The following is a 144,179-nucleotide window of genomic DNA, read 5'->3' as shown; positions in this document are numbered from 1 at the left end:
TCTCCTGAAAAATACTGAACTCAGCTATTCACACAGTGCATCCTTTGCCTTTAGTAAAAATTGGAACTAATTAGCAGCATGTGAAAATAATTGCTAACAATTAAATCCTTGTTCATATATCCAGGCCCATAGTAAAGACAGTATAGTAGGTTTCCTGTGGTTTCCTATAGAAAACTTTTGCATTCATATTAAATTACCTAGTAGTGCTTAAATCAGACCTTTGCCTGTTGTGCTTTGTATTTCACAGGTCAGTAGGGATTTATTTGTTTGTTTAAAATAAGGAAAATTATTTACTTTAATTTTCAATCTCATTCAGTTAATTTGGTGTGAAGGAAGGAAACTTTCTGCTTCTAAGGAAACATCAACTGCTTTTATGTAATCTGACACTCTTTCTCTATCTGCCATCTCTTAAATTATTGCTGCTGACATTTGTCACCCTAGTGAGTGCAAGGAAGTGAAATCTAGTGAACTTAAAATTATTCAGATTCTTTAGCAAGAATTATGCCTGTTGCTATTTTCTGCCACTACTGGGGAAGAGGGTAGAAGATCTCCAGCCTGGAGTCAAGCTTGTCTGCAGCCGAACTTAGCTCTTGTTAGAGGTTCTCCCTCTGTGCATTCCATCAAGCTGCACCTCCAAACTGGCCTGCAGATAATGACACCGTGGGAAAGTTGATTTGAGTTCTTGACATTAAACTTTGCTAAACCTTGTGTGCAGCTGCTGGAGAGAGGAGCTCTGCTTTGCCTCCCTCAGCACCTTCCAGGAGCAGCTGCAGGCCCTGCGGTCAACGACCTTGTGTACTGGCAGAGCCATAGCTGTGATGGCTCTTCACACGTGGTGAGGTAATTCTGTTTCCCTGCACTTCTAGATACCGTTTCCTTCTTCCTGTTGTTGAGCATTCTATCTCAACAACATAGACCATAAAAAAAAAAGACCAGGTTTTAGCCCAGTGTGCTGGTTATTAGGCTGCCTTGCTTGGTTCTACTCTGATATTGAGACCTGTCCTGACTGAAGGACAGCCCTTGTCCAACAGCAATTTCATTCTGTCACCCCAGAAGGATTTGCTGTCTTGGAGGGAAGCAAGAGCACAGGCACATCTTCTGGCGACTTTCACATATGTTTAGAAGTGAGCTGAAATGCAAACATTTCTCTGCACCAGTTTCTTTCCAGCAGCAGGGAGTTCTACGAAGACTAACTGGTTCTGGCTGCCTGCTGAGAGCCTGCATATATGCAACTATCTCCCAATAGAATTTCTGCCCTAAAAAGTGTCTTTTCCATTTCATTCTTTTCACTGTTATGCCACCTAGCATGAAAGTAGAAAGAACAAAAGTAATTCTTTTTAAAGACATTTCTTATAGCAGATGTGAAACTCTTAGTGGCCCTTGTAAGTTAATACACATTAAAATACATGATCAGACCATGAGACCCTGAGTATCCCAGGAACAGATGGTGTTTTGACTGCTAAGGGCTAATCTTCATTTAAGGTACTCTGATTGCAACTGAATTTAATGTAAAGGTATGATTCTCAAACCCCCTGCTGCTTATAATGCTCTGTTTTATTCCTGCTACTATACTTCTTTTTCTTTTTTTCAAGACTGGAAAAATTAAAAGATGAATGAGATCTCAAAATTGAAAGACAACGTGGAGCCTCATGAAAATTAGGTTTTTATTTCTTCCTGATAGCATTAAAGTTAAAAATTATTAACCTTGTATTCCAATTCCCTTCTCTGGGTTTCCAAATCTGTGTTGTTTCTTATGAATTTCTTTTGTTTAATAAAGCATGAAAATCCTGTGACTTTTTCATCTACAGTGATGCTTAATATTTTCTATTAATAAAAAATAAAGCGATTTTCACAAGTAGAAAAACTAAACACCTCTGTATTAAGTCAAAGTATATTAAGTATGAAAGTCAAATTGCATTATGTATTTCTTAGAGCTGTGTGCTGTAAGTTATAAATTTTTACTTTAAAAATATACAATTTATTTTAAAAATGTGATCATCAACAATGGTATTTATTTTATACTTAACAATTGTATTTAAGTAACACTCTGACTACTACTTCCTTTTATGGACTTTTCCTCAGGATGCATTCTTATATTAGTGTTTCCCGGGGCCTATAGGGTAGGTTTGTAAATGTTTTTAATGTTTTTTGATCCCTTTTTAGTCCTTCTACTTTACTTTGTTCTCTAATTTTTAGCTAAGTATTTTAAATGGAGCTTTTAAATATTTTTGATGCTTCTGCAAGGATTTGATCGAAAATTTTTGCCAAACTTTGTGACTAGTAGAATAGTTTCAGTAATATCATTTCTATTTTTCTTTGATAAATTAATTTTTCACAAGAAATAAAAAGTATGCCATTTTTGGGGCTGTCCTGTGCAGGGCCAGAAGCTGGACTTTGATGATTGTTGTAGGTCCTTTCCAACTCAAGACATTCTATGATAAAAAAGATGTTTCCTAGTTCTTTACAAAGACTTCCTTGTATTTAATACAACAGAAATGCAGAGAATTACTTGGGTGAACTTAGTGATCCTGAATGTTCACTAAGAAGGGAACATAAAAACCAGAATTGTTTCTATGGTTTATATGTAAAATGGATCTCTAGGCTACAGTGAGAAAATAATAGCAATATTATTTCATGACAAAAGGAAATACCACTGTAGGAAATGAGAAACCATTCAGACAAATGGTAAAGTCAGTGTAGTTTTGCTGCAATGGAATTGTGAGGCTGAAAACATTTTGAAACATTACTTTTTTATTTAATTGAATGTTGTGGTTACTGTTTCACAGTCAATGCCACATAAATGACTGTACAGGCTGTATCTGTATATGACTTGAAAATGCAAATATTCACCACTTCTCAGGCTTCAAAAAACTATGAAAAAGAAATTCAGGTGTCTTCTAAAGAAATATATAAATGTAAAAAATGTAATACAACCTCTTTTCTGGTTCAGACTAACTATAAAAATAAAAAAAATTATGGATGCACCTTCCAGTGAAGTACAGTTGTGTGTTCAGTCTCTTCTACATTTAGATCAATAGCATCTGAGAAATGGGGAGAGAATAAAAGGCAAGTAATTGCCTTTCAGTCTTACCTCAGAACCCCATGTCTGAAACATAGTCTGCTGCTCTGGTCGCATTTTCAGGACTTCACGCAATACTTGGCACTAGAGTAGCTTAGTTTGGATTGCAGTTTTCAGGGGTTTGCTGTAACAGTTGTGAAAAGCAATGCTTGGATTCATCTGTCTTAGGGGTCTTTTCCAACCTTAATGGTTCTATGATTCTGTAAAAGGTTCTGGTTGACAGCCCTGTACAGTGAACTCTTGTGTTAATTGCTCCACAGAAAATGTGCAGCAGCTGATATGAGGTCTCTGCACTTCAGAACCACCAACTTGCAGAACAGCCTGAGGGAGCAGGAGGAAGAATCTCATTTCTCTGCCTGTACCACTGCTGGGATTAAAGGTATTGACAGTCACTCTTGTGTAAAAGCCTTGTGTGCACATAAAAGGAGAGCAAAGTGCTGAAGCAAAGGTACCAGAAATGATGCCTTAGCAAAGGTGCTTTTTAAGTGAAAGCAATTTGGCATCAGTGGGAACAGTAGTAAACCACGGCACAACACCCTGCAAGAATGTTATAGTTAGCAGAAAGGTATTTATACATGGATTTTTTAAAGCCTAGGGAATTCAGAGTTAAGATTAAATTCACAAGCCACTTTCACACCTGAAAGCCAGCAAGTTCATAGTTAGGGTCCAGGAATTTACATGGCTTGCTCGCACAGATGGTAGCTGTCTTCCCAAATTCTCTTGTATCTCTCTTGTAAATAGCATTTTTTTGATTAAGCATTTTTAAAATACCTTAAAAAGTCAGCAAATTTGAAAACATTTTCCTTTGCTTGCACAGAAAATTAAGGAAGGAATCAAAGTGTGTGTGTGGTTTTGGTTTTTGCTGTCCCTTCTCTGTCCCTGAGTTGCTGATGAGCTAATATTAGAACATCAGGGTGGATTGCTGGGAAATCACTAATCAAGTCTGGATGTCTGACCTTAACTCTCACTAACATATCCATTGAATCATGATGTATCTTCCTTTTTTTGTTGTGTTTTTGCCATGAGAGGGCAAAAACTGAGGGAGTGTTGTGGAGTTTTGGTTTTGTCTCATAAATGATGAAAACTCTGCAAAAAAAATCTAGAATTCCTGGAAAGTTCAGGGGAAAAAAAAAAAAAAAAACCAACTGAGGGGAAACTATATATTAGTCCTTGCTTTGAAACTTGACTTGTGGGTGTGAGGGCATTGGGAGGGGTAAATTTTAGAATTAGTATAAAATTACTGATAACTGTGGAATCTGTAGATGATGCATCATTAATGTATGGTGTTGAGGAGTATATAGGAATGAGGAATCTGTTATGTGTGTTGAAAACACAACTGTTATCCTTCCACTAGTATTTCATGCAGTTAAGCGGTGAGCTTTTCAGTTCCAGTACCTGTGTGTTGTAGGAGAGTTACTAAGCCTGTGTCTTTTGTACAAATCCCAAAGTAACAGAGGCACTGCAGAGTTCAGAGCAGAGCTTCCAGAAGCTTAACCAATGTCAGACTTCACTGATGCCCTTTCCAGTCATGTGTATCCTTGTAGCTTTGCTTCTGCATACAAGTCAAATATAGCTGTCGGTAGAAGCAATGCAGAAATGTATTACCAGTGTTTGTTTTTAATTCTCCTTGTGACCTGGATAGCTTATGAACAAATTTGGAAGCCTAATTAAAATAATGCATTGAAAGCTGTCACTGGGTTTGAACAGAGTGAAGAAGTAGTGGCACTTTTTTTAATTTAAAAACAAAGCAAGTTTGGAATCAGAGAGAAAAACAAAACCCTCTTTATTTGATAGCTCTCGGGGATTAAAACGAGCAAACAGTGGAGATGTTTGAAGAAGTCTCAGGTTTTCCATTCCTTGTCCTTGTGTTTTGCAAATACTGTTACAAGAGGACCACAGGTAATATTGGGTCTATGAAACAAATGGCTGGCAATTTTTCAGGCTAGCAGCAGAGAATCACTTGCACTGCTCTTGCCTGGTGAAGACGACTAAAGTGTTTTCAGTAGCTCGCAGAGATAGCACTGTTTTGATTTAGAATCAGCGCAGGGTATGCCATTCCCTGCTTATCTACAACAAGCATCTGTTTAAAGATTACAGTACTTTCTGTAGAGCTGCAAAAATGTGTTGACACATTGTAGGTTAAAGGGAGATGGAGCTCACAGCATACTCACACGGGATACTGCTCCCACTGGAGCCAAAAGCAAAGCTTGCTGTGACTTCATACAGTTCAAAGATTCGGTCCCAGCTTCTGAAACAAATACAGTGAAAAGACAAGGCAGAGAATAAAAGGGCTGTGTAGTAGCTGAGTACTGAGTCAAGTACTTAAAACAGGCAGTCAACCTCTGACCCTGAACCAGCAGTTCTTAAGTGGGTTAAGGCCAACAGGTTTCCACCCCTTCTGAGGAAAAGGAAATATGAATGTCAGAGTTTGGCTCTGTAGTCTCCATAGTGACGTGAAAGCAAGTCCATCATGATGCAGTTTGTTTGGCTGTGAGAGGACTTCTGCAAACTATGATGTCCCACAACCACCAGCTTCTTGTCGTTTTCTCACAGATATGTCTATGTATTCAGACTTATCTTTTCTGAAACAAGGATTTCTTATTTAACATCATCAAAATAATGTGCAGAAACATGCATACACACAAATATGCCGAGGAAGGAAATGTTCAGTGTGTGTTCTGTAACATCCAAGATTAACTATTGTCTTCTACTGGAGTTATAAACACCAATTAAGATTATCCATTGTCTGATACTAGGATCTCCCATGCTTATCTTTCTGCAGACATATTGCAATGCAATTTGTGTTTCTCTTGTGATACTTTAACAGAATTAGGGCTTTAGATTGATTAAAAGTAATCTTAAGGAAAAAATTAATTGCCACTTTTTTTCCTTAAAGCACTAGGTTAAATTTAATGGCAATTAAGAGCTTCGTGGGGTTTTTTGTGTTGTTGTGTTGATGTAATCGTTATGTGTTATCCCTTTAGAAATATCCATTGTCTTATATTTCCCTGTTTCGTCAGGTAATATTTTACACTCCTTTTGTTTTAGTAACCTTACTTACCAAGAAAATAACTGGGAACGCAGGGAAAGTTTCTCAGCAAAACTGTGTTCACATCTTCTGGAGGGTTGCAGGAATGTTGGACAGATTTAGTAGTGTCTTTCAATCAGTGCACACATAATCTTCTTAGTGTGATCCAATTTGATTAGGTGCATTTGTATTCTTGTGTGCTTTGAGAATACCTGTAGAGGTGCTTCTGGGGGAGGTAAAGGTAAGCAGCAATGAGCCCTTTGTGAAGAGCCCATGTAATTTACATGGATTAGTTTAAATAAAGAGCTCCTACCAGATACTATATGTCAGCTGTAGTTTGTTTCATAAATATTCATAGGACAGAGATAATAGAAAGGAAATCTCCCATATTTTTCTTTCTTTAGTCTTTATGCCTAAAGACACTGAAAGTAAAATCTATAAAAAATGCACTGTACCCTTTTTCCAATTCATAAATGAATAATTCATTCTTCTTCCAGCCAGGCCTAGACAAGCTCCCTAGTCATGTGTTATCTCTTGAATTGAATTCCATGTGAGCAGTAAGACTCTCTTGTCATTTTCCTCCTGTGTCTGAGGGTCTCTGAAGGCTGATGCGACTTAAGGAGGAGAGGTGACAAAGTAGTACCTTGCTGGTAGCTTTCTAGGGTGTTGCTGAGCGCCTCCTTGCCTCAGACATCGGTGTCCCACCCAGGAATTCCCTTCACTTGTGTTTCCACACTTGTTGGTGGGATGTTGGAGGTAATGGCTGCTCCTCAGGATTCAGTGCCTCCAGTGTGGCACGTTTGGCCTGCTGCTGTGAATGAGCGTGAAGAGAGAGTGCTGTGGTTGATGGTAGTCAAGGCTGAAGTTGTTTCCCTGGTGATCATGGTCCCAGTCATGGGTTCTGAAATGCTTGACCCAAATTAAGTATCCTTTATTTTCCTCTACAGCAAACAAGACATTTTTCCTCCATACTTGATAGAGAGGAACATAATTGAGAGAGATTAGCATATTTATTGATTGATGTAAGAGCAATTTGGAGGGCGGGGGGATATGTTGTGAATAACTGTCAATTATTACTTTCTTGACTGAAAATTGATGTAAGAATATCCCTTGACTTTAAGGCTTGTAAAATAGCAGATGCTCTTACTGAGGCTGCCAAAAATGTTTTGTGAGACTTGCTTGTTCTGATCAAGCAGTACAGATGTGAGGAAAGCAGGCTGTGTCCATCAGAAAGACAAAATAAAAAGAAAGGGGGCCTTCCCACTAATAAGTTCACCATATTTGGTTCCTTGAGGCTTGTTTCATATGAGTTTGGAGGTTCCACTCCTAATATGTCTGTCATGACTAATCACATAATTCAACATTTTAAGCCATTTGGGATACGGAATAGCAAAGCTCTTACAAAAGGATGACCAGCAATATATTAAACCCATCTTAATTACATCGTTTGAATCAAAACCACTTGCATGTAAGCATTAGCTGGGTAACAGAGTAAATTGCTGCTCTCTGTAAGTGTTAAACCAACCCTAGGAAATCTTGCACTGTTATGAAATTTTCTGATTTATATCAGCTATTAAGAAATACTAAAAGTCTTCAACTATGCAGAAGTGCACTATAGCTCAGGGGGATCTGGAGATGCTTGTATTGTGAAGTGATCCCTTATGAGAAAAGCTCTTCTTTACTTGACAGCTGCATTGTTCACCCCATGATATGCTTCCAAAATATTTCAAGTTGTGGATTAGCTGCACTGTTTTAATTACAAAGTACAGGCTTTTATAATCAACCATGCCTCTAATGCCTGAGGAATTTGCCCGATCCTCTGGTAAATGTTAAGTCTTTGTTAGCAAGAGGCATTTGAAGAATAGCTCAGTAGTCTGAAGGCTAAAGAAAATCCATATAAAACAAAGATATATTTTCATTCTTCTAGTCCTGTATATGAAAAAAATGCTGATATGCTATAAAATATGTAGCCTTCTGCTATTTTTCTAACCCTTGGGGAATGCAGTGCAGAATGGACACTTGTTCATGAACTAAAATTTCTTTTCAGCCTCACAAAGACTTGGCTTCCCAGCTTGATGAAAACATTCTTAGGAGTTTATATATAGCACTGACTCTTTGAGCAGTATTGTTTAGTGACAATAATAACATTATTGTTTTAGTTTCTCAAAAGCTCCCTTTACAGCAGTTGTTGAATAGTAGCAGACTAAACGCCACAGTATGCTCCTATGTGTTATACCATTTTCTTCTGTACCCACAATCACAGAAGATGCAGGTGTTTGCTTCTCTCACCAAATGTTTTATATTGTTTCATAATGTCTATGGACATAAAAGTATTACTGCGTGAACCACACCTTAGCAAAATGAGAGTACAGCTCCATGATTTGTAAAGTAGAATGAAAACAGTGATTTTTGGAGTAAGTGCCAGCTGGTATCAGTTAAATCAGATTTGTTGAAGTGTTGGTGTTTTTTGGTTGTTTCTTTTTTTTTTTTTTTTAATGCCCCTATAGTGTTTAAGGGTAATATTTTGGAGCAGTCATTTTATCCTGGCTCGAGATTTGTCTGCCTAGGTAATATGACAGCCTTTCCAGTGATATGAAGTCAATACAGAGGTTGAGCACTTTTTTGCCCACCCTGTCAGGATACGTTTATTTAGAAGTAGACCTTTTTTGACTGCAGTTTGCACAATAGAATATTTGAAGTGCTTTTAAGGATTTTTTTTTTCAACTTCAAACATTAAGCCAAAGCTTCCAGAACACCACTAGACAGATAAAAGAACAGAGTCCTTGACTTGCTCAAGCAGTTTAACTGCACATTTGCTTGGTATATACTTGTGGTAACGTAAGTCATTCTTGTAAAAGTAATTTACAAATCAGGGGATCTCTGGGTTTTTAATTTACTGTTCAGCACTCATTCTTGCAAAACTGCCATTTTGCTTAGCCAGAGCTGTGAGAAAACACCATTGCCCTACTCCACTTTTACATTATGGTCACAGATGTAGCATAACCTCATGTAATTGAGACAATCCCTTGTGACATGCTATAATATAATACAATAGGCCAGCTGGTAAAAGTGGAATAATGAAGAAACGTAAGTAACTGCTGATGTCAAGATCAACATTCACATCAAGGGCTGATGTGAATGTTGTGCTCTGGCCAAATCCCAAATTAGAGCAGAAAACAGCTGAGATAGGTATGGTTTGAGGCAGCATTCCAAATGTTAGAATGCTGTTGCAGTGTTCATAAAGCTCACTAACTCACTTTCAGGGGAACTGAGGATTATCAGCACCTCTGAAAGAGGCCCCTTCCTAAAGAATGTTTCAGAGTGAAGCCAGAATGCATGAGAAAAAGTACTTTGCCGAAATCCCTCAGCAAGAACAGTGGTGCAATTTGTGTCAGCCATAGCCATACTTGCTCTATGTATTTGGTAAAACTCAGGCTGTTGAGGGTGCAGGCACATTCTTACAGCATTGCTCTAGAAACATTCAGGCGAACCATACTGATAAAAAAATGAGCTGTACTGGTTTGCACTCAAAGATACGGGATGTGCATTGGCTAAAAAATCACTGTGAGATGCCTATCACATTTGACTTCTTGGGAGCAGTGATATACATACTTGTATGTAAAGACAGTCAAAATTCCATTTTTTATAAATGTTGACTTGAACACAAAAATATCAGAGTTTCTTGTCCAGAATATTCCTGAAAGAAGAAAGGGAGAGTTCATTATCTAGAAAAACAAATGTTTTAAGAAAATTTAAAAAAAAAGAATCATGCCCAAAAAATGCAGATTTTTTTTTTCCCCATTCCTCCCCTCCAGCCCCTACTTGCAAATATTTCTGGTTAATTAAAAATTTACTTTTTTAATTTTTCTTTTGCATTTTTTGATGTTCAGGCTTGAAACACACCAAGTCCTTTGCTGGCTGTACTGATAACATTACCGACACTGGAAGTTAGAGCAGCCCCCTGGGGTACAGTAATTTCTGCTGTTTTTTCACTCAGTGTTTAGTAAAACCCCGACACCCAAAATGTTTGACATTTTGCAGCTTCTTTGGACTCACTCTTGTACTAGTCTCCTAAGGGAGTGGCTTGAGGTTTGACATTCAAGTTTAGCATCAATCTTGCAATATGAAAATTCCTCTAAGAGGTTAGTAAGCTTCTCTCACATAGTTGAACAGGTTCAAAATCTGATCCATAAAGTTTGATGGTATTTTGAGTATGAATGAGGTCAGGAATGTTCCTCAGGGTTTTGAATTTTTTTGCTTCGAATTCAACAAACACAAGGTCTATCTCTTCAACCCTCATTTTGTTCAAACTACTGAAGCTTAGATGGTTTCCAATTTGGTACCAAATTGATCTTGTCAGTGGAAATAACCAAGTGCTTAACATGTTCAAATAGGCTCTAGCTGCAAGAGATAAGGCTTTGTAAGCATTGAAAAATTGAAACCCTTATTCAGCTATAATGTATCCAAAGCACAACTTACTGAGATAAATTTGCCACATCCCTCTGTTTTCAAGTGGAATGAGATGGCCAGCAAAGGACAGAAATATTTTTAAAAGGGGATGTTGGAACACCTAAGATTTTCAGATGGAAGAGACGAGTTATTGGTCAAGCACCCAAAGCTGTGTTTTTGTGTGGGGAAGGGAGAATACAAATACACCTTAGAGGAAAGAGCAATCTCCAGTTATTATAATGCTGAACATGAGTTCAGCCTTTGTTCATGTCAGCCATAACCACGCAAGCTGTTCTTGGTCAGTTCTACAGAGCAGACAAGGAGAAAGTGGGAGGAGATGTTGTCAAAGTACAAAAGTATGAAGTTGATTGTGTGTTCTTTTCCCTTCCTGTCACATAAAATCAAAAATTTCTGGAAGTCCAGGAACAGACTGAGATGGGAAGGGGAAGGAGGAACAGAACAGCACATGTATTTTAAAGGAAATTGAGACTTTGAAGACAGGGTAGTTTTAGAAAATTCAATTCCAATTGATGTCAAAATCTTGATTTGCATTTTTTCATGGCCATCAAGCAAATGCTTGGTCTTCCTTAGTTGAGAGCTATAAAAGCCACTCAAGTTTATGATCTGAGAAAGTAAAGAATCAAGAAAGAAAATGAAAAACTTTTCCCTCAAATTTTCATATTGTCCACATGTAACCTAGTGTAAATCCTCAGTGCATTCTGGTTTGAGGTACAATGTGGTAGAGAAATGAACTAAATACAAGAATTCTCTAGTTCCAAATACATGCCTTTAGGGAAAATCACTTAACTTAAACAGCTCATTACTTTTTCTGTGTAATTGAAGAAATATTTACCTACCTCAAAGGAATTTATGGTTTGGATCCTGACTCTGGTTTTATAGTCACATAAATGAAAATTTTAGCAATGAACATTTTGTCTGGTAAAAAAGACAGATTAAAAAGAATCTTTTTTCAAACGAGACTTTTGCAGGTGCAAAGAGGTAAGCATTAGTATTTCCTTAGTAGAATTTGACACCACATAAAATTGTAAATAGTTGCCCATCCCTTCAGATTCCAAAGCCACTATTAACAATGATGATGCCAGTAAAAGCTGTTTTGTGTCATGTTTAGACCATTAGCTCCATATGGAAATTTTAAGAAAGCATAACCTAAATGTAGCTGTATTTTCACTACCTTGAAAATAGTGTCAGGTTTTGAAAAGAAATGCAAAGTAAAGATACCAAAACAAAAGTTTTCATTCAAATCAAAATTAATGTGATGAGGTTCTAAGTTCCTTATCTTCTGAAATTTGATGTCAGAAGTACTGCTGACTTGAAGGTGCTTCAAACATCTGTCCATGCCTGGTAAATTAGAAAAAAAATCATAATTCATCACACCATCAAGCTTTAGCAGTCCAAACTATCACATCCTTGTCCATTTGCGTCTTCCTCTCTTTCCTGCAAACCTTTACCCTTCTGGTTCTTTCCCACAGGCCATGCTTGCTTTGCTACACTTTCAGACATTTAGGACGGGATAAACAGAGACAGCTGCTCTGTGCTTGGAGTAGATAGTTGTGTGCCTTGAAAATGTTGGCTTCAGATATATGGAATCATAGAATCAAGAATGGTTTGGGTTGGAAAGGACTTTAAAGATCATCTAGCTCCAAGCTCCCTGCTATAGGCAGGAACACCTCCCACTAGATCAGGTTACTCAAATCTCCATCCAGCCTGACCTTGAATACCTCCAGGAATGGAACAATAGTCACTGCTCTGCCTCAAAGATTACTTTTTGCTGTTTTATGTATTGCCTTTTCCCTGATGTCTTGGTTTATTCCCTTTTCCTGAAAAAGTTAAAAATTGAAATTTAAAATGCTTCCTTGTCCCAGACTAATGCTACTGGCAAAGGAGGGGAGACTGGCAGTAACCTTGGTGATGTTCTCAGCCAGACTTCTGAGCAAATCCAAACAAAATCACATAGGTCTCAGCATAAAAAACTTTACAATGTTGCAAATTCCCTCACAGGCCTGGTACAAAAGTAAATTATTTGATTGCTTTGCACATTATAAGTTATTGGGAAGGGTATTTGCAGGAGTTCCTAACTTCTGATGTATTTAGTAGCACCAATAATGACCATAGCTCCCTTCCCTACACTTATACCCTAAAATATAATCTAGTGCTGCCAGACTGTTCTGTGCCAGCAGTTCTGTTACCATAGAGGTACAAGCAGCTGTGCTGTAACTTCAAGGAGGCACAGAATCTCCTCTAAAAATTTTCTTAATTAAGAAGTCCAAAATACAGATGAACATAGCAGAATCCCTTGCTCATATAGGCAGTACAAATGCAGCTGATGGTTGCTTCACTTTGAGTTTTTAATCATTTAGACCAGTGCACTTGATTGGAGATGTGAAAGCTTCAGCACCTTTGAAACAGCTGCAGTTTGTCCTTACGTCAAAAGATAAAAAATATTCTGCTCTAAACGTCTGATTCTGTTCAGTTACAGTAAAACTGGTGCCAAATTTAGGGATTCTGGCTTTCAGGTTACTTAAAATAAAAAAAAAATCTGATAAATTTACATCAGCTATGACTCTTCTAGAGACAAAATAAACATACTTGAATGGCAGAAAGTGACACATCTTCCTTTAAAAGGTTTTTCTGGAATTCACCTTCTGTTCACACAGTCTGCCACACAGCATATACATCTCTTCCTGTTCATGATTTCTGTGGTTTGCATGTGCATTTGTAAAAGGAGTATCTTAAATAGCTTTTTATTTGTGTACTGAACTCCATGTGGGACCGTATGTAGCAAATTGTAAATGAAGTAATGGCAAAATATGTATACATTTTCTTCCTGCCTTTCTGTCTCTGTTATAAAACAGCTCATTTTTGCTCAGGTTTACATGACCACCATTAAAATCATCATGTAAAAATCAATTTTCTAAGAATTTACAAAATACTAACCATTTGTAAAAGCAGACTCCAAGGATTCACTAATTATACCTCTAATTAAAAAGAAATCTCTCTCATGGAGCTCTAAATAATTCATTCTACGCAACATGCCTGGGAAGAGTAGAGCCTCCTTTTTAGGAGAAAGGAGTCAGAGTTTTCTCTAAATGTTACCAAGTCAAGGATAGAAAATACAATTAAAAATGACATTTTGATCATAATCCTCCTTTCTGGTATGGTATGTAAAAGAAAAGATATATTTAGTAATGGATCATTTCACACAAAGGCTTAAAATGTCAATGCTGCTCATATTTTCTACATTTGCTCTGTGTGTGTCGATAAGCACTTGTTTCATTTGCCACCTACACACTGATAAAGTTTTAAGCCCCCTTCTGTGGGTGAAAGGATAATCCAGTGGTTAGACTGTAATTTGAATTTGATGAGCAGTTTTGCCACAAACCTATATCTGGTCACCTGCCACAAATCCTTTATTGCCATATGCAAACAAAAGGCAGTATATGTTGCAAGTTTAGCTATTTGCTGGTATTGTCTGGCTTGTGCTAGGTAGGCCTGGTTGGGTTGGTGAGAACACCTCGCCTGGAGAGAACCACCTTGAAAGGCGGGAACGCTCAGGCTGGGGAACCAGGCTAACTCAAGAATGAAGCAAAACACATAAAATCTTCTGTCATTCCGCTGTGCTTATTAGTGGGATTGACTCCTAACTGTTTCAGCATCTCATCTTCCTGACTGTACGTGGCACTCTCTGCTTGCTAGACCAACCCTGAGGTTTAAGCTGGAATGGGCTCTGTCTGGATAAAATTAGCAGTTAGCTAGGGTTTGAGCAAATATCATGCCACTGAGAAAGAGGGTCTTCTGGTACTGGTCTTCCAACCACTCTGACCAGTCACCCACTGCCATTCCAGAAAGCAACAAATGGGCACGTGACCTCCTGCAGCAGACTCACCCTTAGAGAAGCTTTAAAATGTATTTAAGATGTCTCAGCCCAAGAGAGGGACCAAAGGGACCTGGAGGAGAGATGGGATATTTATATCAGTATTCCTAAAGCTGTGTCCCACAAGTAAGGGGAGTTCACAATTATGATATTGGTCACCTACAGGGATGTTGAGTGGCTTCATCTGGAGTGGTTTAAAAACAGCATTGAAACTGTGGTCTATACTAAGGTTTAAGGCAGGAAACTGACATACTTAGCACAGGACAGGCAAATACGCTGCATGCAATGAACCATGGGCTAGAAATGCCTTTGACAAAGGAAAAATGGGAGTGGTGGTATAGCTGTGGAGCCAGGATTTGCTGTAAGGGGTGTATATTGTGGAACTGACTGAGTGATGCTGGGTGTGGATAGGCAAAGCAGTGACAACATGGGCTGCTCTGGACACCTTGGCTAAGGCAAAGCACCCACCCATGGGTGGAAAGGGTGAAACGAGAAACTTACACACTTCAGTTCCCCAGGGTCAGAATGAATATTTTACTAACATGTGTGTTGCAAAGTGAATATTTCAGAGACACTTGGCCATTATTAATGAGATTTGTGTAAGCAAGACCTAGATATACAGTGGATAACTATTGGCCCTTGAGTTAACAACATTTATACATTCTGCTAAGCCAGGAAGGATTTAAACAACAGCACAAGGTCAGAGTGCCCATTTTGTTACTTTTTCATTTGCCTGAGACCTAACAGCATCTACTACAGTGTATCATCCTGCTAAACACATCAAAATAGTCAAGACAACGCTTCTGAAAAAGCCGGTTGCCATTTCACACTAATTTCCTGGCAGGAATGAAGCTAAATTGGTTAGAACATTTTTTTAAGGAGCATCAGCATTTGGCAAATAAGAGTGCATAAAACTAATTGAATACACTATACATTTCAGTAGAACAGGCTTGAATAGTTCCTTTACTAAATTACATATGTGGATCCCACTGTTTCATCTGAGATCATCTCAGCAGGGATAACTATGGAAATGCAAATTTACACTGCTGCTGAGTCCTTGCAGATTTTACACTGTGTGTCAATGATTCACTTAAGGATCTTGGCATGGTTTGAATTCTTTCTTAACATTTAGCAACTCAAACATTCTGCTCTCTAAATTAGATAAAATTATTTAAATTATAGCAGTATTTTCAATATATGATCTGGGCCTCTTTTTGCTTGATGCAAGATGTTCCACATTTCCCTATCTCGCCTTTGTGCAAGGTATGAGTATGTCCATCACTTTATCTAAAATATGGAGGGGACTTTATGACAATGGTCTTTCATAAAATGACAAAATGGTCATTTTTATTATGATTTTCTAGTTTCCCGGAACCAGAGTCAACATGGGTGACAATTTTGCTGTTCATAAATATATCCTACTCTTATTATGCCATCTATTGTTTTTAGAAAGCTTCCCTTAAATTCACTGGAAGCTATGCCAAGGTACTGATGAAGTATTCCCTGTATGGAGGTGTTAGATATCTTGTTAGACTGACTGATAGAATTGTTAAAAGGTAGCCAAGTTCTTGCCTGCACAAGCTGTTTTCACATAGTCTCACACAGATTATCACAGCCAGTCTGACTCAAAGTCTGTAACAATCCAAAACTGGCAAACTCCTAACTGCATTAACCCCTGTACTAAAGAAGAAGCAGTAAATGACCAAGACTGGCTTGCTAAAGTTAGGAAAGAAACTACATCTCCTAATAACACTATCTTGCTTTCTTCCATTAGAAAAAAATCAGCTGTACTGTAAGCATCAAAAGGAAGAAAACTTATTTTCCTTAAAATTTCTTTGGTCCTTGACTTCACAGCCTAAGTTGAGAGGTTTTGCTTAAGCCTTACCAACGTGGAGTCATTAGGAGGGGTTTTTGATATTGCAGACTTCCTGTTACCCTATAAACACTGCACTTTTTTTTCCCTCGTGGGAGGCACTGATAGCCTGACTCTACCCAGCCTTCATGGAACTGGTGGGAACTTAATGTCTCTGAAACTGCCATGGCTCTGCCACGCTTGCTCAAGCATATTATTGGGAACTGAATGGACAGATAAGCACAACACTTAACAAGTCACAGGAGGGTAGGTACCTTACTAACAAGTGTAGGAAACTGTGTAGAAAAATTGTAGCTAGGCTAGTCAAACTCACATTTTGGGATGTACCTGATTGTCAGGGGATTGTTTACTTTCTTCCAGTTTACAGTAAGACTCTGATACATGCTTCTCCATCTGCTAAAATTCAGTTGTGGGACAAATTTAGGGATGTTTAAAACAAAGAATGCCCCTGTCATTCTGAATAGTAGATTGCATTTGGAAGAATTCTCAGTATAAACTGCTCTTTCTCTTACCTGTGCTCTTTTGTGGTGAGAGCAAAGATTTTTGACAGACACAGTGACACATTGTGGGGCAGTGCTGAAGGTGCTTTTAGCTTAAAACTATTGGTATGCCTTGAAATGAGAGATTTGTGGGAAAAGTGCTTGGAGGCCTAACTGAATGGAGCATGCTGCTCTTGTCTCCTTAGCTCAAGGCCTATGTTTTCTTGTAGGTCAAAGAACAGGAGGAATTCTAGTAGGAGAGAATTTCTAGCCATCTCAAGAATAGAATGGGTTGGACATTCTCCAGTGAAACGATGCTTTTTCCTTTTTTTTTTTTTTTTTTTAATTTGTCAGAAAAATGTGACCCATCACATCTGGAATAATTTGTGGAACTCTGTCAGTTTAGCAAACTGACAGAGAACTGTAAGGAGGTTTTCATCACTGCACACTGTTTCCTGGCAGGAGGTTGTAGAGCCCAGCAACAGTCACTTCTTCAGCACCACGGGGCTCTTCTGGGTTTTTATGGCTGTCAGGATCTCTCACAGGCATTTGGAGGCCAAAAGCCCAAGGAGCCTATGGTCCACTTGGAGATTGGCCCACTGTTGTGGAGCAGCTGAGAGATCATGCTGGGAACCCCTCTCAGGGCTTTCATGCAGACACTGTTGAAATTTTCCAGAAATAAACTGTGTTGTTGGGGTTTTTTTCTTAATGAAAAAATAGCTGTTTATATCCATACAAGAAACTCAGAGAAAATTCGGGTGAAAAAGAGTCAACACATTTCTTTCTTAAAATGACCTAAAATTAAATTTTAAAAAGACCAAAACCCACCACAAATCCTTAAACTATAGTATTTCGTTCTGCCCAGAACCATCTTGCTTTTGTGTTTGGAAGAAAGAGAGGCTGAGACATTGTTTCCCAGTTTTTGATTGCGATCCATGTAGAAAGCAGGACTAAAATAAGCCAGTTTAAAATCCTGGTCTCTGTGAGAACCCTGCTCTGAACACCTTAGCCAAAGAGCTGGAATGCTGATTCCCATATTCCTCATCTGCTGCCTCACTCGTGCAGTCCTGGGGCCTTGACTCCCTGTTGCTACACTAGGGGCTGGGCATAAAACAAGAGCCTGTCACAGTCTCCAGTTTCAGTGTCATTTTAGCTATTCTGAAACAAAATATTTGGGAATTTCTCACTTCCATAGGAAAGTCTTGAAATGGCTGTATTTTTTGTTCCAAAGAGGGAAAAAAAAAAAAAGTCTAGAATTTCCTACAGTGAAGAAATGCCAGCTCTTAATACGCTCTCCTCAGGAATATCCTTGCTAAAGGCTACAGCACTGCAGCTTTAGGAGCAATAGAAGCTGGGTAAAATAGCTGGAGGCAATCTGAAGTGTCCGTTTTGTGTGATGTCATGTTATTTATATCCAGGAACAGCAGAGTGCTAATGCTTTGACAGCCAAAATCACAATAAGCTCTAGCTCTAATGAGTGTAGGGATGCAGGCTTGCCTGCAAATCATAAGAGGTGTGAGTTTTGGATGCAGTCATCTGTACTGCCAAACCTTACCCTCATGTTTTTCTGTTCTCTCATCGGGATTTTTCTACTGCTACTTCTATTAAGATATAGCATTGCTCTCAGAAATTGCAAAAGGTGACGCCTGCCACCCTCTTCCCAACATCCAGCTGTTACCTTTTCCTTCCATAAATGGCTTGGAATAATTGGACCTTTTTAACACATCTGTTTATCAGTGAGTGACACTAGAACTCTTCAACAGCAATTATTAGCCGAGGGACATTGATTAGCCATTCACCCATACATTCTTTCATTTCTTGAGCTTGGAAAATGATCGTGGTGAGATTAAAATTACATGGGATATGCTGTTTGCTAAAGAACAGCCTTTTGGCTCCATGGAGTAAGAGTTGCCGCTTTCACTGTGCAGTCAAACTTGTCCTCTACACCCCCAAATTAGTATGAGTCATTTGTGAGAGTACTGAATATTTGTCTGCTAGTGAGGCTGCAGGTGTTGGGTGTTATTCCCAAAGTCCTCTTCACATTCCATGCTTGCTGTTGTGTTCCCCGGCGGTGCCCTTCACTTTTTGCTTGACTGAAACATGCATTCAGTTCCTTGCTTGGCCTTTGTTGCAGGGAAGCATTGATAGAGGTCTTTTACAGCAACTTCTGACACTAGAAGTGTCTGCATGGTCTTTTTGAAAGCAACCACAAACTTGGAAGGAGAGGCCATTGTGTGCATTAGACCAGCTGAAACATTTGGAGGACAGAGACAAGTCTTCACACATGCAAACGTTTCCTCTGGCCTGAAGGAAAAGCATCAGGCAGACTCAAACTGAATAGTACTGGTAATGGCTAAAAAACACCACTATTGTCATAATGTAATGTTGTTTGTAAAGATGCCAGAGAAACAGAAAATTGAAAGCTGGGGAGAGGTACTTTAAATTTTTTAGTGTTCTGCATGAGAAACAATTCCCCAAACTGAAATAATTTTCTTTGGCATTTTTCCTCGATTTGTACTTGCACAAATCTGACTCTAGAGTGAATATAGTCACTTAACAGAGTCAGAAAAATATTTATCAGCTGGCATCTTTAAGATTGTCTTCCTCTCTTTTGCCTTCTCTCTGTCATCAGGACACTCCCTCAGCCCTGCAGTGCTTCATTTTCCTTCCAGCCTGAAGGATGGTTCTCAGAAGTTTATACACGTGCATAAAAATGTCTTATGTCTCAAAATATCAGGACCAAGCATGAGACTTTTCAGTTTGTAAATAAGAGCAAAATCTATTAGGTAAGCAAAAGATGCAAGAATTCAACATTTAAACAATGGATTAGAAACAGTGGGTACAAAAAAGATGCTTGAAACTGTATCCTGCATTAAAAGGAAAATAGACCCTGTCATTTACTCACCAGAATTTACTCTTTTTTCTCTCTCATGCAAGGAGTGGGCCTCAGCACAAGGATCATATTAATTACATCTTAAACTCATCCATCTTAAATATCACCCTTTAATCTACATGAATTATCCTAGTTCTCCCTAGAGATGGAGGAACAGGGACAGGCAGCTCCCAAGACTCACTCAACCCAACTCTCTTAAGAGAAAATTAGTGACTGGCTTGGATTGCCTGTCTTCAAGGTAGCTAAAGCTAGCTGAGATGAGCCCTATTTTCCAAAATGAAACCCTAGACATTTCCCCATACCCTCATCCTAATAATTGATATGTTTTTCCCAGAAGCACTAAAGCAAAAAAGAGTAGAGATGAAGTCAGTTGGCAGGATCCCCATAGGATGATGTTTCTCTTCTAATCATATATATATATATATATATATATATATATTTTTTTAAGCTCCAGTTAATATTGTACAATCTATAAAGAGTTCTCTACATTTGGCAGAAATAAAATGTAAAACATTTATCCCTATATTGAAAAGGTCCCTGAAGCTGCAGCAATCAACACTTCTAACAGCTAAGGTGGTGTTGAAAGAGATGTGCTGTAAAGCAGAGCCAGACTCTGTGGCTTTGAAATCCCATGTCTGTGGTGACTTCGATAAAGAAGGAAGAGTGGAGACAGCTGTTTCACAAGGAAGTTTGGAGAACATAATCCTGGGAATCCTAGTTGTAAATGCAATATGGTTGGAGAAATTTATAGTTGTATTAAAGCCTAGAGAGCATTATCCATACTGATGGAACTAGTGGGACACGAGAAGGCTTGTATTTTGCAGAATCAATCCTTTATTTATTGTTCTACTTTGTATAGAAAATGTTATGAGAGAAAATTCATTCTCAATACCAGTGAAAATGACCAGAACAGTCCATTTTGAGGGGTTTCTTTAAGTTCCTGAAAGCATTTACTACAGTGTGGCCTGACTGCAGAGTGAGCTGAGGAGCAGTGTCCCTTCAAAATGTGTGGAGACCCCCGATGTATGATCTGTCCCAAGGGGATCTCACTGCCACCTATCCATGGGACTCTGCAAAAATGTTTCCAGTTGATACACAGTAGCAACCTTTATTGGAGAGAGGTGCAGTTTTCCAGATTCCCTCAGAAGACTTTTCCTTCAGCCTTTATCAGAACTGGGGACTGACTCATTTCAGTACTTGAGTGGAGCCTACTCTGCCATCTCACAGGTATTTAACCACTTTCCAGGAGCTTCAAAACCCACAAAAGTGATTTCTGGGTAAACCTTAGTCTAGATGTTTTGAAGCAGATGAACTTTTTCCAAAAAAACCCAAAAAAACCTCAAAGAATTAGTTATTCTACTCTACCCTTTGCATTTCTCTTTTCCTTAGGAAAATCTGTAACTTCAAAAATTAAACTGAGGCTTTTAAGAATAAATTTACTAAAGCCATTTCTACAAATAGGAAGTAATTAGACTGTGGCTTTGTTTCAGACTTTGCCAGGAAGCCAGTTCTTACAGTCTTCTCCATGCAGGCAAACCCAAAACTGTCATGTAGACATGTGCTGCATCTGGATGAAGTGTGTGAACCATTTATGAGTTTTGGGCCAAATCTCATATTCAGTGGTTACCCCATGTCCCTCTATTCATTCTAATGAATTTGATGGGGAAAGAAATGGAACTGATAGAAGCTCAAGCTGTACTTTCAAGCCAAGACTGCAGGCAACAAATCCAAAGCACATTGATTTAATGCATGCTGATAAAGCATATGTCTTGGTCCCAAAAATAAATAGTGAGCTTAAATGAGCAAAACTAATAGGCTAAATTCTGCGTGATTCATTACAGACAGTTGCAACTTATAGTGGCAAAGCATGGCTTGTAGGAATGAGAAATCCAAATTCTGGTAAACAGACACTAATTTTATACTCAGTAATTATACAGCAACAGGAAAGGAAGAAAAATGCAACCTGCTGAGATGGTCAGCAGTAGTCCTGTTAAATTTCAAGCACTCTGATCCCACAAAATAGACAAACTCAGTTGCTAGTCTGTGAGTAGTCACACGGAATAAATTACCTCCGTTACATTTCTTTCAAATGGATAATCGAACCTGAACTTGCAGCTTCTTTTCAGGCCGACACATTGCACCTACCTAAGGCTCTGTTTGTGGAGGTTCTCAAGGTCTTCCAGAAGGCAAATCACCTAATACAGGTAGTGAATATGCTTCTGATTCTGGCTCCTCACTTTAATGCCTAGATTTGTGCAGAAATAAAGCCAACTATAGCATTTTCAGGAGGATATCAAAAGCCAACTGCATATATATATATATTCAAGAGGCAAATCTCATGGTATCCAAAGTAGGTGTAGAAAGCACAGTGAAAGATCATGAGTGTATGTGACATGCCCTTGAAATTTCTCATCCAGAAACATGATCTGTTTCTGAAGACAGGACTGGTGCCGGGCAGCAAGGCTGCAAAACTACGTGGTTAAAAGAAGCAGTTAAGCTGTTGTGTTGACTGAAAGGCATTCGGGAAAGAATGAAATGGGGATGCCTGAGTGTTAAGTGTGAAGTTTTACAATTGCAAGAGGAAGGAAAATAGACTCTGTAAATCTCTCCACTATGATGGAAACACATGTAAGAGGAGGTCAGTTTTCTGGGAGATGGTCATTTGAAACTCATTTTGTTCTCATTTGAACTTTACTTCCCCTTTGCTTCCTGAAATGAGTGGTTAGTTTCCAAAATGGAACATGGGAAAAAAAAACTCTGAAAATCTCAAGTCACTTGAGTCTTTTCACTGGTAGATCTATTGTTATATAATCAGTATAGGAACAGAGAAAAAAATCAAAAAGGGAAGAGACCCTTGGAAGTATTCTGATTAAACTATAGCTCATAAAAGGCTAGTGAAAAATTTCAGAATTTTTAACTTCAAAATCTTTGTTGGCAGTGCCATAAACTGTGTTCTTTGATTTCAGTTACTGTGGTTAGTGTAGAAACTGAAGAAAGAAAGAGATTATTTAAAAGCTCTTTGATTTTCCTGTATTTTTGTGCTCTTAGGTCTGACTGGCTCCCACTGTAAATTGAGACTTCTCTAAAGTGTGTTTTGTTAATGGGCCATGAGAAAGAAAATACAGATTTAGCACTCCCTCCTCTTCCTGTGTCTTTTGTTCCCATTTTAGAGGGCTGCCATTTCAGAGGGAGCTGAGAGAAGAGCTGTAATAGGGTCATTCCCACAACCTGTGCTGATGGGGGAGATTCCTTTGCCTGGTCCAATATTATCTTTCATGCTGAAAGATAAAATGTAAACCTTTTTTATGTCTTTTGCTGTACTCCATGAGACAGTAAAAAAGACCCATACATTTAGGTTTCAAATAACTGTGTTAGCTAATGCACAGGGACCAGCAGCATACAAACCTCTGATGTTTGGGGAGAGTTGGAATACACCCACTTCTGCTGAATTTCAAATTGGCACTTCATGTATCTCTCAGAAAAGCAATAAGAGGAACATAAAGAATTGAGATGTATGATCCAGATCAGAATTTCCCTGTAATTAGGACTATTTCAAGTCTTCTTTTTCTGTACCAGTTATTTAAAGTGGAAAAACACGTCATAAGCAAAAGGCAAGAGATTTTCTATCTGCATGTGAGACATCGTTTATCATTAGGAGCTATGAGAGCCTGACCATTAATTTTTTCTCAAATCTTTCATATCTTGTGATTTCTAACTCAATTTTGTATTACGTTTTTGAATGATACTGTTCAATTCACTACTTAGGGATTGTTCTCAAACTTTTTAATATAATCCACATCCATATCATTTTGAAGGACCTGACTTAAGTCTACAGAAGAAGGGATATTCAAAGTTCTCTATTTTTGAGTAAATAATTCATCTTCATCTGTTATCAATGTTGCTCTGTACTGTAAGACTGTGCACTTGTCCATTCTAAATTACTTACATATCCTTGGAAAGCCAGAACAAAAGATCAGAAGCAGTGATCAGCATTTTGTCATCAACTTGATGGAACCCAGAATTCAGCTTTTAAAGAAAGGAGTCCTACTTTAGGGAAGTCTTTGCTCAGTCACCAGAGAAAATTAGGTATCACTTGTGAGAGGCTACGGAAATGATGCTTTCATTAGTTATATAAATGTTGACCAAAACTCTTTTGATTTAATGGATGACTTAACTCCATGGATTTAAATGGAGGTGCAGCAAAGTTGACCAGCTGCACCAGACAAGAACCAGGTTCATTAAGTCTTAAAGGTGTCACTTCCACCAATTTTCCAGACGTTGCATTCTTCCGTATCATGGCAGGGTGAATGAAAAGCTATAAGCAGCAGTAAATAACAGAAGAGAACATGATAAAGTAGAGGGAAGGTTAAGGCTAACCTTTCTGTGTGTTTTTTCCTGATATGCATTGCTTTATTCTGCAGCTGGTTTGCCAGCCCATAGAATGTCAAGCTGTTGTAAGGCTGTTTCAGGCACATCTGTCCATTCTCCATCCAGTGTTTGCTCGATGCACTGTGTATGCGCAACCTGGCTCCCACATACTCTCTAAGAAGGCACAATTGCTTATGAATCTGAAATGCTGAGACCTTCATAGAGACCTTCAGTGGCCTGGCACCTGCGGGAACACAGTAAATAATGTGATATCCATCCACCACATGTCTAGGAATTTGCTGCTGAGAGTGCTTATGGTACTGGAGTTTCAGTTTTAAGGTTTATCCCTAATCATAAGTAGGTTGTACAGTGTCTGCTACTTAGAGCAGTTGTGCACTGTATGTGCTCCAGAGAACATTTGCACACTTTTGGTGTGGTTTAAAAACAGATTTGCAGAATAAAATACAATCCAGTATAACTCAGCAGTAGCAACCTGGTTAATTTTTAGAGCTTAAATACTAATTCAATTTATTAAAGTGAAACGGCTTGAAGGCTTCACTATGCCTTCTCTTGTGCACAGGTAATGATATATCTAAAGAGCTCTTTTAAATTCATTTATTACTATTTATTGTAGGCACTGTAATTATTAGAGCATTTTATTGAGCATTTTTGACACTTTGTTAATTTAAATAAGAAGACAGAATCTTTCTCTTGTTTGTGCTGCTGTAGCTGTATTGTTTTTAGTGCTTCAGGAACCAGTACAATTTAGAGGATAATTGGACATTTTTTTATATATAAGTTCATAATGAAGTTAATATAAAATTTCATTTCCATCTCCCTTACTCCCAAATAAGCTGTCATAAGAAAATGCACTTCAGATGTGTACTATTTGGTCACGGAAGATCTTAGTAATTCAAAATCTTGGATTCAAAGTGAAAAAGAGTAACTGGAGGTGAGGTTTTTTACTATTCCCCGGTATGTCACTGTTCTGCACTGGACACATATGGGTTTTTAACATTCTAGTCTGGACACCTGCAGCTGTTTTCTCTGTTAACAACTTTCAAGGCTCCAAACTCTCAGCAAGCAGAAATGCCTGACTGCAGAGCTGTGTCCTTGCTGCCCAGCTGGGAAAAGCTCTGCTTGACTTTACCATCTGCCTCCCTCCAACACTTCTAAGAATACCGTGCAGTGGGGTGGAGCACTCTTCTGGGAAGAGTTAGCACAAAAATCAAGGAACCTGAAAAGAATGAACTCACTGTGTGGTTGGGGGGAGTGTGCGTGCATGAAATTCAAACCAAATGTCTTACAGAATTAAGAGTGGTTTGCAGAGAGACCTCCTGTGTTAAGATTGTAAGCTAAGCGTGTTCTCCCAACAGAAAGAGATGAAAAAATAATGTCAGAGACCCTGCAGATTTGCAGTCACCTGGGAACTTGGGCATGTGTGAAGTTTCTGGCACATAAGCAGCCACATTGAAGTCAGCGCCCATGATTAAACTTCTTCCTGAACTAGGACCTGGTTATGAATTATTGGGTTAGTTCTAATTCTTGCCACACAGGACTGCTTTTAATTCTAAATTCATTCATTAATGTTAATAAGGTGCGCTGAGATCTTCAAATGCATATGGCACTATTGAAATGTTAAGCATTGTTACAACTCGTGCTTGCAAAAGCAGCTGAAGATGAATTTACATTACGTGGCAGTCAGTAATGGCTCACTTGGAACAGTTACACATTCTGTTGGGTAAATAACAGGACTGTTATAAATTGTAGCAGTGTTATGTTTGCATAATGGACAGTAACCACTCCAGAGGCACCATAACAGTCAGCTTGATAATAGGCATTTTGAAAATTATGTAAATACATCTATATGTGAGGAAGCTAAATAGCTGTAGGAGGTAGAAAGCTGACAGCTACTGGTAAATACTGCATGCTTTCAATATTTTCAGCATTTTAACCTTTTTTTGCAAACACATCCATCCATTTTCCCAACATGATGGCAGAGCAGAAAAGGGGTCGGGCTCCACAGGCTGCCACTAATGCATACACCAGCGCTATTAGATGCACTATGGATGGAGTAAACAGTGTGCTGCTGAGTTTGCAAGTCAGGCAGTGCTGCTAAAAGTTTTCAGGCATGTTTGTTCTCCAGGACACTCCATCTTCTCATCCCCCTTTTGGCTGTGTACCTTCATGTAAGCTTCCACCCACACTTCAAAAAATGCCGCCACTTCATTTCTGCCAAGCACGTTGCCTTGTCCTCCAACTTCTCTGTGCATCAGGGGAAAAGTCCTCCCAGCTTTGTTCTCTGTCTCTACAGCAGCTACCTGATTGCTTCACCCTCGTCTTGCCTTAATCTCTAATACTCTGGGTAGTAAAGTTCTGGTAAGGACTACTGCTTTATGAAATAGTGTGAAATATATTCTGTGTCTGCCATATCCCATAACCACGCTGTTAATGGTTGTGCTCACCATGTGTGAGGGGAAATAACACTGTAGTATCAATTGTAAGAATAAAACCCTGTTCTTGAACAGAACTGTTCTGTGGGTGTTTGCAAAACCTATTTTCAACAAAAGCATTGAAAAAGCATATTTTGGTAAAAACCATTCATTTTGGAAAAAAGAGACCATATGAAAAAGGCAAAATTTCAATTTAATGAAACTATTAGGACTATTATTATACAACGGGGGTTTTTTTTCCCAAAATATACTGTTCGAAATGGTCATATCTATCTGTGTTATTCCATAGTCTTAATGATAAAACTACCATTACATATTTCTTGTCAGATATTTCCCCGTAATTCTTCCACCATTTTAAGAAAAATCACTCTCTATCACTCTCTTTGGTTTCCCTGTCTCTTTAAAAACATAATTCTCTGATAATTTTTTAAGGATTAAGTATTAAGGATAAGCTAAAAACATTTTAAAACTTTTTTTTTAATTAATACTATTTTTAGCCCCCAAAAATAACAAGCCCAAAGGCAGGAAAATTTGTCAGCAAGGAGTTCTGTTAATCCTGTGCTGCAACAGCTGTATGACAGTCCAGGAGAACTGTGTTCTTAGTAAGAATCATTCTGATCTTTCCATATTTATCTGGCTTCTGTTTCTTCCTAAGTCTGTGCAATTTGGACCCTTATGACAGGTTTCCAGTGGGGAAAGCCACATGAGGTGCAGAAATCAAGTTGCCTTTTCAATCCTAAGTAGAAGTCTGTAGGGACACAGCCTGCTTTTGCAGCTGCTGAGCTGCACAGGTCACTTGGTGTGTGCCAACCCTTCAGCCAGGCTCCTTCTGTGGGAGCAGAGCAGAAAACTCTGTCACTGCTGGAGGAGTCCTCTGGTCCTCCTTGCCCTGACTGGCACAGAGAATGTGATTCCTCTCATTGGGTCATCTGGGGTGACACTTGAGGAGAAAGAAGTCTGGTGGAGCTGGACTAAGGCACTTGGGAGGTGTAGCCCATTGACAAACTGGGGTAAAAGTGTGCCAATTTTTTTTTTAGCAGTAAAAAACTGAAACATTCTCTTAGGGAGATTGGGCTGGGAAAATGTTTCATTCCACCAGAGCTCTGATACATCCAGTTTACTCATTACATGTCTCCCTTAATCAGAGGATGAATTTTAATACTCTCATGCAACTCAAGTCTCAGGGTATGCTCCTTGTTCCCTTCTCTCTGCAGTGAAGCTCTCAAGGCTCTTCTACTGCATCCAGAAACCAGAAAAGCTCTGGAACAAAAAGGTCTGGGTGTGAGCCCAGTGTCAAAGCTGAGCAAGTGGAGCAGCTTTGAAGATGATATGGCTTTCCATATTCCTAATAAGGATTGTTAAGATTTAGACTAAAACTTACTGTAGGGATTTGATTTGGTTTTTGACTTATTGTCCTTCAATAGTGTCTATGAGCTAAAAAAAATTCTACTATTACCTAACTCAGCTGACTGTTTTAAAATCTGAGATAATACTTTGATCCAGATTTATCTATGATTTTATAAATATTTTACTTCCTTGAGAATTCTGTTACCAATTTACAAGTAATATCTCAGCGTTAGAGTACGTGGCAGATCTAGAGGTTTACAGTCAATAAGATGAAGCCCAGGGGAGGTGAGGAGTCTGGATTTCATTCTTATCTGTGTGTACAGAAACTGGGTTAAGATGAGGACATGCTCATAAGATTGATTTTCTTTTCCTGTAAGTACAATGGAGGGATGAGTCTTTACAATGACAGAGAAACACACCCTGCCATAACAGGATCCCCACCCTGTCTTTGCTCAGTCCTTTTGATAAAAGCCCCGTGCTGTGGGCAATACAGATTAGTTTTAGATGAAGCAAATTGGAAAGGTTAATGGGGGTGGGGATGTATGTGTCCTCTGACTTACATTCTGGCTTTCTAGGAAAATGCCTAGGACCCACATCTCATCCCAGCAATTGCTAAAATCTCTGTGTCTTATCAACATTCCGTCCAGCTGTGGGACTGGGACAGTTTCACTTTTCATTTGAAATGGTCCTATCTCTTCTCAGAAACACAATTTTTTACTGAAATGTGGTCTTTACGGTATATCCTTTTCTCATTTATTTTGCAACATCAACTGTCATTAAAAAAAGGCATTTACAGGAAATATTAGGGGAAAAGGCAAAAGTACAAGAATTTCCACCAGCAAGACACTCACTGGGAAAGTGAGAGACACACAGGCCAAAAAGGAAAAGAGATATTACCAAGCAAACCTAGGGGCTGACATTATTCTTTCTAAAGTCAAAATGTCATGGCAGTAGAAAGGAATGATATGTACAGCATGATATTTTAACTGGTCTGATTTACGGTTGACTCACAAGAGTTGCACAGAAACAACCCCAGCGACAGATAAATTTTAACCAAGATATAGGTCTCTCTCTTTCCCTCATTATCCTTAAGACATATCGTTAGCCTAAAGAGTCACTTTTGCTTTCTTTTTCTTGTTCAAGCAGTAAGAGAAGCTGGGTAGGAGAAAAAGAAATCCCATCTGTAGAACAGGTTAAGTTCTTAAAATTTAGATTTTGGACAACATATTTGGGAGCGTTAATTGGGGGACAAACTGTTTGAGTTCTTTCTTTCAAGTCCTTTAGGTCCAATCCAGCAGCTTCAATCTGATTGTTCTGAAAAACAGTTTCCATAACTAGAGAGGCTCAGTATCCAGTGAGGAGTGGGATTGGCTCATGCACATTGCTTTAATGTTTCATCAGAATAACAAAAAAATAAAATTAACTTTGCTCTCTTCCTAACGTCCTTCGTGTGATGATGACCTGATTGTAGCCCAAATTTTGCTCGTAGCATTTTGAGTTGGGAGTCTCAAACTGCCTAGGCAAGTCAGATATTTCTTGCTACTGCAGTGCAGAGTTAACTGGGAATCATAACTATTTTTATTAGCTTCAAAAATCTGGTCTTTTATTTTTCCATCTGTTATTAATTTCTTTTAAGAGATTTCATTTTTTGAGGTGTGAAAAAGGCAAACAGATTTTTTTGGCTTCTTTTTCCCCTGCAAAACCTGATTAAAAAACATCTTTCTGCACAGAATATACTCAGCCTTTGACACTGGGTGTGGAACTCTCCTGAATCATGATGTGACAGGAGATAGATTTAGTACATAATTCACATTTTAGTAGGGAATATATTTTTCTTTCCAAACTGTTGCTTCTTCTTATAATTTTGGTGACAGCATTTGTCAGCAAAAGAAGTGTACATGCATATATGTATGTAATTCTATTGTGCTAGGGAATGTGGTGCTTTGCACTACCTAATGGTTCTGATGTCTGCATTGTAAAATCTAAAAAGAGAGCAAGTTAGCCATTGTGACACAGAGGGGGCAGCTGAATGACTTAGTACTTTCTTGCCTGCCAACCTGTACAAAGGCAGCAGGGATGGTGTGCTGTGAGACTGGGCAGGACCCTGTGGTGGTGCTGCTAAGTTCCTCAGGTATCACCATCTCTCACTGCCTTTACTTCTGTGTTGAGTACATCCGTTTCAAGTTTGGGCATTTTGTTGTCTTGCTTGGAGTTTTTAGAGGCATTTAAATAAATGCCTTTTGAAGAAGCTCTTTGGCCTGGCTGCAGGAATTGTTCCTTAGAGGAAGAGAGCCAGTAAAATACTCTAGAAACAAAAGAAGTAAATGAGAAAACCAGCCCTGATGTGAATGATTTACAGGCAATCTTGGTGAGATTAGCAAAAGGAATAAAAGCCAAGTCCACAAAAGGAGAAATGAGATACTGATCTCTCTGCAAGAGACATTGTCCCAGAATTTAGGTCAGTTCAACTGAGCAGCAATAAACAAACAAACAAAAGCCAACAGAGCTTACAATATTTGGGATCACAAAAAGCTTATGAAGTCTGAAAGTCACATTAATACTAAGCCAACAGGAGAAAAAGCAAAACTTTTGAGTAAGCTACAGCACACCTCTTAAAAAATTGCCTTGCATCCCCCTGAAGATTCAACATGAATATACATTATGAGGTTTCCTTAGCACTAGCTGACCATATCTTGGTATTTTGCAAAGTACTTTACATGCTCTGCCTTGCTTCTGTTGGATTGTTTCTAGTAGTCAACGCCTGTATCTGCTCACCATCCTCATCCCTTCCTGAGAAACTTGTCTTTCAAATCTACACACTCAGGTTTGTTCTTGCATTGTTGTTTGGAATCTTCCACCCTTTTTTATTTTTTCTTCTTTTAATTTTCTTTTTGGTGAAATGTCTAAGGATAGTGTCATATATAAATGACACAAAATTTTAATTGGATAATGTTTTTCAGTTCCAGGAACTTGAGGTCCAAGTGTGAGAATAACATTGTTTCTGACTAGGTTTCAGTATCTCCCTCTAGAAAGAGAACACTGGCTTTCCACATTAAAGGCATGGCATCAGTTTTGGTGTCCTGATCTGTTTAAAGAATCTGACAATGGCATAGGAATAAAAGGTAACATACCTTTCAGGCCTATTTGTGTAAACTGTGAACATGAATGAATTACATATTAACAAAATGCAGTCAAGTATCTAAAGAAGTATCTGGTGCAGCACCATGATGAATATTTCTACTCCCTTGTTCTGTTCCAGATCTGGGCCCTCTTTGCTGTACTTCATGCTGTTATACAGACATAGGACAAGTTCAAGCTTTGTAGATTTTGTTGAGGTCCACATCTATTATGATCAGATTTCTGTCCACACTAATAGCCACTGCCCACTAGTTACTGCCAGCGTCAGCTCTTGAAGAGTTCTAGCATTTTGCCCAGTCTCTATTCATAATCATGTAGGCAAACACTTCTTAGTTCTGTAAAAATAAAACAGATCCCCACTTTACAATCAGCACATCCATTTTATGTTTTAAGAGCAGATTATTCAGTGCAGCAAAGTGCTATTCATCATGGAGGCATTTCCCACACTACAAGCCAGGATCTTTTAATTAGACTCCAGGGAGTGTTGCTCCCTGGCCTGCATTTCTAGCTCAAGGGTATGGTGGAGAGAAGTTCAGCCTCAAAAACCTGTGTGGCACCTCATGTTCACTGGCAGATCTGAAAGCCTCACCTTCAGGGCTAAAACCTGCACTGTCTTTGAGTCAGTTCTTATTTCCAACTGTCTGCATGTTTCAGTTAGCTCAAAAAGGGTTACAACATAAGGCATAAAGGGACCCAAAATCCAGCTTTTTCTGGTTGGGTTGGAAGGACTTTAGAGAACATCTGGTTCCACCCCGCCTGCCATGGATAGGGAAAGCTCTTCCGCATAGTGGGGGAGAAAAAACCAGAAATTCATTAATGGTAATAGAAAGTATTTTCTGTATGAAGCAGTTATGTAATGACCTAAAATATAACATGCATAAGAAATCAAACATGGAGTTCTTTTCTGTTTGGGATGAAACTCTTACTGCTATCCAGTAGCTGGAATAGCTATGATTCCATCTTGGAAGTGGATTGAGATTATTCAAAAAACAATGGGAAAAGGATAAAAATCAATGAAATACAACAGTTTGGAAAGACTTTTCCTGAAGAGAGATATACCTTTTAGGGTATTCATGATCCAGTGTTAATCCTACTGCTCTGATAAATTACCTTTTTTCTGCTGCTTCAGAGTCAAAGAGAGAGCCACTTTGGAGAGTGAATGGAGCTGGGTGAATCACATGGTCTATGGCAAGCTCTGGAGTGCTTAGCAAATGAAGTCATCCAGACAGGATTAAACACAGTTATGTCTCTGTAGCAGGGCCTTGTTTATGGAAAATGAGTTTGGGAGATTGGCTTAGCCTAAGCACATTCTGTTCTTTTTTACCTAGGCGCATAAGACTTTCTTCTGTCCCAGGCAGAAAATGTTTCTGAGTTTAGTTCAAAGAGATGAAGCTTGGAGGAAGGAGGCTGGTCTATCTGTTCCTCTGGTTTCCCATAGGCTTGGCAAGCTCCTCAACATATACAGCAGACTGTGCTGCTTTTTTTTTTTTTTTTCCTAAGGAAATCCTACACTTTTTGAGGTCTCTGTGTCTTTTCCAAAAGAAGCCGCCAAGAAACACACGAAGCATATATCAGCTGCAATTAGAAAATGGTGGTTTAAAATTATGTTGGTACTTTAAAGCATAAATATTCCTATTCATATGCATCTAAAATGCAAAAATGCACCAGCTGTGAGGTTTTTCCTTTACTTCAGCTTATGAAAAACTCCAGGGGATCAGGAAATTTAGAACACAAGAAAGGTTTATTTTTATACCTATTTCCCTTGTCATTTCCTTTTCCCATTCCAGTCCCTCTGAGAGGAACCAATTAACTTGAGACATTTTCCACATTCATTAGTATCTTCATTTAAAAAAAAAAAAAGGGGGGGAGGGATAGAATTGTTTCAAGACTGGTATTTTGTGCCCAGTAAACTGTGATAACATCTCCTGTCAGAATGTAGTGAATAGTAAAACTGTTGGAGATACAAAATCTGTGAATTAATAGAACTGCTACATTTTGCATCTGCACCTGTATCAAAATAGAACTGACACCGCTACAAAACAGCAGGTTAATAAATAAAATGCACTTTAAGAAAGCAGGATAGTGGCCATAAATTAAAAGGTGATTGCTGATGCTGTTGGAGTTAGTTGCTGGAAAAGAACCTGATTAGCACTTTTCAATAGGAGAACCAGGTGTTGTGACTCCAGAAAAAGGCTTTAACACTAACAGAAAAATAAAGAGTCACCAAACTGTCACCTGGGCTACAGGCCAAAATCAGAGAGATGGGGCTGCCCCATCTGGTTGCTTCCTGAGGAGTCCTGGGCCCACAGAGCCCCTGCTGCTGGTGCTGGTGCATGTTTACTCTTCTCCCTGTCTCTCCTCTCTTTTCTTCTGCCATTTAGTGATGCCACAGCCACCCTGCCATGACCACAACCAGAAGCACAGGCAGGTGATGGGGACAAGCACAGTACCTGGAGGGGCAGGGACAGCTAGTCCCTTAATACGTGTTGTCTTCTCGCCTGATTTGGCTGGCTGGGGATTTTGCTCTTGTCCCAGAAGGCTTCTTAAAAGTCTGCTTTGATTTGGGCCTGATGCTTTGTTCCCTTGTTTCTTGGCCTCAGCAGAAAAACAAGAGGCCAGTAATAGTATAGGAGAGAATTATTTTTGCTGGTACGTATCATTCCCTGCTGTTTATCACTGTATTTCTATGACCATACCATTCCTTTTTGCATACCACCACATCATTGCATACCACTTTTTTATTATTGTTATTTCTAGGGGATCCATTAGCAGGTTCTTTTCCGCTGCTCTTTTTTATTTTTTACTACTGAGGGAGCTGGAATTGGCTCAAGCTGTCCAGCCAAAATTACATATAATATTCAGAAGTCCTCAGATTTCATAAGACCAAGGTAGGTGGTTCTTACAACCACTTTACTTCTTTGCTATGGAGACATGAAGTCCAGTACAGATTTTTCCCATTCTTCAAAACTCAAATGTTGTAGGGTCAATATTAGGCACTGAACAATAGCATACCTTGGAGCAACTCCAACAAATTTTCATTTTAGGATTAGGAATTCCTGTGTATCAGCAACACTTCATGCTACACTCCATACTCTTTGCTTTTTGACATGCTGAGCAAGTTGTCATGAAGTTATCAGTTCTCCCTAACAACCCTTCTCAGACCCATTTACCAGAAAGAAATCTACAGTCTCTTGCAGTGACAGTTGCCCAGCACAGACACATCTGACACTATTTTTTGGTGAAGTTCCAGCAACTTGCTCTGTAATTCCTAGCTGAATCTTTTTTCCTATTATTGGGGTTTTAAGGTTGGCAAGCACAGCCAGCATTTAAGACCTAGGTTTTTGTGGCTAAAGTAAAGTACAGTCAACTCTGAAAGCAACTAGGGTCTAGTTGCTGCTTGAATGAAATGACAGGGTCTTTGTACCTCCATGTCATCTATTAAAATTAGAGAGCGAAAGAAGACAGAAAGAAAATTAAAGCATTTCAGATGAAGCAAATCTGTCGACCCCAAATAAAATGAAGGAACTTCTCATAATTCTTAATCTGATCTCACAAACCTGTGGCAAGATTAGATGGGCTTTTTGGTTAGAAGTCCTTAGTTCCCAACATCCTGTGTCTTCAGGACTTCACTCCAAAAACTCAGTGTGCTGCTGTGTGAAGGGTTAGTTTTCCTGACTAAACTATCGACATTACAGCTACATTCAGAAACTTCTTGCAAATTATTGTTTCTCTGGGGAAAAAAAGACACTCAGTTTTAGGGAAAAGGTTTGCATATGCATGGTAGTCTGCAGGTTCAGACACAGAAAAGAGGTTTCTAAATGCAAAATTTAATATGGGAAATATAATAACTGAATTCTTGATAAACACAATATGACATCATTAACAGCCCTGAATATAACCTCCACGTCTCACTCATATTTGCTGCTGTAATTTAGTATCTGTTATCGTGTTGCTTTATAGGCTTCATTACATATGGAAGATAAACCTGAGCCAAGTATCTCAAGCATCTTTCAGAGTATGCAAGCACAATACTTTATAATAGAAAGTATTTCAGTTTCAGAGTGCTGAAAAGTTCTCATGTTTAAGAATGTTATGCATAGGACAGTTCACATCAGAAATTATGTTTAGCTTTTTAAAATAATATTTTTTTTCTGATTTTAATCAGCTTAATTCTTCAGTCTCCTGTACTTAAAATACAGGAAACAAGAATTAGACAATGGATAAAAGAGCTCATAATAACTAAAACAAAATTTCCTCCCATGAAGTCGGAGATCTGAACCTTGCAGGAATATCAAAGTGCTGCATATATTTTCTGTGCACTAAATATTTTTAAATACAATAAAGGCTTTTAAAAATAAATAACTTAGAGCACTACTCTTCCTAAAAATATTTTTTACAGACACAATTTTGGTTTTGCTTTCTATATTGTTGAAAAGAAGAAAAGAAATTCTGATGTAGTGGAAATCAGAAAACAAAGCAAATGCTTCAGCATTCCTGTAGGAAAGTAAACAAACAAACACCACTGTAGGCAAAGATGTACTGAGCTATCAGATTGTAATGGCAGTGAAGGGAATCACAGACACCACACTAGAAAAGGGAAATTAAAGCCAAGTCAATCTCACTATAGAAAATAAAAAAGATAATTAAAGCATGTGTGTGCATTCTGTGGGCTTTACTTGTCCCTGCCACATCTATGGATTTCAGTTGTTGATTAAGGCTATGGGAGTTTTTTACATTTTCGTGTGTCTGCTACTGGCTTGAGGAAATAAAGTCCCTCCTTGACAGCATACTGCAAAGGAGAGATGGAAGCTTGTAAAAACAAATGCTAAGTATCATCAAGCCAAGCTTGGAGCTGTGCATTTCAGTGTTTTCTGTGGAGCTGGTTGTGCAGTACTCAGCCTGCCCTAGTCGTTAGGGATACATCTGCCTTTTCCACAGGTAAAGATGGAGTGATACAGCCAGAGCACTTTACATGGTGCAGTGTTGGATAATAATAATATTTGTGAATGTTTTCTAAACTGTTGAATAACAGCTGGGATTGTGTTCTGATGGCACAGGTGTCTTTGCAGTGGAAAGGTGAGTAAATATGTTATCCACTGACTAGTGACAGAATAGCTGCAACTAAAGTTTGAGAGCCTTTTGTCTAATGAATTATGACTTCAGTGACATCACCATTGATCCAGCTCCTACTGAACTCAACAAGAATCTTTCCATTGATATTCAAGAGAAGCTGGATATAAATAGACCTACAAAGTCAGTAGTTTTTGGGAAAGTTCTCTGGCTTCAGATGGATAAAAATGCAGCCCAATAAGGCTGTAAATATTTCAGGATGGAGTTATACACTTCTGCTGGCACAGCAGACAGTTTCTTTTTATCTAGACATAAAGAGCACTTCAGACAGCTTCTTGATTTTAGCTGGTTAGAACAGTTTTAAAGTTCACAAAATACTGCACTACAAGTGGCAGATGTATTCCTCACTGCTGTGGGTCAACAGTGGGAAAGTTTTGAGAGAGCTTGAAAGAACTCGTTGTTTGCCACCTTGATGGACATTCATTGATTTGCTGCATATTCTTGGAGGTTAATTGCAACTTTAGATGTAAGCATTTTGACACATCCATGGATCAGCAAAAACTCTGATGCAGCCTTTCTTGGAGTTATTGCAGGGCTGAACTTGCATTCATTGTGGGGATGATTGAGTCAGAGAGGCTGAGCCTTCTCCCTGTGCCTAAGATGATCCTTTAGAGAGCCATTTTCTGTGTTTGCTGAAGTTCCCTGAAGAGATTAAATTCATGGACTAAGGCTATTACTAGAGCTAGTAAAAGGGGGGTGGAAGAACCTCACAGACCTCCACATACAGAAAATTGCTATAGGATTCAAGTTCTCCTGCATAAGAACGTCTTAGGAGTGGGCTAAGAACAAAGACGTGAACAGATCTCCGAAATCCTCAAAGGGACCAGAGGGAATTTAGCTAAATGGACACTGAGCTACCTACATCTGAAAATAAACACACTGTATGGGGACATAGAAGTATGTGCATAGCAGGGATGGAAGAAAATTCAGTTTCTGCATTAGAAGATCTGGCAATATGCCTTGCACTGACCAGTGTTAATGAAGCAGACTGTATTTTCATCACTACCTGGTAATTCTGGCCATGCTGGTGTGTATATGTGCATGCTAAGTCTGAGTGTGTGAAACAGGACATTTTTTCTGTCTTGTCTGCACCTTCCCTTCAGTGGACAAATCTGGCAAGAGGCTATTCTCTGTACCTCTGCTTCTGCATGACCTCTCCTGAGAACAAATGAATGCTTTGCCCTGAAAATTTTTATAGTTCCACTAAAAATAGTGTACACACACTTAAAAAGACATCTTATCAGAAAACAATTACGTGGAAGCCCTTTTAGAGTAAATTACTGTAGGAAAAACATATCCTTCCTCTCCTCACACAACATCAACACATACCATTATTACATATGTGTCCCTGCCAGGAGTCCAACCATGTATACTGCTACATATTGAAATTGTCTGTGTATTAGACAGTTACATACTTTGAGCAGCTTCAGAAACTACAAGCAGATTTTAAGTATATTCTGTGCTTCATCCTTATGGCCCAGTTCCTGTTATCCATCAAGCTTGTTTTAAAATAGGACGCGTTTTTGGTACTGCAAAGTCAACAGTGCTGGAAAGTTGGCAGGTAGGCTTGTTTAAACAACATTCCCAAGTAGACTCCTGGCAGGTGTTTCCAGAGTACTTTGAGCACAATTCTTTGGGTGGGAGATCTGCCAAAGTACATAGCAACAGGGAAAGAAGTGTTTTCCTTTTACCGCCGTTGGGACAGTGCAGTGTTTTAGATGCTGTGCTGTGCATCCATTTTGGGAGCTTATTTTGGCACACTGTCAGAACCTATACAATGGCAAAATACACAGCATCTTCCTGCCTGTTTAATGCAAGTGAATTCCAGAATACTGACTGGTAGGTTATCTTCCTGGCAGTAGGCCAGCCTCTGACATGCCTCTTGCACCAATCTAGTCTGCCAGCTATGTAGAAACCTTTCACCTTGGAACTGCTTTCCATAGACTGTCATGCTGCAAGGGTTTGTGCAAGTTCAGAGCAAATCTTGGTCTCATAGCTGGCCAAAAGTACTAAATGGGAAGGGCAAATGGGGCAGGAGAGGGATCAGAGAAGCCTTGTCTACCTGGCACTGATTTCTGTTACAGCCAAACCTAGCTTTGCTTAATTGAAACCCGTCCTTTGGATTTGAAAAATACACAACTGGTTTTATAACCCTTCTGGCAGCCTGTCCGTTTCTCAGTATGTGTCCTGGACCTAAAATTACCCTCTATAATATCCCTGCAGAAATAGTCTCTTAGATATGTACACTCTTACCTACATACAAATGCCCTCTGACCTAAAATAGGAACAGGTATGTGGAACAGTAAATAGACATCAAAGGCTAAAGGAAACATTAACTGAGGGATATGCTGGGTTGAAACTTAATCTTCAGTGCTCTACTGAAATAAGCCCTGTTCAAAGACATGGGCACAGCATGTTTGGTTGTTAGGCAAGTTCTTAGTAGTCTAATACCAGAGCTGCAGCTACAGGTGACCAGCATTCATGCAGCCTTGGCACAGGCTATGGAATGTGCTCTGTAGCACAAAACTGTTTTTCAAAGGCTTTAATCTGAAATCCAATTCTAGTTCTTAGTTGTAGAGAAGGAAAAAAAGAAAAAAAACCAACACAACCCCCCCCCCCCCAAAAAAAAAAAAAAAAAAAAAAAAAAAAAAAAAAAAACACCAACCTGGGTCAAACCAAAACACTTGTATTTTCCTGGATATGTAGACAGCCTAATGAAAAAGTTTGAGATGTGACCTACTCCAATCATTTGAGAACCTTTCACCATTGAGGCAGTGGTGTCAGCAGTCACACTGCCGGTTATTTCACTTGAGCTGTTACTGGACATGTGACACCTCTCCATACTGCCTCTGGTCCTTATGCCCTGACTCTTCCCCATACTCACCCACCCCACTGGCTGTACAGTGAGCTAACACCACCTTCATCTCTCTCATTCCTAACTCTGCAAGCTGGCACAGGGGCAGAAATAGGTAGTACTCTGCAAGCTGCAAATGCAAATGCTGTGTGGTGAATTCTGCAGAAAGACAAGCAGAGCGGGTGGTAACATTTTTTCGGTTTCTATTTGTCAAAATCTTCATTTCCCCATTTAAATTGTCTGGCACAGAATTTTCAAGTTGTTGGAGCAGTCTGCCATCAAATCCAGCTGGCCTGGCTACAAAATGTGTGGACTGACAAGGACCCTCCTTTGTCCTCTGTAACTCCCAACCTTCCTGTTTCACTGAGCCTCCCCTGTTTCTCACCCAAAATTCACCTTGGCCCGAGGTAGAGGCAGGTTCTTCTTTAGCAGCTTGGCTTCTCCAGTGGGTAGTCACTCCTCCTGTCTTCAAAATTTACTTAAAGCTCTCCTCTTATTAATATTTTATTTGTGACAATTTCCATTACTTTTCTTTGTCTTTTATGTGTAATTAAAAGGGGGAATCTTGTTTTTTATATTATATCTTTTATAAGTTAGAGAGCTCAGGTATATGCTTACAGACAGGGACTGTGTGGGATCAGACCCTGTGCCAGCACAGGCAGCCTGGCATCAGACGCTTCCTTCTCCAGGCATAGAGGGTGGATGAGCAGGAGAGCACAAGGACACAACTAAACACTATTTTGCTTGGGCAGATAGTGGGTCTGAGCAGCCCTGCTGTCATTGCACTGTGACACCATGAGCATTGCAGCAAATGGAAGTTTTCGTCAGAATTGTTGATAAAAACTGTCCAAAACCAAGCACTAGGGATTACTTTGAGGAAGCCCAACCCAGTAAGATAGTTAAATATTATATTATAGGGGAGTATTGCAGTATCTTCATTCTATGAAGAACTTTCTAATAAGTTCCTAATAAATTATTTTGCATTACTTTGTGTAATAATGTTTTAAATTAATGAAACAAAGAAACATGAAACAAAGAAAATGTGCAATGGATCCAGGAGATTCATCTCTTCTATGCCTACTTTTGGTGTCTGACTTCTAAAACTACTTCTCAGTGGTACACATTGATGATAGAGTAATCCTGAGGCATTACAGTGAGAGTAGCTAAGTGTCCTTTTCTCTTGTTTTTTAGAATAACCTAGTTATCAATCATTTAATATTCTCAGAGGGTGACATTTACTCTGATGTTGGCTCTGTCCCCAGGGAATAGAGTAATCCAAGAAAATGAATGTCAGTGTTTTAATTCTGGGTGAAGCAAAATTTAAGCGATTATTTCCAGAAATGTTTATAGTACTTGCCAGTCTACATTGCTCAGATAAAAAAATAGAGTATATATACTAGCACGGTTTGTAAAAGAATAAGAAAAAGGAAAAAAAAGCAAAGCTATATTTTGAGATGGTATTGGAATCTTAAGTATTTCCAGGTGTTGTGTATGGCTTACAATAGTAAGGATAGCAATTTTCCCAGCCTCTTTTTCCTTTTTGTTTTGACTTTTTCTAGTGTTGTGAAGGATACTAGACTCACACGCGTAGAGAATATTAATTTGTCCAGATTGTGTATGCTCCTGATGATTTGGCTTTTCCACCCTGACCTATGATCATATTTCTTTTTCAACATCATTCCTTTATGTTGGAGCTGTCTACCTTCTCCAGATAATGAAGCAAGACCATCACTGTTTTCTAACTAAAAATAAACTTAGTCCATTCAAGTTGCATAAACCACCACAGATATGAATGTGAACACAAACACTTGCAGTGATGATAACACATTTTAGTCATTACCAAAGTAGGCCGGATGTAGTCTAGTGACCTAAAAACCTCAGATTTACTTTATAAATCCTTTAAATCTCTGGATTCCTCAACCAGAATTTGGATCTGTTGCATCTAACTGATTGTCAGGCTGATTGACATGCCTGTTCAAGAGAATAAGGATAATTTAGTTCCCCAACAATTCTGACATTTATTTTCAAACAACTTGCCTTTAATTTCTGGGGTTTTCTGATAATTATTACTTTTAGCTAGGAAATGCTCCTCTTGGGGAAGGTGCAGTATGGCTGTCACTTTTTAAAGGAAAACATTGAAACCCATGTGATCTCAGAGATCTGCATCAGTCAAACAGACTCTTGGAAATGGAGCTTTGGAAACAAAAACAGAAATTTTCAGAGCTTTTCTAAAACTCAGGGGACATTGTCTGTCATTCCCACTGGTTACTTTTGAAAGAGGAATGTTCCTGGATGCTTTACTTCCCTTACAGTACTAGATATAATTTTGCTCCATACTGGCATAGCTTTCTCTAGTGTGCGCAAAGGTCTTGCAACCAAATGGAATTTCTGTGAGTGTGGTTGCAGAATGCTTCTTGTAGAGAACCTGATGAAGAAAGCACAGAAGAATGTGCTGAGTTATCAGTGTGGGGGGTTTTTTTGCAAAACATACTATTGCCTGTCACCCTCTTTGAACGATCTCTTCTGAAATTTGTGGGAGTTTATCCGTACCAATGCTAAATTACCAACTAGGATTCAGTATTAAATCAGCTTTTCAGAATGCAAAGAAATCACATATTTTCCTCTGTTGGGTGAAAGGTGTATAACTATAATTCAGTAGAGATTTTCCTGCAGAAAATAGGAAGCACTTAAAGCCTTGGAAAATAATGTTTTCTAAGACTAGCTGAATGGTTACCAGGCTGTTGATTTGGAGCCAGCTTTCAGATCCTTGTTTGTTTGGACCTGTATCTAGGCACAGCTGCTAAATCAGCTTACAAGCACACCTCTGTGGAACAGATCCTCCATCTAGTAGCTCTCAGCAGCATGTGCTGCTATAGCATTTAGTTGCCAGACACCAGAGTACCAGTTCTGACACATCCCATTTCCTTTACTCACCTCAATAACTGAAATATATCCAATGGTCTACCCTTTGGATTTTGTAACCAATTAATAAAGAGGAGAGAGAATGTTAGCTGGCTGATTATTTTGTTCCACTGCACAGAAGACAGTTTAGAAAATCCCAGCCCATGCAGGAGAGGAATATGGAATAACAAAATTTAAATATAGGAAGAACAAGAAAGAAGTAGCACATTAGAATTGCCTGTTGGAAGGCAACTCACTTTCTAGCAAGATATGCGGACAAGGCTAAGAAGACAAAAGAGATTCCAGATTCTTTGGAAGGGTGTTGTTGCCAGGACTTTTAGGGAAGGATCCTCAGTGGATACACTCAGAGAAGACCATGGATGTAACATAGGCTGTTTTCTTACAGGCTGCTGTCTCCTGATCTTTGTCAACATGACACCTCATTTTAACAGCTATTTAGTATGTGTTCTGTTCTGTGACACCACCTAGTTCTAACTATTCCAGGACTGTTTTTAAAATGAATGGCAGAACTCAAGGATTTGTTTCCTGAATAAAAATCTGAGATTATCTTTAGACTTCAATATGCAAGTAGGAATGGCTATACTTGAAATGACCATTCCCTCAACACGTCTTATATACCAGAGGCAACCAAATAATTTTTAATGTTTTGTTTAATAAATATAAAGGGAATAGCATATCAACCTTTCCTTTTTATTTTTCTAACCTGCTGTTAGTTCTGTGTTAATGCTCAGCTTCTAACTTGCTGAACAAAAGTAGAGATTGTATTTCAAATACATCATTCAGCTCTACATATTTTTTACAGGAATATTGCAGCAAATAAATTCACTAATACTATTAGAATTATAATAATAATTCTTAGTATGAATTTTAAATGCACATTAAGCTTCATCCGCAGAAAATAAATTTTCAACTCTCATAAAACTTAATTTTTAGATAAGATAGTCTCCATCACATTTCAGCATCTTAAATAATTCCATCTCAGCTCAAAATTATTGCCATGCAAGTCAGTCATTGTAACAGATCACTGCCATCCTTTTAAACCAGTACCAAGCCGAGTCAAATTAGTTCTTGCAAATAACCTGTAGTTGTTATTTTGTCACAGAACAGGACAAATACTCTGTGGTGAATGAATCCAAACCAGACTAACCCTCAGCCTTACAATTTTAATTATTGAATATTCTTACCCAACTATCTATAAAAGATGCAGTCACTGAACTTTGAAAAGCATATGCATTGAAAGAAAATTGGGAGGTGCTCACCATTTAATTCCAAAGTTTTCATTTCATTCAAGTACATGATTTGGTGTAAAATATTTACCAGTTCCATTAATGAGAGAAAGAAAGAGAAAAGAAAGGGAAGTCATACAACAGCATCAAAATAGAAAATGGAGGTAGTATTGGCTGCCTTAGACTGAAGGATGAAGAAGACATTTCTCCTTCAGAGCAGGCTTCAACTGTTGCAGGAAACCATGTGCAATGGAATTCTTGTCATAACACTTCAGTCATCTGGAAAGTAGATGTCTAATTTAGTAGCTGCCGCAGTATGCTCTGTAGCCAGCGGCAAGTAGGCACCTCCTGAAAATCCTCATCCACCTCTGATGGGTTGAATACTCCTCCCCACTGATTACAGAGGAAGCATCAGTAACCAGCCTGTTAGCTCAGACAGACGCCTTTCAGTAGGTTAATGTAAAGTGAGATGAATCCTCCTTAGGGAAAGGCTAAAATTACAGGTCAAAATTTACTGTGTGCACGTTTGTATTTTGTCACAAGGGCCTCTGGCTGGTGAGGGACAAATGTATCCATGACGTGGTTGTCCTGCCCCTGGAGTGGTTCTCGCTCTGCAAAACACAACAGCCCTGGGGCTGGCAGCACTGGGAAAGAGCAGCTCAAGGAACAATGGGCTCGCAGCTGAGCTGTGCACAAACGAGGAAAGGAAGCCATTTGTCATCTCTAGGCCTTAATGGAGAGCCACTTCCTATTAATTAGAGAAACACAGAAATTGGAAAAAAAAAAAAAAATAAAACAAGAAACTTACGTAATATGATCTCAGAGCTGGCTGATTTGCTAATGTAAAACACAGGGTGGAAAAAAAAGGTTGATAATGTGGAACAGTAGGGCATGACTGCTGATCTCATAGAAAAAACATGCGGAAAATACTATTCAAAACACTGGCAAAATGACTTCATGTGAAAGGCAGATTTCTTCTCTTCCAGTGGGCAGAATGTTCCAAAGGAACCTGCATGCGTCTGCACGTGTGCTTTCCCCATCAACAGGAGTGCAGAAGGCTTGGGTATGGCAGAGTGAAACGGGCAGTGTTTGGTTCACATGGTGTGTGTGTGTCTTTGTCCTGGATTAAGGCGCTGTCAGATTGTATCTCAGACTTTTCCTGCTTCAGCCCTGCATGTAAGGACAGGAGAATGTTCTGAGGATTCAACAGTTTGGGGAGTAAAAGAAAGTTCCTTACCAGATGCAGCCATTCACCTCTAGCTCTCCAGACTCAAATGGTTAGCAAGGCAGAATTAGCAGCAGGATGTGCCCAGTCCCTGCTTTTTAAAACCGGAGTCTGGAGCATGGGCAAATGACCCAAGACAGTCCTAACTACTCTCATTTAAACATGCATCATGCACACTTTTTATTATTTTGTCAGTTGTGAATGACTGAAGAAATAGGCATTTGTTCACACAGAACAAAAAAACCCTCCATTCATAGTACTATAAAAAAATTAAAATTTACCAGGTGAAACTTCCCTTCTCTTCACATACTGCAAAAAGGGTTTAATAGTGACTGCTTTAGGAAAGAGATGGTTTGCTGTGCTAAAAATAGATGTCCAGTATTTTGCAGGAAATGTGATTTTCAAAATCGTTAGTATTTACTGAAATTCTAGGAGGGATTTCTCTAAATGCTTATGAATTCCAACTCCCACTATTACACACTCTAGCACTACACTCTTTTGCTTTTATTGGCAGGAAAAGGAGTTTGACAGGGGCTGATCAGAGACTTGAGAAACAGAATTGTTGGCCTGTGTTTCTCATGCTGTTTTTCCTTCCGTCACTAATCTATAATAAGCCTGGACATTGAATGAGGTTCCACACATGCTGAAAAATGAACCCAGATGTCCCTTTGGAGACAAGCATGGTCCTCTCCTGAACAGGCATCCCTCCATCACTTTCCTGGAGGTAAATGTGCCATATCAGCACTACTGGTGTGAGCAGAGTCTCTGTCACCCCATTCCTTCCTAGCAAACCTGTTTCTCATCCATGTATTTTTTGAAACATCTGAGTAAAGACAAAACTGAAGTTTTAACCTGTGCCAAATTTAAAAAAAAAATTAAAATTAAAAAAAACCCTAAAAATAACAAACAAACAAAAAAAAACCCCCAAACAAATTTTAAAAACCCTGTCAGGTCCTTTACCCTGGGTACTGGGTGCTTGTTTGTGCATCAGTGTATTATTTTGTCTTTAGTTACCAGCTTCTCTGACACCTGGTGTTATGACACCTTCTAATGCTTTGACAAGTGCAGTGGCAAAATAAATTCTTCTATTGCTCATAAGTGTTGCATGCACTGTCTTGCCTTAGCAGTGTTACTGTCTGCACTAAACTAGTCTGCTTCAGGTAAAATCTACTAGGAGTGCCCAGTTTTAGGCAACAGTATTTTAGTTAGGTCAGGCACTGAGCTGACTCAGATGTAGCTTACACTGTCTTTGGGATCTTTTCGAAGAGCTCTGCAGATGCCATGGCAACTGACCCAGGCTGAGAGAGGCAGGCGGGGCATTACTAAATGAGGCTTTGAGATTTTCAGTGAAGTTCACTGGAGAATAACCTGACATCCATATCTATCTATCTATCTATCTATCTATCTATCTATCTATCTATCTCTCTATGGCACTCAATTGGGATTTTGAAGTATTTTTTTCATTAAGAAAATGTGTTTGCATAATTTCTGACCTTAGGCAAAACAGCCTTGGCATTTACAAAGGCTCTAAAGATTGTTAATATTTGACTAGTCCCTATAACTTCAGCAAATCAAGCATCAAATGCCATAAGGTATATGGAGTGTAACAGGAGTTTGTCTTTTTCTTATTCATATAGGAAATATACATTATTCCGAGTCATTGCATTTACCAATAGATCTAAGAGCTGCAATCATCACAGCAGAGACCAGCAGGAAAGGTAGGAAAACCAAAGATGACACATAGGTATTCTATCATGCTTTGTGGTCTAGAGGTGGGAGCAACATTATAGAAGAGAGATCTGTAAAAGGCAACACCTCCCTGCTTCTGTTTAAATTTAAACTGCACTGGAAACCACTGCCTCATAAAGAATTGAAGTAACCATCAGTCAAACATTCTGTCTTGAAGGTGCAACACATCCTGGGTTTCTGGTGATGTTTTACTATGCAGGTTTTAATCTCTATTTTGGGGGAAGAAAATTACATCCTGATTCAGCCCTTTCAGATAGGCTGCTGCCACCTACATAGAGCACCAGGCAAAAGACTGTATTACCTAGATAAGGGGAGTTTTGTAATGTAAATCATGCCCCACATTTTCTTCTAATAAATTTTTTCGCTCTCTCTCTATTTTTTAAACAGCTGAAAATTTGTCATGTGCCTTAATGTAGGGCTGAGATCTTAATCCCAGTTTTATGATGTCTATTAAACTGATACATATTGTGCTATGCGGGAATTAATCCCAGGTGGCCTCCAGGAAAGCCTGGTGTCTTTAGTTCTCCAGTGATTGTGTCCTGTGCGTGTGATCTGTGTGTTTTCCAGTGTGTGCAGTGTATTGTGTATTACAATTTAATGAGATAAAGACAAGTGGAACGTGCACACTTAATCAGTTCAAATGATAGTATTTCCTAACCCATATCACCAAGAAAGGCTCACAGCTGTTCAGGCTCATTCCAGTGAGTAATAGCTTCCAAAGAAAAATGAACCATAAAAAATAGTAGAAATCAAAATGTAATTAGAGTTAACTAGTAATCTTTCTGTCTTAATTACAGTATTGCAATTGTCCTTACTTCAGAGAGAGAGTTCCCAAGAGAGTTTTGCCCACTGGATTGTTTAGAGGAAAAAATCAAAACCCTTTATTTTTTCCTCTCTTGTGTGATATCTTCCTTTATCCTATAAACTATCAGGTTCATGTACTTTTAATTTCATTGTCTGGGAACATGTTAGCTGTGGTATGGAAGTGACAAAGAGAAACTGAGTATTTCTGAAAGCTTATGGAAGAACTGGGCAAAGATTTAAGAGATCATCCTCTGCATTGCTGCAGAAACTAGTGATTTATCTTTTTCAAGGAAAACTGTTTTAAAAGTACTGGAAACTACTTTGCTCAAGCAGGGTGTATTACTAATGTATTTTGAACTTGGTGGATTGCACATGTTTCTCCAAATTAGATCTACCTCCCTCTTTGCTCCTCACCCTTCATATCCTCTTTTCCAGACATGTTTCTCTAGTGCCTGTTTTTGCCCCTTCTTAGACTGTCCATATTCTGAACAAAGTTCTTTCTTTTTTTCTTTTTTCATTTTTTGTCTTCTCCCCTCTTGTCTTTCCTATAAGAAGCTGCTCAATCCCACAGGTTTTCCAGAAGAGAATGTTGTGGGTATACTCTGACTGTCTTCTCAAGGCCTTGCCCTTCCACCTCAGATGTCACTCTGCTCACCAGAACCTTTCTGCTTCTTCATTCAATTGTCAGGGTGGGATTCACTCACATAAACACAGGTGTCCAGAGACCTTCCAATGCCTTGGGTATTCCCTAAGGCTTCCGGTTGTCTGTCTTGAAATCTTTTATAGAGGCCACACCATTTGAGGCTGTCATGACTATGTTTAGGTAACTGACCTGTTCTCTCAAACCCTTTTGCGCTTCTCTGGCACAGCCACTTGTTCTCTGTGACAAATACACAGCCTGTAGGCACAAAACAGCTTGTCAAAAGTCTCCTCTCTGGCATATCTATTTCCTGGGAAGCTCCAGCTGTTGTTCCCATTGAAACTGTTTTGCACAGTATCAGCTTCCAAAACTGAAAGGGTTCTAGAAAAATGAGTGAGTCACTCAGTCACATCGAGGTTTATCCCTTGATAAACCACATCTACCAGCAGGATATTGAAGAAAGACAGACAAATTATCACCCATACTTGAATCTACATTCTGATTTATCTCACCATGTATTATCCTAGGAAGCTTGACAGGAAGAAATGCATTCAGGATTTTATCCCACTTGTAGCACTAATTCCTTATTTCTCAGATTGTGATTTTCCCTTGCTAATCTCTGATAACCCTTCTTTTTATGTTTCCCACATGAGTTCTTGTGAAAATGCAGCTCGTTCAGGAGTTTCGGGTGCAAATCTGAAAGACTGAACAAGTGTAACAGGGGCTCAGAGTATGATACCCTTTTATTTTGCCAAAGCACTTCTCCATACAGAGCCTGAAGAGTAACTGTGGAGCTCAACAGTACTTTGAACAAATAAGGCTTTGAAAATGGTGGCAATAGCTTCATTTTTCACCCACTAATATCTTGCACAACCCCACTTAAAATAATTCTTCCACAAATTTGGCTAAATGGTTGACCTTATGTGTCAGATTATGAAACAAATTACAGAAAATGCAATGTTTTTCTAAGAAATTAATTCACTGTAACCATAGAATGTGTCTGGTCAGTCTAGAATCCATCATCCTGGGATTTTCTTACATGTGCAAGGATTACTGGAAGGAATCTAAAGAAATGACCCTTGAGACCCCTTTTTTATGAGAAAAAGTAAAGACAGAACACATGAGTTTGTCGAGAGGGTTGAATGATTTTTCTTAAAGACATTCTTCAGTGGGGTGGGAAAGCAACTATCTGAAAACCAGTTCTTTTGCCAAATTTTGAATTTCCTCCTCAATATCTTTGTAATGACAGTCTGGGAAATCTATGGACAGTTGTTACCAGCAGTGCTTTTGCCTGATTTCCCCTCAAAAAAAACAACCCCAAACAATAAAACTGCAAACCTGTCCATTTTAGTCTACTGTCCTGCTTCCAGACACAGTTAACAATTTAATGTAAGTTAAGATAATGAACACTGTCAGGTATTTAATGCTGTTATCCAGGTATGCAACATTGTACTTGTACTTGAGCATGTTACAGGATTCCTTCTTGATCTTGATTCCCTCCCCTGAAGACTGACTGAAGTAACATTTAGAGGTCATAGTCTGGTGTCATAGCGCAGTACCACAAGATGGTAGAAGATGCTTGGCTGCTGACAACCCCTGATACGCATACAGGCTGGGGATGAACAGATGGAGAGCAACCCAGGAGAGAAGGACTTGGGGGTACTGGTGAATGAGAGGTTGGATATGACCCAGCCATGTGTACTAGCAGCCCAGAAAGACAAATGTCTCCTGGGCTGCATCCAAAGCAGCATGGGCAGCACAGTGAGGGAGGGGATTCTGCCCCTCTGCTGCCCTCTGTCTGGTGAGACCCCACCTGCAGTGCTGCATCCAGCTCTGGGGTCCCAGCACAGGAAGGTCATCAACTTGTTGGAGTGAGTCCAGAGGAGGCCACCAAGATGATTAGAGGGATGGAGCACCTCTCCAGTGAGGAAAGGCTGAGAGAATTGGGTTTGTTCAGCCTGGAGAAGAGAAAGTTTCAGGGGGACCTAACTGAGATCTTTTAGTACCTGAAGGGAGCTTACAAGGAAAGCTGGAGAGGGAGTATCTACAAGGGCGTGACTACATGCCCTGATAGTACAAGGAGGAGTGGCTTCAAACTAAAAGACAGTAGGCTTAGATTAGATAATAGCAAGAAATTCTTTACTGTGAGGGTGGTGAGCCTCCCTCTATCCCTCACCCTCCTGCAGATCACTGGCTTTACTTGGCAGCTCAGTGGCCACCCGCTACTGTGGAGCATCTCCCCAGTTTGTCAGGTGGCCGGCAGTCAGTCGGCCCTGTCTGAGAAATGGCAGAATTGTGTCTCTGTAGCGTTTGGTAACTGAGACATTTTGCAAAAGTACCCAGAACCATCAGGGGAAGTATTTATAAAGCAATTGGAATAACATCCCTGTAGTGCTTTCCCAGACTTTTCCAGCCTTACAGCTCTCCCAGATAACTTTTTCCTCTCATCCATTTTCATTTTCTTGGGTGCTTGGGTAGCCACTCCTAAAGTCTGTTGCTCAAAAAAGAATCTTTCTGATTTACAGGGGGTTTATCCCTGCACACAGTTCAGAGTCAGAAATCAGTCTCCAGTGACAGATAAAGTCTCCCCCTTAATTGCCATTTAACTCTTTCCATAACTTGGGCTTAAGTCTGTAGAGGTACTAAGAACCAAGTTGTAAACTCTAAAAAGAATAAGGAATGGAACTTTGCTGGGAAAATGCATTCTGTACACCTCAGCTCTAAATACAGTGATTAAGAACCAACAATTTTTTTTTTTATTGACTCTAACACTGAGTTGGGTAATACCTTTTTGTAGGAACTTCTATGTTATTGATTGTTAAGTCAGGATATTTTCTGTAACAGGTCACAAAATGGTTTTGCAGCATTTCCACACAGCTGGAGAAATAATCATACAAGCAAAAGGGCAGCAGCTGTGACATTTCAAAGTCTTACCAGGAATGGAATTCTGGAAATGTAACAGATGTTTAAAAGACTCCATCATCTGTTCAGTCCCCTCCACCTCTTTTGTCTCTCTTAAATAACAAGAAATTACTGATAGAGTATAGTTCTGGTTTCCAATTTGTATTATCTGATATTTAAAAGAAAATCTATCCATATAAAAAATAAGTAGAAGCATTTGTCTTAGGGGTTGGATATCTCAGCTTTAAGTATTAAACTGTGCTTTAAGAACTAATAAACAATAGGCATCCATTTGAATCCAATAATTCAAGGCTGTGCTGTGAAAAAAAGACTGGAAGGAAACTTCCAAAACTGTAAGTTCACAGTAACCATTGACTAACTTTCTGCTTACCAGACAACTGAATGGACATCTTGCTTTTTTTTCTGCACTTATGTGAGTCTCACAGACCATACTGCTTGCATGCACTGTGAAAAAAATTATTCTGAGATTGTAAGTTTGAAGACTATGGATGAATTGCAGGAAAAGAAAATTACATGGTAGGCAAGCGCAATTAGTGAAGTGATTTTTCGAGCAAATTTTTTAGTGACTTGCTCTCTGTCTTTGGGAATAGTTTGAGTTTGCACAGATTTTCTTGAACAATTTTATTTTAGAGCATTTTTCCTCATGTAAAAGGGACACTACTTTCAGTTTACAGTTCTTCAGCTAAAGCAAAACATCAATTTATTTAGCACTCTTAAATGTTGTTATATGTATTTCACATAACAGCGTTCATTTTTCACCTATATTTCATCCTTTCAGTATAACGCAGTGGAATACTGACCAGCATATATTTTGCTGCTTTTAAAGCTTGATTTTCCTCTTTGATTCATTATGAAGCGTCTTTGGATGCTCAATTTATCAACTTCTGCAGGCATTTTCTCCATGGCCACCTTTAACAATTGACTCTTCTCGACTTCAGTGGCATCAAGAATGTGTTAGGCAGAATCAAAAGAGTGCACACAAGCACTCAGAATGGAGGAACACTGAGCAGATGGCAGTTTCAGATTTGCAATCTGAGAATCCACTGGTTTCATTAATATCATCTAGAAATAGCTAAAGGCATCTATTGGTGATTTTTCTGTACCAAAATATGAGGCTGCAGCACTGAAGGATGTATTCTGAGGGACTTAGCAGCCCTGTGCAGAGCTCCTGCTCTTGGAGCTCAGTTCCTTTGTGCCGTCTCAGTCACAGATTGCCCTAGGTTCCTATTGCTCTCATTGGCACTAGAATGAGTTTTGGTTTATGGCATTTGGAAAACTTCTTTCTGGTTCCTATGTGAGTGCTGGGGCTTCTGAAAATCTGATCATTTATTTGAGATGTTCGAAACTTCTGAATGGCAAATTTGTAGTTGTACAGTGATTTGCATGCATGTTTATAAGGGGACAGAAATGTGTGTGGGGAAATTTCTCTTGGCCAGCTCATCCTGTTTATAACCTACTGACAACACAGGGTAGGCATAGCTGTGCTGAAGTAAAGGGAGTCTTCTGATGAATCTTGTGTCACAAGGCCTTATCCAGAAGGGCTCCAGTAGGAGGCTCTGCCAGTTGATCCCCATTAGCACAACTCAGCTCAGTCTGGACAAGTGAGCTCCTATCAGGAGGCACAGGTTGGCACCTTTTCCTAAGTGCTCAGAGTGCATGCTGAGGCTGTTGGTGTTGCTAAGGTGTTAGTGAGGTACCTAGAAGGGAATCCTGCCTTAATATAAGTTATCTCACAGTTACCGTGTCCACCCAAACTTAAATTGTCTTCTTTGTCCTCCTGTATACCCCCTGTTGAACAATGCTACCACCACCACTTGTGCCATGCCAAAATGCCTACAGGGAAGTGTGTAGATGAAGCACAGTCAGCTCAGGCTGAACCCAGGCAAGACTGAAGTGTGTCTGGCTGAAAGGAGAAACACTTTGAAGAGCTGGCCAAAACATTGTCACCACCTTTCCTGAAAGATATATAGCCTTTATTCATCAAAGTTACAGCTGACTCCTCGTTAGACATGATCAAATTTGTGGCAATTTCCAGAAATACACTCTCTCACTTTCAGCTCACTAGGAAACTCCGTCATTTCCTTGTAGATGGACATGTTGTCCCAGTGATTCATGCAGTTGTCACCTCCATCCTGAACTCTTGTAACAGAAGTGGAATCCGAAACCTGTGAATAGATCCAGAAAGTAACTGTGGACTTTTTCCATAGTGTAAGGTGCTTTCAGCACTGAATGTCTGAACCCAAGTCCCTCAGCAGGCTTCTGCTTTCTCTCAGTACCTGTTTACAGCCTTGGCCATAATTTTCAAAGGAACTGAAGAAATGTCAGAGAAAACTGGGTACTTCTGATGTGCTTTACATCACGGGGTTCAGGAAAAAATGTGGGAGAATTATTTGCAAAATCAACTTAGTTTTGTTTTGTGATGCCTGTACCTCTTGCCAAGGAAATGCTGCTGTGGAATGCTCTTCTGGATTCTAATCATCTTGATGAAATATTGGTGTTTTCCCTATGTGATTGGGTGGGTGAGGAAAGGACCTTATTACCAAATCTGACACAATTCAACAGCTGTTTGTATTCTATAATCCCCTCTTCCTTTCACCCCCAAACAACAAAATGAAACAAAATAAAATCAACCTCCCAAAAGCACCCCATACCTTAGTAAATCTTGATCCCACAGACCATAAGCAGAGGCAACCAAGGACTTTACTATTGCTTTTGATGTTCTGTGGAAGAAATTCAGTTAGTGCTTTGTTTAGGATTTAAGGCTTAGTAGCTCTTTTTTTTTTTTTTTTTTTTTTTTTTTTTAACCTTCAGGCTCTTTCCAGCTTTAGTTGCATTTATTTCAAGAAAGGTCATTTCAAATACTCTGGGGTTTAAAAATTTTGAATTCTAGAGTTCCATGAGTGAGGCCTTCTGAGTGCAAAAGTCAGTTCATGTGATTTATTCACATGGAACATAATTTGTTTCTGCTTAAATACTGAGAAGTTCTCTGCTGCTTCATATGCAATTTGAGGTTGTTAAGACAATGCATTTCTTATGCAACAGCAAAAATGTTGGAATAAGTCAAGTAAATCAGTCTCATTCACAATGAAAACACAGGAGGGTAAAAGGAGGTTGTATTTAGAAACTGCTTTTAAAACAGAGAAACAGTTTAATATTTAGGTTTATTTTGACTAGTGACTAAATACAAGGGGATACAGGTTAAACCACTGTAGAAAGGGTGATTTTCATATGATAGTAAAGAATGTGAATAAAAGTAAATTAAACTGAAGGGGACGCTCCATCAAAATGCATAGTTTTTCTTTGGAAAAGCAATATAGTAAAGGTTGACACAGACAGCTTAGGTGAAAACGAGGATAACACAGACTGTTACTGCACTGGGACCAAAAGGCTTGCGAGAGTAAGTAAATTGCGTAGGAAAAATGCTTTTGGTCTTGAGAATATAAATCACCCTTGAGTCAGTATACCTGTCACAAGGAGAATTCATGGGCAAACTGGCTTGCCTACAACCTTTTTCATTTTAGAATATCTTAGAGAGCTAAGAGGCCAATGGCCGTATGTTTTACCTAGCTGTATGGACCAGACTCAGGTCTTAGAGATGTGCTTGATCCTAAGTTGTGAAGCACCAGCTGGGAATCAGGCTGCTGTTTTGAATTAAACAGAGCAGCAGACCTGACTGGAATTCCTGACAGAAAGCCAGATGTAAATCTATGGCCAACACACATTTCTAAGGAAAAGAAGATTAAAAGTTCATTTGCACTAATCATGGGTTGTTGTCTTGGTTTTTCACATGACTAGAGAGCAGTTGTGTGTCTATAAAGTTCTTCCCCAATCTCCTTTTCCACCACCTTCTGGCTGCATTCATTGCTGGCTAAGAGACATACATTAGCCGAACAAATCCTTGCTGTGCTTTGGGACAACCTCGCAGCCTAAACTGCACATCTGATGAATGCAACTAGTTCACAGAGTAGAAGAAAAAAGGCTGCATAGAAAACATGTATTTATGAATGATTGTCAATGTTTTGGGAAGAGAGCCTGCCTTTTGGCTCTGTGCATTCAGCAAGTTGGGCGAAATGATCTTTTGGGGTCCCTTCCAGCCCAGGATGTTCTGTGATTCTATAATGAAATGGATGTTTACTCTATATAATAACTGCAAAAAAAGGGAGAAATGGTCATTTGAAACTGCCATTCTTGTAGCAAAACTGGGTAGGCAGGCAGGCAGGCAGAAACATCTAACACAGATGTTACTGGTGGGAGCCGCTCATGGGAAGAGCAATTTTCCCAGTCGTAGTGACTATTGCTAGGGAAAATGGGCACCCCAGAATGTACAGACAAGGCATTTGATGTACAGTTAATAAAAATCACACAAATACTTCAGCATAAATTTCTACATTCCTGTCAGACTGAAGGCAGGGCTGTTTGCCCCAAGCAGACCCCATGAAGCTGAAACTATGGCTCTCCCTTTGTGCCATACATGAAGGAACTTCTACAAGAAATCCAATTTTAACCATGTAAAAAGAGCCTGGTAGAAACAGCAAAGAAGCTCAGAGAGAAGGACAGATTAGCTCAAAACAAAAAAGCTAAAGGATCTCACTTTTCTAGTTGCCGTGGATTAGAGAAATGTTCTGTCTTGAGCCCATAGCCAGTGAGAAGAAGCAGCTGGAGCTAAACAGAGTTGCTGCCCACACTTTTCCTATGATTTTCTTTTTTTTTTCTTTTTTTTTTTTTTTGATATTCCTGTAATTTATGGTCAGAAAATATTATCAGTTAACTTAGTCTGACCCTCGTTTTCTTTAATTCTGACTTAGTCCAGTAACTCGTCTTTAGTTGCAACACATTTTCTCGATCTGAAGATGTCAAGAAATGCAGAATCTACCAACATCTGGACCAGGGTTTTTTTCCAATCATCCCTTCAATTTTCAAAAGAATGTATGTCATTTCACAAGCATTTCCCTTAAGCTTATGGTCATTTATTACATATGATTTTTTTCCTGGTATTTTCTCTAGATGAGCATAATTAATGGAGACATCTCACTCTTATTCTTCCCAGCTGAATTAATCTCTGGCAACATAAACCAGGAGTAAATCTGTCTAAGAGTGTCCATGGAGAAATAGCATTGATTTAACTCAAATAATTCATTTTAGTGTTGCATTTTATTTAGCACAGAACACTTTCTACCACCACCACCCTTCTTTAGGGACCCGAGGCAGTCACCATAATTATTGCAAGTGCTCTTAAGACCCAAAAAGGTAATAAAAAAATAGATTGCATATTTCCTTTAATGATAAAATTGCATTATTTTGAAGATTATATTTTTATTCTTATAGTTCAAATTATTATTATTCATCAGAGTAATCTGAAATTAAAATGTAGTGGTTTTCTAGTTATTCCTTCATTTGATCATTTTAGTGGCAAACTGGGGAACACAGAGGGAAGAGGAGTGGCAGTAAAACCAGCAAGATAAACACTTGTGAAAATTTTAAATATTTTTGAACTATTTTAACAAAATTCACTTAGGGAATGAAATGCTGTTCCCTTTCAAAGCTTAGAAAACATTTATTTCTTTCGATTTTCTGAGAAGACTTCACCAAATCTTAGTCCTTTCTGATGTCATGAATAAGGAGAACTCCTGGGGAATATGGAACTAAGCTGGTTTACCCAACAGATCCTCTCAGGGATATCATGAAGAATGTTCCTTGTGCAACTTCCTCAGATCAGGGAACACTGCTATATTGGCTGCTTCCCTCTTTTCCTTCCTTTGTGGAGCAGTAACAGAGTGGAATCATTTCTCAGGGGTGTCACAAAAAATGAATACATGGATCTAATGGCTGCAGCTCACATGGAAGAAAAACAACATTCCTAATCAGCTTAGCAATAGGAATTGTTTAAGTTTCCAGCATGAAAAGAGTTCTTACTACCCAGTAAGACTTGTAGTTTAGGAACAGTTACATTAGAAATTAGAAAAGCATTCAGAGTAAATAGCAGTAAAATAATTATAGCCCCTGGGGAAGGGCTTACAATTTTGCTTTAATATTAAAAACAGGACCTTGTTAGGTGAGCAAAAGGAATACTAATGCCTTCAACCTTTCCAGATGATTCACACTGAATCCTGATTGTCCAATCTTGTTAGACATTAACAAAAGTAAATAAATCCACAGATATCTCTCTCACCGATTTCATCTAATTGGTTCTGATTACAAATCAAGAACTTCTGAGAATGTCAGAGTTTGTTCAGGGAAGAAGGTTGGACACTTTTGAATTTGACTGCTTATATTTTATTCTTGGCCACAGCTCAGAGGTAGACCCAGCCACCTGTGCTAACTATTTTGCAAAAGTGTTTGAACTTGAATATTAACCCCATTACAAATATCAGTCAGCTTTAAACAAGGCTTTTTGTGCTCCACCTGAACAAGGGGTGTATGTGCTGCACTCTCCTCCACCAAAGGAAGGCCAGGTGGCACTGTTGCAAAAATGCTTGCTAACTCTGTTAACACATGTGTAAACTGGTAGGTCTTGAAGACCTGCTTCTTGTCACTTGTGAGGCATTGTTTTATAAATCTCAGGAAAAATTTCTTTCCTTGCTCTAATCTGTCTGTGAAACCATTGTAGGTAGGTTTGCTGTCACAGTAATTGCACAAAATACTGTACAATGACAAGATTCTATGCTACATGAGTTCTTACCACATTACTCTCCAAGAACTTCTTTCCACCCAGTTTAAAAGGGGTGGCACTTTTTCTCCCATTTCCCTTGGCAGTCTCTTCGACAGGTATTTAAAATAATTCCATTGTGGTATCCTTTTGCCCGAAATCACTTTACAGAAAATCTGAAATCTCTTGCCTATACTCGTATGGTAAGAGCAGTAACAGAATTGAGATGGGACCATAAGTAACCACAGGAATTTACTCCTCTTTCCTTCCTTACACGATCCTTCATGAATAGTAGCTTGACACGACAGGTGCTGCTGCAACAGTAGATTTTCCCAGGGCTATGTTCTGACCTTTAATATCTGATAGAGTCTTTTTGCTCTTGGTGATTTTCTAAGCACTTAAAAAACAGCTGTCATTATCAGCTGAAATGAAATTCAGATAGACGAAGATTTCCTTCATCCAACACAATGCAGTTTCACACAGAGACTGAACAGAATCCGCTGGTGTGTTTCAGAGGCTGACAAGAGCCCAGGAGTACTGTAGTGCTAGGTTAGTAATCTAAGGTCACTCAGACTGCTTAGCTGTGACCAGAGCCACCCCCTGCTACTGGTAGTGTTTCTTTGTACACTGCTGGAGAGGCAACTGTTTTTACAAATAAACTTTATCACACTTTTACAAGAAAATCGCCAGTGTATCAGAAGATGAAGGTTTTCAACTCCAGCTCATTTCCTTTCAAGCCAACTGCTGTTTCTGTGCTGCTCAGTGAGCAGAACCCATTCAATTTTAATTTTGTTACAAACAAACAAAGATAACTAATAACATACACTTTAGAAAGACTTTTCTTTCTTAGAGTGAGATGTTTGCCAAAATGCTTTGCAACAAAGAGCTAAGAACAAAAAGTGTTCTGAAGACCCATGCATGACCCTGAGGAGTGTTGTGCTGTGCTTTGCTTACAGTGCTGTCCTTTCCTTTGGGCAACGGGTGTTCCAAGTCACTCCATGCATCATCACCTCTCACCTACCCAGCTCCAACCTGGGTTTTTATACAATGGCAGGAATGTAACTATCATTTTCTTAGAGTGGCTTGATAGTCCACTCTGATCTGTTATCCTATCTCTGCACTAAATCTCTTAGAGGAAACAACCCACCCGTGCAGAGGCAACGGTTGGAAGGTATAACGTCAGACTAAACAAGGACTGTCTTTTGGACATGTTTCTTGAGCTAATATTAAATAGAGATGTTTATGAATGTAATATAATAAAACGACATCACAAAATGGAGAATTCTACAGGCCTTGGGTGGCTGATTTGCAACCAAATGTTACGCCTGTAGGAAAAATATTCTAATTAGTATTTATCATACCTATATGAACTTAGTGCCCTTTTTAAATTAGTGTCAAGAAAGCAAGATCTATTGTCTTCAATGGGACAAATGTCTGGCCTTTAATTTTCTACATATAGAGTTTTCTAAATTAACTGGAAGTGGAGCTAAACCAGAGCTGCAACCCCAGACTCCAAAACTTGGAGGCAGTTTTGCTTGGAATAGAAGTGTTGCAGCTGGCCTTTGATATGAAAGGAGCAAGCCCAAACCTAGGATAAGATTTCCTGTGAATGCTGAAGAAAATTGTGTTTGGATCCAGATTGATACTTTACAACGTGGGGCCCATCTCCTAATGGTGCAGGTGAAGGCCAGAAATGTCTGCCTGCTGCAGAAGGAGGCAGAGAGCCCTCAGCAGCTGCATGCTCTGAACAGCATAGCTGCCTGCATGCAAGAGCACCAGCACAGCAGGGGTGAGCCCACAAAGAAGTGTCTTCAGTAAACTGCTTTGCAAAAGCTGAAAGTGGTGTGCACCTTTTGTAGAGCTATAGCAGAAGGTTATTCCGTGGGTGCTGCAAAACAACCTCTAATTCCTGTCAAGGGCTGCAAATGCTGCCTTTGCAAAATCTAAGTTAGTCTTTGAAACCAAAGTTCACACTGGATCCCACTTATCACATATTGGCTTGCACACTCTGTCAACACTTGCAGTTCTCACTTGTCACCACTTCTTTCACACCTGGAAGCTCACGTTGCTAGTCTATGACTGGTACTCAGCTTAAAAGCTGTAAGTGGTGATGTTAGCAAGCCTTGGATACTACAGATGTCTTGTTAAGAGTCATCAACGCGAGCGCGAGCGCTGCAGAGGGATGTTTGCACCTGAAAGGCCATGTAGAAGAAAACATCAGAGCTATAAAGTACATATATAATTTATGGTGTTTTACACCTGTGAAGGGTTATCCACACTGTGGGGCAGTACTTATTACTTGCATGTTGCACAGAAAAGAAACAGGTCCACAGAGTTATGAGTTATCGCCACTTTATCTGTTCATGTCCCATACACAAAAGTGAACAACAGAAATAAGGATAAATATACTTTCTTGTTTGAAAATCTATTCAGTGCTGTAGGCAAAGCAATTATTTTTTAAGGTCATAATGTTCACTCACAAAAAAAGAAATTTACCCATGCTTCCCAGGAGCCTCTTTCTTCATGCATCCCATCTTTGAGCACTTCATCAGAAGCAGTGTATCTCTTCATGTATAAGAATTATTGGGTTTCCTCTGATTCTTAGAAAACTTTTATGGCTCCCTGAAGAGAGGAAGAGGCTGTGGTCATGAATGGTGCAACTGTGATAATTTGCACCTTGAGTGGTTTATTCCAATTAAAAAAAAATCTTTTTACAAAAATTAGTAGTGAAAAAAAATACTCAGGTTCCTCTAGCGATTACCTCCAGTGGAAGGTTAAGTTGTATTTATGTTTGCTTCACTAGCAGTTTGAGGGAGGTCTCCATTTCCATGTAGAAGAGGCAAAATGGTACCTTGCTCCCTTCATCACCTCCACAACCTGCCTGCCTTCTGGTTGCCAGCAAAATCCCTTCAAAGGTGTGGTTTCCTTTGCCTTGACATGGGTGTACAATGAGCAGAAGACAGGAGGGCAATGGAGATTGGCTCTATGCTTCAAGCATCATGCAATACGACTGCAGCTGGCACCATATGCCGTGGCACATGGAAGGAATTGTGACTTTCGGGCGATGTCCTGTAGGACTGGAGATTTTTTGAACCTGTGTTCTAAATGATAGGGCTGACAGCCATGTCTGGCTGAGCATGGGCAAGAGAAGGAACAATACTTGAACTGCCTGTGTAAATTTGTTCCTTGACAGACTCATTGTTCTCACCAACACCCAAGAGGATGAACAAGACCAAAACTAATCAATAAGCAACAGCTAGACTTCAAAGTTCTTAAAGAGTCCAAGACAGCACTAACTCCACATTTTACAGGTAGAAATTCAGAGATGAAAACTGCCTTGTCAATCATTATTGACTGTATGACTGTGACACCAGCAGACTTTAATCACACCATTGAAGTGCTAAAAATCCTTGTTGCCTTTCAAATTGTCTTGCACACTGCAGCTAAGTAAGGAAGTAAATTAAACAGTGACCTAGTAGGTGTTTCAGATTGCATTTTTCCTTGAATCTTTATTGGGTTTAAGAAACTTTACAGGAAATACCATGTAAAATCTTTCACAACTGCCATGGAGTGTGACCCACACAGGATGAACAAAGGCATGTAACCCAGAATTTCTTTGAAGGGTACAACAACCCAAAGCAACTATGTCAAATCATGCCAGCCCTGGGGGCTGCTGCCTAGCAAGCCATCCAGTGTGCTGGGTGGGCTGAGCAGGCAGTGGCAGCTGTCAGGAGCTCAGAGGAAATAGAAATAGCTGCAGGGAGACTGTGAGAGAGGACTTAGGAACTGGAAGGAGCAGGTGAGAGAATCCATTGATGGCAGAGGGGAAGGCAGGACAGAGAGGAGATACCCTGAGACTGAAGAATCCTGCTACAACTCTGGGTTATGGTAAAAGTCTGCTGGTGTTTTAGCTTCCCATTTAGTTATGCAGAAGGTAAGTTTTCACTGCAGCCAGCACAGGCTCTGCTGAGGTGAATCTGGGGGTGTAAGTCAGCCTACTCTACCTTTGTCTCCAGTGTATCTTTCAGGAGTGAGTGTCAAACAATCTGGAAGTGGATCACAGCACAGCACCCACTGTGCAAATGATCAGATCCCTGGAAAAGGTGGAAGAACTCACAGACAGGCAAACTGTGGGACAGCACCAGCAGGCAGGCAGCACTCTCAGGGGTCTGTTTGTGTCATTGCTGCAAATTAGACACCTTTTACAGTGAAAATAGGAACTGTATTCCCCAACATGACACTAAGACCCATAAGCAGGTCCTGTACAGGGGGCCAAGCTCATTCTGCTGCACCAACCCCAGTTCAGCTGCCAGCACCATGAGCACATGTACAATTGCACTGCTAGTAAAGGTGGGATCTCATGCCATGGTGTTTTTACAGGACTTTATGTATCAGCTTATCAGTATATCTGAAAATACCTAGAAATTTTTTTGAGGGTGGTAATGAAACGAAGACCAGCCTGGGCTGGGACTCTTTACTGTGGTTAAGAGGGCAAATAAATGAGCTGTGAAGCATGTTATGTCACTCTCATTTCCCTGTGCCTTTTATTCAGGGCTTTGACTAAAAAACACTGTATGAGATCCAGAGGTGTTACCACTGTTTAATTAAGTGAGTCTGGTAGCTGCTAATTGGGAAACTAATAGTCATGATTTTTTTGGATGAAATGTTAATGTGCACACACAAGTGTAGACACTTTTGAAAGAGCAGTTTGTAAGTCTAACATTACTATAGTTAGACATAGTAGTAATAGCAAAGATATTTTTAAAAATTAATTTTTTTAAATAGTAGTCTGTAGTTGACACCCAAAGGAAATGTCAGTGAGAATGGATTATAACACTCAGAGTGAATTCGCTGAAAGAAACAAAGGAAAGATTTAATAGAGAATAGGAGAAATGGGAGAAAGGAGCCCAAAGAATGGAGGCAAAAAAAAGGCAACAAAATGAAGAAAAGAAAGACATGCCAATTCAGAACAGCATGCCCTTTAAAGGAAAAACATTGAATTCATACCAGAGTAATGTCATGCAGACAGCTGTAAATTATTTTTCATTTGTGATGGAGATTATTGAAGTTGATTTTTCAATCTTTTCGTATTTCTGAATCACACTAAAAGTCATCAAACAAAGGTAGAGATGAAAACCAGGCTAGTATTTACGGCAAGCATATGCATGCATCAAATACAAAGGACTATAAAAGCTCTTCAGAAAATTCAGTCTGACTTCAATAGGATATTCTCACTCCCTAAGGAGCATCACTACACTTCTCTGCACAACATCCCACTCTGCTGCCTGGATATCTTGTTTTAATCACCATAAAGCCTACAAATTCCTCCATTTCTGAGCGTTTTTTTAATATAAGATTGGCAGAAGTCCCTCAGGACAGGAAGGCTCCAACTGCTGTATGACTCAGAGATCAAACTATGGTAGCACTAGGCAAGACGTCTCCTTATCTATACTTCAAAGCATGTGAAGAGACATCAAATATTCACTCACGCTCTCGTCCTTCATCGATGTCAATTGCACTTCCATTTGTAATAGGCAGGAGAATTACCAAACCGCTTTCTCCAAAGACAGAAATATTCTTACAGACAGGGCAAAGTTGAGCAAGAAATGTTGTACACATTTTTGTGGAAGGGAAAACAGACTTTGAACCAGCCATGTGCATTTTTCCCTCACTGAAGTCAATATCTGGGCATAGAACTTGGGAAATTGACACTCCAGAATTGCCAAATTGATGGAAAATACAGTGTCATTCCTCCACAGACATTGGAATCAATCATGAATCTTATTTGCTTCAAAGCATCTAATTCTCAGTTAAGGACTACCTATAACACTTTAATATTGAAAAAGGTAACAAAATGGGTGCAAGTTGCATTAAAGCTTTCTCTAATAGCCCCTATGTTGTTCTAGTCATGCAGGGAATGTTGAGTATCACTGAAGCTGTGGTTTAACAATCTTTGCCTCATCCCTGCAGAGTCCTTTAATGCCCCAGTGTTTGTACGAACTTACCAGAGTAGTTATCCTTTGCATCTGAGAGTCTGAGGTGAGCAGGATGTAATTTTCACTGGATTACAGGCACAGTATTAGACTGCCACAGTCAGGAACTGAAACCACAGATGGTAGCCTGGCCACTCTGGCCTGAGATGTGACTGGAAATGCTTGTCCAATATTCAAGGCTGGTAGGATTGCATGGAAAGCATCTTCCAGCTGGGAAGATGTCACACCAGTTGGAAGATGTGGGAGACTGTGCATGCTCAGCCTGAAAATGGGCCTTGGAGGCTAGTTTGATGAAGATCTTAGTCACAGAAGAGGAAAATAGCAAAAGTGAATTTTATTAGCTAAGTTATTTGCAAGCTACAGTTATCTCATTTGTTATGGGGTCAGCTCTGTTGGAAAAACATCCAACTTCCAAGGCACTCTGGATCCTCCTGAACTGCTTGCTTTTGACCTCTAAAGCACAGTAGCCACCTCCTGTGACCGCAGATCATGAAGTTGCCTTGCAGATAAAAATTATGGAACCGTGCATTTCCTTCCTGAGAGGAACAGCTGTGCTATCGCAAATAAATTTGTTTAAAGATCGCGGTCAAATGAGCCAGTTTAACATCGTCAATGTGCTGCATTCCTGAACAACACAGACATGATCTTCTCTTTGGTGGGGTGGGAGGATGCTTTCCTCAGTTCTGGGGCTTTGTGGTTGAAGTACTGAGATTCTTTCAGATTAGATTTAGGGATATATTTTATGATAGATTCACAACTCCCTTTTGTTCCTGTGGGAAAAAATGAAACAGAAGGGCCTCTGTGTTATACTACTGATGTTCTTTGATAGTTTCAGATATCTTCTGAGGCTTGGCATCCAATGTTCAAATTCTTTCTAATGAAGAGCCTATAAAAACAAGGTTTGATGATAGTAAATACTACAAATTGTGTGGGAAGGAAGACAGGTTCCATGGGTAACCATATTTTTGAGCAACTTAAATTATATGCAGAGTATATCTGTAGTAATTTGTTTCCATGTCTTTTAAAAATTCCACATCATCTAGACTTAGTTTTACAAGTTCTTTGTCCATGTAAAAGATTCCACACAAAAATACAACACACTTATGGAAGTGTGCAAGTTTCCCTCCAGCTCAGATACTCATTGTTAAAGCTGAAGGAAACAGTATAAAGTGTCCAAATGTCCTTTGCTTTTGGAAAAATAGGATGGAAGTTTTAATTTTAAAGGCTGCGTGGTGAGATTAAGGGTGTTTCTTGCCAGAAGCACTGCAGAAAGATATCTCTTCTGACACTAATGTAGTTCTGCTTTCACTGTTGCAGTGTATTTACACATTCACAGTAAACACAGAGTATGCAGTTCAGTGAAGCTTAGAAATGTTTGATTTGCATTATAGCTAAAAGTCAGAGATTGTGTGAAAAGCAGTGCCCTGAGAATCTGGTGCTAATTCCAATAATATTTCAAAACCTTATTTTGATAAGTGTCATTCAGGAGATTTGTGCAGAAAGCTTTACTAAGATAAATCTTGAAGATAACATTATTCTTGTTGCCTCTGATGTATGCAGGAGTTGATAACAAGCTGATTTCCTTTTTCTGATGGATGATTACATACAACAGATGTTTTAATTTGATTATATCTATGAGATAAGCATAATGCTGTGTTAAGTCCAAACACATTTTAGAAGTTTTTCCAAACATTTTACAATGAATGTAACCTTTTGTAAATGTCCTTGCTTGAGGCTGCATGCGTTCTCATAATGCTGCAAATTATCAATAACAAGTTGAAGCCAGTGATTATACAAAAGAAGAAAATTGCATTTAACAGTAGCTGTAATTCTGTGCTCTATGATAACCTAAATTAAGAGAGAAATATGATCAAATCATGATACTGGGCACAACAGTTTCACACTGCTCCGAAGAGGACAATGTGTTTTTCAGCCAATGATACACAAGACAGGCAGAGCTTTTATCGAGGATGCTGAAAGGCTAATACTCCATGCCAAGCACCCTCAATTTGAAAATTAGCAGGCAAATGTCAGTTTTGTAAACAGAGCACTGCAGTGAACAGAGGTGTTGAGTTTCAAATAATACAGGCTTACAAAATTTGACTTTGATTTGAACTAAAATGCCAAAATTTCTCTGAAAAATAAACCCCTTGCCTAACTGTAGTGAAATCAAAGTGTCGTATGTTGTTCCCATGTCCTTTTTTTTTCTTAATATGTAACATGGTGAGAACAAAAAAAAAGTCAAAACGAATAGTCTGCTTCAAAACAAAACCAAATCTGTACCACAACAAAAACATCAAAATGAGACATGTCAGTTTTTCAAGCAGATACCCTATTTTTATTTTGAAAGTAGTTATGACAAAACTTGTCCAGAGTTATCAATATTTGTATTTGAGTCAAGCTATTTATTCTGGTTACTACATTAATAGTTGCAGTTAGGCAATATTAGCATACTATGTACCTGGTTGCCTTGTATCATTCCAAACAAAAATCACAGGCATTAAATCCAATGACTGCCATTGGGTAAAGCATCTTGTAGCTTATTTTATGTGATGCATTACATTTCAAAGAGCATTTCCTTTAGAATTCATGTCATCCAACATCAGATACCTAAAAAGCAGATGTCTGGGCTAATTATGCCCCCTATCATCAGCTCATTGTGTTTAGAAGGTTTTTTTAATATCTAGACTCCTTCCCCTCCTTGGATGACCAAGGGAATGTGGGTGACCTAATAGACTGCTGCCACCATAATAGCAGTTCTGTTCATCCAGCATTTGTCCTTCATTTTTTGGTTCTTGAACCTGATTTGGGACTGTCCCATCACAGTCAAACAAACAGGACTGCTCCATTAGATGGTGAGAAAGGTGACAGGTTTTCTCAGCCATCTCCTGGAACTTCAGTCCAAGGCTAAGTTTTAGGCAGCTAAAGTAAGTTGAGATGTCTCACCCTACACCACATATATCAGCTCTACACAGGCATAAATATTACGTTGTGCTAGTGCAGCTGTACAGGCCTCACTTAATTCTGCTTCTGGGAACTATCTTGTTCTGGGATTCTTAAATAAAGCAACACTGAAGTTACTAAACTAATCAAAGTAACTGCTTTATTGTGCACATCAGCAGTTTGTGGCTGTGAGCAGAATGGTTTTGAGTTGAGTGTATGTTAAGTACAGTGAAAAAACAGTTTTTAGTAACAATGCATGTTTCGTAGAAGATTGAAAGTGTTTTCCTATGAGGATAATGCCATAGTTCACATGGGATTTTGACAGAAATATGATATTGAAAGCTAGAAAATAGCTAGAATAACAAAGAGAGATCATTTGTACTTAGTAGTTTTATGTACTGTTTTAAAAGCTGTACTTAAGACCTGCAGCAAGGAGCAGTCAGTGTGTTTTCAGTAAGAGGTCCTGAGATACAAGAGGTATTAAATTGTTTGTGTTCTGGGTATATATTTCAAAGGCTCAGAAAGAAAACACAATATTCAGTGCTTTGATATTGTGCCTTTCTAAGTGAGGAACTGAAAGTAGCTGTCTTCCCTTACCCTATCAGGCTGGAGATTATTATTTACACTTTTAATCTCTGGCTCTTTGAAGAGGACTCTTTCTCTACCTCAGTCAGGCTGATGTTAAATATTCACAGTTTCAATTTAGAAGAAACTGCTATCTGAAAACAGAGAACTGGGAGCTATGAACAAGGATATGGAAAGAAATTACCAACGTAGTCTTGTTTCATATATTTTGGTTGTCCAGGGAATCCTGATTAAGCTGCATTTGGGCCCTAACAGGGAGATTTATAGTATTCAAAAAGGCAAAATATGAGTTTTCCCTAACAAGCCTGTCTGGGATAAATCTGTGAACCAAAGCTGGCTTTACTTCAACTTCCACACAGTCTATTGGTGACAAAGATATTACTTTTCCCCTGAGGATACCCAGGTAAGATTTTCCTTCCACACAAAAACTTTCTAGTAACACCTCTCACTCTCATGGGTTTTCGGAACATCCAAAGTGCAGCTGTAGCTCAATCCTCACTGCATGATGTAGCTGTAAAAATAATGGCAGTGCTTATATGGAACTATCGTATTCCTGAAGTCCACTTGTAGTAGACTCCTCACTTGCTGGGTGAGGGGTGCCATATCACCTCATGTGAGGGAAGGGGCAGTGGTGTCTGCCTGCACCCAAGGATTTGAGGCTATTGGAGGCCTGAGTACAGCCCTTCCCAAAGCCTCCATCTCCTGCAAGCCCCTCACCTACTGCCAGAACCTGGATGAGAGACTGGGCAGAATATGCCCATATTGGAGAAGACCCATAGCACTCATGTGAGGGAGAGAGATGCAAATGAGACAGCGTCACGTGTGCCAAATCACACCTGGATCGTGACAGGTTTGAATAGTAATATTTAATCTGTACTTATCTGCTTTTAAACTTCTTATTCATGTTGGAGGGTAGTCACCAAAAACTAACAGGAGAGTTCAGCACACACAGCCAACTTTCTAAGCAAACAGCAACTCTTTGGCACCTGCAACTTGACAGCTCCAAGGAGAGAGCAGTGTCCAGCACAGAGTATATACTCGTGGAGGTTGAGAAATGCTTTTGTTTAAGTGGATACTGGAAACACAGACACCTTCTAGCACAGAGCTGGTGCACGGGAATTGATAAGAACACTCCAGCCTGTGCTCAAACGGGAGTCTGCAACTTTTCTTACCTCAAGAAGGTGGTGACTGACACCTGTTTGAGTGAATCTTGGCTATATTAAAAGGAGTGAGGGAGAGGAAAATGCTCTTGGAGAGGTTTATGAGACTTAGGATCATAAACTGAAACTTCACGGTGAAAAGATGCATTTAGGGAGTGTTTAAAACGAAATTTTCATAAAATCACAATGATTTTTTTTTTTTTAATGTCTGTTATAGGCCAATTAAATTCTTTATGCAAACATTTCCAAATTCAAACAGAGGTGATCTGGGATGTTCAGAGCACCATTACATATATTCCCCCTGAGGGCTTAGCCCTTTTTCTGAAATACCCAGATCTGTATCTCTAAGTAGTGTTGTAACTGAGACAAAAGCGAATCAACAAGGTTGGAACAATCACCCTCAAATTATCCCTATGTGCATCAGTTTACCCTTCAATCAAGGCCCAGCCATTTAACTCAGAAAGAAAGGAAGACTGTGAGCTGAAAACGGGTCTCAATACAGCTGCTGGCTATGCAGTGGCTGGATTTATACTGGCAGAGAGCTCAGGCTTTATTCTGGTTCAAAATTGAACGGTTCTTAGAGCCTCTGACTGGGTCATGAAAAGCTGGCATCACTGGTGTGGTCCTACTCTCTGAATCCCAGGTGCAACTTCCCCCTTGAAGAGAAAGCAAAATCTCTGGTAGAAGTTCCTTCGGAGAGGGATGGAGACGAACTTCATTTGGGCCACATACACAGCATCTGAGATAAAGTAACACACAACCAGCCTATTCGGGAGCGAAATAAGCAGCAGGTGACAAGTTGTTCCAGTCAGCTTCAACATCTTCAAGCCGAGCGCCCGGCTAGTCTGTGTGAGCATTTCCTGCTAATATCCTGACTTCAACCTCCCCTGCTCCCTGGTTTAGTTAATCGGGGGGGTTACGTCCTTCTTTGCGATACCAGTTCTGCAGAGGAGGAAACAGGCTGCTGCAGCAGCATCGTTAAGGTCAGGGATACGGATGCGAGGAGGAGATCTGCAAAGTCTCCATGTCCCAAATGACACGACTGGGTCCTTTTCAACCCGCAGGGAGAATGAGCCCTCCGAGCTGGCGGCTTCCTGTCGACCTAGAGCCTCCTCGCAAGCCACGGTGCAGCTCCGGGCGGGTGGCTTTGCAGGGTCCCCGCCTCGGAGGGAGGCAGGCGGAGGGATCCGGGCTGCACGTCGGGGCTGGCCCCGACGCGCTTGTGGTGGGAGAGCCAGACCTGAGAGGGGCTGGCCTCTGGCAGATGATTGACACCAAACTGGGTGAGGTTTCATGTTAAAAGGAAAAAAAAAAAAAAAAAAAAAAAAAAAAAAAAAGGAAAGAAAAAGGGCGAGAGCAGGGGAGGGGGTGACTGTGGGAAGGGGGAGAAGGAACTACTGTAAGAGTAAGAAAGTCCTGCCCAGCTGTTTGCGAAGTTTAAGATTTCCTGTTTCCCCTGCAGCGCCGAAGTGAAGTTTCAGTGAGTCACCGCGGTCCCGAGCAGCGGAGCGGCGCAGCCCCGCTCCCCGCCACCGCCGCCGCGGCCTCCCCGCCGCCCCCGCGCCCCGCCCGCGGCTCGCCGGCCGCGCCGATCCGGCTCCGCGATGAGTGCCCGGCTGCCGAGGAGCCTGCGGCGGCTGCTGCTGCGCCTTTCCCTCTGGCTGCTCATGGGCAGCTCGGTCCCCGCTCTGCTCCGGGGTAAGTGCGCGCCGGCCCGCGCTGCCGCTTGACAGCTGCTGGGGCCGGAGCGGGGCGGGAGGGGAGCGGGGCAGGCGGCGAGGGACAGGCGTCCGCCGGGACGGGACGGGGGGGGGGGGGGACACGGTTGCTAAGAAAGTTTTGAGGCTGGAAACATTTCAGGAGGGGTGAGCGTGTTTGTTGATGGCCCTTGCGGGAGAGCAAGCGGAGAAGAAAGGACTGGGAATCTCGGGGTTTCGCGGCCAAATCTGAGATCCCTCCGTGGAGGGAATAGGGGCAAGAAAGGAGCGGATTTGGCAGGAAATCAGCAGGGTCTTCTCGGGCCGGAGGAGCCCGGAGAGGGCATCTGGGCAGCTGCCTGCGGTGGCCGGGGGAAGGGCTGCAGGCAGGCCCTGCCCGCAGCTGATGCTCCCGCACCTGGTGCCGGCCCCGTGGATGGGGGGCACCCGCGGCCCCTCGGCAGCGCTCCGGCCGCCCGCACCGGCGCTCCGGCCGGGAACCGGCTGTCCCTGCACGGCCGCGGGGCTGGAAGGTGCCTCGGGTGGCTCTCAGGGCGAGGGCCTGTGCCTGGCCACAGAGCCCGCTGCTGTGTGGATCTGTGCTTGGTTACCAAAACTTGGGTTTCGTGTGAGTTTCTGCTAAGAGCGGAGTTTACCCGTGGCTGTGAGCAGTTGGACTGAAAAGCACTCATAGCTCTAGCGCTGACTGCGCATGTTGTTTGACTCACTTTAGAAGTGACACTTTATAATCCTTACCCTGCTTCTACCAAGATATCCTTAGGTAGGTTTTTGGGGTCTGTAGGTTGCAGTATTCTTCATATCATAATTTATAATGTACTATGAGCTTAAAGTTCCACTGCAATTACAAGATTCCTGCCCTGAGGAGCTTTCCATCTCCGTCCTATCAGTAGTTACCTACATCTGTGAATTAAATCTGTAATATCAAGGTTAGGCCCTAAATCATGCTGCAGCACAAGTGGTGAACCTAAAAAGAGAACAGCAGGTTGAAGCAAACTGCATCTGAAACACTTGTGAAGAAGTAAGTAGATTTCTAAGATATCTTGTGATAGCACACGTAGTTTTAGTCTTCAGGTGAGATGTGCAGACACCTGGGCTTCTGCAAACTTTGGTCTGGGCCCCCTGATGTTCCTGTCCGGTCCATTCATGGTCGGTAGTGATCCCAAATTTTGGCTGAAACATAATAACATGAAGTGGATAACACTGGAATAGCTACTGCCTTTAGCTATGTGCAGTTTTGAATAACTTCATGCTTCATTAACTGCCCTGTCAAAGTCAACAGGTTTTGCATACCTGCAAACTTACTCATGAAAGCTTAGGGCAGAAGAAAAGGACAGTGTAAGAATAAGACACTGTGGTGTCCTCACAACTCAAAATTATACTAAATTAGAGGTGTGCGGCTTCTTGTTAATTTTTTATATATTTGTTATGATTTTTCACTAATATAAATCATACTCAACTAATGATGGCTTTTATTTTGACCCCAGGCCCAAACTTTTGCAGATTCCCATCACAAAAAAACTTTAAATGGAGAAGCTCAGCTTTTGTTAATCTTGTGTTATTTATTATTATACTTTTTTTCCCCCCACTCAATCAGTTATAGACAATCTCAAACTATGGGTAGATTTTTAAAAGTGGGCATGACTCAAGAGTTTGTTCTTCTTTCTTGTTATAGGTCCAGTGAGGAAAAAGAACATAAATTGGTTACAATTCCAGCATTTTTCATGCTCATCTTCATCTACACCCTAAAATAACCAAAACTGAGTAGACCTGTCAGATAATCTATCCCATAACTCCAAAAGCTGTTTTGATAGTCACCGTAGGATTCTATTGTGCCACAGAATTCTATTATGACAGGAAGAGTTGATCAGAAAGCACCAGTTCTGTGGAGCAGAAAGTGTCAGGTTTGGATGTTGGTAGTTATTTGGCACCAGAATGAAAACTAGAGCTGCCAAATGCTTGGGGGGAAAAAAGAAAAGAAAAGAATAATTATAATAATAATAAAAATAAAGCACTACTTATTTTGTAATAACTCAGCAATACAGTGAGGCTGAAAAAAGGAGACATCAGTCTCAGAAGAGCTCAGTTTCCAGGTATGCTACTGACTAACCAGATGCCTGGTTAACAAAGCACCAGCTAAAATTTCATTTTAACATTCTTCAGAGCAAAATACTAGATAAGAAGGACACATTCCCATAAAGATTTTTGACAAACCCACAAAATCATCAACAGGTTCAATAGGAATTATCTCCTTGGAAAAAGATTCTCTCATGTCATGTACTACACACAAGTGATTTACCACTTTTTGCATAGAGTAAAGGGGCAAGTTGTGATTTTCTGAAGTGATTTTGAATGATATATGGAGCATTTAATAAATTAATGTCAGTGCAAAACAGCCGTTGCCCACATAAGAAGTTGGTATGTGTTCAAGTGAGTATGAATTTATAGTATATCTTTAGGTTATCATAACCAGAAATTTGTTCCTTGGAGTCATCCGTGTAATAATTGTTCATCTCTGAACATCAGGAACTTAATTTCTCCATTCAGCCAAACTCTATTTGCATTATTATCTATTTTTTGAAAGCCATATCAGAGTTAGTTAATTTTTATAATATGAAAATCAAATTTAGAGCTTCAGATATTTGCAAAAGGGAAGTAGGAGAGCAAACATCTTGTAACAGGATGGAACTTGTTTGTAACAGGATTGAGTCTAAAATGCATTCCTGCCCCCCGTTAAAACTGGCATTTTGCCAGGTATTTCAGGAGGGAAGTAGGGAAATATCAATGATGATATGGCATTTTCTTCTATTTATGGGGTATCCTTGAGTTGTGAGGCTTTTATACCTAAGACTTTGAAAAACACTTTTGTTTACTTGTTATTTTTAGTTTCTTGGCATTAACACGCTTCTCTAAAACTCAGGTGGTGAATTCCATATCGGAATGATTTCTATTAAAAAATTGTGAGCCAGATCTTAAGCTGCTGCAAATGAATCTAGTTCCATTAGCACTAGTAGAGTTAGACAGAGTTATAGCAGGTTTCCTGAAACAGTTTCAAAAGTCATTTCAAAGAAAAGGGCAATGGAGTAATTCAAAGATTCTCATATTCATAGCATTTTTTCACTCATGTTTTATAAACACTTACTATTATATGACCTATATTTAGTCAAACAACATTGCTTCAAAATGAATTACTCCTTTCTGGGATGAATCGTTACAGTTTCAAAGTTGCAGCATCCTATAATGGTGCCTGATTAAAGTATTCTTTGTGACAAGGTTAACTCTGAACATAGGAGGAAATATGTGGCAGGCTCTCACCAGAAGGAAAATTCCTCGTGGTCTGGCTTGTAGGGGTTTTTGAAGTTTGTTTTTTTCAAAAGCTTTTAGAAAGCACTTGCTCTTTTGAGGGGAGAACAGAAAAAAGAGCATAGTATCACTGTAGCACCAGTTGTTGGAGTTTCCGATGCTTATATTTCCTCTGCAAGATATTTTTAAAGTGTTGTTTTTTGGTTTTTTTTTTTTGTTGTTTTTTTTTTTTTAGATTTGTGGTGCAGGAACTCTTTTCTTAGTAATGTATGTATGTGCTATATGCACTTTGCTAGCATTCACTGCCACTTCTCTGATCTCAGGGGAGCTGTGCCTTACTTTCAGTACTGCCAAAACGAGCAAAACCAACTGGCTGGGCCCAATCTGTTACTCTTGGATTTTGCAGAACAGTGCATTTGTATCAGCTAGGTATGAAACGTGCTCACTAGTGCAGTGACAGATTCTGATGGAAAGTAGTCCGTGTAATCTCCACACTGGCTGGTATGGCTACAGCCCAGCGTTGGGGGCACAGTGCAAGGCAGGGCTTCCAGCCACCTCTGTGGTCCTGTGATCAGCAGGGGGGACGTGAGCTGCTACAGTCCTGATTTGCCCATGGTTCCCACAGCCCTTCTGGCCCCTGACAAGCAGAGGAATGAAAGGGTGCCCTGAGGCAGGTGGAAGACCACAGCATCATCTCCTTTGCCACAGAGGAGCCTTTTGACTCAGGGGAGATACCCGGGGAGGCACATCCCAGGGACATTAGGTAGTTTGTATTCCCAGAACATTGCAAACTCACTAAGATTGACTGAGGTGTCAACCAGTCTGTAAGGATGTTGGAGAGTACAAGGGGTTCCCAGCATGAAGTAGTGGAGAGCCAGTCATGATACAAAAAGAGAAAGTTGGCTGAATCCTAGTCTAAGAAACTTAGTGCTGAGATTTGGGTTACTTCATAGGTCTTAAGCCTTAAATTTTGTTGGTGTTAGAGCAGTTTCTGTTTGGGTTTTTTTTCTTACAGGATAATGCAAAGTGTTTTTTAAACTCTTATAAAATGGTTTCAAGAATAAAATAAAAGGCAATGAAAAAATACTTGCGCTTTTCTGTGAACTGTTATTCTTGAGGGTTAAAATAGAGTAAAGCAAATCAGAAGGAATATGTCTTGGCTTTGACAGCCAAAGTCCTTTTGAAGTTTAATTTCACTGGCAGGTGTTGTATTAAGAAACAGCAGAGAAACTTCTTACTACAATGGATTGATTGCTTTTACAGTAAGGAGTGGGTGTATACACACTGGGACAGGGCAAATGCCACTGAAAGCAATGGGTTGACACTAAACATTTGCAGAATTGGGTTCTCAGTGACCCAGCTAACTCTTCAACAGTTGTTTTTTGTATTATGTCTGCTCTCTGGCATAGCAACAGAGCAGCAGCACTGGCATTTGTTGAGTACAACATTTTATATCCTACTGCCTGAAAGAACACATTTTTAGTTGTATACAGATGTTTAGGGAAAGATATGTAAAGACAGCAAATTGCTTCAAATGCCATCCACTGATGGAATCTCATCCAGAGGAGTAGTTAGAACTAACAAATCTTACCAGGAATTGCTTAATTCTACTTTTTTTTCCTGGTGACAGCATGCTCATCATTTGTATGTGTTCATTAGCTTCTAGAGATTTAAGCAGAATTGAAACTGGAGCATGTATTAAGGGCTCTGCCCAGCAGTTCATATAGACTAATATCAGCTGGGTTGCACTGCTGCAAAGCTTTAGCAACTGTTCAAGATTTTAAGAAATTATAACATTTGCAGTGTCAGGGGAAATACTAGTTGCTGATTTGTCCTTGTTCATGCATATTTTTTTTAGATATGCCGTTTCCTTGCTCTTTCTCTTGATGTGAATGCCATTGTAGTTGTTGCAGTTGGAACTACCTGTCCTTTTTTTTTTCCTATGGGTTTTAAAGTCTTTTCACCTCTGGGAAGATCATCTTGGGAAGAAGTGGTTTTCCTTTGCTCAAACAACTGGTATTTAGCAAGAACTTCCTGCTGGCATTCATCCCTGAGTTAATCTGGTTAGAATTAGAGCTGGTTGAGAGTTTTTGATACTGTTTTTCATGGGAAAATGCTGATTTGTCAAAACTGAAACAATTTGTGGAAATGTACCAGTTTCCATTAAACTTTCATCAGGAAATATTTCCTTTTTTTTTTTTTTTTTTTTTTTTTTTTAACTTTTTTTTATTCTTCCATAGTCCACAGTGGAATTTCTGATATAAAAGGATACATAAATAATCATTAATCAATAATTAGAATAAACACCGGTCAATGGAAGGAAGGTGGGATTAAGTGCATGACCTGACTCACAAAATGCACATTTGAAACTGGAGCTCCCCCTATCCACTCTCCCCAGGACACTGGACGGCTGTCACTCTCACTAGGCATGCATATACAGACATCCCCCATATCCGCCACCTCAAATGATTTTGGTTTCACTCTGTTGTGAATATGATAATGTATGAAATGTTGAAGCACTTTGTGGGGCAGGAAAAACATTCCCCCGACAGCGTTTTTAAGGTTGACCTGTAGCCATGTGTTTGTTTGCTCCTTGTTGGCTGGGATTGGCAGTGCCCTGAATGGCTGGTGTCTTCTAGTCTTTTTTTCACATCATAATAACAGGCTGTATTCAGAAATTTTTGTCATGCAAAGGAACCACAATTTTGATTATTAACAGTCCTGTTAGTCTGATTCCAGGATTCCAGTTCTCTGCTCACCTAGAGTAGTGTTTTGGCAAAAAATTTGACTGAAATTAATAGATTTCAGACACAGATAGAGGAGTCTGCTTCCTTACACTTAAAGCATCCTTCAGTTGACAACCCAGCAGTTACATCCCTACAGTGACACCTGGGATTAACACTGTGCCTTTCCAATGGCAATCTGAAACCAGCAGTATTAGAAAGCTGTCTTCTGTTTCCTACTATCTTCTGTTTGTACCCAAGCACCTCAGCCCACACCCTCAAATGAGCTGTTTCCCTGTTCTGTTAGTAGACACCTGAGGTTTTAAGGTAAAAAAGGAAGATTTATCAAGCAGCCAAAGCTGTATGTTCAGCCAGTGATTTGCAAGTCACACCACATTCTTTATAGTGTGTTTATAGTTACCAGTAACACAAGTTCTGGAAGATCAATTCTGCCCTCTGTGCAGCTGATCAGTTCCTTCAAAACATTGCATTGGTATTCCTGTGGGCTTCGTTTAATGCGGCATTAAAGCTCAGTTTAAAACAAAAAAAAAAAGTGGTCTATGCAGGGGACATTACAAAATGCACATTTGTTCCCAAGATCGTGGTGGCTCTGTCAGGGCTTAGAGACTTTCTTCTGTTAGAAAAGCAAGTGAATTTGAACAGTATGCCCAGAGAGCAGCGGGAAGGTCTCACAGTTCTATTCCTCGGGGCAACATTTTCCAAGTAAAGACGCGAGTGTGGTTCTTACGTGCCTGGGGCACTTTAACAGGTCTCTTTAAAAACTAGCATTGTGCAAGTGGAACGCGTGCAGCCAGACTGTCAGCTGGCATAAATCAGCTTCCTCTGTTGAAGGCGAGGAACCTGCCCTGATTTATACCAGCTGGCAGAATCTGGCCACAGAATAAATAATAGGCAACTGTATGTTATGAGGCTGTAATTCCCTCGAGGGGACTTTTGTGGTATCAGTCTTACAGGAGCCAGAGTGATCTGGTTCTCTTTCTTGGAGCTAAAGAGTAATTTGACTGCATTTTTTTGAAGTCCTCAGAACATTAAGAATGGGAGATTTCAGGCAGTCAAGGGAAAGAGAAAACTTCCAAACTTCTTGTAAGGTATCATTAAGGATTTCTGCCCAGGAAGAGTCATGGTAGGGGAATTTGAGAGAGATGAATTGATGTGGTATAGGTAGTCCTAAAAAAAGATAAATACCTAAGAAGGATGATTTCTCATCAAGACCAGGCCTTTCCTTTGAAAACATTTGCATGCATTTCTTAAGATGTATGAAAACTGATGCTCCCTCATCACGGATAAGCTTCTAGTGCTAATGTAGTTAATAAGGAAGAAGAGTGGAGAATGAGAAATGAGGACTAAAGGACAAATGCCTCCTCAGAATGTGCATGTGGTTTTTGATTTTGTTTAACTTTTTACCCAGAAGGATCATAAGAGAGCTGGTACTCAATTTATCGACTTAGAAAGAAAAAGGGGTTCCGTAAGATTTATCAAGTGTTGGTCAACCTATAATTCTCCTGGATCTAAATATTTTAGATGTGAGATTCAGGTGAGCCATCTCCCTCCAGTTATGATCCTGCTGTGGATTCTGCAGCCCAAGATGGGATTAAGTTCATCGCGTCTATACATCACCTGTTGGCATGGTTTGATGGTGCCTGGGGCTTTTGGATGATAATGCAGCAATTTTGTAGATTTTATCTCACTAACTAATACAAGCACATCTTTAATGTTGCTGTACAAGGGGCTGAACTTTGAAGCAGACCACAGATGATTAGTAATGGGTTATCTCTTCTGGTAATTTTCAGGGAAGAAAGCAGAAGCAGCTATCCAAGATTCTTCTGTGTCTTGAGGAACTGATCTAGTCTGATTCCTGAGTCTAATTAGCAGCTTAGATACTGATGAAAACTTGTTATAAAGTTGCAGTACATCAGTGGTTTGGATAGCACTGCTTTGGCAACAATTTAAGAAAAGTCTTAGTGCTCAAAGGAAGATTAAATTTCTTACATTTTAGCTGCCCTCCTGATTTTAGCATTACCAGGCTGTCCTGACCAACCTCCATCTGCTTTGGGAGCTCTGTGGCTGGAGCAAATGTGAAGTCATAGTTACATCACGACTCAGCGTACCTTCAAGTACTGCAGCCAGCAGTGCATGTGAATAACTTCTGGTCACTGAAGTCTGTGCTTGGGGAAATAGGATAGATAGTAACTACATTTTTTTCCTTTGCCAGCTTTTTCCTCCACCTGTCTAGTCTCTTAAAATATTCCTTCTTTATGCAATTAGTATCCGCTGTGCAAATTCAGGCTCCGCTTGGGATGCTCTGCTCTCAGCTCTGTAGCTATCTTAAGCTTTCCTTTAACATGACTGGGTAGTGATTTCAGAGTGTTCCATTCTTCTTAAGAAACTTACAGAAAAGGGTGCAGAAAGTAAGGATGTAATCTTTGTATGTTTCACTAATGGGAAGCATTTTGTGAGATTTTGAAAAAAAAATTGAACAAAATTGTCAATCTGCAGTCAGGAGCCAATGGAGAAGAGCTGTCATTTGCAGGTGGTGGTTGATCTTTTATTCCCTTTGACCGGTGCTGCCCACCAGCATGCAGCAATTACCCTTCTCATTTGTCTCTGGCACACAAGGAGATCTGTGATTCTGCAGTGACCGTGCTGTGGCAGTAGGCCAGCTGCCCTGCTGTGTACCTTCTACCTCGCCACAGCTCCTATTACCAATTTTCACGGTTGCCTTGCCTCCTTTTCCTACAGCGGTTAGAGCTTTTGCCCTGAAAGTGGGAGACCCATGGTCATGTCACTCCTCAGCCTGAGAGTATCTAAACTCCATCAATGAAGGGCTCTAGGATGAAGGACCCTTGCTGGCTGAGACAGGGGAAGGCTTTAGAGGCAGCACTTTGCAGAAAAGGGGTTGACATGTGTGTGGGTGGTCCCCCAAAGCATGTCACAGGAGAAGAAAGCCTGTTCCCTGATGGATTCATTCATTATTCCAGCCCCTGCAGGGTGACTGATATTCTCTCCAGGGAGTTCACAGCACAACAAAGAGACACTTTACATACAAAATCTTTTTTCCTTTCTAAACCGAAAACAACCATTTCTCATCCTCATGAAAAGATCAGAGGGGACCATGTAATAGTCATGACTTCGTAAGCTTCTTTATTTAAGCCTTCACAAAGTAACTAGGTCAGCAATACATGTTTCTGGGCTATTGAATTTCCCTTCTTCCCCTCAGTCTATTCTTCCATTTCCTCACCCAACTATACCACAAGGGAATGCCTTAAGTCAAAAATCTGGGAAGCTGATCCTTTTATTGCCTTTGTAGTATTCTCATCTGGTAAATACAGTGCCAGGCCATGAGGCTTTCAGAGCTATCGTAACCCAAGTTTGCATGTAAACAAGAATACCATGCTGTCTGGTTGTAACTAAAGCCATATCTGCTGTCTCTTTGCTCTGGATATTAGATATAGGAAGACATTCAGCGGGAAGGGATTGGTAAACTATTCTGGAAAAGGAAATACAACCAAAACGTGCTTCCTTTTTTGTTTGTTTTTCTTACTCCATCAGCTTCTTGCTCACGCACTCCTTACTTCTCACATTTTTTCCTTTTGCCTTAAGGTTTCTGGCTGACTGGGGGCTTTGCTGTTCTCACTTTTCCCTGAGACCACACTGCTATGATGAATATTTATTAGTGCAGGAGCAGTCTAGGGATTCTTATACATATATGTCCCCTGATTTTAATGTTTATGGAGGAAAATAAAAATGTGATTCCAGCTAAATCACCAATATTCAGCAACTGGGGTTCCCAATGAAGAATCAGGCACATCCTGTTGAGTTATTTTAAAAATATGCACTTGACCCTAAAAAGATTTCAAAATATCTGTATTAGACATAAAAGTTCCTCCTATACAGACTGGAAGGGATTAGAGACTCCTTATTTTACATGAGAGAAGGAGACAAGATTTATTGGTGACTTACAACTAAGAGCAACTTTTGCATCTTGGCCTGTGTTTAAAGCAGTGAACTAGGAAATGAGAAGCCTCTTAGTCTTTGGAGACTCAAACACAGATTTCCAACTTCCCATGATTTCATCCATTGTATTTTTGATGCCACCATTAAACTTCAGTACAATCATATGTATTCGTATTTCCTCAGTTTCAACTAGTGTTCCTTAACATGTGGCAAAAAATAATGCAATGATGTGTTAATTACAGTCTCTGTAGACAATTCTAGAACTTGTGGCAAATGAACAGAGATTGTTTCAACACTTGTCTACTGTGATTGGGAAACTGAGGTTCAAAGAGAGTCATAACCTCTGTTCTTTCTCCAGAGAAATTCTGGATTAAAGCCTGTAGAGCATCCAGAAATTCTCAACAGTCTCAAACACCCTGTCAAGTTCAATAATTAGCACTTTTTTTCTCCCCTGTTTTTCTCAGGTTAAGAGGCTGTGTGCCAGGAGCCTGATGAGGCACATGGAAACATTGGTAACTTGCTTCTGTTCGACAAATGGAGGCCTAACTTTTCCCTCTGTTGTCCACATATATATTATTCATGGTTCAGCCAGTTTACACATTCCCAAACAAGGTTTTTTTCTTCCGGTGGCTTATAGTAGGATTATCAGGCATGTACCTACTGGTGGTTTGAAGGCAGAAACTTATTGGCCTTCTCATGGGTGAAGGTGGGTAGCAAATGCTAGAAGCAAACCACTAATTATTTTGAAGTACCTTACCCTTGAAAGCTAATGACAAGGCGCATTTACCACTATCATAACCACATACCTAGAAATAGAAAGCACTGACACCTGCTTTTCCAAGCTGTTGCCTAGCATTACTTAGACTACCCATACAATCATCACTTTTCCCTTTAAAAGGCAGATCCTGATTTAAGTTTCCACTGTGCTTTTGAAAATGTGATGTAGTTTGCTTTTACCAGGGCATCAATTTCTACTCTGTTGTCCTTAGCCTGCAGTGGGTAAAGAAGGAGGAGGTACTGTTTGTTTAGGGAACCATGCTGTCTTTTTTGCATTTTCAGGTGAGAGTTTAATGTTAATAATTTCCTGCTTTTTCAACTTGATGGACTCTTGTGGTTTTGGGCACAGGAAGAGCTAAGGAATTAGGTATAGTACCCACAGCTGCTGTTCTCTGACTGGATATAAGATGCAGTTGGTCAGATTGGTCAGATATGCAGGCACTTTGCCATGCCTTGTTGAGATACTGTACATAACATAAACACCACTAACTGGGATAATTTGCCTGAAGGCACAGTTAAGGTAGTGCAACCTAGCTAAATCTGCTCTGCCAGAATGCTTAGCTGTACATAGCAGAGCTCACATGGAAGTTTGCCACAGTTAATTGGTGGAAAATAAGGTTTTAAACTTTTAGATTCTGTGGGGGAGGATATTATGAAAGGTGAAAAGGCATCTATTCTGACAAATGGAAGGTGAATGAAACCACCACAGATACAAGGTGTGCATTTTTAGCAAACAGGACACTTTCATTATTAGAGTACAGCCAAGGGATGCAATGAACTTTCCAATGTGAATCTCTAAATTAAGACAGGGTTTGGCTTGTTAAACATATACCCAGGTATGTTAGGGCTTTGCAAAACTAGCTGAGTGAAATGGCTTCGCTTTCAGAAGGCCAGACTGGGAATACCATCCCAGGGTCATAGAGCTCTTGCAGCCTTTGAATCTGTGATGCAGCAGGTTTCCACCACCAGGCTGATATCACTCTCAATTCAGATTGGCATCTCCACAAGTAACAAAACAGTTAAACTGCTCTGCTAACTAATGTTGTGCAGGCATGTCTCAAATATGCATGAATTATAAAATTTTACATCCGAGGAATTAAAAAAATGTCTCTATTGCTGTGGAACACTTTCCTCTGGTATAGTCTAAGCTATTACTATGTTGGGAAAACTTGGAATTGTTTTGCCTTATGAGAACACTTTTAAAAACAAACTGTGTCCTACATGAGTGCAGTATTTGTGAGAAATGCCAAAGTGACAGCTTTAGAGAATGAGCTGCCCATGTCACTGAACAGTTTTGCCAGAAACCATAACAAAGCATGTAACTGGCTCATGGTGTTTAAAGGGATGCTGAGTGGTTCGGCTGCTATGACCACGTTATGCACAGCCTCCTCAATGACAGTTGTTGAAATAGTGTTTTCATGATGTAATTATTAATCCACTTGGCATTTGATTAAAAAGATCAAGGCATTTCATAGAAGCCCTTAGACATCCTGCAGACTCCTACTGATTTCTACAGTTGAATAAGTGCCCTCCAGATAAAGGATGATGATGATGACCAATATCCAGAAACATTTGATGACTCTAAAATATTAAACATCAATGAGTATAATTTGACATAGTAACACTCAGAAATCACAGAATCTGCTGAAGATCTTATCCTATTAAATTTAACTCATAAATATGACAATAAACATCTGTCCTGAAGTAGCAGGAACTTTATGTAGTAGCAGAGGAACATAATGCTGTGCCAGAAATGAACTGCACCATTTAAATATTTACCAAGTGTCGTCGTATTTTGCTTTTCACAGTTCTTAGTTGTTAGAAAAAAAAAATGGTTGCAGTTATTGGGTGAAGTTTGAGGTATTCAGATGAAAATTGAGAGGCAGTGGTAGGTTCTGAACTGCTGCTTGGTGCACGCTCTTGTGATTCTGTCCTATCTCTTCCCGGCTTTCTCTTCAATAGAAGGAATTGTTTCGTAGAGACTTAAGTCTTTTCTTTACAATGTTTCTTTTAAACAAGCTTGCAAGTGTGTATGTTGTCTTGGAGTCTTGGTGAAAGATTATGGTCTTAAGAATGACTGAAGAGGTAGCTGGAGGACTGGAATTGTGTATTTAGAGTAACAACTATTACATAAAGCTACTAGAAGGGGAAAACCCTAGAAATCCAACTTGATGTGTACATTTCAAATTTACAGTTATATTCTACCTCATCATAAATGAAGTGTACGAGCCTGCAGTCCCTCACACATCTTTAGGCAGGTAGACTAAACATTTTAAATTGGCAAGTCCCATCCTGCTGAGCAACACCTAGTGTGGGAATGTCCTCCCCTTAATTGTAATACAAGCCCTGCTGGGGGCTGGGTGCTGGGTGCTGCAAGCAGTGAGTAATGTGTTGTTGTATGGAATGAGAAGTGTTGTATTCCTACAAGCAAGTCTTTTAGAGTCCAGGGTTAATTTTTTTTTTTTTTTTTTAATGTGGGTGGACCATGCTGTCATGCATGCAATAGTGAATGAATTCTCTTTGCATGTGATTTAGAAATAATGGCAAAGATAAGGACCTTTCAGTGAAGTTTCAAGATAGGTGTTTAAGGGTGAAACACCTGTTTATTTCAGAATAGGTAGGTTTCACTCACGGCTTTTATTTCCCCTTAAGCCCAGTAAAATTTCAGCCTCAAGCAGAAATGAAGGAGCTGATCATTCTTGCCCTTATTTCAGCAGGGTGGTATTGCCAGCTAGTGATTCACAGCCTCAAAGGTAACTGGAGGGAGTAATTTGCAAATGCGTGAAAAGGAACAGCTTATACCCGGGGGATATGTTAGCCAATTTACCTTTGGCAGACAAAGGAGATGCTGCTTTGTTGAGAGAGATACTTCTTTACCAAGAAATTTGATAACTCACTAACAGTGAGCCACAGCAGTAGGATCTTTGCAACAGAAGTCTGAAAAAGAAAGTTTTCCTGAGGTTGAATATCATTAGAAGTGTGTAGCTTTATGCATATGCCCTTTTCTCAATCCTCAGTATATAATTCCGATTAATACTTGTGGCAGTTAGATGCATCTTTCAAGATAGCATATCCCCAGGGTATTGAATTCTATCATTCTGCTTCTTTGCATGTAACTTGACAGTGACAAATATAACCATCCAAGCTACTGAATTTGAGAAGGATGTGTATTTTTCTTCAAATCTATTCAAAGTGATTCTACTCCTAGGGGATTACATTTGTGTCTAACTTTCCTCTGATTTACTGTTTTAGCTGAGCTGATGGATTATGAAAGAGAGTAATTTCTTTTTAATACCGTTTTCCTGAATCTGTCATTCAAAACTTGCTGTGTGGGGACAGAATGGTTCATAAACACCATTTTCCTGAAGGAAAATGGCTTCTCACAGTGAAAAGGAGCTCTGAACAGAGCTTCCGCATAAACATGTTTGCCCATCAGTAGCTGACAGTGGAGCCTCTGTGTGTGTGTTAAGGATGTGGACTTGTTAAATGAGTCTTCTTACTTGGAAACAGTTTTTCAAATAGACTGGGAAGGATGGATTATATTCAGGTCTAGAGAAAGAAATTGCATAGAATTCTCTTTTACCATAATCGGTAGATTATATTGTAATCTAGTACCATAATAACATTCTCTAGTCATAGGATGTGCCTTAACCTAATTTCCAGACCTCTCAAATATTCCTCGAGTTCAGAGGTCTTCAAAAATCTAAGTAAAATCAGGTCTTTCATGCTGCTTACATTAGTAAGTTGTCTTTTTATATTAAGCTTAAACCAAAATCCTCAAGTCTAAAACTGTTACTGCAGTTTTTGCATGCACAACATCCTTGTTTTTGTTTTGTTTCCTTGTTTGTTTGTTAATGGCTGGGAGGGACAGATAGTGGCAGTGAATGCACTTTTAAAAATCCCACTAATATCCTCCTTTTATCTGGAAAAACAAATATTTATAAATCCCTCTGATTTATGTAGCTGTGTAACGAATGCAAGTTTGAAAGAACAGTTGTCTGGTTAATCCATTTAAATGCTTATTTTGATTGGGCAGCTGTGAGTCTTTGTGTGCACACAGCTTCTCCCCACACTTACTGGAGTGTTACAAAATACCACGGAAATTCTGGTTTGCTTCAGCAGCAAATGGTGTACACACATATATTTTTTCTGTTGTACATATAGAGACTCTTGCCATGCAGACCTCATTCTTGTTTAAGATGGCCTTAGGAGCTGTGGTCAAAGCCAGTTCGCTCTGTCAGCTCCAATCCTGGCTGTATAGGTTGCTGACATCATGCCTGAAGAGTGTGGGTTCTGCTTGGAGGCACAAAGCACCCCCTGACTCCCAGCTCCAGCATGCTCTGGCAGCTGACACAAAAAGTGTACTTGTGAAGGGCCAGTGCAGAGGCTCACTAGGGAGCTGTGCAGGGAAAAACAGAGAGAAACTTCTGTTCAAATATTTCTGCCTGGGTGAAATTAAAACAATGAATGGCAGGCCTGCAATTTATATGCTCCAAACCGTGCCATTGTACATAAAATCTTTTTATGTCTTACTCATGCTATTTCTGCCCCTTGTGCTTCATAATTCTGAAGTATTTCCTACTTGTAAATGTGATGCTCAAACTGATGTTTGAACAGATGCAACCCATTCCAATTACTGTGTAATATTTTAAGATTGCTTTTGATTTACTTTTTTTTTTGATCCCAAATCCATTATTTGGGTTTGCCTTTGTTTGACTAAAATTTTGTTCATTGGTCCACAGGATCTTGATTCCAGTTTAGAGAAAGGAATTGTAGTCAGAATCAGGATCTTTGAAATCAGATATACAAGTTGCAGTTCAGCAGAAGTCTCGGAACAAAAGGTAAAACCTTTTTCTGGGTTTACAGAATGTTTTCCCAGACTATGAGCAATTTCAGGTAAACAGTCATCACAATTTCCCCTGAAACAAGGCAGAATTGGGGTGACTGGTTTGAATTTTATTTTTTGTGTTCACATTACAGAACTGCAACAAAATCAAATGTTTCACATCAGACAGAGGAAGTATGTGCTTCACATACTCTCTGTACCTTTAATGTCCTTCCTCTTGAAAAAATTGTATTCTAAAAACAAGACTGTTCTGACTCTTCCAGCATCCTATGAAGAGGAGGCATCTGACAGCTCTCTGTACTGCTGAAGAAACAGTCACAGAGACTAGTACCTCTCTCCTCAAATGTCTCCCATAAATGTTAACTTGAGACACCAAAAGCCCTTTTCCTATACTTCAAAATCAAAATAACCTCCAATCTAAATTTACAGTGGATTTAAACAACTATGAGGCCTGAGGTGCTTCTGCAGATATGAATGGGAAGAAACGTTGATCCTTGGAGTGCTCCACGAAGCAGCATAACCCATGCTGATGAGTCCTAAGCAAATCCCATCTGCCTGTGCAGTGCTGATGCCTGGCAGAAATGACTTATTGGAGAGCCCCTGTTTCCTCTCCTGGAAGGGCTGTGACACCTTCTGTCTCAGGGCAAGTAACATTTGAAAGCACTGTGGGTTGGAGACAGCAGCAGAGGCCAGGACCCCATGTCCCTGGCACGTTGGGCAGCCTGAGCTTTCCCCAGAAGTACCTTCAGCCGTAGATCCACAGAGACTTTTCCCTGCCCTGGGCAGCACTGCTGCAGCTGAAGTGTGCGGTTTTGCCTTACCCCAGCTGTGGGTTGCCACTCCTCATACCTCATTCTTCATTGTGTTTGTGTTGTCAGATAGACAGCGTCTAGACTGGAGAGCTCTTCTGGCTCAGGGTGGCCTTTGGGGGGGGTGGGAGGTGTGGTAAGGTGCGGTCTGATTCCTCTGGGAGGGAGGAGAAATGAGGGATGTGAAACGAGCGGGGGGGGGGGGGGGGGGGGGGGGGCATGACTGATGTTTTTTGCAACATTCTTTGCGCAGGTATTCTTCTATGGCCTCACTAGTGAGAAAGGGGAAAAAAGGGGAAAGGGGAAGATCTGTTGTGTTCACAATGCTCTAGAAACAAATGTATCATTTTTCTGAAAATGGTCTGAATATTTCTCCATGAGGCAGACAATTGTTCTCAAGATACGTTGTTTCTTTGCATCAAAAAGGAACTTTAAAAATAAGTTGTCAGAAGAGATGTGTGTGAGAGCGAGCCTTTGCAGTGGCATCCCCAAAGGAGGGATCTGGTGAGGGCTCTGTAAAGCTGTGTGTGGCAGGAGCCTTTCAAAGGGGAGGATGGGTATGGCTTTCTGACTTCTATACCTGTGTGTCGGTAGTTTTTAGGGCATACTAGTAAAGCAAACAAAAATGAGAATTAAAGGCATAAAATGGCAAACACAGGAGTGATGCTTTTTCTGATTCACCAAGCAACCTGGCTGCATCAAAGGGAACCTGTGGGAGTCAGATGTAACTTTGAATTTCCTGTTTTGTGTGATTTGTCACAGTCTTTGTCTGTGCTTCATTTTCGTTACTTTAAAAAGCAAGCAAAAGTCTTACCCCAAAGTAACATATTCTCATAACCTTTCCTGGGGGTAGGTCTCTGAGACCAGAGAGGGTTTGGAAGTGCCTGCCAGTCTCCTGAGTGAATAAACAGTATTAATAAACATCTGCCCACCTCTGTTAACTCTTGGCAAGCCCTGGCAACTCCTAGTTATTGTTTACACAGTTTCCTCTAGGTTTTAGTTATCTTAGTGTACTCTTTTGAATACAGTAGAGGATATACATTTGGCAAGCATTTTGCTGTAGCAAGGGTTAACTTGTGAGAGTTAACTGTAGTTTCAGCAGAAAGATTTGGCTTTTTGCCACCTGAGTTTCTGTAAGCTGCCAGCGTAGTGAACAGTCTTTAAATAATTTCCATTTTGCATTTGGAAGACATTATTTTCAGCTGTCTATCCAGCCTTCCTTATTACTGCTGAAAATGCTGCAGGTAGATAATCAAGTAACACAAAAGCTTTTTTTCATGCATGGGATTGAGACCTCTTGAGCTTATAGCTGATTTTAAAGTAATTGAATAAGCCACAACAACTTTAAGTGTGGTAAGTCTCAATTTTGAGTCTGACTAGACTTGTTCCTAATACAACCTGTACTGAGGTAACTTAACAGGATCCAGATTTAACAGGATTTGATGATCCACATGAAAACTTTAAAACCTCCACCCCTGTAATTAAGTGCACTCATGTGATGGGGTGTGTGTGCCAAGCTAGCATTTAGTTACTTGTAGCCATCCAGAGAGTTAGGCAGGATGAGGCCTTATACTAAATAGGAGTAAAGTCCTGTAGGAGTGTCATTTGTGAGTGTTTGGCCGAGCAAGTATGTTACTATTTTTGATTTCTGTGTGTCTTTGGTGGTGCAGTGGTCTGTGGGAGTTGAGGGCAGGGCTCCATCTGTGCAGCGTGCTCTGCTTTCACAGTGAAGAGTCAGCACAACAGTTGTCATTGTAAGGGAAAAGTAGGAACTGTACCCGTGTGCCCACCAACTCTGTCCATCATAGGTACCACAACTGCAATTCCCCGTGGGACGGATGGCAGGGTTTGGCAATACAGTGCAATAGGAAGCTCCTAAAACTTTTGGAATTTGCATCTTTGCCTGTACCATGGATCCTGATGTGTTCTCCTGCCCAGAAGTTTAACAGAAGAGGAAGTCCCTTGTCCTGAAACATAGACTTCAAAATTTGTTTGCTTTCCTCCCACCTGTAGCCTGTCCAGTGAGGATGCACCGACAAAGGCAGACAAGATTGTCTTTGCATTAAGCAGATATCCTAAGACAGGCATTTAGGACTGCTTATAAGTAAGAAAGTGATGCTTCCCAATAAGCAGCACTGTTACCTTAAGAGTATGATCAGTTTCTTTTATGATCTCACGGGCTTTTCAGTTTGCATGTGACATTGAGCACATTCAGCAGCCTTGCAGATGAACTGAAGTGCCAGGATGTGTCTCTATGGAATAATTCATGGCTAATAGAAATAGCTTAGCCATAACATTTTTAGCGAATAAGTTCTGTTCCACCAACACTGGGTGGACTTCTGAATTTCCCTGTTGGAAACTGGGAGTTTAGTAAATAGACCCTTGAAAACAGGATAAATGGCTCTTTAAGATGGATGTTCCTCATTACTTCTGTTGTAAGAAACATAAGGGGAAGAAATATAAATTAAGCTTTTGGAGGGAATATGTGCCTCCATCAGGACAAATGATTCACCTTCCTCATTGCTATTATGAAGAATTAAGAGCTCTATCATATTTTGAAGCAGGCAGGCAGTGGTGTGACTACTAAGGGAACAGGAGTGGAGAGAAGCAGATTACTATAAACAGGTTTTCTTATCTGGCTGAAGGAAGAGATGCAATGGGTTCAGAAATTCCATTCAAGCTACACAGAAGGTACAATTGCATGGGCTTGTACTGGCAAGGTTCTGTAGCGGAGAGCAGAGGCATATTTGTGTTTTTCTGAGTCAGAATTGTTCCTAATTATGTATGTTCTAAATGTTAGGGGGGCTTCCACAGAGACTCATCCGTCATGAAAAAATATCACAGAAATAACTGTATTATGCTTGAATGACTGCTGCCTGTTTTCAGACCTTATAAGTTGGAAAACTAATATTTGTACAAAGTTGAAGTGTTTATACTCTTTCAGCTCTGATTCAAGTGAAGTAACGGCAGCTTTCACTGAGCAGAGAATACAAAAGGAGGTTTAGATGCAGGATATGCTTCTTAGTGCACAGGTCAGAGTTAGTTACGCAAATGTCAATTCTGAACCATGAATCATCTTATTCCAACAAAGCAGGAAAGCTGGTTTTGCTAATCTTGAGAACCAGATGAGCATTGTTGTGTTCGATGTCCAGTGTATATCTGAAGTCCCAGGAGGGGTTAGCCACCAGAGACAATTTCCAGTAAATTCCAAACTCAATGCATTATGCAGAAAAAAACCCCTAGACCCTGTAGTCATAATTGAATAAATTGAACTTGGTGTTATATGGTTCTCCAGTGCTGTGTGCTGTTTACCAGCTTTGTTAGGGAGGCTGTGGGTTAAAGTCAGGAGAAGATGAGATGTCCATTTAAGTGCCCATATGAGAAGCCATCATTTAGATTTTTTTCAGCCTCTTTGCTTGGAGACAGTATTCTTTTGTTCCGCCAGCCATGGAGTGCTAAATAGTGGCCAGAAAATGTGCTGCAAGTTAAAGATCCACCGGTGAAAATTTTTCTCATTATTTGAGGCATCACAATAATGTTTTCAGAAAGCTTTCACACTTCTATTGTAAGTGCTGAGCTGGAGTCTCCTCTCACCTGCACTGCTGTCAGTCAGGAATCACAACAGCGAGCTCTGTTCCCAGGCGTGTTTGAGGCACTGCCATGCCCTGTACCAGAGAGAAGAGCCTAGCCCGTGATTAAAACTGCTAATGATCACTCATTTTGGAAATAGTGGGTAAAAATAGTGATATTTGAATACTTTAAATACAATAATTATTTTCATCTTCAGGATCTCCAGCTTTGTGTGCTGTTCCCTGTCTTATTTTCTCTGGTTGTATCCCTTCCCCCGGCTCCTGCCAGATTTGATTCTGTGTCTGTGTGAATGCCTGCAGCAATCCCTAAAGCAAAGTTTTGCCAGTTGAACTTGCTGTTAAAAGCCAGACAGTTCTACTGCAGAGACGAGTTAAATGAAGTTTTCCAACTTCTGCTCCTTTTCCTTTTGTTTCTCCATCTGCATGTGCCGTCCCCTATACCTTGCCTGCTGGTAGGTGAGAAAAGGTGGTTTCCCAAATTCAGAGCAGTTCATCGGTGGCTTTCTGGCTTTACTTTCTTCTGCTTTGTCCTTCCTTCAGTTGTGGGTGGCCAAACTACTCCTGACTAGGTCTAGCTGGTCAACATGGCTTACCTAGTCTGCTCTCTTCTTTCCTAGGAGATTTCTCAGTCATGGCTGAAGAGCAGGTCACACAAACCTGAAAAAAGCCTATGGGCCCCACCAAATCATTCTTTGGTGTGACAGGTGTGACCTGCATTTTTTTCATACAACAGGCAAAAGCCTTTACATGACAGGGGGAAGCCATGACATGCATCTCCTCCAAGTAGTTCACAAAGTACTGTGTAGAAACAGGAAGTTATTTTGGCTTTTATCCATTGCTGAGCCTCTGAAATTTGCAAAAGTGCAATCAGTACACTTAAAGGCAGCACAACTTTTAAGTACTGACTGAAGCAGCTGTTGTGCTCTGTGGTAGTCAGTGATCTGTGACGATGTATGATAAAGATCGAGGCTGAGAGATTCTGCAAAACAATCCATAGGAATGTGGTTTCCTGGACTCCTGCCACAGGGATAGTTAAACATTCATGGAACCTGTTTTCCTCTGACATATTTTAGTTGTACATAAAAGGCAGCGCATGTTTGGCTTTACAGAGGCTGTTGCAGCACTCTTGATAATCATTGTTGTTAATCTTAATAGAAACAGTCACAAAAGTCATAAAAGTCCCCATGGTAATCCTGCTGGGGTAATTCATAGTTGAGATAAAGGACTGCACCCAGAGCAGTGTCCAAGATGGTGTGAACATTGTGAGCTCATACTCACATGGGGAGAATAGGAGTATGGGCCGGAGTGACACTCCATTTCAGCTCAGATGACATTAAGCTTAGAAATGGCAGTTGCAACTGAAAAACTGAAAATACAAATATTTCACAGGGTTACCCCAAAGGTGTTATGATGGAAGTTATTAGGTGATCTGCAGTGTTGCCAGCTGCTGCGATTTTATGATGAGTAATACAATACAGCTATTTTTCTTGAAGATCCACCTCCTGGATTCCAGTGATTTATTTTCATTTTATCTTTTCTTTTTTTTTTTTAGTTAAATGGCAATTCCAACCCTCCTGCTCATGGCCAAAGCTTCAAAACATGTCTCAAAAAGCACTCTTAAGAGTACAGCCAGCAATGGCAAGTAAGGGAGAACCCAGCAGTTGTTTTTTTGTTTGCTTGGGGTTGGGGTTGTTTTTTGATTTTTTTTCCCCTTCCTTTATTTCCATGATCTTTCTGGCTAGTCTTGTGATATTGTAACTCATGATTTTTTTTTATCTTTAGGATTGATTATGTTTCCGTCTTCACTTCCTTGTATTACCACACTAGACATAATCAGTATAATCAGAATAAAGCTCACATCATATTCCTTGACTCTCTCACTCCTGCAATTAATTCATCAGTATGTGTAAGGCAAATTTAATGAAGCTGGCAGTGTCTCCCTAAGTTGCACTAGGGTTGGAGATCATGTACTGGGGATAGTAGTCGAAACAGAAGTCATGTTGTGTTTAGTACAGTTCTTGGTAAAAATTGTTGTCTTTCTCTTGGATGAGAAGGTAATGCAGTTTGGATGCTCTTGGTAGCTGCTACTGTGCTTTCCAAACACAGATATGTGATGTCATGGAGCTATGCTCTTTGGGAGAACAAGGACAATCTGCTTCAAGGCTCCCTGGTAAAGGCAGTGTCCTCCTGGCAGATTTCCGTGATGTAGTGGAGTGACATCTTAAAATCTCTCCCATCAGGTGGAATTATCTCACAGCAGCTGAGTAGTTGAGTTCCCATCCCAATGTCTCCCTCAGCGTTTTTTGGGGGGGAGAGATGGGATCTGGCTGCTATTTTCTAAGTATACACTTGCCAGAGACACTGGGTGAGAGAACAGAAGTGCTGTGACAGGATTTTACAACATAGGAGTAAGAGAAATTGGCTGCTGTTTCTGAAATGCATCCTAAGACATAAAAAATTTTCCAGTGTAGATATTTCCAAAAAGACAGCATGTTGGTTTGGACTTTATTTAATGTTGTTAACTTGTGAGAATTCTGTAATTATATTAAAAATAAGAGAAAAATAAACTATGTTAGGCTTCAATAGAAGTTACATATCTACAGACAACAGATGCAAACAGCTTCAAGTCAAGTCAACAGGCCTTGGGTGAGGTGTCCTGTTTATGATGTCCCAAGAAATCATAAATAAAGATGTGAACCATAGAAGAGAAGCGATGTTCTGCAAGCCTGGCTCCACCAGAATCCATGGAGTGGACATTTGTAATGTGACTGCTTCCATAATGTCCAGCCCATCTGTTGATTTGCATGTTCCATACATTTTAACCATGGTAGCTGGTCTTTGCTGAACTGGTTGGTTGAAAGTTTCATAGCCAAGAAACCACAGTCTTTTATTTAGAGCCCTCTCCATGGACAAAGAAACAAGAAAAGCTAGAATAAGGCTTCCTGTAGTAGTCAAAATAAGAAAACTAACATTAGAGAGTGGATGGCAAATTCAAATTTTAGGAGACAAGCACACATTTTAAGATGGCTTCATTCATCTGTACAAATCCATGATTTCTCTGTTGACTTTTTCATTATATCCCCCTTTTTTTTTTCTCATGAAAAAATCAAAGGTTGCCGCTGTCCACAGTGTTCAAGTGACTCTGGTTGTCTTAACAGGAGAAAATCTTGAGGAGTTGGCTCATGTGGTATGAAGTATGCAGCAGGATAGTCAGTTATTTTTAGAGATGAGCGTTCAAGTGACTACGAGAAGAGGAGCAGTCTGCTGGTCCTGAACCACTCCTTGCTTATGAGTCCCTCAGCGAATGAGTGAATACACTTTCCTAGGGAAGAATCCTACCAATTTGTCATTCTCCAGGCAAGACTTTGTTGATTAAAGATAGGTGTGAGTGCACGTGACTTGGAAGAAGACCCATCTTTTCAGGATTTCTAAGTCCTCAGAGTCTAGTAGCAGACTGTGATCAAAGAGTGATGTCAAAGTTCCTATCTAACTCCAGATTTCCTCTCAGGCCATCTGCAGGATGTGGTTTCAGCATCAGATAGAAAAAGTCAAACTTGGCTTTAGTTTGGAACTAGATGGGTTATCAGAGTGGACAAGGCCAAGGAGTAATAACAAACAACACACCAACACCTGCTAGAATATTATGACAGTCTTAGGGAAAGTAAACTGCAGTCTCACTTTAAACCAAATGTTGGAGTATGGAATAAAATTTGTTCACCTGGGCAGTTTAGACAGTTCTTTGAACTGCCAGAGGCATGAATACAGAGTCACTGATCTGTCAGCCTCTGTTAGAAGAATTTCAGAGAGAAAATACAAGTGTAGTCAGTTCTGGAAGTCTCAAAACCCCATTAGCTTTTGACAGTAATTAAACGTGATCAGAAATTACCTGGTCCTAGCTGCCCAGACTTTTGCTATTGTTGCTAGTGATTAAACTAAGGCCTACCTTAGAAGGTTTGTGACCTTACAGGGAATTGCTGCTTTCCAGTTGGGGTTTGTTTTTTGAGGTTTGGTTTGGTTTGTTTTTTCTTTTAATCAAGTAGTTTGGTTTGGATATCCCTCCTTGGAAGAGGGCCAAACACATTTGTTTTCATCCATTTGTTCCAGTGGGTGAGCCTTGGCAGAACCTGGCACAGCCAGGAATGGCATAGGAACCAAACCCTTTCTCTCAACAAATACAATGTACTTGAAACACTTTTTACCTAAGGACCCACCTTCATGTGGCTTTTGGCTCCAGTGCTGTGGGCACTGGAGAGAATTGAGCCATGTTTATGGCAGAGGTATCCATCATGCCAGAGCTGCCATGTGAGCTCAGAGCTTAAAGCAGCATAGATGCAGTTGAAGTCTTTGCAGTTTGAGCAGCAGATGCCTTTTCCCCCATGCTCAGTTGGGAGATGCTTGGCACCCTGCTGCAGATTTCCTGTGTACATTTGGGTTAGTCACTTCACCTTTCCCTAGATATTTGTCTCTATTTTCATTCCAGGCTTTTAGAACCATGGATTTTTTTTTTTTTTTCTGGGTAGAGGGACAGTCCCTCACTATCAGGTTGTTTTGATCATTACTGCAACCTAGATAAGCTGTGACAGCTATTAGTTTCTCTTTCAGCATGTGGTAAGAGGCATCATCCAGAAGAGATGTACAATTTGCTATAATGGGGATTATGTTAACATGTATTTCATAGAACACTACATTCAAGACTTTCTGATTTCCTACCACACCGACTTCAATGAGGCTTTGTTCCTTCCTCTATATGGCTGTTGCAACACACAATTAAGAACAATAAATGTTTACCTGGGGCTTAAAATTCTGCTAGCCCATAATATACTGCCAGCATTCTCCACCCATGTAAGTGCTCCCAGGGTTGCAAATGGGGTGACACACTTCCCTTGGAAGAAAAAAGTAGCAATTTTTTTTTTAACAAAGTTTGATAGTAAATGTGACAGTGAGATAACAAGCATTGATGGCAACCTACACCTGGTTATTTACTGCATAGAGGACAAGGTGGGACTAAACCTGGTTATTTACTGCATAGAGGACAAGGTGGGACTAAACTGTCAGAGGCACCCTCATGTTGAGTCATGAGGTTCAGAAAGGACCCCTTCTCAGGGGGTTTGCGGATGTGGCTGGATCCAGACCTAGTTCCAGGCTGGGAACTTAGGTCTACAGGGTTATATATGTACAAGCAGTCCTTTATCTCACTTAGGTAAGATTTCAAAGTTTCAGCGTGCTTATTTCCCTTTTACTGAGTATTTGATGCTATAAGGATTCTCTCAACCTAAAGGAGCAACCTCAAGAGTCATCCCTGTTCAAGGCGAGATCCTGGCATGCAGCCCACTGCTGTGCAGGAGAGCTCAGCAGACCCTGGGCTGTTCCCTATTTATGGAGTAAGATGATTGACTTATAGTAGTATTTTCATGCCAGCTGTATTTTGGTTGGCGCATGCTCAACTGGCCCTCAACTGTTGAGTAAATTTTATGGCCCTCAGCTATTGTGTTGTTATCTGTCTTCCCAGAGTCCAGCTTTAAGCCAGGTGCAGCCCTCCCAGCCACCGTTAGCTCTTGCTTAAGCCAAGAGCAGGACTGCCACACCCAGTGAGCTCATCCTAACCATCTCCTCTGTGTAGCATCTTCTTCTGTACCATAAAACCATTGGAGGTTTTGCCACTGATTATAGCAGCTGTTAGATCAGAAACCTTAGGTCAGTACCAGAGCATGCTAGTGATGAGAAAGATGTGTGATTTGGATGAGAAGACTTTTCTCTCAGCCCCTCACAATGGTTCAGAAATCCACTGAAAATGTTAGCAAGAGGCCGTTTTATTTCCTCCTGGAAAAATCATGTATATTTATTTCCCGTAATAAAATAGTCTAATGGTAGTAAAGAGTAAAGTTCTAGAAGGAAAAAATTGATTTCTCAGCTAATTGAGTAGAGAGGGGGAAATTATAAATCCCTGGTTGCCTATTACAGGTTGACTAGCAACATTTGACCACAGAAAGCAATATGAACACAGTTTTAACATGCAGGTGGCTACAAGAGAAGGGCTGCACTATATGTAAGCCCAGTATCTCCTCAAAGTGGTTCACCCTACTTTTCCAATTACATTGCAAAGTGAGTCAGACTGAAACCGTTGTTGTCTGCTCCACTTTAGATAGTTGCATGTTCATTTTAGCTTTAGAAGGATATTTGTGTCAGCATTTTCTGTTCCTTGTAGTTACACTGTCTTTTCAAAATAGTTTTTGAGCTAAAAGTATGTTTCCTGAAGTTCAAACACTGGCACAAAATTATCTCTTTCCTTATTGCTGCCACACTGAAGCAGATGGTGAGTACTAAGACTCGGAACCAGTAAGCATGTAATGATTCGGTTTCTGGGTGCAAAAAAGTAGCTGATGGGTCAAAGCAAGCATGCACAAGACAGACTGCCATTGCAACTTAGTTAAAGTCCCCTGCACTTAGCCCGATTAGACTCCTGCAGTAGATCATATGAGCTGCACAGATGCCCTATTACCCTTCTAGCTCGAGTTTCACTCACAACTTCTGGCAGACCATCTACCTTAAGCTCAAAGTCTGTTCCAGCTCTGTGGTTTTTATGTGTGAACAGTAATCAGCTTAGGGATGACACCTAGGTTATGCCTTAGGTCAGTAAAGACAAAATTGCAAAATTCATCCTGATCCATGTTATCATTATAGCATCATTATGTCACACAGTGACATTGCATTCTCACTATGGAACCCGCAGTTACTGTGGGCACACAGACCACGACACAGTGTTGTACATGGGGGACAGATACACTGCCTGTGAGTAATGCAAATGGATGAGCGCAGAGGAGCTATTTCAGTGCAAACTGGTCTTGGGAAATGCATGATTCTGCAAATTACAAAGCAACTTTTGCTCTGTCTGAAGTCAATAGAAGTTCCTTTTGCTTTTCAAATTCACTTTGATTAACCTGGTCTTGACATCGTGGCACTTTCCTTGTTGTAAAGAAAATTGGTAGCTGTGAAAGATCAAAGATTTTCTAATTTAAGGTAGGAGGAAATGTTTGCTGCTGATGAAAACCTTATCTTCATAATAAGCAATAATGCAATCTGATCATCTACCATTATTGAGTTTCCGTTTTCTTTTTTTTTTCTTAAGCTGAATTTACATCACCTGTAGACAGAAATAAGGAAAGTGGACTGAAAATGTCAAACCTATGCAAATTTTGTGATATTAAAGTAACAACCTGCTCAAACCAACACCAGTGCAAGAGCAACTGCAACATCACTTCTATCTGTGAGAAGAGTAGTGAAGTCTGTGTTGCTATATGGTAAGTTATTTTTTCATACAGGTGGGGACAGGAGCACACCCTCATTCATCATTGCTTTGTACTTTCCTTGATTGCTCTGGTATTCAGAATGTCCCTGCTACCTCACCAGGCTTTGCCCTCCTGCTTCCAACTCATATCTCTGCACAGCACACTGAGAGTTGCTTGAGGTTAATAATTCTGATATGAAATGTTCTGGGGACTTTTTTTCTTCTAAAACAGTTCTGTTCCAGCTTAAGCTGTTATTGGAAAAGAGGCATGGTTTTGTGCAAGCCATTAAGCTGTATCCACCCACAGCACTCAAGAGTACAAACAGATTTGAAGCTCAAGAGAGGATTGGAATGAGAGTTGCTGAGCAAAGACAATTCTCTCTCAGGTTTCAAGGCAACTAGATTATGTAGCTTTATCACGAGAGGCTTATTGCCATGTACAGGTAGAAATACTTCCTCTTAATGGGAAAAAAACTTCTGTGTAGGTAGAGACTTTGATGTAGGCATGGTACTTTTTATATAGCCTATGTGTAGGTTCGAAGAAACCAAGAGTTTATAAAAATTAATTTAATAATACTTTTTGAATAATACTTTTGAAAAATACTTTTTTAGGATTTATTGGCTTTAAGCTTGTGTTCCAGTCTAAAAACCTAGGCTTCCCTTGCCCTTCCATATATGGGAATCCAGTCCTACCAAAGAAAGCCAGAAACGCTCTTAATGAGTCAATAACTGGGCTAAAGGAACAGAACTGAGTGTTTGCAGCATTGCTGTTGATTTAGAATAATTCGAACCACTTATAGAGGGACATAACTAATTCATGTGCTGAGGGATTAGTTGTGTCCATTGACTTGAAATGTTCAGCATAATTGGAAGTAGGCATTTCAGTTCAGGATCAGTCCAGGGTGCTTTTCCATATTTGTTCTGTGCTTCTTCAGGAAGTCATAGGTGTCTATTATTGCCATAAAAAGGAGCTGTTGTACAATTTAAGATACATTTTGGATTTTTCATGACCGTTTATCTAAAAGGCAAGTAAGTTGACAACTCTAAAGTGCTTTTTGCCTTCAAGTCTTTTGTCAATAAAATTAAATCTGTGGACCAGGTCCAGATTATCAGCTGTAAATATTTCCCTGACTGTGAGGCAACTCTAACTTTCATCAGTTTTTATGATTGGTATTTTGGTGGTTTTTTGATTGGTTTGGGTTTTTTTTATATATAACTCCTTCAGTGCACAAACTGTGCTGATTGTAGGCTTCAAAAGCAAAATTAAAAGACCAACTCACTAGAAATTCCTCAGATTTTCGGGAAATAATTCAGTTTTTATCGTAATTTCCCACAGATTTTTACTGTCTGCTCAGTGACCACAAAAACCAAAAGTATGTTCTGAGGTTCACAGCAGTTCATTGAGCATTAGCTTGAATAATTCTAAGTGAAATTTTCAGAGACACTCTTGTGAGCTTAGTGGTAATATGGTACAGGAATAGCTATGCCATTGTACAAATGTGAGGAGCCCAGACGGTGCCAAATTTACCCCATTCAGGAAAGACAGAGAAAAACATACAATGCTCTTTAAATGCCATTTATATTCTCAAAAGAGGCAAATTTTGGGCAGGTGCAGTCATGTCTGCTCCCTTTATAAAATATTTCTTTTTTGGTTTCAATTTTCTCCTTTTCATTTTTAGGAGACAGAATGATGAAAATATGACGTTAGAAACAATATGCCACGACCCCCAGGAAACACTGTATGGTCACTTTTTGGATGACTATAAATCAGAGCAGTGCTTGATGAGGGAAAAGAAGGACGATGGGGGATTGATGTTCATGTGTTCCTGCACAGGTGAAGAATGCAATGATATGCTTATTTTTACATCAGGTAGGTTTAATATTTTACCTTGCATTCCTACATTCCTTGCAAGTAATATTAACTGTGTTAATATTAACAATGTTATAATGATGTCCTTTGGAATTGCATTTTGTTGGGGAGAACTTCTAATGGCAGGTGCTCTTCAGTCTTTTTTGAATCTTGCAAAATCCCAACCTTTATTTTCTGTGTTCTGAGGGTACTTCTTCCTGAGGCTGCCCTCATTTTGAATTAAGTCTGATACTCAGCTGAAGATATTGCACTTAAAAGCTGATGGAAGATGCAAGCAAGATGTTTACAGTTGTTCTGTTGACACACCAAAATGCAACTCTTGCCAATTGCATTATAAAATTTAAACTAAAGGCAAATGCCATTTTTAAGGTCCTACCTCTTTTAAAAGGCTGTATTGCCATAGTGTGTTACCTGCATATAGAGATGTTGCTGGTAATCTGATAGGATGTGAATTTTAAGTCAGCTTCTCTGGTGTAACTGACCATCTGCACCTCTCCTGTGATGGGTGTGAAGAAACTAGGTTCCTTCTCTGGGGAATATGTTCCCTCACACCTACTATGGCACAAGGAAGTGTATGTGAGTTCAGTTAAACCAGGGCAATGTGAGTACAGACCAAACTACAAGTGCATAACATTCTTGGTTTGGAAAGACGGGTGTCTGCCAGGGAAAGCTGGAGCTTCCCTTGGAATGGAGAAGGTAAACCCCCTCCCTCCTAATTGTTATAGTTTTGCAATTAGGGGCTTTCAGGCAAAGATTTGAGAATAGGAATAACAGTTCTTTAGTAGGAATATTAAAAATACAAATGTAGTAGAACAAAAAAACAAGCAAACAAACAAACAAAAAATACTAGAAAAACTGAGAGTCAGAATATGACCTGACACCCTGTTGGTCAGGGTATTGGGAGCAGTCCAAATAAGTCCTCCTGGAGTGGCAGATGCGATTTTATTGGAGCAGAGATGATCCTGTAGAAGGGTCTAGTCTTCCTCTGGGAAATCCAGTGGAAACAGGCTGTCCTGCAGTTCTGAATTGCAGGTTTTATCCGGGTAGGAATACTTGGCTCCTCCCACTGGGTGGAGCATCTCCCAATGGGATGATGTAATTTTATCAGTCATGTGGTGAGCCTAAATGGCCCATTAACAGAAGCTATCCCCCAGAGGGAGGATGGGTTTGGAAGAGATAAGGAACATTGCTCCACCTGGTTTTAACAGCTGGCCAATTATCAGAAGGCGCCTGTCCTCTCCCCCCTGGAGTTGTGAGGAATGGGTTATACAAGACAGAAAGAAGAACACCTCCCCAACCGGTTTCAACAAATGGCAGATAGAATACACATTTTTAGTTACATATTGTAATCCAAGACAATAACCCATCCCTGTTCTACTTCATGAGCTCTAATAGAGGCCACTGCAGATACAGTGAAGGCAGTGCAGGTATGTGCAGTACTGGTGGACTTCATACTGCACACACAGGGTGTGCACACATTTCTTGTGCTTTATTTTGTCTTACCTGCTGTGATTCTTTCACTGAGACAAAGACAGGTTTCTCACAGGCAAGAGTGAGGTCTCTTATGGAGAAACTTGTGTACACACATTTCTAAAGGGGTGTGGCACATCGCACCCATCCTCATCACCCATAAGTTCCTCAGAAAAGGGTATAATTAAGTCTTTGTTAGCTGAGATAACAAAGGTTTGGGATGCTATTTCCACTCCTAGGAACCAAGGTGTGTGACTGCACTGAGGTGAACAACTATGTGAGCAATTGTAGCTCTCACTTCCTAGCCTCCAAGAAGGCCAACCAGTTTAGGTCACAAAACCATGCCAAATTAGCTAAGAGCAAGCTAGCAAGCCTTTGCTTCCCTTGGCCCAGGCTATCCATATCTGGTGCTACCCCTCATCCCTGTCTTCCTCCTCCCCTCCCCAAGCTCGATTTGAAACCAGACAACCTGACTGCTGATTCATGGTTGTGTGACCAATCCTTTCTTGGGTGATCTTTAAAGGATTTGGAGTGTATACAGGTGTTGATATGAGCACAGGTGCTAGACCCAGGACCTAATTCTAACAGATTGCCTTGGTTTTATTGAAGAGAATGTGTTCCCAGAGAAGAGATATTACTCTGTGTCAGCAGTCTAGTGTTTTTGTACAACATGAACCACACCCTTGTGGATTTTGGCTAAATTGATATGAGTTAGCCACATTATAGCTGTTTCTCCTGGAGCTATGTAGCTGAATGCAATCACTGATAAATGTGTGTTTTTCGTGTGTATGGTTATGAAAACCATTCTAGAAATTAGGCACCAAGTGCCTTCATTCCTATCAACTCTGCAGCTCAGTCACACTTCCAGATCAACCTAAAAGGAGTAGTAGAAATTTAAACCCAGTCTTTTTACCCAAATTCCTTTCAGTCTTCTGAGGGGAGCCTTTCCTTCTAGGTCACGTGCTGTAAGCACTTCAGGTGACTCATGAAAACCATGTGCTGCATTCATATAAGTGAATAACTACAAATAAAAGTTAAAATCATGTAAAACTTCACTTTGTAGCATTTCCAGTTCATTCACAAACATAGGCATTAACTCCAGTCAGGAGGGGGGAGAATTGAGGCTTTGTCATTCCTTTTTTATTGTTGTGGATTAGTGTTTCTTTTAAATGAAAACAGCCCCTTTGGGTTGCTTGCCTGGTTAGCCATGGCAGGAAGACAAACGATTTTTACAGTATCAGACATGCGGTTTCCTGTCTGTGTTTAACTTTGAGCAGAACATCACAGCCAGCTGGTCCATGGCTCCTCCAGACAACTAGATAATAGCCTGTAATAATTTTGCCTTTGGAATGACTGTCATCCAGATCTATTCTGTACATTGTTCTTGCAGGTTTTTTCCTCTACATTTCTCGTAAACCAGAACAAGAAATTTTTGCAGTGGTTTTGCACATTTTATAGTTTTAGAGAGCAAGACAAGAGCTACTCTAAAAAAGCCTGATCAAACAGTGGTTTTAATAATTTATTAGCAGAAACTGAGATAAGAAAGATTGCCTTTTTTCACCTGTTAATCACAGTGTTTCTTTTCAAGCTATTGCTATAAATAACTGGTGTTTTACCTCTTCTTCCTGCATGCATACTTAAGACAGACCAGATTTTGTTTGTTTCTGTTGTTTCTGAGGTAAGAAAGAAAATCCTGGGTAAGGCAACAAGTTCTAATTTCCACAAAATGTTAGTCACTAAATTCCAGTGATTCACAGCTGAGCTGTTATTGCTTATGGAAGAATTGGTTTATAGCACAATTGGCTTGCATGAGTCTTGACTGTGAAGGGCAAACTTCCTGACTCCGTTTTTAGACACAAGCATCTAAAGGTTTTGAGTATTGAAGGTGTTGTGACTCACTCAAGAGTGATTTTGGAAATGTTTGAAGTAATTACATCAAAAGCCTGTTTATTGTATAGATTTTCATTTAAATTGCCAATCTGCAAGATAAGCAAGACACAGTCAAACAATGTGCCTGACCATGCCTGTAGTTCTGCTGTGTCAGGGGCTTGACCCTGATTCAGATCCCTGGCATTCCAGGCCACAGGCAGCTGGAGGAAAATACTGAGTGCAGAATCACTCCAGATAATGTTCTGTAATTCTTGGAGAAATAACAAGCAGGAGACAGGTAACCATTGTAAATCTGACTACTCTGTGTTTATTTTTTTAATCCCACTCTTTTTTTGCCAAGCAAAATTGTGGGTGACTGGCAAGCAGCTTACACCCCTGTGGTGGAAAAATGCTTCTCACAGCAAATCTCAATGTCAGTGTGTTGTAATTATTATTTATTCAGAAGTCTAATGTCAGTGTTACCAGAAGGCAAAGCCAGGGAGCAAAACCGCTGGAAAAGATTAGCCAGAATCAAGGGTAAAAAGGCCTTGGGTGGCTAGAAGTTGACTGGGTGGCAGACAGAGGCCTGGTCCTTCTGTCGTGGAAAAAATGAGCGCAGGACTAGGCTTATGAGGGTTTCTTGCTCCCTGATGTCTGGTTGTGCCTGGCGGATCTTCTGCACCTTGCTTTACCTTCTTCTGCTTTGATCTGCTGTGGTGAATCAGGTCTATCTGTGGTTGTTTGCACAGTTCCAGTCCTCCCATGATGTTTGGGCAGCTTTGTTCCTCAGCTTTGCCTTCACCACATCTCCCAGCTATTAACCAGTGCGAGCATGACAGCTGGCTAACAAAGCTGGGTTTTATTAGCAATACCAAGTTCTTTGACTGAAGTCAAGCCTTGTTTACCCTAAGGGTCCAAGCAGGACTGTGCCCTTTCCAACCCCACATCTGACCCTTTCTCCATGGACAGAGATGACCAGGTATTCATTGTAGACAAGAAAATGGGATTCCTGCATGTTACTTAGTGCATGACCTACCTCCCTGCTGTGCCATGCAACTCCTTCCTCTTGTGCAGCTCATTTAGACACAGTCATTCAGCACTATGCAAACCAGCATTGGGGACAGCAAACAAGAAAACAAATCCTTTAAATACTGTTGTCAATATATATGGAGTTGTTATCCTGGGCATCCAATTCAAATCCAAGTAACAGTGCAGCGAACTCAAAAGTTGGAACCTGGATTTCAACACAGCTCTGTTTTGTTTATAGTTGTTTCATTCTAATAACTTACACGGTGTTAATTTTTTATCCTCACCTGACTTTTGCCATGCCATGCAGATCTTCACGCAGCTTGCACCCAATGTGTCTGTGGGATTGTTTAGGTAGACTGTGTTTAGTGCCCACCTACTGCAAGATAAAGTCATTATTTTGGGCATTCCCACCACACCCAAATATGGGAGAAACCTTTAGCAGCCACTCTGAACCATTCAGACAGTTGCCTTGAAATAGCAAAACCTCAGTGATAGGGATGACTGACAGGTCAGCAAGAGTTTATGAGAATACTGAAGCTAGTTGGGGGAAGTGTGTCGAGGGAGGGAGGGTATTGTGGTGCTAAAAAACTTCACACTGACCATGGTTTTACAGAGTTGGCTAATTGAAAGTGTAAGAGACGTGCCTATTTGATTAATCAATTGTGGTGAGTCATTTGCCTGAATGAGTTACAGCCTGTGGATTTGCAGTGCCTCAAGTGCTGTGATTGCTCACTGTGTAAAGTTGTTACCTGGGAGAGCTGGTGAACCTGAACCACCACAAGCATGCCTGTGCCCAGACTGCAGGAGATGTGGATAATGTTTCAAAGTGTCCTTGACTTTGTATCTCTCATTTGTCTCTAACCTGTTGTCCCTGTATTTTCCTTTCTTTCTCTCCTCTTCCTCTCCTTACTAGAGTCAAAGTGTTAGTGGTTTTACTTGACTACATAGGAGGATCTCAGACTTAAGAACAGACTTAAGATCTGTGCACAAACAGTCACCACTCCATAAATACTTATGTGATGAGTTGTCCGGTGCTCAAGGAACATCAGAAGGGAGATGATTACAGCTGGACTGCTTCCAAGTGAATTTTAACAAAGGCTTTCATTAATCTCTTTTTCTGTTATCCAACTAACATGTTCAGAAGGTAACTGTCTTCCAGCTGCCCCATAAAAGAGGTCAGTAACATTACATAACATTGCACGGAGCCTCTTGCTGCTTGTATATTGGCTTTGTTCTCTATGTTTCCTCTTAGGTATTTGCAGGCACCAGGGTCCCACCCAGTGCCTGCAGCTGTGTGTAACCAAAGGAGAGGCTGTCTAATGCTGAACATCTGATTCATTTAATAGAATGAAAAGAGGCTAAAGAAGCCAAAATTTTGTTTTGCTCTGTAGTATTTATATTGTTTGCTTCTTAGGAAAATAACCATGCTCAGTTACAGATTTGTGTAAAAACAAACTAGGCAGTGCTCTTCCAGTCTGGTTGGCATATTTGTTACAATTTGCATCACTTGAGAGCTTAATAAGTATGGGAATGTGGCCAACCTTTTATCAGGTTGTCATGGAAGAGACTTTAATAATTACAGACAGAAACAAACTGTAACTAACACTGGCAACATAATATTTTGGGAAAGGTTGGAGGGGTGAAACTCAGGCTGAGAATAAAAATAGTGGTTAATGTGTGGCATCTGTTGAAACATATTGAAACTGGAGAGATTGATTTGTTCCAGAAATCCACCAGCAAACAGCAGCAGACACCCAAGCTCTATAACTGAGCCATGTATCACAGGAACTCAGTCACATCATGTAAAGTTAAAATATGTTGGCTTTTATATTGCTGAGTAGGAAAGCTTGGCTACAAAAGTCAAAGTGTGCAAGAGATGCCATGTACACACAGTGAAGGGACCTATTAGAATGGGAGAGATAAGAAGGGAATGCATTAGGGGGGTGGAAGATTTTAAGCAAATGGGTGATGTGCCAGCAAACCAAGGATTTACACTTTCTAGCCAGCAGTGAGGGAATAAAAGCAGCAACAAACTATTTGTTCTGTCTTAGAGCTTAAGAGTTTCTTAAACCTCCTGGGTACAGAATAGCATACTTGGCAATCAGTTGAAAAATGAAATTCTGCTTACAATAGATGAAATATCCATTAGATCATTGCTGCCCAGCCTTTTTGCTGAAGTAAGCCACCCAGAGGCAATCAAATTGCCTGCTTCCCACCCCTGTGACTAAGATACAGACATTCTCATCAGGTGACAGATGCATGTGCATGCCTCTTCCAACATGTAATTCATGTAACTGGGTCATGTAACTGGGGATTTTCCCTGGGCATTACAAAGAAGTCTTGAGTCCTGCTCCTCTAAGTGGTCATGTGCCAAGGCCAAAGCTGCAGGCCCATAGGGGAGAGCAGCAGTGGGTGTGCCATCTTCAAAATAGCTCATACTTACTACCTTTCAGGAAAAGAGATAAGTGGTGGCACAGGACAGTGACATGCATTAAGTGCTCTGGGAGCACTTAATCCGGCACTGGGTCTGGTTTGCCAGCCATTTGTTGACTGCAGAGCAACATTTAGGCAGCCAAATACCCAAAAGAACAGGTGAATGAGTTCCCATACCTTTAAGTAAACCCTTAGGGCACGAAGTGCTGGAACCTGCACCTGGGTCACAGCAACCCCCTGCAATGCTGCAGGCTGAAGGAAGAGTGCTGGCAGGAAAGCTGAGGAGGAAAAGGACCTGAGGGTGTTGGTCAACGGTGGCTGAACATGAGCTAGCCGTGAGAGCAATATGGCCAAGAGGGCCAATGACAACCTGGCCTGTTTCAGAAAGAGTGGAGCCAGCACAGCCAGTGCAGTGGTTATCCCCTGAACTCAGCACCAGTGACGACACATCAAATCCTGTGGGCCCCTGCAAGAAGAAGGACACTGTGGTGCTGGAGTGTGTCCAGAGAAGGGCAGCAAAGCTGGGAAAGGATCTGGAGCAAAAGTCCTGTAAAGAGTGTCTAAGAAAGTTGGGATTGTCCAGCGAAGAGAAAAGGAGTTTAAGGGGAGACTTTTTTTTTTTCTACTACTAACTGAAAGGAGGTTGTGGCAAGATTGGGGTCAACATCTTGCCCCAAGTAAGATGCAATGGAACAAGAAGAAATGGCCTCAAGTTGTACAGGGGAGGTTTAGATTGGATTGCTGGGAAAATTTCTTCACCAAAGGGGTTGTTAAGCACTGGAACATGTTCCCCAAGGAAGTGGTTGAATGACCATCCCTGGAGGTATTTAAAAGACCTGTAGATACGGCACTTAGACATGGTTTAGTGGTGGACTTGGCAGTGCTGGGTTGACAGCTGGACTTGATGATCTTAGAAATCTTTTCCAACCTAAACAATTCCATGATTCTATAGCTGGTGAGGCAGATCTGCCAACTACCGGAGGTAGTGCCTCTCCAGGAGAGAGATATTGGATACCCTGGTAATATCCTTTTCAGACTAAAAGATGAAGACATACAGCTCAAGCACAACTTATTGGCCTTGACAGACTTGGTTTACCTAGTCCAAAGGAAGTTCCTGTCAAATACAGGAACTTGTTGAAGGAATTCAACCTTCAGGAAAGTCTGCAAGAAATGCCAGGGATTATTTTCCATTGGATAATAAGATAGAGCCTACTCTGGCTTTAAAATCTAGCCGGTTCAGCATAGAGCTGAGGGAGGGGTGGAAAAAAAAACCTATTAAACTGAAAAAAAAAATCATCTCCAGCGAGTATGAAAAATTAAAATGGTTCCAAGAAGCTATCGTGATAAAAAAAATGCAGATTAATTTGAGGTGCACCATTTGAATTTGATTATTACCAAGCATTTTGTGTCAGTATCAACCATTTTCCTAAAGAAACATCCTCCACCCTGAGTAAAAAAGCTCCCCACCCCCCATCTGCAAACCCCTCCCCCCAAAAAGGCCTGTAAAACTCAGAGAAATTTTTAAAAGTTGGATCAGTTTTCAGACCACTTTTGTCCTCAAGATAGGGGTTTCAGGGAAAAGTATAGGAGTGTCAGAAGCAGAGTTTCTGTTTTGAAAATCAGTATTTCCCACTGAAAAATGTTTTGCTGAAGATTTCCAAACCATTTCAGTTCTAAAAAAGGCAAAATCAGGAAGGTACATGAGACACTGAGTTACAGAATTTCATTTCCACTTTTGTATTCTTCAGTAGAGATAAACTAAATTACTCCAAACAGCTGCTGAGAGTAAATTTCATTTCACTGAAGTTGAAGCGTTTTATGGAGCTAGTTCTCATCCAGAAAGTACTACAGAGATGGGCAGGCTTTTTTTTTTTTTTTTTTTTTTTTTTTTTGCCTAGTACCTTGCTCGGAAATCACTACACATGCAAGATTCAAACTCCCATTTTGTGGAAAGCTCTCCCTTGATTCAAACAGAGCAGGTCTTGAACTTGAAGCTCCTGTACCCCACTCATACCAGTCCATTCACTGCTGGGGATTCAGCACTCACATGCATCTCTTGCCAAATTGCAACATTTGAACAGAAATTCTGTTCAAGCAAAAGCATTCAGAAAGTGTTGGTTTTCATTCCAGTGAGGAATTAAAATCAAACTTTGAAACCTCAGAATTTCTACAAAATGGATTTTTCCTCCAGTCAGCTCAAAGGGCTGCTTTGTGTCTTGGGATCTTGCAAAATAACCGGATCACAGTTCTGTGTCTGGGACCACATCTTGTGACTTGGTGTTTCTGGGAATTTTTAAGACACTGCACAAGCTTGCAATACATCAGTGTCGATATATTTAACTTGAGTTCTGCCTATATCAAATATACTCTTTCTCTGCTGTGTGGCTTTGACTAGCAGTTGAATAGGCAGCAGCTTTAGAGCTCACAGGAGCAGCAGACAGCAAGGAAGTAGTTCTGTCAGTACTGGCTGGGCATTCTGCTGCTCTGCCATTCAAGGGTGTGTCCTCATTTCATTGCCATTGTTTTACTTATTCCTTACAAAGTTCAGTGACACTAAAGTTGTATCAAAGGCATGAAAACCGACCTAAAGAATCTGCAAGCTCTTGTGCTTTGAAGCTCTCTGGCTGAACAGGGGCTGTACTATAGTGTTTCCATTTTCCTTGGCACCTGAGCACTATTCCCTCAAGGCATAAGGTAGTGTTAAGGGTTATGCAGATGGTTTGTTCTTAGTTTAAACCGCATACAGGAAACTTTCTTTTAGCTCAACTTCTCTATTGTTATGCTATATTAATAGGCTCTTTTGAAGCTTAAGAAAGGACTGATCCACCCAAATAATAGTTCTGGGTGGGGAAAGTTATTTAGGAGCACGTTTGCAAAACATGAAACGCTGTTTCATTTAACCATTTCCTTGCCCGCCTGTGCAGCCAGGTTTTGCTCATACCAGTGCTCAGAAAGAGGAAGCTGGACTCCCATTTTTTAAATTATGAGGTTTCAGTCATAGGTATTTATTTATAAGTGAACATATTTATTCTTAGATTCCTGTAGTCAAGCCATAAAATGTTGGCTAGCCACTATGCAAACATACAGCTATGCTCTGAATTTTGATCCTGTCCTGATTTTGCACACAGATTTTGCAGGGAAGTATCCCATCCTTAGTTTGTGCTGGAATGGCTGATTTGATTCTGCCCATGCCATCAGGGAAAATCAAAGGAAGTTCCAGAATGTCTTGCTCGGGACACACCTCAGTGCCACTAGCTCTTTGCTCTTGCTATCCCCTTTCATTCTCCTGTCAGGCAGCTTGGTCCCCTCCTAAGCTTAGAGCTCAGCCTTGTCAGTCCTGACACAGTTCTCACTGATACGTGCTCATTCTTGCACTTCCCAAACGCTGAGTGGGATTTACCTAGTGTCTTAAATAGTGAAAATTAGCACAGCCTTTGTTCCTGCTGCTTTAGGTGCGGTTGTGCAGCTGTGTACTTTTCACCCCCTGCTTCTCTGCTTCCTCCAAGCGACTGTGCCAATGCAGATGTGTCACTTTGCAGCAGGGCTGCAGGATGACACAGTGCTCAGGGGAAGCGGCCAAACTGCTCAGCTTCTGCTTTGATTAAAATTTTTTCACATTCTTTTTCAAGTAACATTTGCAACATCAACAGTTTTTCCCTTCTACCCAGAAATCCCCCTGCACCACAAGCAGAGCTTTCTCTTGTGCAAAAAGAGGAAGGGCTGAAGGAGCTGTGAACTCTGCTGGAGAGTTCTCAGCAGCAGAGCAAAATAATACAGCCTGCTCTAGGACATTGTAGGAATGATTGGAGATCCTCAGACAGGTAGCCATAGCAATAAAGGAGCAGGGACTTTGGGTGAGATTCTCCTCAGTTAGAGCTGAACATACACCCAGCTACCTCCAACTGCTTGGACTCGGGGCGGGGGGGAGGAATTTGAAAGACAACTAATACATCTTAGGGCTTTTGTCACTCATTTTGAATGATATTTGTATTTCAAATATCTGATCTACATACTGCAGCTCTTTGGCAAAGAAAAAGGACTTAAAGGCCCTAAAGAAACATCTTCATCGTTGTGAAAGAGTGTACCCTGTGATATAGATTACATATTACTCACTTCCAAGAGCAGAGTCGAGACTTAAGCATGCTTTTCTATGGTCAAGAAAAACAAAAACAAACCAAAACCAGCAAAACAGAACCCCAAATGTTCAATAAAATTACTTTCTCTGTTTGATACAGATCATAGTTGTGTCATGTAGTTGTGACCTGCTTGCAGCCGAAACTCCAAAACAGCCATCCCACAATGCAGTCAATTCTCCTCCACCAGGGTGTTTCCCAAGTTCTTAATAAAGCAGATTTTCTAGAAACAAAGAATGCACAAGGGAATAAGCAATGCAAATCTATTTACTGACAGTGACATTTGACTTTCTAAATATATTCCTCCCATAAGGGCCATAAAAACACAGTGGTTTTTTTCTCGGCTTCTTTTTTTCTCCTTCTTCTTCTCCTCTGAAAAACAGAAGAGTTGCCTTTAATTTGTGATGAACTTTTAGGTATTGGTTTCATTTAAAATTCAATATTTTTAAAATTTACTAACATTTTATTGTCAAGAGAAATCACTGGAGAATAAGGATTTGTGGTTTGCATAGGTCTGGGAGGAGGGATTGCCTTAAAAATTCTTTTGCATAAATGAAGGAAATACATTCTTTGTAGGTATTGCTAGTGCACGTCACTAACCTGTGCAAGGCTGGGAATGACAGTGCTAGGAAGGCACTTCCTCTTCCTTGAAACCCTATGAGAGAGGCTAGGATTTAATTACTCACATCTGGTTGATGAACCTTTCAAACAGAGGAAGCACATCCTGGTTCAGGATTCAAGCCTTTTTCTAAATAAAAAGACTATACTTTTCAGATTCCCTATCACCTGCCATTGAATAGCTGCTGGCTCCCGCTGCTTACCAGCTGGGTTTACAATGGAAAAGTGATTACAAGTGAAATTGGAGGGTCAGAGGTACTGCTTGTTCTAACTGTGAACTTTTTACCCTATCCCTTTTAGCATTGCTCACCCTTGTTTTGAAAGGCACAGAGTAGGGGAAACAGAGGCTTGTGGCTAATGTTGATAGTGACAGCTGCCCTTCAGAGCTTATTAAACTTTTCCTGTTCATATTGACTTATTTGGCCTGAGGCACAGAGCCTGAGTCAATGATATGGCTGTAAGCATCCGCCAGAGCATCATGCTGCCACCACAAGTCACTTGCTTAACTGTAGTTGCAGCTCCATTTGTTTTATGCTATTCAGGTTAGGCTCCCAGGGCTTCTTCCAAACAATCCCCTCCTTCATACAAAGATAATACATTTTGTCTGACTCAAAGGAAGAAAGAGACTGAGAGTAAATTTCCATGTGTTCAATCAAATCAGGTTCAGATATAAACTCTGCTCCCCTTTAATCTCTTCCTGGAGCTAAACATTTCCCTTTTAAACTGGTTATCTTCCCTAAGAGATACTGAACTAGAACATAGTTTTTAGAGGGGACAGGGCAGCTCTCACCTCGAGGATAACAGTCTGTACTCTTCCCAGAACACATCCCTATTCTAGGATAGGTGCCTGTTGTTCTTTTATTCCCTATATGTTCCACTTAGGAATTTGTTGGCCTGTGCACTGCACCAGGTATGGAGTTCGGAGTGAACATCTTTACTGCAGAAAAGCAGTGTACAGCCAGCAAGGAACTCACAGAGGAAGTTTTCTGATACATAAATCCATGCAGAAGTCCCTGGAGTGTGGTGGTCATGGTGACCGTTCTGAGCCTGCATCCATGCTTCCATGCAGGTGTTTGAATTTGTTCTAGCAATGCTCACATACATCAAAGCATGAGAATGAGTTCTGTTTTTCTGGTCTGTAAGCAAGCATACATATTGTGCCTAAATATTTTCGTACAGTGTGTGAACTGACTTCCTGAAGATGGCTTTGCAGGAACCCTGCTAAAATATACTGCATCTGGAGTAGTAACTGAGGAGGTGGGAATTCATGGGCTTCATTGTTTATTTATAGAAAAATTAATGTGTTCTAGTAATTAGTGGTTAAAGGATCAGTTGTGTCAAGAATATATTGACAGAGTAAATATGGGAGACTTTGGCTATTGTATTCAGGAAAGTGAAGGTTTCATCCATTATGTATTAAAAGCCTAAGAGAAGAACAAAGCTACTAAATTATATTCGGTTCTTACTCATTCAGTTGTGGCTTTTTATAAAATAAGCAGACAGGGAAGTTCTGGTAAGCAGAGGCCTACATACAAAACAACATCTTGAAGCAAGAAAGCAGTGACAATTTTTATTATTTGCTGTTAGTAGAGAAGATAATTTATTGCATTCTGGATAAAAATGATAATTATTGACAGTCTTCTGTACATATCAAACTAATAACTTACATGCATGCCTTCCTTCTGTCTTTTACAGATGACCCTCATAAGCCAGAGGAGAAAGATGAAATTTCCAAAGTCACAATCATAAGTCTTGTCCCGTTACTGGTGATTTCTGTTGCTGTGATTGTTATCTTTTATGCCTACCGGACTCATAAAAAGAGGAAACTCAACAAGGCATGGGAGAAGAATGTTAAGCCCAAGAAGCACAAAGACTGCAGTGATGTCTGTGCCATTATGTTAGACGATGACCGCTCAGACATCAGCTCCACCTGTGCCAACAACATCAACCACAACACAGAACTGCTGCCCATTGAGTTGGACGTTGTTGTTGGCAAAGGAAGGTTTGCTGAAGTGTATAAAGCCAAATTGAAGCAAAACACATCAGAACAGTATGAAACTGTGGCAGTTAAGATTTTCTCCTATGAAGAATATGCTTCCTGGAAAACTGAGAAAGACATTTTTTCGGATGTAAACCTCAAGCACGAGAACATCCTCCAGTTCTTGACAGCAGAGGAGCGTAAGACAGATCTTGGCAAACAGTATTGGTTGATCACTGCCTTCCATGCCAAAGGAAACTTGCAGGAGTATCTCACACGGCACATTATCAGCTGGGAGGACCTCTGGAAACTTGGCGGGTCCTTGGCCCGAGGGATTGCCCATCTGCACAGTGATCACACACCTTGTGGTCGTCCCAAAACACCCATCGTACACAGAGACCTAAAGAGTTCCAACATCCTGGTGAAAAATGATTTAACCTGCTGTCTCTGTGACTTTGGGTTATCACTGAGGCTGGACCCTTCCCTGTCTGTGGATGACTTGGCTAACAGTGGGCAGGTAAGTTAGAAGATTGAAGGGGGGGGGGGGGGGGGGGGGAAGGTAATGTCAGTTCCTAGGTTGAAAAGATGAAAAAACCTTAAGCTTCTATGGCAGCTTTGATTTAAAATCATTAAAAATGTATGTGAATGTGTTTATAAACAAAGAGGCTCTAAACATTAAAGCAACAATGAGAGAAGTGCAATGTAGGTTTTTGCTATGATTGGAGATCTGCATGTCTGTGTGATGCAACCATCCTCTCACTTATACTAAGCACGTATGAGCTTGTTAGCAACGTTTTGTGGTGTTGTTGCAATGCACACACACACACACACACACACAAATACAATAAGGGTCTGCTTCACGTTGTGAGGTCTTGACTCAGTTTTCATGCCTGATGGCATTACCCTTCTGTGTGACTCAACCCAATCTTCGTCTACCCTAGCATATTTTGTGTACTCAGAAGCTGTAATCACATAACTACTGATAGATAATAATTTTAAAATTCCAAACAAGATGCCTCTTTAATGGATGGTACATTCTCCACACGCAAGAAAACACAAGGATGTAAAATAAAAATAATTGCCCTGTTGTGTTTTTTCAACTAAGGAGCATGGCTAATACTCATCTACTTGACAGGGATGTCAGAGAGATGTTTATGAATGCATTGAAGACTACATACATCACTAAATATTGTCTCTTTTAATGAAAATTCACATAGTATAAATTCAGACCATTGTTAACTTAATTCCTAATAGTTCAATTATACCTATATTTATATGTGTATTTTTATATTTATATTTTTATACATAGGTCACTCAAAGCCTGTCCATTTAAACTGACTTTTACCTCACGTGGAAGTAATATTTTAGCTTAGAACATTTTCAGGGACAGATCTTCAGTCTGTAGTGCTCTGTTGAGTTCACAGGAGCTTTACTGTTTATCACATGAAGTTATGCCTTTGAAAGTCTCTTTATTGAAAAGCAACTGTCCTGATCTCATTTTTAGAAAATCTATTAATCAGAGCCAGAAGTGAATGTTAATCAGTGGAGCTATATTTAAAATACTACAAACACCACTCCATTACATATAATTTCTCTCCAGCATGCCAAATCTTTTTAGAGTTCAATGAAGTCATACCAGATTGTCAGTCATAAGACTGTCCCTTTTGAAGCAAGACAAAGACTCTGAAATTCATCACACACAGACACTTTGCTTAAAGCAGACTGTTGTTGCATGCTGATTTCTCTGGCATTGCTCAGAGTCACTTGGAAGTAGGAGGATAGTGTTGATACTGCCACTTCCGCAGTCCCCACCAACACTGATTACAAAGTACAGGGCTCCCCAGAACCAGGTTATGGCTTTGGAGTTGGTGTCCTTGGGCACTGGTGTTGAGGCCGACTGTTTTATTTTGTTTAACTTCAGTGAATCTGTTTGGGGGTGACCCAGCTGGTGTCATTCTTCTGTGTCAAGGAGTATGAGTCAATTGATTTGACTCCACTTCAACCTCGGCCTTGTTCTTTTTGGGCACACAAGAGCAACCCACTTTAATTCCCCAACATGTCAGCTTCAGTGTTGTAGCTTTTATTAAAGAAGTCTTGTACCAATATTTGCCTCATGCATGATTTCTAAAATTTACCCTTTGACTCAAACCCTTGCCACCAGGAGATTCAATTCTATAACATGTATAATAGAGCTGACACAATTTTTAATTCAAGAAAACCTCAGGATTTCAATGAAATAAATAAGAATGTAAGTATTTAACTGTTTTTCTGGTCATCCTTAAACACTGATATTGAAGGCAAGTTTTTGGGATTACAAAACCATCTTCTTTCCAATCTACCCAACTACCTTCCATACAATAGCAGGCTGGAAACCACCTTTTTCCCCCATTAGAACCTTTTCCGTCTTTTGAGCTTGGTCATCCATGATGGTTAGTATTTGCAGACATTAATGTGACCATATAAATCAGGACCTTCCCTCTGTGTTCAAAGGACTGGTAGGTGCCTGCAAGGCCAGCAGTTCTGTACCTCAGCAGTATCAGCATCCTTGTAATAGATGGTTTCCCGTATCAGATAAAGAGAAATATCTACTGCCTCTCTGACTCATACAGCTCAGGGCATGAAACATCTCTCAACAGCTTGAAAGAAATATAAGATTTCCAGTAAAAAAAAGATTCAAATGTCACAAAAAATGATAATGCAGTGAAGGAAGAGAGATGGTTCCTCACTAGAAGTTTTGGAAAATCAAGAACTGAAAGCAGACTAGTATTTGCAAAGAAGAAGCATATCCAGACCTTAGAGGGGCAACCAGCTCGGAATTGTCAGAGTTTAGGTACCTAAAAATGCCTTTGAGACTCAGGAGTCACTTGTTTTCCAGATACAGGAAAAGTGTCTTTGACCAAAAGACCTAATAATCTAAATACAGATAAAAGGACATAAACAGAATGTGAGGGATCTGTGTTTGGGCATCATTAACTCTTGTTAAAATCAACAAGGTTTGGGGGGGTGGTGGACCATGTACATAGGTAACCTTCTTAAGCTTTGGATAGGATCTGCCTGGGGAAGAAATCATGTGCTAGGGAGTTAATGGTGGGTAGGAACAATCTCTGCTTCAGTGTTTCCATATATACATTTTATGTAGGGAAGGGAGTTGGTGCTCACTTCGGTGGTGCTGAGACGTGGCTGTCCGAAGTACTTCTTCAGTGTATAGCTGCTACTCACATGCTTGGCCTTTAATTCATCACTGTCAGTGTAGCAGGGAACTTAACTTTGAGACTGCTCACACTGAATTTTTTTCCTGTCCTCTGTTTATAAAGGCTTTGATCCTACAACCATTTGGATATTTTTGACACAGAGATTTTTCTGCTGCTGCAAGGTCCTATGACGAAACTATGTTCTTGATCTTTCTGTCTTCTTATAATACTTTCCACTTTTTGTGGAACATCTTCCCATTTGCCTTGGGCCTGAGGTGATAAGACACGTTTACAGAAGCTTATAAAATGGGTGTCACAGGGCTCTCTCAAGACTGTACATTTGCAGTTGCAGACCCAGTAACTGAAATGATCTTTCGCAGCACTGCTTGCCTCTGGGCTCTGGAGTGATTGCTGTAGTGTAAACAGCTCGTTTAAATCATGTGTCCTACTGCATCACCCACTTGTGTTTGTTCCTCTCTGCCATTAACCAGCCTCCAACTTGAAGCTGTCTTTGCCTGATGGAAGATTTCTGTTTGCAGTTTTTCAAGGGGGATACATTGTTTATACCCTGTGAAGAGTTTGTCATTTGAGAGCAACTGTTGATTGATCCAAGAATTCTTCCTTAAATACTTTCTTGTGATAAAAACAGACTATTAAACTTCGCCTTATGTAATGCAAAATCATAATCTAGATCTCAGCAAAGCTGCTAAAGTCATTGCTGAAAATTCCTCAGTATGAATAAAGTTTATAAGAATGTCTTTTTCAAAGGGGCAGATTTTGGTTTGGATTCAAATGTGTGGTTCTGCATTCAGTATTTGTGTGTTTGCTTTCTTCTCCCAGGCCTGCATTTACTCTCCTTTTAAGCCTACCATGAAAAGAAACAGCTAACACTCTAATATGCTGTGCAATATAATACAATGTGTTTCTTGCTCATCTGAAAGACACTTGGTCAGCAGCAATTGCTTCAGGCCCAAAGGTCAGAGTTTATCTGTGAATAGCCAAAAAGTGAGAAAACTTGTCAGAGTCAAAATTATTTGCTTAAGGAACTAAAAAGGGCTATATTTTTTTTCCTCACCAAGAGAGGTGCAAGTAAGTTGGTAGTCAGGACAATGCCAGATTCTCCTGGCAGCAGAAAATATGGCCTGTGCCAAGTATAGCCTGAATTTTTGGATACATGTCAAATGGCACTGTTTCTGTGAAAGCTGAAGTTAAATCACAGTGGAATCCAAAACATGAATTGCAATTTCAGCTCATGAGCTCTCCCCAATCTCTTCTCCTGTAGGTTGGCACAGCAAGATATATGGCCCCTGAGGTTTTAGAGTCCAGGATGAACCTGGAGAACATGGAGTCCTTCAAACAAACAGATGTGTACTCCATGGCTTTGGTCCTCTGGGAAATGACATCTCGCTGTAATGCTGTCGGAGGTAAGTGCCATCTGTTTTCTTCTCTCTAAAAGTATGTTGAGACAGACATACTCTCTGTCTGGAGAGAGGGTGGGTTTTTTAACTATCACCAGGTTTTCTACTGTATCTGAATGCTGCAAATTAACAGTCCTTCAGTAGCGTGAGATGCACATGTGCATGAGCAGGCTTGAACACCAAGCAACTGAGCGCACAAGTAAATTGATCCTCAGTTGGTATAAGGATAAATTTGCTCTTAGGTAGGTCACTTCTAAAGGTTATTAAAGTTTGGTTTCCCTATGACATCTGGAGTAGCCATGGATTGACTCAGCCTGGTTGATCTCACTCAAAATAATTGGAAACATAAGTCAATTTGAAATATTAAACCGAAGAAGTGATAACTGCTTCCCATTTACTTTCATAGAATGTTAATTCTCAAACCTAATAAGGGCCAGTTAAGTGTCACATTTACTAATTGATAATTGCAGTAAGAGGCATCATAGTGGTATGGAAAGTTTCCTTTTTTCCAAAATCACCAGCTGCTGCACACCATGCTTTGTGATTTTGCAGGAGATCATCCATATGAGAAATCAAGGGATGTTTGCTGTACAAAGTATAGTAACAAAATAAAAATGATTGGAACTGACTATCAGAACAGCCCCAGGAAAAGCTGCTATGCTTGTTCATAGACAGAGTTTCTTCTGTAACAAAAATCTCCATTTCTGCTTTGCCTGCTGTTGACTCAGAATTCCCAGCATGCAACGCTGGTATGTTCTAGAAATCAGAAAAGTTGCTGTTGGGATATCTACAATACATATTGCCATGTTTGAGTTTTTCACCTTATTTCAGGAACTAAAATAAGACAAAGTCGCTTTTAAAATTCTTCAGCCTGCTGGAATTGTCTAGGAGTCATATTAAAAAATATTGCTGCACAGTTCAGGGCTCACACAGGCAGTCTAAGGAGTGGGGCTGTAAAAGGTAACTAATATGGATATTATAGTAGATATGCAACTGTGATTTGATTTGTTATCCTTCTTCCAAAACCACAGAGGCTCCTTTTTCATTGGACTTGGCACAGTTCCACCTTGAAGGGATGCCATAGACGCAGAGACAGGACAGTCTTGCAGGCTAGAGCACTGTGCTATGAGGAACATAGTGTTCAGGAGGAAAACCAATGTCCCAGGGGAAGATGTGCATAGCTGCTCCTTGTTTCTCTACCAGCATCTGTGGGATACCACAAGGGAGGTCTCTGAAGCCACTCTGCACAGTGGCTGCACCACGATGTCCTTGTGCAGAAGGGAGGAATTGCCTTCATCTCAGTCTCCTGCTCTGTCTGACCAGCATTTGGCCTTTCTGGGTGGGCTGTATTGTGGGCGATAGATTTGCCCCTGTTTGCACCCTGCCAGGAAAGCTATAAAGCGAGTATGTGTGCTGAATGTGCTAGCATAAAAGCATGAAAAGAACATCAAATTCTTTTCTAGTCAAACATTTAAGGGTAAAACATTTGGTGCTCCAGGAACTGAACCTCAGTCTGACATATTCCAAGGCAAACCTATCCATATTTAATGGATCGTGGTCATGTCTCTTTCTTAGTGCATTGGCACAACCTCACCCTTTCATTAGCACTTTTGTAAATGTGGCAGAGGAGATTTAAAACGTGAAAAAAAGGAACTGTGCCCTGTCTCATGATTTGTCTCTGTTTCTTGCATTTAGGAACTCACCTGATTAGTATAATTATGAGCTGTTCACTGTGGAGTCCTTTATCTCTGATGTCCCTTCCTGTTCCGATTTGCTGAGTAGGGCAAAACGAAGATTGTAACAAAAGCAAACCTTATTGCTGCTGTTCTCAGAAGGCAACTGCTAAAAGAGGATATAAAGGGAGTTTCATAAGGAAGGAAAATCACCAGCATGTTTATCTAGAGGAGATTGACCCATTATAACCTTGAGAAGAAGAGCTAAAGTCATTTCAGTAAAGGGAAATATTTCTCTGGCCCAGCATCCCCTTTCAAGTGATGCTTAACCCCCACCCACATCCTGATTTTCCCTATTCATTTCATCCCTCAGTCATTCTCATCTCCAGAAACACATTTCTTGAATTTTATTTCCCTATTTCAGTCATCTTTCCTGAGGTGAGGTCCCCAGCAAAACCCCAGGAGCACTAGGGCAGATATGTAGGGGTTGGAACTTGCACTTAGCATCTCTGGCTAAAGCAGTTAAACACAACTCCCAGGATATCGATCTCTTAGCTTGTCACTGGTACTGAGCTGCAACAGCACACCATTACTCTCATTTCCTTCTCAGATTTTCCCCTGGTTTGTGCAGTCTGGTTATCTTTGCAGCCAGCTGGTGAAATACCCTTACAGTGATTCATGACTACAGCTCCCCCCCTGCTTTCTTTCTCCATCTGTCACTTGTGAGACTCCCTCCTCTCCTCCCAGCCTTCCTGAGGAGCTGCCTCTGCTCACGCAAGCCCCTCTTCCACTCCTGGACTGTTTGGCAATGAGAGAAATGTCTTTGCATGTGAGGCAGAGTAGGCTGACCTGATTGCAGACAGCCTTTTCAAAGGAGCCTAAAAGATCTAGGCTGTGTCTTTGCAGGGCAGGCTTGGCTGTGCTGTCAGCTCCGGGCAGTTTTGAGGACAAGAGAGGGGAGTCTTAGCTGAGGCAACAGCATTAACAACTTTATTTAGGGAGGGAAGCATGCAAGGAAGGGGGGCGAATTGCCATTCAGCGATGTAGAGGTACAGGGACTCACTTCTTTTTCAAAGGGAGCTCTCGGGATTCATTTGTCAGCGTGCAGGTGTTCAGTGAGTGTGGGAGGTGATGCAGGCAGGTCCTTTCACTACAGCAGCTTTGTCAAACACAGCCTCCATGCTATGCCAGGCCTCTTCAGTCAGCAGCCATTTAAACAAAAATACCCAGCAGCACGACCCATGCTGGGAAGCTGCTGTAGTAAATAAGCAGGTGGGGATCGGCTTTTGAGAAAGGCCATGCTGTTCGTTGTTACTTTGTTGTGCTAAATATGGAGAAGCAGAAAATGGGGCACGAGGGAAAGGGAGACAGAGGCAAAGATCGAGGTTGACTGATTTTTCACCAGAGTATAATTTAAGAGGCATATTTAGAAACTCAGCAATACTACTTTGGGGAGAACTTCAACAGTTCCATGCTGCTGTTAACGTGGTATTTCATTCAGCACAACAGCTGTGCACCAGATGCTGCACGTTGCAAGAAATACAATTTTCATCTCAACCACTTGCTTTCAGAGTGACACAGCTTTGGTGACTGAGACAAGTGTAATTTCTCTGACAGCCTCCTAGAAAGAAAAGAACACCATCTGGTTTGTATCGCAACTGCTATGGGTGAGGGACTATTGGGGGTGGCAGGAGAGAAGGAGAGGAAAGGGAACTTCTGGATGCACAGGTTTGGTGAAGAGGGAGAAGAGAAACCCCGCAGAAAATGGCAGTGTTGCTTGAGAAGTATTGTACTGCCTGGAGTGGTGGCTGGCTTTGGTATAGTAACAGGGCTTTCTTTAAAATGGCAGCCTTGCTTTACCGGAGCTGTGTTTCATGTGAATCAAATCAGAATTAACCTTATGCTTACTTGGAAAGAGTCAGCCAAGAGCCACAGTTTGGCAACATTTGTGCATCCTGTACCTCATGAAATGCTCAGCTTTCGTCACACTGACGTGGAGCGGTGACATTTCTGGCAGCTGGGAGCAATTAGATGGCCTGTACAGCAGGGCTGTGCTTGTGCAGTGGGCCCTGAGGTGGCTGCAGCTGGGGCCTGATTTAAATTTCTCCTTGTGTGAGGCAGAGCCCAATTAGGGCATGTCTGCACTGCACTGGCTTGTAGTGGCATACAACCCTAGCTGGTAGATTCACACAGCGCAGTGTCACCCCATGATAGCCACCCATGTCCTGGAAATTCTCCAGGTGTCACCACAGTGCTCCATGTAAGGTGGCATGTGCTGTCCTTCAACAAGCCCATGTGGCAGTGCATACCATGTGTCACTGCACCACATCCTGTTTTGAGCACTGATGTGCACTGTGTTTGCTCCTTTCCTGCCTCAGGATTCACTGTGCACTGACTGAGCAGCCCCTAAGCCTACCCTGATGGCAGAGCTCGTGCGCTGCCAAACCTTTAGAAGGGTGACTGTGTCTTTGATCATCAGATGCGAAGTCACTTAAGAGCTGTGTGTGCACAATGAATTCACTCATCCCAATGCATCCTTCCCTCAACAGGGAAATTTATGAAGTAACCATTGACAGCATCTTAAACTTGGCCATGAAACAGCTTTTGGGCCTCTCCTTTGGACATTATTTTCCCTCTGTGCAAGTTAGCAGATTGACTACACAATTTCCTCTAGCATGAAGAAAGACACTCTCTGAAGGACTCTACCTGTGTTTGCATGAGCTGTCACAGTAGCTCCATCGTCAACTGATTTATCCTTTCTTCCCCCTCATAAGCTCTAAGTAAAGGGGCATTTCAAAGGGACCTAGAAGTTCCCAAACACAAGCTCACTGCTGTAGACTGTCCTCACAGCTGACTTCTGCTGGCCTTTCACCTCACTCCTGCTTTGATTCTGCAAATAAAACTTCATCATCCAGCATGAGAAGCTGTCCCACAGAAAATAGTAAGACAGATCACATAAAGAAGTGTTAACAGGGTTTGTGGGTATGCTCTTCTGACCTAAAGAAAATCTCACTGCAAAAAGCTTAGAGTCAAAAAAGACCACAAGTGAGGCAAATTTTCCAAGTTTTCATCAGACACAACAAATGGATTTTCAGTAATGTCTCTATTTGAAGCTAAAAATCCAGTCTCAGCCTTTCTGAAAATTATAGCTAGGCCAATGTCAAAAGAAACCAGAAGTACAGCAGTTAGTAGTGTAAGTCAGCTCTCAACCATAAAGATTAAATGGTGGAAGTTAAAGTTGAAGGAAGTGTGCCATTTTTGAATGCTAAGGGTTCTGTAGTTCATAGTTCCTTACATATTTATGGTACTTCATCCAGCTGTCATTTTTAGTGCCCAACCAGTCAAAAACCAATGGAAAGAAACACATAAGGCATGAGGTATAGAATCAGCATCTGTATACAGCCACACACCGGCATCTGAGCACAAACATCTTAACCTACCTCAAATTGACATCTGTTACATCTACTGTAGCACATAAACATGATCCATGAATAACACCAGCTATTACTGCAAAATGTGTCTGACACTTGAGATTCCACAGCATTAGGATGACTTACTGCATGAGGATTTAGTGGACTTTTTTTTACTTTCCAAGGGAAAAAGAAGCATGATAATAAATAGCAAGAAGATGCTGCATGCTTTTCAAACTGAGGGAAGGCATGACTGTATTGGTCAAAGGCCATTACAGTGAGTTGGCATCTGGCCTCAATTTCTCCTTCTTTACCATAAGCAAAAACAAAGCAACGACAGAGAAAACAAACCTGAAAAACCTATTTAATCTTTATATTTGGAAGAGGAATGCTGATAACTTACAAACAATTTCTCGAACAGAAAAAATATATTATGAAACTATCAATTCCCAGGAAAGGGTTTCCCTTCTCCTGCTTGAACCATTTCATTAACCTGACCAACCTTGAGATTAAATCAGTGAGAGGAAACAACAAGTCAGCACCACAGCACCAGCTTCCCTCTGTTGGATATTGGGACTCCACTGACTCCTCACCTTGCAAGATCTCAAAACCTTGGCTGGTGTCCATGACCACTGCCACAACTAAACCATGACTGATGGAGATGGTGCAGGAAATGGCCATCTAGGTCACATGATCTAAATTCTCCCAGTGAACTTTAATATTTTTGTTAGTATACTTTTGAAAGTATACAGGTATGTGCAATATAATCATAGTGCATCTGCTGCATGCTAAACCAAGTCTGACTGGCAAGATGGCAACTTCCCAATTTTTAGGGCTGAAGTCTTGTAAATTTACTTTGGCTGAGTAATCTCAGACTCAGATTAATGTGGGGGAAACTGGTTTGCCTTCTTGTACAGGAAAGAAAGCAAAGCAGACTTTGGCCCTTGGGTCTTAGAAGATGGGAATTTTGTTTCTGGACTATAGCCATTCTTCAGAGCATTTTGTGGAAAGTGGCCAGCAGCACGTGGCTAGGGAGAAGGAAGGAGAGCTCTTCAGGAGGCATCTGTGGGGTGATCCGCTGCGCTGCACACAGTTGTTTTCAGCTGAATCTCTGAATGCTGAACATTTGAAGCACAAGGTTTAATATCCCTTCCAAAATGTTTGTTATTGTAACTTGGCTATTCTTTTTAAGCATTAGCCTGATAAAGTCTTTGTCTCATGGCCATCACATACAAGTGAGATCTACAGTCTGACTTTAAGGCTTTGGAGGAAAGTCCAAAGTTAGTTGTCTTCAATACTACCTTGTTTTTATCATGAGACATGACAAAAGGATCTGACCTGTGTTACCTTGATGATTAGTTATTTTCAGTAGCATATCATGTGACCCCATCTTTACCTTTCTCTCCCAAAGTAAACAGACCCATGGGTTAGAGGTTCTTCACATTTCTTATGGATCTTTAATCCTTATTCACGTTACTCGGCACTTTTTACCCCTTTAGAGGAATGAGCAACTGGACATTGCAGTTGAACTTGGTTGCAACATCATGGAACAGTGGTTTGTCTCTCTGCTCGTTTGTCTCTGTTCACACGTCATCTGGGCATTCACATGCATTCTCCACACTGCTTTGTAGATTACGCTTCAGTTTTTCTTGCCCTCAATTAATTCCTAGAAAGAAATAAGAGGCAGCAGAACAGGCCAACTTCATAAATCTTTATCTGATAGGAGCAAGTCATTAGGCCTGTGAGTAAAGTCTCCATCTGTTCCCAAAGAAACCACAGCATTTTCTACACTGTGTCAGCATCTACTATAATATTTCCGCTCTCAGAGATTTCTTGAGTTTTCTCCAACGGTCCCATATGTCTGCCTCTTCCTTTCTCTCTCCAAAGAAAAGCAAAGAAAATATGCAACATGCAAACAAAAACTAGAGTGGCAGCAGCCCCTTCAGAAAGCTGTGCCCCTGTATCTCAGGCCAAAACTGATCCATTTTGGGAAGGACGTCTAAAATAAGAGCGGACTACTACTTTCTACAAAAGAATGCAGCTTAGGAGTAAACAAGGGCAGTGTGGCGGCTTCCAGCATTTCTCCTTAATTGTATCTTTGTCCTTTCCAAGCAACTGTTTCAACCTAGCAATCTGCACATTTGCATCCACCATGACCTATATTTCAGTTTATATTTCAGCTGGTAGGTGTGTGTGGACTCCAGGAGAGCTAAGGGTGACCAACTCTTCAAAAGCTTGGCTCATGCAGAACTCACCTTAAAGCTCGTGTGCGTTTTACCTCAGCAGAGATTGAAAGGCTCACAAACCATTATAGATTACTCTGCTTCTTGGACTGTTAGTAATATTATGTACTAAAGGGTTTAAATGAAAGTTGTTTTGTTGGCTAGGAAACAAAAGGGGAGGGAGGGAGTGTGTGAGAGAAACACACTTGAAACATTTTTGAAAATGCCAACTGGCTTTGCTTTGTTTGGAGCTGGTCAAGCAGAACAGTGGCAGTGAGCAGCTAATCAGTAGCTCCTACTCCTCAGAGAACAGCCAGCTCCCTTCACTCTCAGCACCAGCACAGCCCAGCTAAATACCCTGTGTTTGCTTCTTTTCTTGTCAGAAGTGAAAGAGTACGAGCCCCCATTCGGCTCCAAAGTGCGAGAACACCCTTGTGTGGAAAGCATGAAGGACAACGTCCTGAGAGACAGAGGGCGACCCGAGATCCCCAGCTCCTGGCTTAACCATCAGGTAAGAGCACCCCACGGGAGAGGTGGGAGCTGCACTGTACCTTTAGCTGCTGCCTGAAGGCTGAGCCTTACCTCAGTGCCCTGCCCAACAGGCTGGACCTGTCTTTGCGTGGAAAGGTCAGTCACACGTGGAGAAACTATCACAGAGTGACAGTGGTGCTGACATGGTTCAGACACCACAGTTCTCTGCACTGTGCCTGTCTCAATGCCCCAGTATTCCTGCTGCACACCAGTGTAATCTAAAAGTAATCAAAACAGAAACATTGGAAGTCTGAGATCCAGAAATCATCTGGAGAGCCACAGAATAATTAGGCCTTTAAAGCACACTGTGTGTAGGCTCTGAAAGGGCAAAGAAAACTTCATACATGGGCCTCTGTTGCAGGCAGAGTGGGAGCTTCAGACAAAATTTATTAGAGAAGTCCTCCTGTTGAGTCATGAGGTACAGAAAGGATCCCCTTGCTTTCTAAACTCCTTCTCAGAGAGGTGTCTAGGTGTGGCTGGATTCAGTCTTAGCCCCAGATTTTGTCAACAGTTTACGCTTTAAGGATTATATAGGTGCAGTTGAACCATTAGACAACTTTGTCCCACACGATTAAGGGTGGTAAAACAGATATAAAAATATAAATTATTTATTATGGTAATGACTAGACAAGGAGGTCTTAATCAGAGTTATACTACACAGTATAGGAGCTATAACTACTTGTATCGTGTGCACTATGAAGCAATATTGGGGCAGCCATATTAAAGCAACCGTACTAAAGGTAGCAAAACCAATTATTAGCTAAAGATTGATGTCAGCCACCCATGCCAACAACCACAGGCAAATATCTTCCAGTCAGCCTCAAGGAGTAACCTTGAGGGCACGGGAGTAACCTTGAGGCATTGGACTCCTCAAGGGGAGGAATCTCTACACTCACTTCAAGAAGGGTTATGTTAGAAGACGCTGTTGTTAAAAAGTTATTTATATACTATATATAGTATATAAAGTGCTTGGCTGTCAGTCAGATGTCTCCAGGCCAGCTTAGTCAGCTCAGCAGCTTTAGATAAGTTATTAGTAGTACCACTTGTTTGTTCCTTTGTTGGGCAGTTTACCAGGTCTACCACATCTTCACCTCATTATCAAGATGTTGAACTTTGAGTCAGGCTGGTTTCAGCATTATTCAACACCAAAAGCAGCATGACTCCCTTCTCCATTCACCACTGGTAGCTTTGCAAACAGGGCACTGTTTGATTTGTTTTACCCCATTTCCAGGGAGACCATCCTACTACAGAGGACCTTCAGCAGAGAAAGCAAATCTCAGTACTTTACCGTGGAAACCAGTCACAGTTGTATCCCAGCTGTTGACAGATTTAAGGAAATATGAAATTAGTCTTCAGCAAGCCATTCTGGTTTTATTCAAGTTGTGTATTAACAGTCTGTTTCCCTTGCATATCACAAAGCACTTTGTCAGCTTCTTCCATTCATGAGCACCAGGGTTGCACTTCCTAGGCATGGTAGATTTTTCAGTAGATGAAACTGAATGGAAACAAGCCAAACACATGCATTTCTTCACCTTTGCTCTCAGTAGTTTTATCAGTAAAGACAAAATGTGAATCATATCAGAGAAATGAGGCTTGATCATTCCACTCCTCAATGAAATATGCTGAGTGGTCTTCAGCGACAAAAGGAAAGTATCACAAACATTTACAAAAGCCCAGGCAACCAAGAATATCATCTACTATTTCCATCAGGAGCAATGTAGTACTCCCTTTTTAATTCCATTTGGGAACATAAAATCAGTCTGACAGCCACTTAAAAAAGATCAAGTGAGTGGCTAAAATCAATCATCTTTCCAACAAAGAACACTTGCCACCTGATGACTATGGCAGAGTGCAGCCCCTTCCTGGACTGCAGAGACTTACTCCTTATGTACTCAGCTGTGAAGAGTAGAGTTATTGAGGAGGGACTTTTAACAAGGGAAGAAAGTTGAATTTTGGGGGACACCTGGATATCTGCTACTAACTACCAGCACTAAAAACCCTTGGCAGCGAGTCTGAGTGTGTGGAGAGTTGCAGCTTGAGGTACTGAGGTAGAGCTGTAGGATACACTGTGGATTTCATCACCTCTGGGTTTATAAAGCAAGTTAAATGGTTGTGGATTTGGACCTAGGTGTCCTGCATTTGACATCAGAGATTTCTTCCCTATATAAAACCCACACCTCAATCTGCCCCCAGCACAGAGCACCCCACCAACTGGGAGGGCCCTCCCTGCACTTGCGCTTGGGTCACCAGAATGGGCACAGCTGGCTCCAACAGAGTTCAGCTAAGAGTCTAAGGAAGGAAACGGATGCCTGAATACATGCTCAGAGGACATTTAAGGAAGGTGGATTTAATTCCCGTTGCCTGAATCCCTTCAGTGTTTCACATTGTGCTAAGATGCAGTGGTGCATCAGTTTCCACAGGGCTGTGACGGTTTGCAGCAGCTGAGGATCTGCTTTGAACTCCATAGAAGTTGCTCTTACTGTAGTGGCTCTTCCATATTCATTTCCTTCCTCTGCAGTCGTGTTTTTGTAATGAACTCATTACTCATCATGATAAAATTCTGGAATGGATTTACATATCACAATTACCCCCACACCCCCCCTTAATGAGATTCGTTGTACTATTGATTTCAAGTTAATGTTTAATATTTAATTTAATTTACTGCTTGTAATTTCAATGCCAGCAGAAAACTAATGTTATTTGTATACAGATATTAACATTCTGCTGTTAGCATTGACATCAGTCAACATCACCAATTAGGTAAATTATACAATTAATGCAGTGTTGTGAAATGTTATTTTTTTAAATAAGTTTTATATAAATCCTACTTAATGGGCTTTTAGTGTCATAAAGCAAAACACAGTTTCCTGGCAAATACCTCATGTTTATAAAATTCATTACAGAGATGCAACTGGTTTTTTGCTCCTGTAAACATTTGCATTGGAATTGAAATGAAGGTTGAACAGTTACAGCTGTGAGTGATGTGTTTAAGTGTTTGTGGGACTGTGGCCCATATTTACACGTAGATTCAGGTAGTCTATGAGAAATTAATGAAGAGCTGATGTACAGCCCAATATTGCTGGCGATCAGAATTTTGTTTGAAAAACCCAAGCAGAATTCAGGCACGCAAAGGCATGGGTTGAGCAGGAGATCATGTTATCCAAGAATTTTGATCATATTTATTAAACAAAAAACTCTGCTTGACCTTCTATAAAGGGTTTCAAAAAACCCTTCTATAGCACTAGTTCGAAGCATCGCTTTTCTTGTTATAACATATCAGACCAGATGCCTAAAAATGACAGTACCAACTAAAGGGCTGAAACTATTGCAGTAGGTTTTCTTTTAAAAAACAAAAAGAAAACAATGCCCCCCATGACAGGAGCAGCAGATCCCATAAAGAACCCCCAGCACACACGTGTAATAACCCCCAAACTTCTGTGGGCACTGGAGCAGCTCTCAGAGAGAGGCGTTGTTGCGGGCTGTCCCCCTCACGGCTGCTGTGTCTGTGTCCCCTGCAGGGCATCCAGATGGTGTGTGAGACCCTCATCGAGTGCTGGGACCACGACCCCGAGGCGCGGCTGACGGCGCAGTGCGTGGCCGAGCGCTTCAGCGAGCTCAAGCACCACGACAGGCTGTCGGGAAGGAGCTGCTCCGAGGAGAAGATTCCCGAAGACGGCTCCGTCACCACCGCGAAGTAGCGCTTGCCTGGGAGCTCCGGAACGGAGGGAAGTCACTCCTAGATGTGTTCACCTTGGCCAAGGAAGAAGTCTTGATCAGTGCCTTGACTTGCTTCTCAAAGGACTGAGGCTGTCGCTACTCCCTTTAGGCTCCAGTTCTGGACAAGGAGATGTATTCTGGGAATTAAAAGCTGGGGGAGTAGCAGTCATACCCTAGCACTGGCGGCCAGCGTCATGTCGTAGGAGGAGCTATGTATGGTAGCACTTCCTCAGGAAAAGGATTTGAAAATAGCCAATAACATTATGCACTTTATTAATGCCTGTATATAACTATGAAATTGCTATTTTTATATATATATATATATATATATACATATATATCTATAAAATGTGTGTGTGTGTATGTATATATATATATATCTATCTATATATCTATAAACAGCCATGTCCTGGGAAAAGAAAAGTTATTAAAAAAAAGTGCTTCCAGGAAATTACCAGTGCATTAGAAATCCCACCCCTTAGGGAAGGAGCCTGGGGAGACTGGTATAGAACCACACCAATTGTGCACTAAGCGTTCAGCCAAAAAATAGGAATAATATGCAATAAGAAGATGACTTTCAAAGGATGTGCTGTGACCTGGATGTGGTCCTGCTGTTCACAGAAGCAGTCTCACAGCAGACACGCCAAGCTGACTTTGCAGTTGTACCTGCGTGGTTCTGTCAACAGCACATTGTGGAAGATTCAGGAATGCCTTTTCCCTCTCATCTTAACCCCAGAGTCCTCAAAGTGTTCCAGAACAGGCATGTGAGGAGGTTTGGTCCTTCCCATATGTATGTTTTGTTATCGAGTTCATCAATGTTGTATGTTCATTGCTTTGAATCTGTGCTGCTTGCAAACAGGTTGCAAAATATCAGCAGGATGAGTTTTCCCCTCCTCCCATCCCCATCCCCAAACCATGCAGAACAGGACAGGGCCAGCAGCAATCCAAGCAGATGTTTTATATTTGCTGTGCATTCTGAGTGTGGGCAGTACTATTTTTTTCCCTGTCTTTTACCTTGATTGTGTTGCTGTAAGAACAATTTTTTTTCCCTGTGCAATGTGTCTAACTGCTAGACGAACCACAGCCTGACTCTGTTCCATGCATTCTAAAGTAAAAAGCAACAGCTGGTGCCTTTTTTTTTTTGGCAAAAAGGCTTTGGAGGTGAGGGAAAGCTCCATAGCAATAGGTTAATGGCATATCCTGCCCTCAGCATTGCTTGCATTTTGGGCTGCCTCAGCAAGTCAGCAATTCACAGAAAAAAAAAAAAAAACAAACCCAAAAAAAAAAACCAAAACAAACACAAAACAAAAACAAAGAAAGAGTTTTTCAACAGGATCTTTCAGACATTGCTTACATTCTTTCAGTTCCCCAAGAAGCTTAGACAGTTGACATCACATTGGGCCTATATACATGACAGCACTGTGTTTAATAAGTGCTAAAAATATTGTCTTTAGATGTTTTACAGTGATTTATCCACTATTCTCTTCCTCATGGCAGGTCAGCAAGCCTTGCAAGTTAGAAATTCAACCAGCACAAACCAATCCTGGACAAATGTCTCTGGTGTGATTTATTAAACACCTTTGACAGATAAACATCAATATTCCTCTCAAAAATGTTGCCATGCAAGTCAATAGGAATCATGCTTATTCAAATAGGAGTTAAGATTTATGATGGCAAATACTTTATTTGAAATGGTTTTGTAACCGCCTTTTTTTTTTTTTTTTTTTTTTTTTTTTGCATTTTAACCAAACTGCTCATAAATGTTAAAACAGAGCGGGGCAAAACCTCCACACCTACAGTGGAACTTAGAGGATACTATGGCATTTTTTTGTCGGGATGGAATGTTCTAAATTCACAGGACCATAGGCAGAGGTAGGAGATGTGGGTTGGGAATGCATGCAGGCAGGTAGAAAGTCTAAGCCCATTTCTCTTGCTTCATCCACACAGAAGGTCAAAGAATGGCCACCAGTAGTTCCTGACAGTACTGACATTCTTATGGGGTTTTCTAACACTACATGTAAAGGAAAATTTTTATTCTTTTAAGGAATATTTCACCTGTACATCATGTATGAAATAGGAATGTGAGCAATATATACTCTTGTATATCAAAAGTTTCAAACACTTAACTTGCTTTGTAAACTGTTTTGAGGGGGTTTTCATCTTGTTTTGTATAAATCAAATGTTTATTGGAGCAAATAAAATAACACCAACTCAAGTTCCTCTCTGGAGCATCCAGGATAGGGAGAGGGCTCTTCCTAAAAATGAACTCTATCCTAAAATGATTCAAGTCCATTCCTTCCCACCGGGGGCCTGAATGTCACTCTCAGTGTGTCCAGTGTGCATGTGTTCTGCTTTGCTAATGACTACTTCCCATAGTCTCCACCCTGCCCTTCAAAGAACAGCCCTAGCAGATGGCCAAACTTGCTGGTCCCTTAGCCCCTGCACTGCTACACCTTCACTAGTCTCAAAGGAAGGGAGGGAGAAAGGGCTTGCAGCTGGTGCTTTCCTACTTCTGGATTGCTCAATGGGGATGTGACTCTTACAGACATGGTTTAGTCATGGACTTGGCAGTTTTGGGTTAGCAGTTGGACTCCGTGATCTAAAGGTCTTTCCAACTTAATGGATTCTATGGTTCTATGTTAAGGCCATAGTTAGACCTCAGTCATTTTGGTGCTGATATCCAGGTGAGCCAGAAGACAGCCCACTAAATCTGTGTCACTGAGAAGTGCGTGATTAATGTGCTTGTGCCTTACAGCTGCTGCTCTCCAGAAAGAGCTTTCACCTTTTTAAGCTGACACCTATCCCGTGGAAGACATGCAGAACACAGGCACCACGTAAACCAAGAGCAAGATGCCTCCCTCTGCCCTCTTCAAATTGCCTTAAATGTTACTTGGGTTGAATCTAAGCCTTAGCACAGGGTGCAGTCCACCAGCACCTGATATTGTCATCTGAGATTCTCCAGACATCACCATTTTTTTCATGGACTGTGTTTTCATACCAAAACCTCCACTGTCCCTCATACTTGGCTGCAATGAATATCTCCTTTTGAACCTCCAGGCGTGGATCCCTCAAAGAGGCACCCACATGCCTTTGTTCACGAGTCAAGCAAAATCACAGAGTAACTGAGGCTGGCAGGGGCATCCCAGTCTGTTCCGTGCTTGTTTGTCATCTGGTCCAGGGTCATGTTCAAAGCAGGCACCTTAAATCAGGCTGGTTAAGGTCTTGTGGTATTTTGAGCATGTCAATGATTTCACTGCACGTCAGTGATTTTGCAGTCTCTCTGGGCACCCAGTGCTCTGAACAGAGCAACACACAGAGACAGTGTCAGGTGTGCAAGTGACAGTGGCCACATCTAATCTGAAATTAGCAAAATGAGGGCTTTGTGAAGGAGGCCTTGCCTAGGTGCCCCTCAAGCAGACAGCCACAGGTGAGCAGCTCTTCCTTCAAGCCAGCCACCCTCTGCCAAGTACGAGAACAGCTCTCAGCTTCCCGACAGGCATGCAAAGGCTCACTGCCCACACCTCTGTGGTTCCCAGCGGAGCCCTGCTGAGCCTTGGCAAGCCAAGCATCCCTGTGGCTGGCCCTAGCGTGTGCCAGTGCACTGGTGGCAGTGGCCACCCCTCAGCACTCCCCACCACTGGCCACGTATTGGCAAAGATCTTCAAGCCCCGACATCCTGTTTATGCTGGCTCAAAGTCTGAATCCTTTTGGCATAACACAGCAAGCAAGTGTTGCGAATGCCTTTTAAAAATGTAGCAGGCAAATTCCACAGGTCTTTTAGTCTTGAATTATATTACATCCTTGAAATAAAGTACTCTATGTACTTCTATTTTTTTTTTTCCAGTTAAGGCTTTTGCCCACCTTCCTTATCCTAAATATTGTATTCTACATCCTACTGTGAGCAGTTCTTAATTAGTGTGTTGGTCAGCATTTTGTCACCAGGGTGCACAGCAAGGAGGCTCCAGCTGTGCAGTGCAGAAAGCAGTCCTTGGGTTTACCACTGAACCTTGGAGTGCTCTGTAAGGTTCAGGTGGTCTCTGGAGCATCCAGGAAGGATGCATAAGGAAGTTTCCCAGTGCAGCCTGCCTCTGTGTCACCAGTTCACATAATTTTCAGCACAGTGGGGATTTCACCCCCTTCTAGGATATTCCAAATTGCTACTGGAATAGACAGGAATGATAAAAGAGGGAAAAATCATGACCCCCAGCTTCTGAGGAGAAAAAAAAGAAATAGAAAAGCATTAAGACATCATTATTCTGAATGCACCTGGAAACAAACCGGGCCACATGTAGAGCACCTGCAATATTGTCCTCTTGTCAAGCCAGCTGTACGGGGGCCCAAGGGCTTCCTTTGCTTCCAGAGGAACATTGATTAATTTATTTCCCCGGTCCTTTGCTCTTTCTCTCTCTCCTGCTTTTTTTTTTTTCTTTGCCTTTTTTTTTTTTTTTTTTTTTTTTGGCATTATGTTTTTAATAAAATGCTGCCTGTGGCAATTTTTCCCTCTGGCTACAAAGAAGATGGAGTGAATTCTGTTCCAGACTGTCTGCCTGTTCCTGAATGCAGTTTGGCTGCCTTTATGCTGCTTATTACTTGGCAAACATTCCTGCAAGTCGGTGCACACCATGTGCGCGTTGTGAAGGCTCTTGCTGGAGGGGATGGCAAAAATTCGAGTCTCAGCCTGGGTCAGTGTAAGTGATGCACCTCGTTGCAGGATTTTGGTGCCTGGTTATTTTTATTCTTTCAGGCACCTGTGTCCTACTGGGTTACATTTCCCAGCACACCCACAAAGCTCAGTTTGCCTGAGCCCACGGTGCCCCAGCCTGGTTGTCTGGACCCCATTTCCTCTCCACACCTTGACCTACTGGCTGCTCTCACCTATTTTTGACCTCTGGATGCTGAATGGCATTGCTCATGGGCAGAAATCTGGAGACAGTCAGTGGTTTGTTGCAATACAGTCAAATTGTGAGGCTCCTGAGAGGACCAAGCCCAGGAAATAGGTTTAAAATTCTTGACTAATGAATGCTCTGAGCACCATCTAATCACTTCATGAAGAGGCAAAGGCAAAAGGCAGCTCATAAATTAGCTATTGTGAATTATTTGCTCAGCTATAATGGTGATAAAACAATCTCTTCAGACAGTTTCATTTAGTTAGCTAAACTCTTAAAAAGATTAGACTGTCCCCTGATCAAGTTTGGCATGATTAAACCCTCACTGCTGAAATGTCTCTCACGCAAAGACGTTGCCATGTGAAACCAGGGAGTGCAAAGATCCCTGGCATTTCTTCCCAGGCTGACCCTTTCCTGTGTCACAGGAGGGAGCACTCACAGCTGAAAACACTTCTCTTTCTTCTGTGCTGCAGCAAGGATCTTCTGTGGAAAAAGAAACAAAAAGCAATTCACCTTGCTCTTTGCTCACTCATCCATGGCTTCCAGCCCAGGCTGCCAGCAGCCCCTCCCAACCACTCCTCTTCCCCAGCACCTTCAGATGCCCAACAGGGGCTGCACAGTGACCTCCCTCTGCCTTTGGTTTTGGATCAGGGTGCTGCTCTTTCTCTCACAAAAACTGCCCTCTGTCTCAGAGCAAGACCTGCACCAGATATTCCACGACCTCCTGAAAGGCGCCTCATCAATTTTTCTGATCAGTCTGGAGCTGTGCCCTTCCTCCTGCACCCCTCTACCCCCCTGGCCTCTTCTTTACCTCAGCAAGGGCTGCCCTGACTCCCAGGGTCTGTCCTCTAGAAACAAGACCTGAGCAAGCAAACCCATTGCATACACCTGTTTAACACACTGCCCCTTGGCTCATTTAGGGCAGAAGTGATGCAGAAGAAGCAAAGCCCAAGAGAACCACACATCAGATGTGTTTCTCTTGGGCTTGCAGGGACATTGTGATCAGGTTTCCAGCCAGGTTTGCTGTCTTACTGCTCCCATGAGTGGTTGTATGAGGTTCCCTGGGCTACAGTTGTTTTCTTCTCTTTCTGAAGGAGAGAGCAACCACATAATCCACTCCTGGTACCCCTGGGGTGAAGCTTCCATCAATTTGTAATACACATGAACAGCTTGCATTAGGCACCCCCAACCTCACCCTCTACTCTCACCCTCCCTCCCCATGAATCCCAGGTGCTGAGCCAGGAATGAAAACAGTCGTACCACATTTCCAGCCCTGCTGGAGCAGGGGTTTCTGTATTGTACAGCTCAGCTGCCTGCCAGTGTAACATAAGGCTCTCTGAAATGTCCCAGTTTTTACAGAGTGCTTCAGCCACCAGCTGGCAGTGTGTGGGCCATAGGCAAGTGCTTTATTTTGGATGAACTAAACCAGCTTGAGATGCAGGACCTATTATCAGAGCAGTATGCTGAGCTACAGAAATGGAGCTTCCCTGCCCTGCCCCCACTTCAATAAAGCCTGTGCTGAACAAAGAGCTCCAGAAATAGGTTCCCTTCTGTTGAAAAAAATGCCAAGGTCCTCACGACTCAACCTTTCAGGAGACCATTTCAGGTTAAAAAATTTTTACAGAAGCTATTGATTGCATCTAATTCCTGATTTTGCTTGAAGGTGAAAACTGTCTTTCTAGTCCTCAAACAGAAGCCAGTATAAACCTCTCCTCAGATAAACATCTGCCTGTCTGTGGCTGCAAATGTTCAGCTCTTAAGGCTGGGCGTTATCTGACTTCCTTATACATGTGTGTGAGTGCTGAGAGGATCTCTGAACTCACTGATCAAGGCAGTCTATGCTATGACTGCTCAGTAAAAAAGATATCCATATTAAATTGGGAATACATTGTTCGGCAACAAATAAGAAATTCATCCCCAGACCCAGAAGTGCCGAGGGTTGTTGCTTCAGAGATTGAGATGGCAACACAAGGCCTACTCTGGGGTCTTTCAGAGCATTCTCACAGTGACTTTTTGAGAATCATTTAAAATAAAATACTATTTGTTTGAAAGAGCAAAGCTTTTTATATGCCTAGAATGACAAAAACAGTGTTTCATCTTTGATCCAACAAAACTGAAATAAAGGCTGTCAGGGAAAGGATCCAGGGAAAGAAAACACAAAGCCCATCTGCTCAAAGCAGCTATATGGTGCTGCCACCAAGCAGAATTACAATTTGCAGCACATGGGTTAGCAGACAGCATACTCAGGAGCAGCCCATCAATGACAGGCACTAAGCAAGTTAAAAATAATAACTGCTGATACTTGAATCCAGACATTTCTGGAAAGATGAAGTTTCCTCCTTTCATCAAATTAAAGTCAAGCTACTGATTCTCTTCAACAAAAATACTTGCTTTCCATAAGCCATCTGGTGCTTCTGGAGGCAGAAGAAAATAGGCCATACCTTCAATTAGCTAAAAAGTTTAGACAGGACATAAATCTCATACAAAGACTTCTAATTTTCCAGTTGGTAAGTCCTGTATAATTCTACGCAGACTCACCAATGTACTTAGGTTACTACCCCTTTTGCTCATCTAATCCCCATGTGAGCAGCAGGAGCAATGTTGCTGTGACGTGACATCACTGACACTTCAGCCCCAACACTGAGGAAGAGTCTGCAGAAGGAACTTGCAGGGAATTGGATATCAGGAAAAGGTTCCTCACCCAGAGGGTGAATGCGGTCTGGAACAGGCTCCCCAGAGGAAGTGGCCACAGCACCAAGCCTGACGGAGTTCAAGAAGTGTTTGGACAATGCTCTCAGGCACATGGTGTGATTCTTGGGGCTGTTCTGTGCTGAGCCAGGAGCTGGACTCGGTGATCCTGATGGGTCCCTCCCAATTCAGCTTATTCTGCCAGTCTGTGATTTCAAGTATTTCTTGTAATGCTTAGAATGCCATAGTGGAATTACACAAGCTAAACCACCTCTGAAGCAGGTTGTTTAGCTCGTGTACATCTGGAAAGGACATGGAAGTGTTATTAAATGGGGGAGGGGGGGAAGGGAGGAACCCCATTTTAATGTAAGAATGTTAATAATAATTTTCTTGTGTTGAAATAATTTCTGGAATAGTTGCTTTAAGAACCTAACCTTAGGAAAGCAGTAGGAAATGGAAGAAAGAATTTAAATTAACTTGTTTCAACATTTCTCGATTGTTTAGGTTAATCACAGTAAACCAAACAGGATCCAGCCATACTTAAACACAGCTTTTGCCCAAATATAAACTGTTTACTCTAGCCATGACACACAACCAGACAAAATTAATTCCTGATCTGGGGAAGAGTCTAATTTGCTTTTATTAGGTCTAGATGAAAACCTTTTGGCAGAATAAGGTTTGCTTTTCAACGTGAAATGGTCTCAAAATGTCCTGAGAGCAAGCAGGCGATGCAGCAGTCTCCCCACCACAACAGCAACTTGGGTCAAACGTGGCTCCTGTGCCCAGGCTGGAGCAGGGCTGTGCAAGGAGCTGGGGGCAGCCTGTGCAGGGGCAGCAAAGGGTCCAACAGGTGAAGCCTGGAGAGGAGAAGCCTGCTCCGTGTGCTTTCATGGGCTTGCTTTGGGACCAGCCCTTCGCTTCAGCAACACTGCTCAGGTCAATAAATTTGACTTCAGCAATTTGACTTCTCATGTCTACGGATGGCAGGCAGGTTTTCAGCACTGTCACCATGCTTTGCCCACCAACACATGGAGAGTGCTCACAGAATAGCTTAAAGACTGGTTGTTCTATCCTTTAGGGGCCTTCACATTAACACCAATAATACAAAGTATTTAGTTCAAAAATACAAGCAAGAAATACAGTGGATTTTTGCAAAAAAGTTTTTGCCTTTTAATTTTCCAAAGTGCATTTTGTCAGTGTTTGCTGAGGCCTGATTTCCATGTGGGGTGGCTAGGCTGGAGCTCTCTATTTTTGCACTGCTTGTCCTGAAGTGCAAAATCAATCATATTAGCTTCTGAAAGAGATGGAGGGTTTTTTTGTTTTTTTTTTTTTTTCCTGGACAAATGCATGAAATAAGCTTTGGATATAGGGTCAGAAAGGTCAAATGCTGATGTTCATCTTTTTCATCTCCTTTTTTGTATGCACAGCCAACACATTAGCAATAGGAATGTATGAATGCTATGGAGTGAATGCCTTCTCTTTACCATCATAGCAACACACTTCTTGCTTGAGCCACATATCTTGTCAATCATAAAATTATTAACTTGAGGATGTGTGCTGGGTTTGGCTGAGGTAATTTTCTTTACAGTGGCTTGTGTGGGGCTGTGTTTTGGATTTGTGCTGATCACGGGGTTGATAATACGGAGATGTTTTTGTTATTCTGAGCAGGGCTTGCACAGAGCCAAGGCCTTTTCTGCTGTCCACACTGCCACACAAGCAAGGAATTTGGGAGTGCATGGGAGGCTGAGAGGAGACACAGCTGGGACAGGTGACCCAGAATGACCTAAGGCATATTCCAGACTTTATGACATCATGCTCAGTTTATAAAATAAGGGAAGAAGGAGGAAGCAGGGGACATTTGGAGTGATGGAGTTTGTCTTTTTAAGTCACTATTACATGTGATTGGGGCCCTGCTCTCCTGGGGGTGGCTGAACAGCTGCCTGCCCAAGGGAAGCAGTGAATTAATTCCTTGTTTTGCTTTGCTTGTGTGTGTGTCTTTTGCTTTCTGTATTAAACTGTCCTGTGGTGGGTTGATGCTGGCCAGATGCCAGGACCCACCAGAACTGCTCTATCACTCCCCTTGTCAGCTGAACAGGGGAGAGAAAATACAGTGAAAGGTTCATGAGATGAGCTAAAGACCAGAAGAGACCATTAATCAATTATCATAACATGCAAAAGAGACATGAATTGGGAGAATTAACTTAATTAATTACTTATAAAAATCACAGCAGCATAATGAGAAGTAAACCAAATCTTAAGACATCTTCTGCCTACTCCTCCCTCCTTCACAGACTTTACCTCTTCCCCCGCAGCAGCGCAGGGAGACAGGGAATGGAGGTTACAGTCAGTTCACCACAGGTTGCTCCTGCCACTGCTCCAGCCTGAGTCCTTCCCATGCACTGCAGTTCTTCACGAACTGCTCCAGCATGGGTCCCATTCCATGGAGTGCAGAATTGCATTTTTAAATGACTGCTTTAATTGTATTCCAGTAGTAATTAAAATGAAATCATAGGTATTGTGATCTGCATGTTGTGCTTTCATTAAGACAGTAATTATGGGGGAAGAGCTCTTAATTGGGAAGGGGAAGTAGTTTTGGTTTTTTTAATGTAATATCTCCTACATGATTGTCTCATCAGGTTCAACACTCTGAGTCCAGAGCAACATCTTTGTCCTCCAGTTCTAAAGAAACATAGCAAACTAAATGCTGAGGGTATGCTTTATGAAGAAAAACATTTAAAAAGAAAATCAAAAAACACACAGAAAATAAAACCCACCAGGAAAAACTGAAAAAGAGAAAAGTATCTAGAAAAGTCAAAGTGGTTTGTACTTGTTTGGCTATATTATTCTTCTCTCTAGCTACAATCAGACAATAAAAGTTTAATTTTCGAAATAGCTCAGGATAATGAGAGGGTGAAGAATGCTTAGTGTGTTGCATTGTTTCAGCCTGACTGATCTGGGTGAAATTCATCCTCACAATCTCATACATAGCCATGCTTCTCTTTGACTACTCTGACTTTCCTGCATAAAATGAGAGTACATGTCTGGCTCCAAATACAGATGCACATCCCAGCCACATCATGACTCTGTACCAGGCAAGACTCCAGTGCTCCCTCATCTTCCCCTTCCTATGTCCTTGCGTTCACATGAAGTCAGCCGCCAGGCACATGGGCTGGATATGCCTTCCTGCACCTGCCAGCCTCAGCTCCATCCACATCCAACCTGGGGTTCAACCACTTCAGGACCAAACTCTCCGAGCTGCAACATGCCCCCGAGAGGATTTCTGCAGCTGCACATCTTGCTCCCAGGTTGTCCAAGGGGCAGAGCTGGCACTTGTCATTTGAAAGTGTGCAAGAGGAGCTGGGGAACCCATTCAGTCCCTTGTATCTCAGATAATTACAAGGGGTGGGAAGAATCAAACTATTTGAAGACAACTGGAAATCCGTGAGAGAAGAATAGGGGCCAACATGGATTTAGGCAGCATTTGAATATGGTTCCACTGTGACTCTAGTTCCTATTCAGTGTTTTGAGCACTAGCATAGGTGACGGACAAAAATATCTGCTTATTAAATCTGCAAACTGCATCATGCTGCAAGTGTGCTGCAGGACAGACTGAACAATTCAAATTGTTCTTGGCAGATTAAATCAATATTTTGAAAAAACATGATTCTCTTTAGAGGAAATACTTACAAAGGACTAATTAAATGTACAGGTATCTAATGGGAAAAAGCCACTTAGAGCAGTTGGCCAAAGAAGCTTTAATGCCCAGAGGGGATCACAAACCTGGCAAGAATCAATCATGTCCTGCTTTTACAAAAGAAGGTGAACATCACACTGTGATGGATAAACAGCAGCGGTAGCTGAGAGATGTACAGAGTGATCTTGCCACTCTTTTAAAACCTAGTAAGATTCCAGAGGACTGCTCTTTCTTGTTTTGGACAGAATAATCAGAAGATTTTGAAACGTGGCCTCTGAGGAAACACAGGAGGAATTAATGCAGTGCAGGACTAGACAGGACAATTAAGGGGGAATAAGATTACAATCTTTGAAGATGTAAAAAACACAATGGGGGAAAATACTTGTTGCCCATAATCATGGTGGAGATCAAGGACATAAGAGAAAATCTGAACCATCCATTACAAAAACTTCATGGAAAGGCTGCAGATTTTCAAGAATTTTTAGTCATGAATCATAGATTAGGGGAAGCTTGGACACTAGTTCTCCGATATCACTGATCTTGTTTCAGGATGAAGGTCATATTTTCTCAATGAGATCTTGAGATCTTTTCCTGCCACAGAAGTTGCATGACTGTGTTCAATCAACGCCTCCAAATGTATGAGTTAAGAGTGGCCAAGAAGCTGGAAATTTTGTGCTGTGGGAAATTGCAAAATGTGCTGGAGCATGGGGGCAAGACATCCTCTTTTGCAACTCCCTACAGAACACTGATATTTCTCACAGAAAGAAAAATATTTAAAAAACCAACCCTGACATTTGGATTGCTTCACAGTATAGGTCCTGCTTTACTCTACTCTGGTGCAGAGTCATCTGGAGTCGTGGGTGCAGTTTTGGACACCCAATGTAAAGTCATTAGAACTATTAGAGAGTGTCCAGAGAAGGGCAACAAGGATGGTGAAGGGTCTGGAAGGGAACCCTGGTGAGGAGTGGCTAAGATCACTTCGTTTGTTCAGCCTGGAGAAGAGGAGACTGAGGGAAGACCTCATTGTGGTCTTCAGCATCCTCAGGAGGGGAAAAGGAGGGGCAGCTACACATCCTTTCACTCTCATGACCAGTGATGGAACTCAAGGAAATGGCCTGAAGCTGGGTCAGGAGATGTCTAGGTTGAATATCAGGAAAAGGTTCCTCACCCAGAGGGTGGCTGGGCACTGAAACAGCCTCCCCAGGGAAATGGTCATAGCACAAGCCTGGCAGAGTTCAAGAAGTATTTGGACAGTGCTCTCAGGCACATGGTGTAACATCTGGGGTGTCCTGTGAAGGTCCAGGAGTTGGACTTGATGATCCTGATGACCCTTCCAACCCAGCTTATTTTATGATTCTGTGATAAAATCAAGCCTGGAAACTGAGTGTTCTGAAGCCATAAAACTTAAAAGAGGTTTGTACACTCCTGAGCTCCATTTTTTACCTTGGTAAAAACAAAGGGTAAAGAATTACTGCTCAGCTGAGTGGCTCAGAATTAGGGAAGTTGTCATGAGTTCTCCATTGCTCATCTTGGATGCCTAAAATACACGAGTGTCATAATGGGTTACACAGCATGGAAACATATTCCGGTCACTCTTTAGGCAGGATAAAAACAAATAATCACAGATCTGCATATTTTTCAAAGGAGACTGCCAAAATCAAAGTAACATTTTCTGACAAATCATTTTTGTCAAAAAATCCCAAGATTTTTCACTTCCAGTTCCCTCCTCTGCCATGTGTGAGAGGTCCAGGAGTGCTGTTTGGAGGAGAGCTCCTGAGTGTGGTACAAGTGGGTTACCAGAGGATACACCAGTAGATGGAGCACACGACTCTGCAGGGCTATGCTTTGGCTCTGTAGCACCAATTAATATTTTCACTGTTCACTGCTCACAGCTTGAGGTACAAACAAGCTGGACCAGCCACAGAGCCTGCTGCCCAGCTAGAGTTTCCTTGCTGCTGTGCTCCAGATGAGAGGCTAGGTCTGCTTTGATGACCATTGCATTTCTTGGCTGGGTGATTTTATTTACACGTAATTTAGGCTTAACTCATACACTGCTCTTTATGCCATCATTATACTTACCTGCATAATTTTCTGTTTGGAAAGTGTTTAATTTGTCCTACCTTAATCAAAAAAAATGATTGCTTCTTTTTGCAAGTCCCCAAGGATTTTGCACTTTTTTTTTACTGTCTCCTCTGCCACACATTCTTAGAAATCACCTTGTTCTCCATGTACATCAAACTCTTAAAATTTCCAGGAAAACTTCATCCGCAAATTTCATGAACATATGTCTGATCCCTCTGGAAAGGTTGGTGATGACACTGTGAAGTTAGATTAGTTCAGAATCAATACCAAAGTATCATCCTGCACCCATTACTCATTTTCATCTTTCACTAATAGTCCTATTCACTTTGCATTTTCAGTCCTGCTTCCCATCTTACGTAGATTGTCCCAAATGATAAAACAACAAATACTTGAAGAGTTCAGTCTAGAAAATCAAGTTTTTATTCCCATAAAGCTCTCTGACTAGTCTAGTAGCACTCGCTCTGCTAGGCCTATATCAGAGTATGCCCCATTTTTCTCTCACTGCTGTCTCCTGTTACTGACTCCTTCCACAATTTTTCTAAAGCTACGGTACAAGTTTTCACAAAAATAGAAGTTTTAAGTCCCTTGTGTATCACTCATCTGTAAAAGAGGACAAGTAACATTTCTCTCTGCCACTCTTTGTCTTATTCAGTTTCTCAAGGCTACACTGGTCTCCCATCTGAAGTCCTGATTTTGGTGTTACCATAGTTCTGGCAGAAGCAGTGACTGCTCATCATCTGAGCATCTGGACAAATCCATTACTGGAAAAAGGAAGGCAAAACATCCCATCAAGATAACCTGAGCACTACATTTGCTTCAACTTTCAATCTTAGCCCTTCTGCTACTCTGACATTTTTCCTATAGTTCCAAATAATGAAAATATCCCTCTGAAAAAAATTTTACAGGCCTGAAAGAGGGTACAGAAACAGAGAAAGAATAAAAATCCATATCAACTGGAATGAAAAGAAAGGATGGATAAAGCTGCCAGTGTGAGTGCCTGATAGATTTAAGGAGTCACTTCCCAGAATGACAAGCTGGGTGAGAGTTTCTTGGAAGAACAGTGTTGTGCACAATCCTAAAGAAAACTATTACTTTTCAATGGGTCTGTGCTATTTCATGGCAAGTGTTTTCATCAGAATTTCCATTTTTAAATAGCTTTGTACAAGTTACAAGAAAGAAATTACTTCATCAAAACAGAACATCTGTGTTTGAAAGAATTATTAAGTGTCCATATCTTTCACATTCTATTATTTGCCTTCATCATTGATAAAATAAAGATTTTACAATTTTCCTTTAATGAATTTTAGAAAAGTGATCTATTGTTTTTCAGTTGTACATGAACTACCAAGGCTGAAAGTGGTCCTCTCTCTTGGACTTTTTAAAGATCACCCCTTCAGTGTCACTTTTCTTACTGGGACCACTTTAAAACAAACTTTACCTTAATACATACAAAAATCGTCAATGTACTAAAGAGTGTCCAGACTTCCGGAAGGGCTTCTCTAGGACAGTGGACAGGCCATGGCATGCTGGGGCAGATTGCTGCAGTGCCAGGGCATGTACATGTTCTTTGATGACTCCATGACTGAAACAGCTTCCTTGCTCCACTCCTGCAGCACAGGCACACATCAATTCACTTAGCAGAGGAGAATTATTCACCCAACCATTGTTTCCTTCTGTGGGCATGCCTTGAAACCTTTGACATTCCCTTTTTTGTTCCTCTTCCTTTTCTTGTTTTGATTTATTTCTAAAAAGTAATTTTTTGGTTGATTATTGTGCAGTTACAGAATTAGAGTAATAATGTCTAATTGTATGTCTGAAGAAAAAATGTAATTGTGGGAGACTAGATTCAATTCAAAGAAAGAAAACCCCTCCACCAGGGTTTCTTGTGGTGTACACAGTGCATTTCCCAGGCAGTGTGGCTTTGATTGCATCTAACCTGCAATTAGCATGAGCAATTAAGACAAAATTAACAAGTGCAATTGCATTATTTCAGGATTTAACACTAGCAATATTTAGAAGATATTGCACTAGATACAGTGTTCATAAGCTCAAATAATTACCAGTATTTACCAGTTGCACCACAGAAAGGAGGATAGAAATGAGTGGGCAGTACCTGCAACATCTGATTTCCATCAATTGATTTCCCACATGTCACTTAGCCACTGAAAAACCATGGAAGTAGCCAACGGGGAAGAGAGGGTGGGAAGATTTGGCACTGTTGAAAATATGGGACTCAAATGTTACTTTAAGCTCACTTTTGGCTTGTCACAGAGCTCATGTGAAGCAAACTCAACATTTAGTAATTCTGAATTATTCTCCTCTGCCTTCAACATTTCATATCAGTTTTGTAAGACCTATCACGATACCTGGAGATTTAAAAATAAAAATTATTTGAGCATGAATCAGTGCTGTGGGCCGTGTGTATGAGGAAGCCTCAGGCACATAA

General features: G+C 40.8%; 1 protein-coding gene across 2 annotated transcripts; it reads left to right on the top strand.

The window, feature by feature from the left end:
- The first annotated feature begins 69,141 nt into the window (after positions 1-69,141).
- On the top strand, positions 69,142-130,598 carry TGFBR2 (transforming growth factor beta receptor 2). 2 transcript variants are annotated; one of them, XM_066194080.1, is made up of 8 exons: positions 69,142-69,496; positions 91,089-91,178; positions 96,663-96,834; positions 98,501-98,691; positions 111,939-112,738; positions 116,695-116,836; positions 124,519-124,646; positions 128,185-130,598. In XM_066194080.1, the coding sequence occupies exons 1-8, from the start codon at positions 69,403-69,405 to the stop codon at positions 128,362-128,364; spliced, it is 1,797 nt and encodes a 598-aa protein (XP_066050177.1). In that variant the 5' UTR covers positions 69,142-69,402; the 3' UTR covers positions 128,365-130,598. The 2 variants fall into 2 exon arrangements, with proteins under 2 accessions (XP_066050177.1, XP_066050186.1); XM_066194089.1 differs by lacking the exon at positions 91,089-91,178.
- Positions 130,599-144,179: the final 13,581 nt, after the last annotated feature.

This window comes from Chamaea fasciata, unplaced genomic scaffold, assembly GCF_029207755.1.
Source record: "Chamaea fasciata isolate MVZ Bird 193981 ecotype frontalis unplaced genomic scaffold, bChaFas1.0.hap1 SCAF_1, whole genome shotgun sequence".
Lineage (NCBI taxonomy): Eukaryota > Metazoa > Chordata > Aves > Passeriformes > Sylviidae > Chamaea > Chamaea fasciata.
Note: the sequence above shows the minus strand (reverse complement) of the source record. Positions and strands in the feature narration are given on the sequence as shown.

What these genes read in the sequence shown, in the direction of transcription:
- TGFBR2 (XM_066194080.1), top strand. Translation starts at nt 69,403, where the DNA reads ATGAGTGCCCGGCTGCCGAGGAGCCTGCGGCGGCTGCTGCTGCGCCTT. An exon ending in TCGCTGTAATGCTGTCGGAG is followed by an intron (nt 116,837 to 124,518) that starts GTAAGTGCCATC and finishes TTTTCTTGTCAG; the next exon opens with AAGTGAAAGAGTACGAGCCC. An exon ending in GCTCCTGGCTTAACCATCAG is followed by an intron (nt 124,647 to 128,184) that starts GTAAGAGCACCC and finishes TGTCCCCTGCAG; the next exon opens with GGCATCCAGATGGTGTGTGA.